Here is a 144,179-nt window from a genome sequence, read left to right as displayed (position 1 = left end):
AAATGTCATTAGATTTTTTTTTTTTAAAGTACTGTGTCTGCTTGCTTTATTGCAATAATGTCAATAGTATTTCTTGCTTTGTAAGAGACGATGCCAACATCACTTGGTCTTTACTGTCCTGGGAGATAACATTGGTATGTTCAGCATGTTTTTGAGAAGACATGAGAACAAAAGGAAAGTGTTCTTTCATGTCTAAATTGTGTTGAAAAGAGAAACTTCCCAAATGCTCTACAAAGTCTTCAAATAATGACCAGCAAGTTTGAATCCAGAATCTTAAAAAAGCAGCGCACAATAAGACATGATCTCTTGATAAACATTGTTTACATGCTTATGCATAAAGTTGTATGCATACCTGGAGAGCACATTGTGTGACTGTTTGTGGCGCAAAACTTTCATAATTAGTAAAATGCTAGTTTTAAACCTTTCATGTTTCAACCAAATTTATACCTGAAGAGATACATTTATGAATTCTGGATTACAGTGGGGCAAAAAAGTATTTAGTCAGCCACCGATTGTGCAAGTTCCCCCACTTAAAATGATGACAGAGATCAGTAATTTGCACCAGAGGTACACTTCAACTGTGAGAGACAGAATGTGAAAAAAAAATCCATGAATTCACATGGTAGGATTTGTAAAGAATTTATTCGTAAATCAGGGTGGAAAATAAGTATTTGGTCACCTCAAACAAGGAAAATTCCTGGCTCTCACAGACCTGTAACGTCTTCTGTAAGAAGCTTTTCTGTCCCCCACTCGTTACCTGTATGAATGGCACCTGTTTGACCTCATCATCTGTATAAAAGACACCTGTCCACAGCCTCAACCAGTCAGACTCCAAACTCCGCCATGGCCAAGACCAAAGAGCTTTCGAAGGACACCAGGAAAGGAATTGTAGACCTGCACCAGACTGGGAAGAGTGAATCTACAATAGGCAAGCAGCTTGGTGTGAAAAAATCAACTGTGGGAGCAATCATCAGAAAATGGAAGACATACAAGACCACTGATAATCTCCCTCGATCTGGGGCTCCACGCAAGATCTCATCCCGTGGGGTCAAAATGATCATGAGAACGGTGAGCAAAGATCCCAGAACCACACGGGGGGACCTGGTGAATGACCTGCAGAGAGCTGGGACCAAAGTAACAAAGGTCACCATCAGTAACACACTACAACGGCAGGGAATCAAATCCCGCAGTGCCAGACGTGTTCCGCTGCTGAAGCCAGTGCATGTCCAGGCCCGTCTGAAGTTTGCCAGAGAGCACATGGATGATACAGCAGAGGATTGGGAGAATGTCATGTGGTCAGATGAAACCAAAGTAGAACTTTTTGGTATAAACTCAACTCGTCGTGTTTGGAGGAAGAAGAATACTGAGTTGCATCCCAAGAACACCATACCTACTGTGAAGCATGGGGGTGGAAACATCATGCTATGGGGCTGTTTTTCTGCCAAGGGGACAGGACGACTGATCTGTGTTAAGGACAGAATGAATGGGGCCAAGTATCGTGAAATTTTGAGCCAAAACCTCCTTCCATCAGTGAGAACTTTGAAGATGAAACGAGGCTGGGTCTTCCAACATGACAATGATCCAAAACACACCGCCCGGGCAACAAAGGAGTGGCTCCGTAAGAAGCATTTGAAAGTCCTGGAGTGGCCTAGCCAGTCTCCAGACCTCAACCCCATAGAAAATGTGTGGCGGGAGTTGAAAGTCCGTGTTGCTCGGCGACAGCCCCAAAACATCACTGCTCTTGAGAAGATCTGCATGGAGGAATGGGCCAAAATACCAGCTACTGTGTGTGCAAACCTGGTAAAGACCTATAGTAAACGTTTGACCTCTGTTATTGCCAACAAAGGTTATGTTACAAAGTATTGAGTTGTATTTTTGTTATTGACCAAATACTTATTTTCCACCCTGATTTACGAATAAATTCTTTACAAATCCTACCATGTGAATTCATGGATTTTTTTTTCACATTCTGTCTCTCACATTTGAAGTGTACCTCTGGTGCAAATTACTGACCTCTGTCATCATTTTAAGTGGGGGAACTTGCACAATCGGTGGCTGACTAAATACTTTTTTGCCCCACTGTAAGTGTAGTGATCTATGTGCAGGGGTTCAGGTACCTGTATGGTTAGAGCTAGGCCCCGGCTTATATTAAAAAGCATTGCTGCAAAAAACCGAACTTATGGAGCCTTCCTTGGAAGACAGAGAGGGGAAAAAACAAAAAGTCCAGCCTCAGGTCAAGCGTCATACTCCGTTTGGTGGAGGAGGGTGTATTGATTTTACATTACAGGAACCGAGACCGTCTCCACACTATCAAAGTAATTCACTGATCTGGACTTCAAAGACAAGCTCGGCTATTGGCTTTCTGCCATTTTCAATCCTGCTCAGTAGGATCTATGAACATCAGCTGAGCGCGCAGCGTATGGCGACCTAAACAGCAACACTGATCCGAAAGCATCTTTTCTGTGCAAATATGTCACAGCGGATCTCGAGGGAGAAGAAATTAGACTAGTTAAGGGTCGAAGTGGGCGGGGTCAGAGGTCAGGTGGAGGGGGGTAACTATTGTGCAAAGAGGGAAATCCCAGCGGAGAGATGAGTTGGATTTAACACAACACGGTGACATTTGTACCGCACTGCTACAGCATGCATGTGCAGACATACTGCGTGTCTACAGTAAATTAGACGTGTACGGTGGGATAAGCATTACACGTCTCAAGACTTTAAATACCTAATTTAATTAACATGTTATTAGCTAATTAGTGCATGTTGATTAATGCTCTATTAATTCTCATCAGACCCAGTTGAACTGTCAATGGCTATATTGGACATTAAAGTGGCAAACGGTGTAATTAGTGGTCTGAGCCTCAGTGGGTTTGCAGCTGTGCAGAGTTTAGATGATTTACTAGTCAAGCCAATGTTTTTATTTGATGTTATTTTAAATTTGTAATCGTCAGTTCTTCTGTTGATTCATTAGAGTCAATCTCATTTTAACATGCAACCCAATGAGATTTAAAGTGGGTAAGACCAGTGAAGCTATTGCATAATAACCTGTCTAATAAGAACTCTTCTAGGTCTTTCTTTTCTTTGTGGGTACATTATGAAATCGATTAACTGCATATTTACAGAACAGATCATTTACAAATAAATGATGAACCACGTGGGATATTTTTAGCATCCTTTTAGGATGACTTCCTGGTTAACCACTTTAAACTGGTGTGGTAGATCATGGGTAATGTCTGAGTATTAGTAAAAGTGATGAAGATTTGGACCTTTGGGTCAAATTAATTTGACAGCTCAGAAAACGTGTAATGCAATACTTCCTGCTGGAAAGCTTCAAAATGTTGCCTTTGTATTTAATTTGTATTGTAGTGGGTCTTCCTGTGCATTCCTTTGGACATTCCTATTCCTATACTTCCACACATGCAGTTCTTCAACAGGTTATATACTGAAATAACACTGCAAGTGTACATGTATGAAAAGATGATTGTTGTTTAAGGTCAACGATTATCATTTTCTTTTCTTCTGTCATATATACACTCTGTAACAGTGGTGGATTCTCATATTAAACATGGCCACAGTAATCCCTGTGATAGCACTGCTCAGAATGCTCCATTTCTGACAGTTTTTTCTATTCTTAGATCTCTATGATGTCACAGACAGAGGATTTCACTAATATAGCCAGTATTTAATCCCCACTCACCAGCAGCCTGGTTGTGAGGGGCAGCCAATCAGAAGAAAGTTTAAGATAAATGAGGATTATTTTGAATAGGGAATCATACAAAGCCCAAGAACAGAGGTATTAAGTGCTAATATAATATAGAGAACCTAATAGAGGCTTGTTAAATAAGTTGCATGATTATTAGCAATAAAAGATACTTTTGGTGGCCTCCAACATTAACCATTTAGCATTTATTTTCTGCAATAAATCTGCAATGAATCTATTGATTCATAATATAAAAGTAAATACTTTTATGTGTAAAATTTAAATTGTATTTTGTACAAACAAAACATAATTAACTCATTACTGCTGTGAACTAAATTGGCCTTGAATTCCTCAGATTGTTCTACACTAAAGTCTACAGTTTGTGTGCACATACAGGCATGGCGCTTGTGCAAGTGCAGGTTTGTGCAGGAGTGCTTGTGCACACATAGATGGGATTTCTCCCCGATGCCCACAAATACACACACACAGCTCAGGCTTTGTACAGCTGCCGACCCTCAGAGAGGCGTGCTGAGGGCAGCGTGAGCCTCCAGTGCATCTATCATCACGCTGACAGGGCTGCCGTCCCCACACACTGTTCAAAGTGAGATTTTCAGTATGGCTGCTTAGCAAATAATTGATGGGGTGCTTCCTGGTTTTTAAGGAGAGGAGCGGTTAGACGGCAGGCCAGCGACAAGCACTTTTAATGTGACGTGTGAATCACTCTTTCATGACCCATAAAGCCATCTGGAATAACAAAGCACCCGACTCCCATTTGGGTCTTTATTCAGAGGTTTTGGAGAGTTAGCGGTGAAGTTTTTATTCTAACCAGTAAAGCCTGTCTGAGTCTAAAAGGTTGTTTCGTTTTTCTTCTCTTTCCACTGATTCCTGATAAGGCACATCTTTTTGTATCTTTACTTCTTTTTTTCAAGTATGAAGGAGTTAAACCTACAAGACTTCAAAGTGAACTACTAGGTGTCCGTGTAAGAAGTAACTGTCTTTAATGCCACCTATTGTCAACCAGAAGATCCCTTATAGAGCAGAGGGTTTTTCCAATTAACATTAAAAAGCACAATAAGCATCATTGTTCAAAAAGAAGAAGACAGACACTGGAAACCTCACATGTCCAATAATTTCACTCAGTAGAAAAAACTGGAGCGCAGAAATTTTGGGGCTAGCTGTAAGTGCATATAGCTGCCAGTAGAGCAGCAACTACAACAACCTGAGTCAGCCTCCACCCGTAACTCAGACTGCTCACTCCTTTAACAAAGCACCTGGAACTTTCAGCCTCACAAGTTACTTGAAAAAAGTAATCAGTAACTAATTACTGATTACTTCCCCCAAAAAGTAATCCCGTTACTTTACTGATTACTTATTTTCAAAAGTAATTAATTACTTAGTTACTTAGTTACTTTTTAAAAACATGATTTACAACCTGAATAGGTGATAAAGCGATAGATCTTTCAGCCCAATTCTACTTTTTCTACATAATCCATCATACAAAATGTAATCAAATGGAAAAGTCTCTTTTTAAAACTTGTTTTATCAGTTTTAATCTTTTAACTTTATGCATCAAGCAAAAATTTAATTATATGCAACATTCTCTGACTGGAAGAAATTAGTTTAACATTTAAACCTATTTTCTGCACATTCCAGCACATAAAATATATATATTTTTTTGTGTTTACACTCACTCTTTCAAATAGATGCAAGTAAAACACAGCAGAAAATAAAGTCAAAGACTAGCGGTCCTGTTGCTCTATTTTCACCTGTAAAGCAGGAGTGGGGTAGGCGGAGGGTTACCCTGGTGCAGGTGTGCCGCGGTCAGTGGAAGAATCCGTGAGTTTCTCTGTGAGTTTCCCATTACGTCGTAGCTACTCGGCGCTTGCTTGGAAGTTTAGGGGTTTTTTTCGCTGTAAAAAGAAGTTTTCTTCCCGCGCACAACGGACACTAATGTTTTTGTCACTTTTTATGGATTAGATTACCATAAGATTACCGTTACTTTCCCGTAGGAACGCTGCGTTACTGCGTTCCTACGGGAAAGTAACGGTAATCTAATTACCTTTTTTGCAATAGTAATCCCTTACTTTACTCGTTACTTGAAAAAAGTAATAGTTACTGCCCATCTCTGCTTATGTAATACTGTGCAGCTGTAGCTACATTAGCAAAACCTTTTTGTATCAGATTCTAAATGTTTATTTTAAATACACCGGTGGGCTCGTTAACACGGGAGTCTATGAGCATCGGCTCGCTTTTAAAGTCGGCCTCATTTAACAGCAAACAACGGGTCAAAGAATAAGAACAAATGGGTTTGCTGTTTTTGCCATCGCCATCTTGGTGTTTTGAAATTAGATGAGGGCGAGGAGCAGTAAATAACTGAGGGCACACTGATAGGCTAGTTTACACAGTAAAGCATACTCTGATTTATCTTTTTCTGTAACTTTAAATAATGAGGTGATTCACACAATGAACAATATTTTGTATTAACTAAAAGCTGAAACCTAGTGATTGAGATCAGAAAAGTGTTTACTGAGAACGTAGATCACATGACCAGTGGGGTTATTTTCCTATAGACTGCTACACACACTTGTCACCTTCAAAGCTAGCAGTACTATTAACCGTTAATAATGCTTCTCTCTTTATTAATCACCTTAAAATGTTGCCACTGTTATTCAGGGTAAATCAGCAGCGAGTGTTTTGCATTTGTAAGAATGGGACTCATCTCCTCTTGTGTGTCTTGATCCTTTGGTGGGTTAAACAAGAACAAAAGAGAGAGTACTGTAAATGTTTGAAGTTACATCATGTACAGTAGAACCAACAAAGTTGCCATGTGTGCTCTCCAGGAAAAAAGAAATCCTTTTGGCCTGACATCTGTATTGACAGAACATAGTGAGCAGTGAAGTGTGATGCCTGTAACGTCTGTGAGCTGTCTTTCCACTTCCTGTTATTGTCCAGCATGTCTGAATGGCGTCTGGAGCCCACTGCACCTTCCCAGCAGATGGACTGCAAATATGGCCTCTGATTTATCTGGCCACTGATTAACTGTGAGAAAACAACACTCCACCAAATGTGTATGTGTATGTGTGTGGTGGGTGGCGGTGGTGGGGAGGACGCTGCTAATATATTCATGAAAATGTATTCATAAAAAATGATAATTGTGATCGAAACCCCTCCGTGGCTCAGAGGATGAGTCAATAAAAAGCAGGCGAAATTGACAGGCGCCTGTTATATGGACAGCACTTGCAATAACAGATGGGGGGGCAGAGGGATGGACTGCACGGGCGCCTGATTGATCACACTAAAGTGGGTGAGTGTTAAAATGTTACGCAACAAGCTTTTATTTCCTTCCTTTGCAGGGCTTTATCATACATGATTCTTCTACGGTGAGAGGAATATTTTGTTAAATCTATTTTCAGGATTGCAGCTTGTGTCTTAACACCTTCCGTTGTTATTCACTTGTTATCTTGTGCTACTAAGTCCTCTTGAGATAATCTGAGGTAATTCAATGCGAGCGCCAATGTGAGCTCACGAGGAAAACTGACACGCCTCAGCTTGAGTTTGCTCTCTTTTTCCTGCATAAAGTTTTTTTTTTTCCTCTCCACCCATCAGTGTGCAGCTCCCTCGTTGTCTGAGTGTTTAGCGGCGACTTGGACAAGACTCAGACATAGATGAATGTCAGCCATTATCGCGGGCGGCCATTTGTGCTGGTATTTGACTCACTAATGATCGTCTTCCAGGCGGGGTTCATCAGCTTCAGCGCAGACGCGCACATGCTCCGATTCAAACTTCGGGCTAATTTGTCCCTCTAGTTCATCGTTTGACAATCAGCTCGTCCCCTTATGTGCACCCCCTCCCGCTTCGCCTTTTACAGCGCTCACTCAGTATATGTGTTTTGCAGACGGAGGTTGGCAACAGGTTTAACCCCGGTGGACTCTGGCCGGGTCAGACCCCCCACTGGTCTGTGCCAGCCTCGTGTGTTGGCAAGCCCACCTGGACCTAGCACCTGCTTATGTCACCGGATGTGGCAGGGGGATGCATGCTGGGAGGAGGGTGTTTGTTTGTGTGAGCAGCAGGAATAAATCAGCAACTGGGCTGCAAAAGTGCAAACTTTAAGTTGACCAGACTGCGAGTCAACAATAACCTCAGTGCTTTTATAGGGCCATAATGCCCCACTATCTCTGTGTCTGTGTGTTAATCTATACACTTCTATGCACTTAACCATTGGCTTCACTTTTCACTTCATTTCACTGGAAGCCATGTCCATCTTTTATATACAGTCTGTTCCTAACCCCTAGTGGGGTACAGCAGGTCAAAGGGGCTTTGTTCTAAGTTACGTTTTACCTTGAAACTGCTTAAGACACCTTCATTTAGAGGAATGTTTGTTTGTTTTCTATGGAACTAACAGTACAAGCAAAGATTCCCATCTGTACAAGCAGGTGATAACAGAAGAGTCACTGGCTGAAACTGTAGCTTTGTATTAAAGAGTAAATTACTATGTTGTCATGTGTGACAGTCCTATGGTTGCAATGAGGGGAGTGTGTGGGCGGCATCAATGCAGACAGAGAGAGAGAGAGAGCTAGCAGCACTGTCTGAGCCCTTCAGTAAGGTCAGCTTGCTCACCCCACTCCAAAATATCCCTGTGAGAGAGAGAGGGCAGTACATTATACCTAATGATGCCTCGCCAAGAGTTGCTGAGTGTTGGACATCGAACGAGGGAACAGGGGGAGATATATGGCCAGGACCCAGGAGGTGAGAAAGAGAGAGATGGTGGGCCTGACTGTGAAGTCTCTCTGCTGTATGAAAGTGTTTCTGAGTGGTCTGTATGTGCACACATACTAAATATTGAAAATCAAATAGATTTTGAAAGCTGTTGTATGAACAGGGTTGCATCTGCTTTGTCTCCAGGGACTCTATATGGTTCGGTAAATGGTCCATCCTTTGTGCAGCATGTCTCTAGTCTTATTGACCGCTCAAAGAGCTTTCTACAAGCCACATTCATGCAGTGCTTTGTATTTGCATACCAGTGAATGCATCAGGGACAATTTGATGTTCAGTGTCCAAGAACACTTCAACTTAAGTGATAACTGGAGGGATTTGTGGACGAGCCACTCTACCTCCGAGTCACACCTATCCATATATAGACAGATAAACAGACAGATTCCTCCCATTACTTATCATGGCTTGCAATATTGTTTTGGGGGCCTTAACTAATAACTTGTGATACACAGTTTGTTAGATAATGAGCTAATGCTCATTAGCTAATGTTCTGACAGTTTCACAGCCAGAACCACACCTCAGTCATCACATCGAGTTTCAAAACACAAAGACGGGGATGGTGAAAATGCTGATTTTGAGACTTCAAACAAGCCACTGGGTGACATCATAGTGCTTTCTTATTTCACACAATATAGATACTTTTTTTTAAAATTATAAATTTTATGTAATGTTTTTTTTCCATTAAAACAAAACTACCATATAAATTAGAAACTGCTCGTTTCTTTGGAACTGTGCAAACTCAAATAATTAATGTATAGGTGTCATTTGGGGACATTTGCTAGAATAATGTTTCCTGTTTTATACATGCTCCTACACACACATATCCAAAGCCGTGTGAGAGCCGCACTTGAGCCCAATGGAGATACATGAACAAATATGAATATTTAACATCTAAGTGTTTATATTAATTATTCATAAAAGCGGTACTTTGCAAATGGATTAAATTAATTATGTTGATAGAATTAGACTAGATTTGGAGGTTAATATAATAATGTTTTTATTATATTTGCTGTAATGGATTCAGAGCCATTCTCTATTAATTGGATTGATGACAGTTCAAAGCCACCAGGGTCATTTGTGCATCATCGGGACTTGGCATTAGTCAAGTTGGATGAAGTGGGCACATGACTTTTAAGAGTCATCATCTACTGTAGTCCAAAACTTTACACTGAGAACAGATAGGCAGGACACAATGGTGAGAAACGTCAGATTCTGGTGTTATTTTTTCAACATCTAGACAATACATTGGGATTGAAATCGAGTCACAGCAGCAAAAGCACTTCAGTTACAGCTTCCCTTTAAATAAATGTTAAATCCTAGCTGAATACATTCAACAGACATGTGGTGTTATCAGCTATTAGCTGGCACGTGTTATCACTTATGTACTTTTTAATAATAATTTGCTATTACTACTCATCTTCGGGGGTGTACAGTGGACTTGTAGTCAAGATTGCCTAATCCGAGACCAAGACAAGACCAAAACCAGAGGGTATCGGGACCAAGACAAGACCAAGACCAAGTCGAGACGAGACAGACCAAGTCAAGACAAGACCAAGACCGAGACCAAGTCGAGACGAGACAAAGACCGAGACCAAGTCAAGACGAGACCAAGACCGAGACTAAGTCGAGACGAGACCAAGACCGACACCAAGTCGAGACAAGACCAAGACCGAGACAAAGTCGAGACGAGACCGAGACCAAGACCGAGACGAGACCGAGACCAAGTCGAGATGAGACCGAGACCGAGACAAAAAAAAGTCTTTAAACTGCAGCCAGATGCTGCTTCGTTTACGGGTGTCAGGCATATTTATGTGTTTTTGCTTTCACACATCCCTCCTCACTGCTGTCTACTGTCTCACTCACTTACTGAGAGGACAGACGCACGCTCCACTTGACTGTCGCGTCTCTCACCCTCTCTGTTTTTCATATAATAATATTATCCTATATCCTCGCATGTGATTGGCCACAATATGGAGGGATTGGAGCATAGCTGAGAGCTGAGCAGCGAAAGGAAATTAAGTGAGGGTAGAAATGACTCAAAGATTATTAGGCTTTGTTTTGAGTTTTGTTCAAAAAAGAATGACTTCATATAGGAAAAAAATAAATATCACATATGCAGGACACCTTAAACTAGTTTTTTAATTAAGCAGCAAGGCAGAACAAAGTCGGGCTGTATCAAGACACGAGGACTAAACCCCAATTCAACCAGACCCAGAACTGATCCAGAATTAAAACAGGACTACAACAGTTCAAAATCAGGACTACTTAGGATTTAACCAAAACAGAACCAGAATCAAATCTAGATGATAGTAGCACTAAAAATCATCATAGACCTGCACTACACTTATTTTTTAATTCTACCAAAGTCCACTATTTAGATTCATAAAAGTTTATATGATTATTTATCCTTGTTGTGCAAACAAGCCTGCAAAACTTAATAAATATAGAATTTGAAAAGTAACAAATGGTATCTAAAAAGTTACACTAGGCACGAGATACATGTTCTGATGAGTTTTGGTAAACAACCATTTGACTAACATGTGTGTCTCACCTGCTCTTGTTCCACCTCTGTTCTGTCCTCGTTCTCCATCTCTCTCTCTCTCTCCCTCTCTCTCTTCCTCTCTGTTCCTCTCTCTCTCTCCCTCTCTGTTCCTCTCTCTCCCTCTCTCTGTTCCTCTCTCTCTCTCTCTCTCTCTCTGTTCCTCTCTCTCTCTCTGTTCCTCTCTCTCTCCCTCTCTCTCTCCCTCTCTGTTCCTCTCTCTCTCCCTCTCTCTCTCTCCCTCTCTGTTCCTCTCTCTCCCTCTCTCTGTTCCTCTCTCTCTCTCTCTCTCTGTTCCTCTCTCTCTCTCTGTTCCTCTCTCTCTCCCTCTCTCTCTCCCTCTCTGTTCCTCTCTCTCTCTCTCTCTGTTCCTCTCTCTCCCTCTCTCTCTCTCTCTCTCTCTCTCTCTCTCTCTCTCTCTCCCTCTCTCTCTCTCTCTGCTCCTCTCTCTCTGTTCCTCTCTCTCTCTCTCCCTCTCTGTGCTGACAGTCAAGCCAAACACCAACATCATCAAATATACAGTGGAAACCAGGTATTTACAAACTCTTCAGATAAAAACACTTTTTTAATTGTAACATCAAATCAGACTAAATGTTTATTTTTTTAGATTGATAAATATAAAAAACATATTTGTTAACTTTAAGAGTAAAGAGAAAAACTGTCTGTATTTCTTAATTGTAAATGGCACCAAATTGTATTCAAAATTGTGTTCCTGGTGTTTTGGTTGACATCTCTTGATTTTCCCATGTCACAGAAACAGGCTCTGTGCTTTGCCTTATATGCATCCACAGCTGTGCCTCCAATTTACTCACATGGACTCTACGAACCAATCAGAAGCTTCTTCAGCTCAGAATGGAATCGTCTGCAGTTTTCTTATTATTTAACAATAAACTTAGTGTATATGTACTCCTACATTTGATGAAAGTGATAAAAATAGACAGCTCTGTCTCTTTATTCTGACATTTAACTAATTCAAAAGATATTCCAACATTTATTTATCTAAAAAAAAAAAACAAGTTTACTCTAAATTGATATTTAACAGTAAAAAAAAAAAAGTTTTTATGTTTTCTCCCTAAAGTGTAAATATCTGGTTTCAACTATGAATATACTGCTGTGTATTGAAATTCCTCTTATTTTGCACAGAAATATACTGAACAACATACAAAGCATAATATATAAAATAACATCTACCTGAGTTTTTTCTATGTCCATTGTTGTGTTCATCAGTACACAATTGAAACCGATTTAGAGAGTTTGTTTAGCCATGGAGGGTAACAACTGAAATATGAAATGTAAGCTAAGACTCTCTAAAAAAACAGCATAGTTGTTGTTCGGCTTTTTATTTATCCATTTGTTGATTCACTTGAAGAGCAAGTAACGCAACCAAGTGATCAGTTTGATATCAATCTTTTGTGATACACCGTCATATTTACATTATTTGTACAGTACGAATGATTTGCTTTGGTACCTGGTCAAACTTAAGCTCTCCTCTGTCTGCAGCAAACTCGCAGGCAGCAGCTTCTCGCTCACATGGGTGCTGTGCTCAGTCGCCCAGTGCCTGAGCTCGGATCATACCAAAATTAGGGGGAATTTCCGACAGTGCGCTCTGTGCTTCGTGTGTTGTTTTTGTTTTATACAGTTGTCAGTCAGGCATCTAACTAACAAATGACACTCCAATAGACCCCATGCTTCTGAAAATATGACCCGGGCTTAAGCCCAGTAAGCCACCAGCCTCCGCTGATGGTGGACTCCAAATCTCCCGAACACTATGTCGATTTGAGAACGCAAGACCAAGACAGCGAGACCAAGACCACGTAACCGGTCTCGAGACATCCAACTCTAGTGTACGGTATATGAAAACAGGCTCAAAACAGAAACCTCATACACGACTCTGTTCAAACAAACCTAATGACTATAATGAAAGTCACATCCAGGAACAGAGCGGTCAAAACCAGCTTTGAAGAGCTAACGAAAGCAAGGCAGTGGTTAGTGGAGCTGAAATTAATGATTACAGATGATGCTAAACCGTGACGAGAGACACTTCAACAGTGTAACTTCCACCAGCATTAGTTAAGTTAGCTAGCAGAGCAGCCCGGTGTGTGCTGTGAGCGATTATTTATAACATGGTGATGGGATAGCTCACTGCCATCGTGCTGCTGAACGGCTGAAACATGGGACAGTTTATTTTGCACAATCACTGTACATGCATATATCACTACCTCTGCACTACAGCTGCTACAGTATTTTTAGTAATCTGCATAATTGATTCTACTCTATTTTTATTATTATTATATTTTATTATTATTATTATTGTTATTTGTATAGTTATTCCATTTTTACCATAACTGTTACCTTATTTGCAATTTTCTTTTCTCTTCTAAGTGCAATATTGAGAGGGCTCTGAGCCTAAGAATTTCGTTGCTGGTAATGATCTGCCATTGTTACCTGTACATGACAATTAAAACTGAAACTTGGTTGAGCAGGTGATCTGTATGGGTCCGAGCCATGTTGTTCCCGCTGCTCTCTCATCCCTTAACTGCCGTCCAAAATAAAAGGTACAAATGTCCACAAACAGACCTTTAGAAAACACACAGAGGTGATGAATGCTCTTCAGAGGGTGCCCCTCCCTCTGAATTTTTGCCTAGAGCCCTGACAGACTCCAGAAAAAAAAAATCTGACTCACCAAAACTTTTTGGATGATTGCCTCACCCCCCTGTGTGCACGAAAGCGTGACTGCAAGTACATCAAAACAAGTTTTCACATTTTCTATTTACTGGTTAAATAATCTGACAATAGTTTTATCAAACCCTAAATCAGTCCCAGGACTGGCTTTCTGGATGTTTTCCCACCCTGACACTCGATCGGTCCAATGTGAGAAACTACTTTTGTATTTCACTATTTCTCATTGAATCAGATAATTCTCCAAATGTAAAATCCCAGCACAAAGGGCTCGTTAGCCACAACTTCAATCCATCCTAAAGATTCCCATCAGTCAAACTCTAGTTTCAAGTGGCCCTGTCCCTCCTTCCAGCACTGTGCCAACACTCTTCCTCGCCTTTAAAATCATATTACATTTGCTGAGGCTTGCGTATAAATTTTCCCTGCGTCTCATCAGGGCACCCCCCCAACTCAGTGTGGCCTCTCCTCTGACTGATATTGGCTCATCATACTTAATCTAGGGTGAAATTTCCTAGTCTGTGCTAAATGACTTGCAGCCTTCACGAGAGAGGAGATATTTATTTTTCTCAGGGCTAATGACCTGTCCCTCGGACCCACCCACTGATGGTTATTTACTAGGGCCCAGATGCTTGGGCTCAAAATGAGTGGTAATGTCAGCGGGCGCCATCCTTCATCGGGCCGCCCCTGATTGAATCCGAGTGATCCCATTGACATTGACTCTGTGACTTTTAAGGCCATTACCTTCCACCGCCCACGATGATCACCTCATCATCGCTTCTGAGCTGACAGCTGATTAGCAACAAATTACTGACAGGAGAAGGCTCTGACACTGGGTGCTGGAGGTTTGGTGTGTTACTATGTGTGTGAGTGAACAGAGGTGCAGGGTGGAGGGGAGTAGGGGGGTTTCCAAAGAGTCAGGGGCCTCCTCCTCCTCGTCCTCCTCGCATACACCCAGAGTCTGACTCCCTGCAAACACTCAAAGTAATAGCCGTGTCTATGATGCAGCAGTGCCCTCACCACTGAGCTCATGGTAATGTAATAAGTGTGGAGGGAAACCGCCAGGGCTCATATGGTTAGCCTTCCTGCAACGAGGACACGAACAGCTGCTCCTCATTGGTGGAGAGGGAGTGCACTTTATTTCTCTGGCTTAGTGAGCAGGACTGATGCAGCTGATTTGTAAAGACACATTCTAGAAACTGGTCATCAGAGCTCATGAGACCTTTACACCCCAACTTGTGAGCAGTTTTTGAGTTCAAAGACCCCAACAATCAGATGACCCCCTACGAGCAAGCACTTGGCAACTGTGGGAAGGAAGAAAACCCCTTTTGACAGGAAGAAACCTTCAGCAGAACCAGGCTCAGGGAGGGGCGATCATCTGGGGTGAAGGGAGGTCTACACCAGAAATGTTCTTTTATCAAACAACGATTAATTTAAACTTTATAGACGTGTCGTTTAGAAACGCGTGGGAGGGCTGAAGTCCAAGAAGAAATAAGCTCACAGGCTTATTTGAGAAAATCTTTTTGCACAAGTTTTCCTTCTCTCACCCCAACCGGTCGCAGCAGATGGCCCCGCCCCTCCCTGAGCCTGGTTCTGCCGGAGGTTTCTTCCTGTTAAAAGGGAGTTTTTCCTTCCCACTGTCGCCAAAGTGCTGCTCATAGGGGGTCATATGATTGTTGGGTTTTTCTCTGTATCTATGAAGCGCCTTGAGGCGACTTTTGTTGTGATTTGGCGCTATATAAATAAAATTGAATTGAATTGAATTGAAGTTTTCACTCTTGTGCAGAAATAATTTCTTTTTGAAGATGCACATAAAAAGTGTTATTATAGAAGTACCTGATATCAAGGAAAAGGCAGTTAAGAACACAAATAACAGCAAGTTTGATCATTGTGCAGTAATCGTCCTCTGGGCTCAGCTGTTGTCTCCATTCATTCACTGATTCTGTGTTCAGCCATAAAGAGATCAAAGATGCTGAAGCCAATACAAGGCTTTTCCCCAGAGTTCAGGCATCACGTCACCGTGAAGTGCTTTGTAATGTCTTTTGGGACTTTTACAACTGAAAACTGAAGAGCTTCCTGGACTCAGTCTCCAAAGTCTCTCATGTTAGCATTAGTAAGCAGTGTTTAGCCTCTATGAATAGTTTTACCCTTCAAAACAACTAATCCGTTTGGATGCTAGTAAGGCTTGAAGTCAAGAGTTTGGCTTCATTAACAGGTGTTCCTGCACAGGCATCTGAAGATGCCTGTGACGCCTCATCTCTGCTAATCTGAGTCACACAACTGGACCTCGTCATGGTTTGATGCCTTTGGGGGGATTTTTATTGAATCATTATATTATAAAAATATTAAATCCTGTTTTGTGACGTAGACGTTTGTGCTGTGGTTTCTGTGAGTAAAATTCTAGTGTATTTTATCAAAGACAATTTGTTCTTGCATCACACACCCATTTGTCTCGTTTCCTCGCCCCACCCTCTTTCAAAGACTTCAATAAAATACCCCTGCGAGCACTTTCTATGGAAGGACAGTTTCCTGAAGAAGAAGATACCCCTGATTATAACCTGATTGTGTCGATAGTCCCGCTGTCTGTGTAGAATAAACATATAAAGTTCATTGTTTTATTAATTTTAAGGTTTTTTAACAGCTTCTGTTTCTAAAGCTGACAATATTTTGTAATATGTTCAAGAGTTCTTCACAAAAAGCTCCAGCTTTTTCGCAGACATTCACTCACTCCTGAGGCACAAACAAACCTCCCTTGCCTCCTGGAGGAGCATCTGCCTGGGCCTCTAGCCCTTAAGGACCAGACAAGATGGCGGCAGATGAGGGGGGAGATGCTCCATTTGCTGCCAACAGGATCCATTTTTAATGCTTGGAGGCAATTTGAGGCCCCTTTTATTTACACATTGGTCCCAGCATACCAGGAGTCATAGATGCAAGGGATGGGAAGCGTGCGAGGTCTCCGGAGTTTATAGGTGTTTCAACGCTGGTCTGCGGATGTCATTGAGATGTTGGAATTGACAGCTGATCCCGGCGCTGTGAGTTCTTTAAAAAGGCCAGAAGTGGCAAAGGGGAGGATGAAATGGTCTCCACTTGTGTCTCACTGGGACTGAAACAGGATTTAAAAAGCTAGAAAAGCACTTTTCCTCAGTCACAGAAGCAGAAGATCACACATCCCCCACTGATGGAGATACTTAGAGACTCTTTACCTGCAGAGGATTGGGGTGAAATGCAGATGCATAAAATCACTGACTATCTGAACATAGAGCTGCAACATGGACCCAGAGTTTTGAGCTTTGTGGGCTTTGAATTTGTTGAAATTCTGTTTGGTTCTTGATCTGTTTTTATCCTTTAGCCTTTAGTTGTTTCTTGCTTTTCCTGTTTATCTACATTAGTGTTTAAGTTATTTTGTATAGTGTCTTATTATTTTCTAGCCTTTCTCCTCTCTGTGTGCGTCTGTGTTAAAGTCTTGACTCTGTGTGTCGTCTTTTTTCCGGTTTTACTTCGTCTCATTATCTTTGATTAGTTTCACCTTTTTCTTGTTCCCCAGCTGTTTCCACTCCCTCGTTAAACCCTCATATTTAATGTTTGTTCATGTCTGTGTATTTAATTATTTGTTTTTGTTTTGTAATTGTTTTGTATTTTTTGTTTTTGAACATCAACACCAAAAACTCCAGCATTCAGATGTTCAGGTACCTGAAGGCAACAGACACAGTTTTTGCCTTGAGGTAATCTGCATATTTCTCATAGTCTTGAATATTGCAATGCATTAAAACTACCCTAAAACCTACAGCTGTGCATTTCTGGCTGTGTAGAAATCTCTTGCATATTTCTCCCAATTTTTTCCCCCCATTTCAGGTCACATTAAATAAAACGGGAAGTTCATGTAATCAATTATGGTCATTTGCGGAGCCAGAAAAGAGGATTATCTCGGGTGCGCTCATTGCCTAACAGAAGTCACTGTGTTTCATAGTCAGATCCACCCTTTCAGGTGGCAAACAGGCCAACCCTTCAGCATAGGCTGAGGTTTGCCTGTGGTTTGGACCCGGTCTCAGTCTGTTGTCAGTCTGTGGTCTCTGTGAGAGTCATTGCATTTAAGACAGTGATAGAGCCTCCCCTCTGGTGAATAGGGTCACACTGGCGTGCCTGTCACTTAGCCCGGCTGACTTTCCCCTCTGTATCTCCCTCTCTGTCTGCCTGTCAAGATGGCAGATGACAGCAGGGGCCACCGTGGGACCGCCGGCTCCCAGTGAAGCTCCATTTGCTGTCCTCCGTGGAGAATCCCCCCCACCAGCTATATTTCAAGACCGTCACGCTGCTGTCACGTCAAAGACTCTGGCAAAAAGGCGAGGCCTCTCCCATAAAACATCAAAAGCGTCCGCTGCAATGAAAACACAAGTGAGGGGGGCCTTGTCAGTCTCTACATCCCTTCTTCTAAGCGACTGTAGCCCACCGCCACTACACACGGCTTCCACACTATTCATTCATTTTTCATGCTGCGCGGTCGGCGATCCGAAATGCACCATCTATTCTGCAGCTGACGTGACCAAATGTCTGCACATACCGGAGCTGTCTGTGCAAAAGTTTTATGATACAGGGTTATTTAAAAGCCTCTTTGATGAATAGACATTATAGGGCCAAAAATAACATTAACAGGAGCACGTGGACGCTTTAAAGCGGACTTTAAAAGCTCTTCTTACACATGACGCTGACTTTTGAGTGACGTGTTCTCATATTTCTATACATTCAGTACATCTTTAGTCAGTGTGCCAAATATTTGAACTTCTCTTTGACACTGAAGTCAAACATCTGTGGCAGGACTTTTCATTTGCTGTTATACAACCCGAGTACACAAGTTTATTGTCAGTTCATTAAGAGCCCAGTTAACATGATTTAACTTTATCCGCATTTAAGGGTTCATACAAACGTTGGGATTTCATTGGCTCTCTTCATAAAATACAAGGGCTTACTGAAAGTATGAAACTGTTGGGAATCATTTGCAGTGATTCAGTCACCAGAGATTATTCTTTACAATGTCAGTTGAAAGAAATGTGTCCATCCCCCCAGGTGATTTCAGATACTCCAAGAATCTGTTGCCAGAATCAGGAGTGAAGCTTATCAAGATATATTTATGTAGGATTGTCCTTTATGTCTAAAATCAGGGTTTTGAAATAAATGGCCTGTATTTGTATAGCGTTTTACTAGTCCCTAAGGACCCCAAAGAGCTTTACATATCCAGTCATCCACCCATTCACACACTGGTGATGGCAGCTACATTGTAGCCACAGTCACCGGGCCCTCTGACCACTACCAGTAGGCAACGGGTGAAGTGTCTTGCCCAAGGACACAACGACCGAGACTGTCGGAGTCGGGGCTCGAACTGGCAACCTTCCGATTACAAGGCAAACTCCCAACCACGATCGCCCCTAAGAAAGATTAGTTTTATTATGTTTTAAGTATTAATGCAGTTTCCTTTTCACACTTAAAGTCCTGAACAAACACAAACGCTGACTACAGTTCATTAAGTCGATTTAACAGATTTTTATACTTTGTATACCTTTGTTTCCATTTTTATCGTTCTGTGTATGTTCTCTTATTTGTATACATCAAATGTGTCTTTTAGTCTTTGTGCCAAATACCCAAAACTCATTTTTACCATTTACAACATAGGAGCTTCTGCCTGTCAGGCTTTTAATTTCTGGTATGAAACATTTCCTTGAGTGATTTGTTAAAACCCAGATTAGTGTTAATAAAGCTGAATTAATGTTTAAGAGTAAATTTTAAGTGTCTGTTCAAATTAAAAGTTAAAAAGTATACAAAACGTCCACATTATATTTGACTTTAGTCACAGAAATAATAAAACGGTGGTTGAACTAGAACATCAGCAAATGTGACAAACTGTAATCTTACACTTTAAAGTGCCAGCAGTGGTGAAGAAGTGATGGTTGGTTTGGTTAGTTTGACTCGCTGGTGTTTGGAATAAATTTAAAACTGCGTTTGAAACTAAATCACACATTTAAGTTTCACATACATCTGCTGTTTATCCGACCGGTATTGCGAAGGATTGCAGTCGATCCTGTCAGGCGAGACCAGCCAACCGGCAAATTCAAACGCTGTTATTCTGTAAAGCGGCGGTCCCCAACCCCGTCGTTTGGTACCGGGCCGCAAGAGTTGAGTTCGGGTGTTAAATTTATGGTTTTCAGGGTTTTTGTCGTTAACTCGGTTCCCCTGGGTCTTTTCCCGTGTTGTAGTTTTGTGTCTTATTTTAAAAGAAATATTCATGCGTTACCATAGCGAGCAGAAAGGAGGACGTTCCTCTCAGTGTCGATGGCGCATTTCAGGAGGACGCTGCTAATAAAGTTACACAATTACTCAGTGAATTTATTATTATATTTGCAAAACACCACAGTTTTTGTCTCGATCGTATCATTTTTTGTTGTATTTATCCGCGACACCTTAAAGGCCGGTCCGTGAAAATATCGTCTGACATTAAACCGGTGGTGCAAAAAAGGGTGTGGACCGCTGCAGCAAAGGAACCGCCAACCGCCCATCTCATCTGGGAAAATGTGTCCTAGTTGGGATTCAAATAAATAAAAACTGCCTCAACTCCACGTCCTGACTCTACTCAGCTGCTGCTATTGAAGTTTAGGCATAATGTCACGTCACATGACCAACCATCTAGCTGTCTGCTGCAACACTACGAAATAAGTCACAACGCACGATATAAGCAGATGACATGGTTTCCTTTTTACAGTGACATGATGATTCTAAACATATTTTATTTAAGAGCAACTTACCAATAAATAAAATTTAAAACGTTTCATAAACTTCTGACAGTGTGATCTGTCCTCAGATTCGTTCACCTGATGAGTTTCAGTTTGGAAGGAACATCTGACTGAATGCAGACGGTGGGGCTCCTCATATTTAAAATATCTACAATGTTTGAGTGAACAGCAGAGATCAATGCGGTATCTGCGTCTGTGATGGATAATCCTACATCCTGGACTTTAAAACTGCCATGTAAAGAAGCGAGGCCCATTTAAAATATGTTTTTTGTGTCTACAAGTGAACCTGGTTCTCACTGAGATGGAAGTAGAGGAACACACATGGACAGACACACACCACCCCCACAGAGATGAGTCCTGTATGCATTATGTCCAGACTGACACGTCAAGAGGCCCTAGATTAACTGCTCCCCCCCCAGACTTCCTTTTATCCCCACCGTTCCAGGGGCCACGCTCATTTACATAAACAGATAATCCTTGATAAAAATTTCCATTAGACAAAGGTGAAATGGATCAATTTCTGCTGCCAAGATAAATCTCACGTTTTACACCGACAGGGTCATTACACAAGCCACATTTCAGGAATAATGTATTTAAAAAGTCCGCCGATAGTGGCCATTTCCCGTTTTCCAATTACCTTTAAGAAAAGCTTATTCTGTGGACAATAAAGCACATTACGGCACAATATGATACAGTCCATAAAGATCAACGTGTTTGATGAGAGGTTAGCGAAAGCTCAGCATATTTCGGGGGGGATGTCACAACCCCGTGGTTATCGCTGACACCTCGCTGTGCTTGCCATGCAAATGTCCTATTACGCCCAGTCCAAATAGATTAAGAGGCCTGTTGAGAAATAAACAGTTTTTTCGCCATGTTTTTTTTTTCTGTCTGCAGTGAAGGTGGGAGGAAAAGAAAGAGGGGAGGGGGAGAAGATAGGCCAGGGAAGGGGTGGGAGGAGGGTGATTGACAGGACAGTGAGGTGGTGCCACCAGTCCAGGGCAGGGAGACAACGGAAAAACTCATTAGTGCGCTTCCACCCCAATTCGCCACTCTGCTTTTGACCTTGAGGCGCCCACTCCCCTCCATGCCCTGCCCACTCCAGTGGACCCCACCATCACCCCCTCCATCGTCTGCTTCAGGTGAATCACGCCATGAGGTTTGGATGAGCAGGGAGCTGCGGGCGACGCTTTGCACACACGGCAAAATAAATCAGCCACAGAATGAACTCAAAACAAGAATTTTCTACACAGTTAATTTTCCAGTGGAGGAAGACGTCTGGCTAATGTTCTTCAGTTTTCATGAGCCTGGAAGACTGGAGCGTTTGTGCCATCAAAATCTTGGGGTTATGAACCTCGAGATGATGAGTGAGGGGCGGACCCGACTGTGAAACTGCATGCTCATTGGCTACGACTCAAAAGTTGTTAGCCAGTAACCTGGATAATCCTCCTGTCTGGCACTTGAAATTACTAAAATTAAAAACTTGACTTAAAGGTTGATTCAGTGCAAAATAAGCAACCGAGCCCATAAAATCATCATGAACGCGTACACAGAGGTCACAGACATCTTTCTGCATTCTTTATAATAACTTCCTGGTGACCTTTAAAGAAAAAATGCACAATAAACTTTAGAAATGAACCATTCATTTACAAAGAGAGAAACATCTTAAGAAAAATAAGTGCAATTTAAAAACTTTATGAGCTCAATGAGTCTGCAGTAAATGTACAGATCACAGCAGGAGGCTTGAAAAAGACTTCTTATTCTTCAGACATTTTCATTCCTCTGTAGTTCCTGTTGTCTTTGCATCAGCAGCAAAAAAAAAGCATGTTTGACGCCCCTGATTTCAGCAGACAGAGTGTAAACCTGACCAAACGACAAATGAAAACAACTAAAGAAGATGTAAAAACGATCATTTCCATGCGGTACACTGTGGTCACCTCTCCACCCTCTTCTTTGCTTTTTAAACCTTTTTACTTCGTGTATGTGGAAGGAAGGGCGTTACATTTGTACAACATGAAAACAACAAATACAGAGCTGTGTGTCACATGACCAGAATTCCAGGTCATGTGATAACGCCTTGATGGAGGCTCAGCTGACTTCCTCAGAGGCTGTGAAAAGTTACACAAGAAGCTACTTTCAAACATTTCGCCCCGTGCTGCTCGTAGACTTTGTTTTCCGCAGGTTTATTCTGATAACGACGATCACTTAGAACAACTTTGTATTGATTTCCACCATTGATCACCATTTCCTGTAAAGTGGCCTAAAGCAGCGGTCTCCAACCTTTTTTGCACCACGGACCGGTTTATGCCCGACAATATTTTCACGGACCGGCCTTTAAGGTGTTGCGGATAAATACAACAAAATAAAACTAGTACCGGTACCGGAAAAAAAGAAGATTTATTCATAACACACGTGAAAAGACCCAGGAAAACCGAGTTAACGATAAAAACGATAACAAAATAACGCTGAAAACCGATAAAAAACTCTGAAAACCATACATTTCACACCTGAACCTCAACTCTCGCGGCCCGGTACCGGTCCGAGGCCCAGGGATTGGGGACCGCTGGACTAAAGGATGACAGCAAAATGCCCCACCTGCTGCTTAAAGAGCTACTGAATCTCCTCTTTGTGAGATTTACTTCACATACTCATCATTCTTTATTATCTGGACTTTTTCACACTCTGTTTATATAAACATATATTTTTTATCCTGGGATGAAGAGCAAATTTAAAAACAACATAGTACCAGCGGCTGGACACAATCGTGCACGTATGTGATGCAGCATCACCTGTCCTGCAGGTGCACCGCCCCCCGATGTGTCTCCCTCTCTCTCCTCTCCATCATAGAGACAGAGCAGCCCTTCTGCTGTGAACAAAGTCTCTCTCTTCTGTCCCGGCTGCCTCGCTGGCTGGAAACCCAGAACCTCTCCTCTCTGTGAGGAGGGAGCATCCGTAACTTCTGAGGTATTAATTTTGCATTTAGATGAGCTGTAATCTTCCCTGCGTGGCAGCATGTGCTGTAGACTCACAGGGTCGAGATGCCTGCAGAGACGAGAGCAGAAACAAAAGAAATGATGTGCAGAGATCTTCTCTGGTCCCACCGGCCATCTCGCCCTCCCCCCCCGTAACGCCAGGAGACATGAAACCCATTATGTTGATGGGATCAGGCAGCATCCATCTTAATAGTGGATTGCATATGATGACAATGATGACCCCCAGAGCAACGCGCCACCAGCGAGAGTCCCACGAGAAAAATCTCGTTTTTAAAGAAGTGCTCGGCTCAAATCTCAATCTGCTGTAATCCAACTGCGAATTATTTATCAAATGAGATTAGTCTGCTTGTGCGTCTGTCCGTCCACTTCTTGTCGTCTACGAGTCCCAATCTTCCATTTCCTTAATCATAACTTCAATTATTGCTCTGCTCTAATGCAACTTTTAATAAATTATTCCAGTTGAAACAGACCCCAGTTGGTGTCTTATTTATTACCGGCTCGATCCAGGAGCCAGTTTTGGGGGTCTCATATACTTAAGGTGATGCAGGGAGTTGATGTCTCTATGGCGAACCCGGACAGAGATACCAGAGCGCCACCTGCAGGCCGTAAGGAGAAACGGAGGCGTCGTTTACAGCGTGCAGTCTCGTGTCTGATTCATTGGTCTGCAGCTGTGAGTCTTTTGTTGTAGCCACACAGTGAAACAGCAAGTAACAACAACTGGGTTCAGTCTGCGATTCGCGACACGTGAGTCACCGAGCGGCCCATTCAGACATTTATTTTGCTGAGATAGACGGTGTTTGTGTGCTTGCGGTGTTATTTTATTAGAATAAGTCAAGAGCACGAAGCAGAGTGGCACACTGTGAGATTAAAGCAAAAATAAGGACAGAAAATATAAAAATGATGATAAAAAGTTTAAAGAAAAGGAGAAAACTGCTTTTATTACTGCTTTAAAACGTAGCTGCTCAGTGCTGATGATGCAAAAAGAAAATAAGATGCATTTTTATTTAATTTTTTCATGCATTTGTTTTTATTTTTCAGTTAACCCTTTCACCGAACCTGAAAACCTCTAAATATTGATTAATAAGTGTATTAATTTGTTTAAAAAGTAGACAAAATTACATCTCTGTGCTCACAACACATTTGTTTTTCATTTTTAATCTGTTTTAAATGATATCGTGTATATCTGTGGAGGTGAAGAAATGAACCCAACGAGCAGAATTCTGTTGATAAATGACTTCTAATGATGATCATGTTTATCAGTACATCCTGCGTGGACACATACTGTACAGCGAGCGTCTCCTCCTCGCTGGCAGACGGATCAGATTCATCAGTTTTAATGTTTTATCTGGAGGCAGCTCGTGTTCGGTGGGTGGCCTTCTGCTGCGCTCGAGTCCACAGCAGGTGCAGAGTGACCTCCGCAGGATGCAAACTGCACTGCAGCCTGATGGCTGTCTGTCAAACCACACAGCTATTTTTATTTATTAATTTTTTACAACAAAATAAAAAAAAAAGAATCCGGAGTTAATATACAGAGAGCACCTGTTTTAGTAAAGCTTCAGTATAGTGAGTGTGAGATGATTTCTAGAGGAATGAACGCACACGATTGGATACATTTAATGAAAATAGCCTCGGTTTATTCATCACAGTGAATTTGTATTCATATGTTTGGAAATATCACATTTAATTTTCTTTTCAACAGAACAGGAATAAATAAGAAGTGTTACAAAGTCACTGCTACACTTTCTCGTGTGTGTTTAGCTGATAAAAATGCGACACTTTACCTGTGCTGTAGGGCTGTTTCTTAAAAGAGAATATCAGCTTTTTTCTTTCAGCAATAATAAATAATTTCAGCAAATAACTGCACAAATTATGACTTTAACTTTTTGATAAGCTGTCCTAAAAATGTGTAAATTGTTTAATGTTCACTCATGACTGCCTACATACACTTTCCACAGAGGCTCGAATAGAAAGATGGTCTGAGGAGTCACTTCATGATGTGCAACATTTTTATTCACACTTTAACCTGTAGTCGGCGCCACCCTTTTGACTCGTACGTGTATATTTGTTAAGGGTAATGAAATAGAAGGTTTTGTGCTTTCGCTCTTGATTTAACAGTTCAGTACCGATGCAAAATACAGATTGTAGGTCACGTGATGGCACCCGAGCGTGCTGCATGTGGTGACGAAGATGCTTTTTTAAATCTGCCCCCCAGAAAAAAATGTCTTTGAACACGTTAACGAAACAACTCCAAATTAATGAAACAACAGATTTATCATTTTTTTCCAGCATTGTCTGAAAGCCAAGAGATTTTTCCTTTTTCCAAAAAAAAATTTAAATTTCGAGCGTAAACATCTTCATTTGAAATCAGACTGGACATGATGAAGTTTTCATTAATATTGTCTTTTAAAAGTATTGCTTGAAATTTTGCTCTGGACTCTTAAAAATTATTCAATGTGATAGAAAAGGTGAATTTCATATTTTGGTTTTAAAAAATGTGCTTGATTGATGATTTTTTTTTTCTAATCCCCTTCTGAGACAGTTTGGACATTTCATTAGAATAGAATAGAATTCAACTTTATTGTCATTGCACATGCACAGGTACAGGGCAACGAAATGCAGTTTGCATCCATCCAGAAGTGCTTTAGCCGTGATATAGATATATTACAATATAATAGCTGATGAGATTCAGTCAGTATATCCACGCCTCCACCTGACATTTCACCTGTCTTCTAATCTGGACTCATTCATAAAAATCAAATTAGACCAAAGTATTGTTTTTTGTTTTTTTAAGAAATACTTTGTAACATTTTTAATTTCTGTGACATAAAACATGCAAAAGCCCGCTGTAATAAACTTTCCCACCTTTATCCCTGCATTACGGACAGACTGCAGATATTCATCTGATGATCTGATGAGGACATGTAACAATCATGAAAAGCTTTTTGGGTTTAAGAAAAATGCACAGCTACGTTGTTTTAAAACTAAATCTCCTTTGGAAAACTCGGGAAAACCAATCTTTGGCTCTTGTAGCGCTGCAGAAAGAGGATAACTGACAGCGCATATGTAGCTGCACTCTTCACTCCGTTTGATAATAAAAGGCTTATTTTAGCATTGTTCTGAAAATAAAATAAGAGAGTATGCTGAACACAGAGTCTTTGTGGGAAAAAGCTTAAACAGGTTGTCAGAGTGATGAGGATGGGCTTACCGATGCTGATCCATTAAGGATTACGGCAACTTTTGTCCAGCTGCAAAAAAAGTGCAACACATTACAGAAGTCGGGCATTAATCTCATTCCCAGCAGCAGCTAAGTGTCCTAACACAGCCACCCTGCCCTCCTCCTTAATCCTTGCACTGATGTAAAAAAATTGTTTTTGCGTTTCTTTGGAATCCCGGCAGGAATTACAAGTCAAAGAACCAGATGTATCTTCTAAGACTGAAAAAAAAAACGTAAAAGCAAGCCGAAGATTAAGACTAATGCCTTTCAATATTGTTATACAGATGAAACTTTCCAAAAAAAAAAAAAAAGTACAAGGAGACTAAGCAACAAAGCCGTTTCATTCCCAGAAAGAGCTCAGTGGCCCAGATGCTATGAGGATATATTCAGACATTAGTGCTGGAACATTTGTTGATGCAACATTTATTTTTCTTCTTTCAGTTTGTGATGTACGGCTCTACATATGGCCTCCAAGCAGAAAGTGCGTAAGCTGTTTGTTTTTGTGTGATATTTCATGCCTAATAGCGGATCGTTTTAAATTTTTCCAGTTTCTTATTTGATTATTTATGTGAACATTAAAAAAACGAATCAACATGAACATTTTGTGGGACGTCACTGCAAATATTTCAAGATAAGCCCTGCAGCTAATTTACACTTGTTGTCACAGCTCAACTGAAAGAGGAAACAACAGATCAGGCATTCAGAAATATCGTTTTATTCTGTAAACATCCATCCATCAATCTATTTCACCGCTTCTCCTGGTGCAAGTCATCGGGACAGCAGTCCAGACTTCCCTCACCTTCCAGCCTCTCCGGTGGGACACCAAGTCATTTCCAAGTCCGCCAAGAGATGTAAATGGTAAATGGTAAATGGACTGATTCTTATATAGCGCTTTTCTGCTCTCTCGGAGCACTCAAAGCGCTCTATACAACATGCCACATTCACCCAATCACACCCATTCTCACAAGCACTTTATCTATACTTAGTGCTATATTTAACTACATTCACACACATTCATACTCCGATGGATGCATCGGAGAGCAACTTGGGGTTAGTATCTTGCCCAAGGATACTTGACATGCAGACTGGAGGAGCCAAGGATCAAACCACCAACCTTCCGATCAGTAGGTGACCTGCTCTACCTCCTGAGCTACAGCCACCCGATGTAATCTCTTTCAACGAGTCCTGCATCTGTCGGGAAGCCTCCTCCCAGGCAGACATGCCCAGAATATATCACCTACATGGTGTCCAGGAGGCAGCCTGGCCAGATGCCCAAACCACCTGAACTGGCTCAGTTATCCACATCAACACAAATGGACGAGCTCCACACCTTTAGTTTGTTTAGTCCCACGTACCCTCGAATAATCCTTGAGGGGGTGAAGAGCTTTTCCAGTGTTCCACAACCAGGACGACATTGGCATTGTTCCTCCTTAAACCATCGCTCCAGTCTGCCGATCCAGGGCCACCATCCCAGACCTCCACACATCGTTCCAGAAACGTGTCAACCACGACATCCAGAATCTCATCCACCCCAGGGGCCACTAAGCAGTTGTTTAACTACATCAGTAAAATCTTTTCTTTCGAGGCAGCACCTTGAAACAGTGATCCATGCTTTTATTTCTTCCCGCCTGGACTACTGTAACTCACTTTATGTGGGGGTCAGTCAGTCAGTTGCTCTCACGTCTGCAGCTGGTTCAAAATGCGGCTGCACGACTCCTAACAGGAACTCGAAAAAGAGAGCATATAACCCCCGTGCTCGCCTCTCTGCACTGGCTGCCTGTGTCTTTTAGAGTTAATTTTAAACTTCTTATGTTTGTTTTTAAATGCCTTCACAGTCTTGCCCCGCCTTACCTCTCTGAGCTTCTTCATCCCCACATACCCTGTCGGTCTCTCAGGTCAGCTGACCAGCTGCTCCTGGAGGTACCGAGATCCAGGAGGAAGCTCAGAGGAGGCGGGGCCTTCTCTATTGTGGCTCCAAAATTATGGAATAATTAGAGAGGCACGTTAGAGAGGTCCCTTCACTGTCCACTTTTAAATCACGTCTTAAAACCCACTTTTATTCCTTGGCTTTTAACCTCAGAGAGACTTAGTTTATCTTTTAATTGAAGTAGTTATTTGATTAATGATTTCACTCTTCTTTTATTTGGTTTTTACTTATATCTCATGTAATTTTATTTTACAGTTCCAATGTACAGCACTTTGTGTCAGTTTTAAAGTGCTTTATAAATAAAGTTGATGATGATGATGATCAGTGATAAGTTATAGTGGCTAAACCTTCGTAGTATCCCCATACTGCAACTGTACAAGTTCCACACTGCTAAAAAAGAGTTAGTGTTTCTTAAACCGAGGACTGAAACGCTAACACGTCTGTCTTTACTAAACACGTGAAGTTTAGCTATGTTTGAGTGTTATTTAAACACAGTGGAGTACAGAGCCACTTCAGGTGCGACACGGGGGTTGTCTCGAGCTTTACGTAAAACCAAACTTCACTAAAGATTACAAAAGTGTTACATTTACTCACAACTTTCACCCAGACTGTTGCTCTGAGCTTGACATCTGTGGACTTGATGATGTCTTTCGAATAACAGCTAAAAAGTTGTGTTTTTAGATTTGCATTTGAACTTTGTGACGCTTACCTTGAAAATAAAATATTAGTTTTAAGTTATTGACTTAAATAATGTGTATTTTATTATAAATGTGATGTATAAATGTTTGGTATTCATATAACTTTTAAGTCAGTGAAAGTCTTTTTGTAAATATCACTTAATATAACTGAGTAACTGCATAAATTGCTCTAAGCTAAAAGCAAACGTCAATCCACACCCTTCACAGCGACAGCTACTGGGACACGCCCACCTGGCGTGTAAAACACTACTGCGGTCCTTTCCCCGCCATCCTTCCTTTTAACGTCTTTAACACCGGAAAAACTGGACTTTACTGTTATGACGTCACATTACTGTGACTAAATAATACTAGTGTATTATCTACACTGTAAATGTCCAAGTCAACAACACTTAAGATTTACGTGTGGTGGTTTAAGCTAACTGTGTAGAGCTTACCTTTGCTTTAAGGATGAGCAATTCCTCGTTTTTCACCTCCCACATGGCGCCGTTATTGATCCGTCCACATCGAAAACACACGTAGCTGTCTGTACTTTGAAAGGTTTCTTCCTGGCAGCAGTGTAGGTTGAGGGATTCCCTACAAGAAATCACGTTATTATTACATTTAAGGTTTGTTTTTGGGTTTTTAACTTAATGTAAATTGGTATTTTTGACATCGTTTCCTCTGCAGGTTCCTCCCTTTGTAAGGTCGATACAGGAGCACACAAACTGATTATTTTCACACTCCTTTGTGGCAGTCTGAGTTCACCCCCCCTCCACTTTGTGGGAAGAGCAAAGAGCTGTCCCCGGTGCTTTGTGTCACAGCCTGAAGCACGGTCAGACTGAGAGATCCCGACGTCCTCGATGTGAAGAATGGGAGAGGAAAAGAAACTCTGTGTGACACTGAGGGGGGGGGGAGGAAGAAGAGGAGGATGGGGGAGGAGGAAAAGGCGAGGCCGCATCACACGACTGCCGAGCTGCATCCAAGTGTCAGTGTCCCAAAATAGTGGCAAGCAACGACCAGACTGAAGACACCAAACAAACAACAGCTCTCAGATCGAGTAAACATCGGCTAACACACGAGACGCGACAAACTGTGAAGCCTCCCTCTGTCTTCCGGTCTCGTTAATCAGAGCCACAGAGAAAGCAATCGGAGGGGACACCCGTCCTATTAGAGGAGGCCGCGGCCGCCTCTCCCCTCCTCTGACCGGGTCCTCGCAAACACTTTGCCTTTGAAAAAAACGTTGACAAGCTCCCTCTGTGCAGTGCTGTGTGGACACAGAGGACAGAGTCTCGTCTCCAGCAGATGTCTTGTGGCGCCGACTATAAATAAAGCCAATGAGACCAGCCGGCCGCTGACGAGCACAAGCCGCCGCAAGGCCGTGTTAGCTTTGCAAAGGGCCTGTCTAGTCTTGGCATGGCAGGCGGGCTAACATTTGGCGGGCCGAAGCCTGTGATGCCTGTGATGCCTGTGATGCCTGTGAGCTTTGTGTCCGGGTTTGAGAGGAAAATTAAGACTGTAGCCTCTAGATTTGAGGGTTTTATTAAAGATGTTTGCAACCCAGCGGGAGAAAAAACAGTAGAAGGTGAGATGCACAACGGAGACTTGATAGAGAGCTACCCGAGGAAGCAAAAACACGAAGGTGGTGGGAAAACAGTGTCAGTGTTAATTTCTACTCTGTGCAGTAACTGATAGTCAATTTAACTGAAGGGTTTACCATCAGCGAGAAGAAGAAGAATGCAACATCTGCCATTAAATGCAGTGCAACAGTCAGACAGCAGTGCTCCACTGTAGCCTTGCGTTTCATTGATGACCATGACAATCCCAAAGGACATTGGTAGCCCGGGGGCCTGTCTGTCTCTATTTAAACCTGTCTAACTGCGCCTTGTTTGGAAAAGGAGAGACTTTCACTTGCCAAGGCAGTGTAGCCAGGCGCAATTAAGATGTAATGCAGTGCCATTTTATAGCACATTTCATTTTAGGGAGCGCACACTGTTAGTGCTTTATGAAAGAAAATAGCCCACGTCGACCATAACACGAAACGCTTGCAGGATCTGCGCGATAATCATTACAAATGTGATATTTTGACACTAATAAAAGAGCCCGTACACAAATCATCTGCTGCTTTTATAAGAAACATTCAGAGTATAAATAGGAGCACTTTAATTTCATGTTCCATTGCACGCCGCCTAAGTGAACAATTACATCGAGGCACATTTCTCCACGTTAAGACTGACAGAAAAATGGAGGGCAGAAATCAAAGACAAAGACGTTGGAGGGGGGGGGACAACAGATTGTCACAGTGAATCAGTGAGGAGTCAGAAAGAAGGTGGTGATGAAGGAGAAGAGGAGGAGTCGTCCGTGAAATAGTGCTGTCCCAAAGGAACAAATCTTTTAGGTGTTTTTCAGACGAGCCGTTCGTTTTTCTGTCGTTCAGATTTTTTTATTCACTTGTGGTCCGAGTTCTCATCCAAACCGCTACTGCATTCCTTAAATACATTTCACATAATGGCAACATTGGATTTGGTCATGATTGAGTGTCTTCCAGTGGGTAACGTTGCCTGGAACATTAGTATTATTTAAATTTGAAACCTTCTCTCTGGGTACTCCGGCTTCCTCCCACAGTCCTAAAGACATGCAGTGAGTGCGGATTGGTTAATTGGAAAACTCTAACACCCTGAGACCAGCTTTAACCAACCGTTAGACCCCAAGCTCAAAAGGAAGAACTTAATATGGAGACCCCACTTATAAGGTATGCAAATTTCAAAGCTCTGTAGGTAAGTCAAGAAATCCAACAAAGTTCAAAGATCCCATATAGTTCTATATATATAATAATTTCTCTGATCTAAGCACAAAAAAAGAGTAAATAGATAATCACAATACCCATGGGTAATATGCCGCCCCCTGCTAGTGAAAGCTAAATTCTGCAAAAGACCGTTACTAAAACTAAGCAAACAAACAAAAAAGACAGAAACTTGATTTCAGTGTGGTGCTTTAGCTCAGGATCAAACTACGCAGCAACATATTAATAAATCGTGTTTTGGGTGATATCATCTAAATCAGCGATAGCAATTTTCTTCACTCTGCTATGTGATTGTTGCTCAGGTGCAGGAATGTGGTACAACCCAAACATGTTATTTTTGTGATGCAAACGCACTAACAGGAAGAATTTATTGTTTGGAAAAAGAGGAGCAGGTCAGCGTTTTCAGTGGTTTCATAGAGGAAGATATTTGTTTGTGGAATAAAAGTGTTTCTACAACTGTTGAATTAACTTTAAGTAAGAAAAAAGTAAGAAAAACTTAAAGACTTCGCGGTCCCGCAACGCTCCCAATTAGCCAGCTCAGACTTTATTCTATTTTACTTTATCTTATGTTTTTTTTAACACTTTCTCTTTATTGATTTTCATCTTATTTTACATACAGAACTAAAGAGGGCAAGGCAAACCAACACATTCACATATGTTCACATATTCCAAAATACACAACGGCTTGTTTTACTTACACATATTACATATTACACTGGTGCATGTTCCATTCAAACAAATTCGTAGCGGTCCCTCTGCATCACAGAGGTATCAGTCTCTAGTCTCTTGACGTATAACGATCCCATCGTTGCCAAAGTCTCTCTCCTTTATCCTTCTGTAGCCGCAGTGAGAGGGTAACCAGTTCCATATGATGAATTGTGTTAATAATGTCTATGACCAGCTTCCGTGTGGGGGGGCTTGTCTGTAACCAACACTTAGTAATTGCCTTTTTGCATGCAACCATAATTATTTTCAGTAAATATGAGTCTGTTATTTATAACCTCAGGGATATTCCCAAGGTACATGGTACTAAAGGAGAAGTCCAGTGTTACTTCCAGCACATCCATCACCATTTGTTTAATCTCCTCCCAAAAGGTCTTCAGTTTAGGGCATGACCAGAAGACATGGAAGCAACCCGCAGCGACCTCCCCGCACTCCCTCCAGCATAAAGCGCCTGAACCACTTATTTTGGATTTCTGCTTTGGTGTGATGAAGAATCTAATTCAATTCTTCCTTCCAAAATCTCGCCATGTTAAAGAATTTGTGGTAGATAACACATTCTTCCACACTTTATCTTATGTTTAAGTATATGGACTCTATTGTGCCTGCGCTTTATGATGGCATTTACTTACCTACTTTATACATATTTCTTTTCTCTTACAGATTTGACTTATCTCTACAACTAAGCTGACCACTCACCAGTGTTGGTCAAGTTACTTGAAAAAAGTAATCAGTAACTAATTACTGATTACTTCCCCCAAAAAGTAATCCCGTTACTTTACTGATTACTTATTTTCGAAAGTAATTAATTACTTAGTTACTTTTTAAAAACACGATTTACAACCTGAATAGGTGATAAAGTGATAGATCTTTCAGCCCAATTCTACTTTTTCTACATAATCCATCATACAAAATGTAATCAAATGGAAAAGTCTCTTTTTAAAACTTGTTTTATTAGTTTTAATCTTTTAACTTTATGCATCAAGCAAAAAGTTAATTATCTGCAACATTCTCTGACTGGAAGAAATAAGTTTAATATTTAAACCTATTTTCTGCACATTCCAGCACATAAAATAAAATATTTTGTGTGTTTACACTCAGTCTTTCAAATAGATGCAAGTAAAACACAGCAGAAAATAAATAAAGTCAAAGACTCAGCGGTCCTTTTGCTCTATTTTCACCTGTAAAGCAGGTGGGCGGAGGTTTACCTTGGTGCAGGTGTGCCGCAGCGGTCAGTGGAAGAATCCGCGAGTTTCTCTGTGACTTTCCCATTATGTCATAGCGCACTCGGCATTTGCACGGAAGTTTAGGGGTTTTTTCGCTGTAAAAAGAAGTTTTCTTCCCACGCACAACGGACACTAATGTTTTTGTCACTTTTTATGGAATCAAACTCAAAGTAAGGTCAGTACTTCCACGCTTTAAACGCTGCACGCTCATACTCTCTCCCGCACTCGATATATGATCCATTGTTGATCTGCACACAGCTGTTTTCACAAACGTCGCACTTGCTTACGTCACTGTCATGAGACATTCTCGCAAAAAATCATGGTTTTAGTAACGCAGTAACGCAGCGTTCCTACGGGAAAGTAACGGTAATCCAATTACCATTTTTGCAATAGTAATCCCTTACTTTACTCGTTACTTGAAAAAAGTAATCGGATTACAGTAACGCGTTACAAGTACCGCGTTACTGCCCATCTCTGCCACTCACTATGTTTGTGTTTGTGTGTTTTTTTTTTCTTGGTTTGTTTGTTTTGTTTTTTCTGTGTCTGTGTGGGGGTGTGGGTTCTGAAACTCTCTACAGCTCTCTTGTACACTCAGGAACTGTTATCTTGTACTCCAGGGTTTACTATTCGTATTATTAGATTGGACCCTTTCTTTTTTTCTTTTTGTACACCCACTGGTACTCCTATAATTATGAGGTGGGAGTGTATGTTTCATATTGTTTTATGTTCTTCAAAAAGAAAACGGCATATTGTTCAATTTGTCTTTTGTAAAAATGGATGCAGAAAATTGAATAGAAATATCTGAGGAAAAAAAGAAAAAACATGTAAAAACAGAGCTGAAAAAGGCATGGATGTGATGCTGGTGAATGAAAGCCTGTGAGAAAAATATGCCAACATAAATAGAAGGAGTTCATAAGGTTGGAGGCAGCGAATTATTCTAATGGATTCGCTGTTTTACAAGTGGAACCAGTTCATGAGTCCCATCCTTACCAAAGAAGACTGAACTGTGTGTGTGTGTGTGTGTATTAATTAAACACAGTTTTAAGTCGTAGGTCAACTGTTTCTTAACACTCTTGGAGCAGATTACAGCTCGAACTACAGGAAGTGGCACCAAATACGGCACGGTTTTTATAACAAGTTCACAAACTTTGTTTATTGCACCGGAGCAGTTAGACTGAGAAGCTGTGTGTTCCCTCAAGTTTCTGGGACACTGTGAAAATCTGCTGCACGCTTTCCTTCTGCGATAGACACAGCAAGCTAAGGTGGAGAAGTTCAACCATCATGAACTCTGAGCTCTGATTCTCCACCTCAACTCTAAGTTAAGGTAACTTATCTGTTGCTGCAGAAAGATAAAGGAGTGGCCTTTACTTTGTTTATTAGTGCAGGAATGTTGAACGATTCTTTTAGATAAAGAGGTAATAAATTCATATCATGTAGAGATTAAGTTTTTTAATGCTATGAGGTATAAATCTTCCTCGGTGATAAACCCCACCCCCAAAACTCTCCAACATAATATCTTCTGTGGAGACAAAAACAAGTTAATATTGAAACCGTTTTAGCTTATGTCTGTTAGATTTATTTTTTTCTGTCCTGATTGCAAAAACTCAGGAGAACAAATTTCCAAAAGCAGAAAAAAATCACACATTATAGTAGCACAGTGTTGGAGGGTCTTAATTAAACATCCATCCATCTTCTTCCAGTTATCCAGTCACGGTAGCAGCAGGCTAAGCAGAGAAGCCCAGACCTCCGTCATCCCAGCCACTTCTCAAAGGTTATCTGGGGAAATAACGAGGTGTCCCCAGGCCAGCCGAGAGACATAATCTCTCCAGCGTGTTGTGGGTCTACCTCGGGCCGTCCTCCCTGTAGGACATGCCTGAAACACCTCACCCAGGAGGCGCTCAGGAGCCTCAAATCACCTCAACTGGCTCCTTTCGATGTGGAGTAGCAGCTCTACTCTCAAGCTCCTCTGGAACAACTGGTCTTCTTTAAGGGAGAGGCTATAGCCACCCTTCAGAGAAGGATCATTTCCACCACTGGTATCCATAATTTAATTTTTTCAGTCACTACCCAAAGCCTGTTATCATAGGTGAGGGTATCATAGGAGGCTTTTCCATAGCTCTCTTTTCACCACGATGGACTGGTGCAGCATCTGCATCACAGCAAACGCAGCCCCAATACATCTGTCAGTCTGCCAGTCCTCTGTCCCCTCACTCGTCTGTGAGGTTAGAAAACCAAATGCCTGCAACTCTTCCCATTTGGTTTTATAACTCAACAAGGCTCTTGTATGCGAGTTTACAAGGAACTTAAACAAGTCCAGTCGCATTTTTCCACTCTGCATTTTTCCACTCTGCATTTTTCCAGGTCAGAACTAAATGTCTCTCTACTCATGCTACTGTGTGACTTTCTTCCTGCCAAATTGCTGGTATCACAGATTTAATCATGTTACACACCATATGCAAAAGATGGAAATAGCCACAGCTGTGTTTGTCCGGTTTTGAAGTTTGAGTGAGTAACTGAGAAACGGAGGACGCTGCACACTCATGGTTGTTACTTGTTAATCAAAAAGTAGCCACACTGTACAACACAGCCTGCTTTACACTGTATTTTATGATTAATGAGACGTCGTTTGCAGAATTAACATTATGGCGCATTTAAAAACACTTCAACTTGGCAACTGAGATCATAAACTCATTGTTTACTGAGATCACAGGTAAAGTGAGCAGATGGATCTTCTCGCCATAGACCTGTATACAGTCCGATGTTTTTTAAACCAAAGGAGTCTTCCCTAAGAAGTTAGTAGAAAGAATGAAGGTTTACTACATTCTTCAAAAGATACATGACTTTTTTTTTCTCTGTAACTCTGGCAACAATATAAAATGAAGGCAGAAAGTAGAAAAATGTATTTAAAAACTAACCTTTCTAATTTATGATCTGTTTACTATGGAAGAAGATTAGGGCCACTTCCGTAGTAAACTGAGACTGACTGAGTCAGAATTTAGACTTCTCGCTTTTACTTCACAATTCTGAATTCCATCTTAAAATTCTTAGGTTCCTAGAAGTTTGGACTTTATCTCAGAATTTTCACTTTCTTGTTGGAATTTTGCCTCTTAGAATTCTTACTGTCTCATCAGAATGCTGATTTTTGCCTCAGAAGTCTGAGGGAAGTTTGAGGGAAAGTCCATAATTCTAAGAAGTGGGAAAGAATTCTAAGATGGAATTCAGAATTCGGGGGTAAAAGTGAGAATTCTATGTGTTAACACTCCAAGAACAATGTGATAATTCCAAGAACAAAGATAGAATTCTGAAAAATCGGTCATTCTTACTGTCTCATCAGAGTACTGAGTTTCATTTCGGAATTTTACCTTTGTTCTCAGGCGTCTTGCATTGTTCTTGGAATTTTGACACATAGAATTCTCACTTTTACCCCAAAATTCCAAACTCCATCTTAGAATTCTTTCCTGATTTTCAGAATCATGGACTTTACCTCAGAAATTTCACTTTCTTGTCAGAATTTTACCTCTTAGAATTTTTACTGTCTCATCAGAATGCTTAGTTTCATTTTGAAATTCTATCTTTTTTCAAAATTCCGACAAGAAGTAAAAATTTTGAGGTAAACTCCACTTTTTTTTTCTTCCCAGTGGCCATTCCCTAATTCTCTCGTATTTTACTATCAGATACTTTGGTAAAATTATTTCATGGCCTTAAAAATGCATTTATCTTTGCCTTTTCATTATTTGCTACAGAGCAAACACAACTGAAGTCAGCGTGTTTAAATGCTCTACAGCAGATAAAAGACAGTAGAAGTAAAAGGCATCTTGTACATCCTCCTCTGTAAGTTCTCCCGTTTAAATTCTTCCTATCTACTTCTTTTTGCAGGAAGTCGCTGCCAACTGTAAGCCAGCAAAATTAATTAATAATTCGGGCAACGTCTGCAGCAGCAGCAGGAGATTCTTATTGTTTGCCCTTGCATGCACAGAGTTACTATCTTAACTTGGCATGGCAGCTGACACTTTGCCAGAGTGGATGTGCTGAGAGGTGTATTAGAAGTGATAATGAAGAACACACTTCCACTTGAGAATGAAGCAATTAAAGAGGGGTGTAAACAGCAGAGGGAGGAATGAGTGTGACTTCATTCCTGAGGGAATCCTCCAACATCTCTCACACCTGAGAGGTCTGCAGAGAGCGCCGGCTCTGATGAGGATTCCCGATGACAGTTAGCGACAGGAGGATGTAACACGGTCTCGCAGTGAAGCGGGAGGACAGCGAGGAGACTGAGATGCACTGAACAACATTTAACACGTGCTCCACCTGCGTGCTCCGGCATCACTGTTAGCAGTCATGTGCCCTTGCAGAAGCCTGTAGATTCAGACAGAAGACACTGTTTGGGTGCACACTCAGGCCAGGTTGTGCTCCATTTAACAATAACAAAAAAAAAATACTGCATGGGTAAAACTAGTAAAAGGTCCCTTTAAAAGTTTTATCTTTATGAGCAAGTCTCTCAAACGAGACATTGGCTCTCAGTGGAACTACCTGCATAAATAAAGGTTAAAATAAGTTTAAGCACAAGTTGTAGTTCTTATTAATTCCTTTTAATCCCAGAGACGGGCTGCTAGGACATAAAGGTCTATGGAGCTAAAATAATTATTTACACCTGCTGTAAAACAAACAAACAAAAAAACAACAACAAAAAGCAAACAAACAGGGAAGTTGATTTTCCCATTAAAAACTATCAATCTGCTTATACACAGTGGTTGATCAGGCATTTACTCAATAATGATTGTTTCCAAATGATAACTGGATGTTTGAAGTGTAGTTTAACACAACAGAAAAATCGCAAAAAAAGAAAAGAAAATCTAAAAATGGAACTCTATTGTTGTAGAAGTCTGTTGTTTAAATCACTTCTATCAATATTGTAACAAGGAAATGTTTGCCTCATGAAATTTACATTTGTGGGCTACAGCTTCATAGGAGCCCAGCGATTCTGGACCTGAAGTCCAGTTCTTGAGGAGACTTTCAGCATTTACAGGTTCTTTGCACGGTTCCAGGTTGGTCGGACAGAAACAGTATAAAGACAAAGACAAGGTACTCAAAGAAACTGAACTCTATGAATTCTGCAGCTGTAAAGATGGCCTGGGTCAAGTTGAACACCTTGCAGTATCTCTCAAAATGTACTTCATTATGCACAGATTGCGGTCTGGTTTATTAAAGGGTTAAAATAAGAGTGATCTCAGTCTGTTTGGTTTGAGTTTTGCTGGGACTTTTGCTGCATCTCCCCTCATTTGATGTCCCATTTTTCTTCTGGTAAAGTAAATATGAAAAAAGACAGAATGTGCATTTGAATATTTAAAAATGTTCTGCTTATTAATTTAACTTGTTGCTCTGAATATATTCTTACGTTTAAAAATATTTCTCTTTGTTTCAGTAAAGTGATTTTTTCACCACTGTTTTCACTACTGTGAATATTTTCTTTATCATAACAATGACATCTGAGGTGATTACATATCTGAATGTCATGTAATACTATCCACCAGCAATCACCATCAACATAAATGAAACTGATTAGTGAGACAAATAATTCTCCAATACGTGTTTATTGCGGTTTAGGATTGAATCATTAGGAGAGACTGGCGTCCCTGAGTAATTATGGGTGGCACGGTGCATCTCCGGGATCAGTTGAACCAGGTAAAAACCCATTAAGGGTGCTAGACACGATTCCTAAAACCCAAACCTAAAACAAAGCCGTTTATATTTACGGTAAGAACTATTATTACTCATGAAATGAAGCTTTCACGTGAATAGAGTCCCATATGGGATTTTGAGAGAGCTCATTAATGCAGAAAAACAAAGGTTATTTAAATTATTTTAATAAAGAATCTTCTAAGGATATTAGCGATAATAGTAAATATTAAACAGAGTTTAAGATTGCGTTATTTATTTATTTATTTTAACTCAGGCAGACGTTGGCCACGTTGGAAGGGTCCATTAGTGATGACGTCTGTGTGACTCGGAAGATGTTGTAGCTAAAACTTCAGAAATATTACGCGTTGTGTTTGTTTGTTTTTAAAGTTAATATTAACACGTGTTTACAAATGCGTAGTACATATTATAAGCCCCAGAATGGCACAAACTGCAAATATGCCAAATTAAAAGGTGAGTTTTTTTGTTAATATATCTTTTCCCCTTTTTTTAAAGCTCATTGTTGTTAGATTAGCCCTTTAAGAGCCAAGCTATAATTAGCCACTAGTTACCAGGCCGCTTTGAAAATGTCGCTATTTTAACGTCGTCTTGGTTAACTACGGCATACTTTACATCAAAAGCATAATTTTACCTTTGCTTTTGTTCAGGTGGTTTTTCAGGTACAATCGGCTCGTAAAGAATGTATCAAGGAAGTACGCTGTGTTTAAAAAAATCTAATTTTGTATTTGCTGATACCGTGCTCGCCACAGACTTCTACAGTGTTACATTAGCTGTAAAATTAACGCTACAACACAGTTTATTGGCAGAATTTGACTGTAAATGGAGTCTTGTATAAATATACAAACTTTATTGATAATTTGCAACATGGTCGCGAGCTTGGATCTAAGCTTGGACCGTGATTCGTATAAATGTTTGTTAGCACTTAAGCACCTAAAATCGCCACATTAGTGAACGGAGTTTGGTAGAACGTAACGGATAATCTGGAAAGTTAGCTTCGGTAACATGAGATTACACGAAAGACAAGCCGGTGGGTGCAAGTAATGATAGCTTTCTGATAATAGCTCCACACAGATGTAGGAGAATCAGCTTTCACTTGATGTTTTGCTGTCTTCTTTACTCGTTCAGCTCCACAGACCACTTTGATTTCTTCTCCACTCGAATTACAAACTCAGATGCTCGGACAACAAAACAAATATCGCTTAATGCTATATTTTATTAAAAGAGTTCTGCCTCTATTGAATCTGATCTTGATCTGACTTGCTGGTTTCAGGTTCGGGTCAGATTAAACTAGACCCTGCTGGCTCAGACATGCCTCAGAAACCACAGAAGAGCTCTCAGACTGCACACTACATCGAGCTGGGAAGTTATCAGTACTGGCCTGTACTGGTGCCCAGAGGTATCAGGCTGTACACATACGAGCAGATCCCCCCATTTCTGAGGGAGAACCCCTACATCACAGATGGATACAGGGCATACTTGCCCTCCAGGCTGTGCATCAAAAGGTGAGAAGCACCTTTTAACCTGAAATCAGAATTTTCATCTTCAACACCACAACACAACACAGTCACTCCACTAAAGTCAAGCAGTGCCTACTTTTTGAACACCTCAGAAAATTACTTACGCACTAGGAATCACAGTTAGAAGAAGAGCCAAGTAAAAGAGGAGACTTAACCTATCCCACATGTTGATATGAGCCTTGAAAGTGTTCCACAATTCAGCTTTTGAAGCTTTCTTCAGTGAAAGCAGGTTAAACATGCAGACTGCCAGTGTTTTTCTCTTTTTTATGTCAGCTGTTGAAACTATGATTCATTCCATTATATTAATATTTAAAGCCGACTATAAGGAAGATAAAAAGATTCTGAACAGGTTTTGAAGATTCTGGTTGCAGTTTTTAAGCAAGCTTAAATGTTTTTGGTTGTTTTACAGCTGGAAATTTCCTGTAGTTGTCTACTGCACTTATGAAGTTATGATGCGCACATTGAAAACCACTCCCCTATTTATTTTGAGGGGCTTTAATTAAGAACATATTAACATTGTGATGGCAACATTTTTGCAAAAAGGAATCTAAAGTGCTTGAGATATTGTAGAAATAAAATCACTTTTTTCCCAAGTTGGTTCACCCAAAAACATTTTAGCTTAGAAAACTTCCATCTTTCCTCCATGATAGTATACACCAGTATGTTGTGTCATTTCTGAATGTCACGTCATGTGGTAAATACACATCCCTGTGGATTTACTACATGTTTATCAATACTTTATGGGTTTTTATGAAGGCACAGATAAAATTAATGATAGTAAAGATGAACTCACGGGATAAACAAATGACAGACAGCTGGAGGAAATTAATCAGAGCGTATTAATAACACTGAGCAGTGGTGATGGTACTCACAGTGATCCAAAATCACAGTGAATTATTACATAAATCCTGATTTGGTTTTGCCTTCTTTGTGGTGACTTTTTTCCTCACGTTACAGGTTTGATTGTTGTGGAGCTGCTGTATGATGATGTCGTTGTGTCTTGGTGTAACGTGCTGTAATGGTACTCTGTGATTCCCACGCCTCGCTGCAGAGGCTGATTGATTTTGCTTCCTGACATTTGTTGTGGGGTCGATGCCAATAAAGATTTTAAGGGAGTTGGGCAACTCGTGTCGCTCTCTAGTTCTAGTTTCAGTGGTTAATGGAAACGGCGAATCCAGACTGTTTATTGATTGGGAGGTAATAGATGCTTGTCAGACATTTACGTTGAGGTGTATAATTGTTCAGAGTTATGGTTCATACCTCTGGTTTTCTTTAGAGGGAACTGACTGTGTGACTATTTTAAAGCTTGTAAATGACCTTTGCAGCCTCTTCATCCTGTCCAATGAGACGGTGAACATCTGGAGCCATCTCCTGGGCTTCCTCCTCTTCTTCTGTGTTGGGGTGTACAACATGGCCTCGGTGCTGCCGGCTGTTGGCGCCTCCAGGGAGGATTATGTCATCTACTCCATTGGACTCTTCTGCTTTCAGGTACAGTGCTGCTATTGTCTTCTGCTTAGACATCACCTCACATTGCTTTTATATAGAATAAACCACCAGAGATATTTCAGTTCTCCTGAGCTGTGGTTAGATTGAAGTTGGCAATTACACGGCTCATGCACTGTTAATAAATCTCAGTATATTTGAGTATTGAAGAAGGCAAATATAGGCCTGTCTAGATTTGGCAATTCCAGGTGTTAATGAACCTGTTGGATCACTTTGTACACTCATCATCACCTATAAATGTAGCCCTTAAAATATCCAGACATGCCTGTACAAGTGGGTGAGCCCAGAGTTGAGATTCAGAAAATAAAGAGCAGGGTTAGTGCAGTTACTGACGGGCGGGATAGCGATTGTAGTTTGACACAATGTGAACTTTTTACCTTTTCAATGTGGTTACATGTCATAACACCAAGTATTATGTTCAACATCATAATCACTAGTGTGATTAAAACACCACGTTTATTGCTTACTCTCAAACCTGGTGTGGAAAAGTTGTTTTATTTCTTTTAAACAGTTAGATTTCAGATTCAAGTATTAATTTATTTTATATAATAAATATGTCTGGGGCTTGACATTATTGGTATTCATTAATTATAATACCAAAACTTATTTAACTGTCTTGTTTTGACCTCAGTGTCCCGCTTTCTGTTAGAATCTCGTGTTCTGCTTTTTCTTCTTGGTCTGTGGACGTAAACGTGTTTTATAAATAAAGTTATTTTCATTATTAAATGCCTGACTGTGTGTTTTGCCGTCCTCAGCTGTGTATGCTGTGCTCGGTGGGTTACCACCTGTTCTGCTGCCATCGCTCAGAGAAGACCAGCCGCCGCTGGATGGCGCTGGATTACGCTGGCGTTTCCATCGGCATCCTGGGCTGCTATGTCCCCGGAGTCTTCTACACCTTCTACTGTAATAACGTAAGCTCACCTGCAGCCTTTCATATAAACTGCTCTCTCTTAGACGGCGTTTAAAAGTGACGTTTTCACTGCGCCGAGTGTTGTCGAGAAGCCTTGTTGCTATGTTTTGTACCAACTGCAGACTCCAAACTATAGACAGGTTCAGTATTTGGAAGTATTTGTAATCTGCACATAACAAGACTGTACTAGCCTTTTGACATACTGGTTGAAGTTTCCGTGTTGATAGAAAGTAACGTCCAGGTTTCTGGCACATTGCTTTACTAGCTACCTACCAGTCTCTGATCATATTTCAGTATACCTAGCTAGCTACCTAGCTAGCTACCTAGCTAGCTACCTAGCTAGCTACCTAGCTAGCTACCTAGCTAGCTACCTAGCTAGCTACCTAGCTAGCTACCTAGCTAGCTACCTAGCTAGCTACCTAGCTAGCTATACTGAAATATGATCAGAGACTGTGGATTATTCTGAGGGCAGTTATTTGGAGTTCCAGTGCTCTGGGCCTGTATGTAGATTTTTGTTTTTTCTGGACTGGACGAGACATAAAACTGGCAGTAAGCAACGTAACAATGCGAGAGTCACGTATTTAAACTTGCAGATGACATAGGATGGTACACAGACTGGTTCTTAGATAGCACTTTTATACTCCAAGTACTCAAAGCACTTTATACAAGTTTGCCTTTTTCACCCACACAAGCACTTTTTACTAGCCCTTTTCTACTAAAGTGCTTTCTATCTAACATTCAGAGGGCAGCAGAGGTAAACTAGAGGAAATGGGTACAACAACAGGTTTTTTTTCCCTTTCTAATGATGAAGATCTTTGCCGTGGCCACATAACATCCAAGGCCAGAAACCTTCCTGTTTGAATACTTTTACTACCATATTAACATTTCTTTGTTATGCAGACAAACTGTTGAACTTGCAGAGATGAAGCTCTATCAGGAAAATGCGAAGTTGAACGTCCTCATGCTGGTAGAAACATCGTGGGCTACACACAGTCTTTTAAAATAGGAAGAGTAAGATGTCCTAGTGTTATTCATTAGCTCATGCACAGCTATTTCTCTGCTGTGGTTTTATCTAAAACCAGGCTGTTGTTGCCTTTCTAACCCTGTTGCATTGGAGCAGTAAAAAGCTCGTGCACGTTGCACATCTCCTCATCCCTCGAGGTTTTGCTGTTGTTGAATTTAAGCTCACTCTTTCCAGAAACAGGTCTCCGTGTGACCCAGACTTACTCGGCTCAGCACTATCTTTTACTCTGACTTTTCTGATGTGACTTTACAAAAGATGCTGCGTCACAGTTTACTGCAGCCAGCACATTTTTCCAAACAAAAAAGATCAAAGACATAAAAACTAATCGGCTTTAAATCCATAAGCAAGGTCAGAGTTAAACATCCTCGCCACATTATTCACTCTGAATCCTTATCTCTTAACGCCGAGCACCACGTCGCCCTCTGGAGCTGAATCCATTTAAATCCTTTAAAAAATGCTAAATGTGAGAAGCTGCCCTGCAGTCCTCTGTGACTCAGCAATGCTGTGCTTCGCTTGTATTGTAAACGGCTTATTTACCCTCGTGAGTCGAGTTCAAAGTGGCGGAGGACAGGCAGAGCAGGCAGACCGCTTCTCTGTCTTAAATCCTGTGTCATCACTTCAGCCTTTTATGTGCTGCTCTCATGAGCCTTCTTCAGTCTCAAGATAGAGTCAGGCTGCTGGAAGCCTAACCTTCATTTTGTCCAGTCTTTTTATAGTTTTGCCTTCAGAAATGATAATTACACGTATTTTTTTTAGTATTTTATTTTACCAGGCAGAAGTGATGTTGGTTCAGCATAAAATAGATGTGTAAGCGTTTTTGTAGGGTTAAAAAAAAAAAATGTGTCCGCTCACATACCTGGATGATCGGACTGAATTCAGAAGTTTACAAACCACATCTGTATTCATGTCTGCAGAAAACAGGCTTTATATTATCTGGAACAATGTCGGCGACAGCTCAGAGTCCATCTCCTTATCAGAAACGTTCTCACAGTCAAACATTCTTCCTCCTTCTGGGTCACATCCTGTGCTCTTTTACCGTTTCTCTCAGAAGAGATACCCCGTCCCTAAATGCCTCTTTAATGCGTTTAGCACCATGTTGGAGTTAATTAAATGCACCTAACCGCACGATCCACTTGAGATGAAGTCTGTCTGATCCAGTTGAAGCTGTAGCTCCGGTAGCTTTTGCAGTAGTTTCTCCTGACATTTCGTGCAGTAATGTTTGGGTAACACAAAACCCTGATGCAAACTTGGCTGTCGATCGGGTCATACCATTGGGGAGCTGCTGGTCTAATTAGTCCCTCTGCCTATTTTCTTATCATATTCAGAGTTCTGATGAGGAACTGAGAGGTCACCAGGCCATCACGGGTCATGACATGTAAGGTGTTGGGTAAAGCTGGAAAGACCGTAAGAAGGAAGAAGGATCATGAAAGTTAGAGTGATGCCGTGTTTATGGTCGTATTGGTTGTGTTGCACGTCAGTGGTGACATCACCAGAGACTCGTTGCAATCGCCACTCTCACCAAACCTCTGCATGAGTGCTGGTTTAGGAGGAGAACCAGTCACACCACATTACAAAAATAAAGAAGCGTGGCTCAGTTTAGAGGCACTCCTGCAGCTCTGATGTCACTCTTGCTGCCATTCACAGGGGTGGAAATGGCTATAAAAGCTGTGAAAGCCTTGTTAGGTTGCACTTTAGTTGTTCTTCAAAAGGTTACTTTGTTACTCACTGGAGAAAATAATTGGTTACATTCCTCTGCCACGTGTTTCAGATGTGCATATTCACACAATAACCAATTATGAACGACTACCTATCCTCACAAGGACACACAAGATCTTTCATTTGTGCCTAAATATGAACGCAAAGATGGGCAACCAGGTCAAAGAAGACTTAAATGATTTTACAGTGGAAACTCCACTGATTGCTCGTACCTGCTCCTGTTACCTGAGGCAGATCAGGCTCTGGATGCTTTGCTGGGGTCAGCATTTAGCATTAATCTGGGTACTTCACTAGCTTTATGCCTGTGCAGATGCTTGGCCTGTGTTGCGTTACCTGCAGTAGTTTGGACTCATTTTCCTGCCCTTTACATCAATAAAAATCAAAGTAATTCTAAGTGAAATGAGTGCAGACCACCTCCTCCTTAAGTCAGCTGATTGTAGTGCGAGTGCACACAAGAGGAAAAACATTTTTGGCATTGTTTTCTACTGTCTTACGCCCCCTCACTGGTAATATAAAATTAATTAATGATAATCCTAATAGCTGGCAGTACAACACCGCTGAAAGGGAGGACACAGTTGACGCGAACTGAATTATGGTGAAGCTTAAATTCAAGATGTTTTAAAGTTGACCTGAAATAACCACAGTGGTGTTTTCACGTATGTGATCGAGTAGCTCGACATCAGACTGCTCACTGCAGTCGGGCGCATGTTGAACATGTGTGTGTGCGCTGAGCATCGGTTTAACATCGACGCACAGTCCTCCCCGGAGACTTCTCAGCTCAACATCCTCAGCCTGAGAAGCACTAATTGAATAAAGCTGAAGTGGGCCCTGCAGTCTGGCTGTGCTGATTGACTCATTGTTCCCGGTGAATAAGCAACACGACACCTTCGCCGCGCTCGCCGTTTGGAAAACAGCCTCTGATGACACAAGCCAGTTCCTTATTCCAGCCGCCCACCACCACCATGTCCCTTTTTTTTCCTGTCCTATTTTATTTTATTTATTTTTTTGAACTCCTGAAGTGTTGGCCGTGCTCCTCACTGTTCGCTTTCCCCCGCATATTGGAAGCGCCGGGTTATTTTGCCCCCAGAACGTAGCTGAAATCTGCTCCAGCCCAAACCAGATGGCCGCGTTCACGGAGCGGTCCGTCACTCCTGTTCCCCACCATATGACGTTCGCAAGTCCGGGAGCCGTCTAAGCGAAGGTCCCCCTCCTCCTCCTCCACCTCCCTCCCCCTCGTCCTTGCCAAGACTGGGGCTCTGCTTCTGGGTGGCTCCTCTCCCGTGGCACGCCAAGTCCCCAAAGAAAAACAGATTTTTTATATTTAGCCAGTCAAACTCTTGTCTCGTCGAGAGTGTTTTAGAGATGCAGATTTGGAGGAGAGAACACGGAGTCTGCGAGGAGAGGAGCTTAAAAAATTTGGCTGAAGCAGAGCGGGGCCTTGTTCCTGGTGCAAATTTATTCACTGTGAAATTCAGCAGGACTCGTCACATGAGGACGTGTGACTGGACGAAGGCCTACATCCACACAAACGGACAGAAGGGACCGAGACGAGGCTGCCCAGACTTTAAACACTTACTTATAGAAGTTTAAATACCAACTGCAGACAGATTAGCGTTATAGTTGTGATAACAGCAGATGAAACAGTGGGAGACTTTTAACTGATTTTATTTTTATTGTACTGCAGTGCAGTAATATATAAACCCTGAATTATTGTCCTATAGTTGTTCAGACATCAGAAAAAAGAAGCTGTGTGCAGCACGTTTGAGGAAACTTTATTTCTGACTTTGCAGAACCACGATGAGGTGGTTTCATTTTGATCATGCTGTGTTGTCAGTTTGACCAAATTGACAGTTTTGCATGTTCACTAAATCATTTCAGGGTTTCCCCCCCATTGGGAACTGAATCTCTGAGGAGATTGTTTGAGTGCCTCCTCCAGCTTTGGTTCAGGAGTGAGGGAACGAGTGAATAGGAGATTACCGGATGTGTTTTTGCAGCAGTGTGGATGCTGTAGCGGACTGTTGTGGTGAGTTTCCCACTCAGTCGAGGTGGGAATCACCATACATCCCACGATACGATATTATCACAATACTTAACGCACGATACGAAATTATTGCAATTTTTAAAAATATTTTATGATATTCAGATTCTGTACATAAAGGTAAACTTTATCAATATTCATTTTCTCTAATATCAAAGTCTCACACTCAGTCTTTCTCTCATTTCAGTTTTATTGTTGACAAACTGAACGGTTTGTATTACAGTCTAGTCCAACTTAACTGAATCAACCATCTGGTACAATTATAGCTATTCTGAACTATGCAGTTTATGAAAACTATGCAGCCCCTTCAGCAACTGAAGAATTTGAAAGTAAATTAAAACAAAATATAATTTTACATTAAATAAAAAAGTTTTAAACTTAATTAAAATAAAACATGTCTTAAATTAAAATAAGTAAACTGTCATGTTTATTGCTGCCAAAAAAAACGTTAAACACATTTGGACAGTGAAGGAATGTCAGGATTCTTGCTCAGAAAAAGGATCAACATGCTCTGAAGTCAGAGCACAAAAACCTTTTTTGTAACAAAATATCGATTTCTGCTGTCCCTGTATCGATACATTATTAGCAAACAAAATATCACCATACTACACAGTATCGATTTTTTCCCCCACCCCTACCACTCAGTCTACGTTCCTACTCTCACCTATAGCCATGAGCTGTGGGGAGTACCTGTAAACAGCAGCGGAAATGAGCTTCCTACAACCCAGACCCAACCCATAAACAGCAGGGGAAGGATGAATGAACGGACTGCCTTTTTTTCTCATAAAGTTTGAGTCTCAACCTTATTTGTACTAAATTAAAATAACAACTATTACCACTACTATTACTACTTTTCCCCATTTGAGGACCAGCTGTTCTTAAGATAAAATTAACTGCAGGAGAAAAGTGACACAGCTTTGAACCTCAGAATCTCCAAAAGCGATGTGATAACTGCCAATTCAGCTGTATCGGCTACCAGTGATCTGCATCAAGGATTTCACCCTTTCGCAGCCTGTAACCTGTTCTTCTTTGTGGCCTTCAAATCTAGAAGAAGAAAAGCAGATCGGAGTTAAATAAAGCTGATTGAATGATGTGAAAGCTGCGCGTGTAAGAGGGTCTGCTGAGGGAAGCGTCAGCTCGTTTGTGGTTCGGTCTAAAATAACACACAGTGTTCGTCCTGCTCATCACCAAACAGCAGGAAGCTTTCAGCAGCTGAAGAACTTTCCTCAGGACTCCATGAGACAGATAATCTTCAAACGAATGAAACTGTTTGCAAACAGGTCCCTCACATCAGCCCAGGCGCTGTTTCGCTTGCTTCAGCTCCCTGCGAGTTTAAAAATCGCCTGCCTGGTTTTCTTTTCTGCTTCTGAAACCGACTCAGGTGTTTTTAAAGACTCAAGTTTGTTTCTTTGTCTAGTTGATGTCGCTGAACTTGAACTTGTTCCGGTTTAACCTTAGTTACAGTTTCTTTTAAGTCTTGGGACCATCGGATACCTCCAGCACGCGAAGGACATCTTGAAAGAAAAGCTCAATCCGCCATGAAGGCAGTTTACTGTGTAGCTGGTGTGACTGAACTCTCGTCTTCCTGTCTGTGCAGTACTGGCGGCAGGTGTACCTGGTGACGGTCCTCGCCATGATCCTGGCTGTGTTCTTCGCTCAGATCCACCCTCATTATCTCAGCAAGCAGTGGAAGCAGCTGCGCTCGATCATCTTCTGCTCGGTGACCGGGTACGGCCTCATCCCCACCGTCCACTGGATCTGCCTCACGGGAGGTTTCTCCTCTGAACTCGTCCAGGTGAGCGTGCTCAGTGTTCACTGCTGTGATTCCTTTCTTTAAACAGACTTGAAACTAGCGATTGTGGCAATTTAATGAGGTCCGAAAGCAATGAGAAATAATTTTGCTGTAGACTTTACGACTGTCTGATTTCTTTTGGCAACCACAGTCGCCCCCTGCTGGTCATAAGAAAGAAAATCCATGTTTAATGCACAGTGATCGGCTTTACTTTGCACAAAAAATGTACTTCAGTCTGAAAAATCTCTTTAGATCGACTGATGATTATTAGAAAATGAACATTTTAACTCAGGAGTCTGTGGGACCGACTTTCAGGGCAACCCTCAAGTGGCCATTAGAGGAACTGCAGTTTTAACAGCTGTTGAGGGTCCTCCTTGATTGATCCATTTTAAATGTGTTTTCCTGCTGCTGCAGTAACACAATCTGTTGGCTGGCTTTAAATGCTTTTCAGTACTGTTAGGTCGGTCAGTAGTTCTTCCTGCACGTGCCGTTTTGTAACCGTGGGCCATTTCTGTCCACACGCTGGTCGAATCAATGTTTCTTCTTCCTTTCAGGCGTTTGTTCCTCGGGTCCTGGTGATGTACTTCATTGCAGCACTGGCTCTCATTTTCTATGTTTCCAAAGTTCCTGAGCGGTACTTCCCAGGTGAGATGACTGTTTTTATTTCATTTCCTGTTTGATTCGTTGTTTTTTCGTCCACTCATAGTTAAATAACAGTAATCTAATACTGCAGAGAGAAACATTGAAAATGGGCCCGAATCTCATTTAAAATCTGAAGCAAGCTGTGCGTTCCTGTCTCTGCAGGTCAGCTGAACTACCTGGGCTCCAGCCATCAGGTTTGGCACTTGCTGCTAGTGCTCATGTTTTACTGGTGGCACCAATCAACAGGCTTCATCATGGCGTACAGGCACAGTCAGCCGTGCCCCAACACCCCCCAACACGCCTAGATCGCTGCTCAGCACGCCAGGACTGCAGCTCCGATGAACCGTAAGCGGCCGTGTGACTTTTTTAAAAGGAGACCTGTTCTGCTCAGTTTCAGCTCCATCGTTTTTATTTCTGGACTCCACTAGAGGAGCTTTGCATGACTCACAGTTCAGAGTAGTTCTGGGCTTTGGTGTAGCCCCTCAGCTGTTTTTCCTCCTCTGCCTTTAAACTGACTTGATTCTGATTGGCTGCCCCTCATAACCACAAGGGTTCGACTGCAAGTGGTAGTCTAGTGGAGCGTCTGTGGTCACAGCCAGAGCTTTATGACTAAAACGACCTTAACGGTGACGTCCGTGTAAGCTTCAGTTTCTGATCCGCTCAACGATGCTTTGATTACAGAGGAGCTGTTTAACAGACTGCTGAGAAAACTTTGCCGACTGCAGAGAGTTGGGAGTTCACTCAGATGCAGACTGTGGCTCAATTTAAATAAATCAGAAAAAAGAAAATCTTTAATATTTAAGCAGATGTTTGGGAGTTAAAAGGCCTAAAGGAATCAAAGAGTCAGCAGGTGGAAGACGAGGAGCAGCTGATCTGTCAGGACATGAGGTCATTACAAAAAAAAGAGCTTTTAAGTGATTACATCTAATAAGAATCTAAGCATGAACACTACTGTATGTTTCGTTTTGTCAAAACCTCACATCGAAGCCGCCGCCTGTTAGAATACGTCTAAAAACAATAAAATGAAACTGAACCTTTTCAGGTAACACAGGTGATTTTTGATGCTTTTAACTGGCTCTGTTCACAGCTGACGTGTTGTTTCCTCCTCAGGTCGTCTGCAGAGACTCTGTTCTGGTCTCGGTCCATCAGTTTCCTCACAGATGGACTCTCTAACCTGTGAGTCTCTGTGATGAGGGAGGAGGAATAAATCCAGCGTGTGACGTTTGAGTACTTCAAGCTAATAAGAAACAATACGGACCTCTGCGTCGGACTGACAGCTCACCTGAAATCACTCAGACTGTCACCTTTATAAACTCCTTGAGGACTTAATGTTTGTGTGTGAACAGCAGACAGCACTGAAGGAACGGGTTGGTAATGTTAGTTTTGTCCAGCTGTTTTTAAAGGGTGAAAGCTGCTTCATCTGAGAGCAGATTCAGGCTCGTCCCTGAAAAAGGAAATGAACTAATGTCAGTATTATTATACTACGAGTAAACAGACTCAAGATTTCTGATATCTTCTTTACTCTGCAGTCTTTGTTAGTGGAAATGATCAAAGCGAGGGGATGATGTTCAGACAGAACAAACCAAAGAGTTTTGTGAAACAAAGTGCGGACTCAGACGGTTTCATATAAATGTACCCACTCTATTTCATACCTGAAGCTCTGTTGTTTTAAGCTGCTCACTTCCTGTTCAAACTGATGTTCATTTATATGTAAAGAATTTCACAGGATGCTTGAAGGGAAACTTTAAATATTTCAGTTATTTTATGTTGTTCTGTCGCAAAGTTGTGAGTCTTCTCTTCCTCGTCTTTATCAGTGGTAACTCTGGGGGGTGAGGGTGGCTGTGTGGATGCTCGTGAGTCTCGTAAAGTTTTATAACTGCGTCCCAGCCGAGAGCTGCAGGAATGACTCCTAAAACCCAGGAAGTGTTTCAGTCTTCCAGCTTCGTCCAGTTCAGTTCTGCGTTTACTTCCACATAATAAAAGATGGGCGTAGCTTCCTGGCCCGCTGTCCTGACCTCAGTCTGGTCATGATGAATAAAATGTGACGTCAGGTTTGGGTTGTCGTAAAAAGACGTCCAAACAGGAAACGATAACAGGAAGTCAGCGATGGCCACTTGAACTATAAGGAAACCTTCACCATCCCTGCAGCGCTATGAACGTTGATTTGTTACTACAGACTTTTTTTATTTGAGCATTTGAACAATCAAACTTAAGTTCTAAAACCCTAAAACAGGTGGGACAGTTTTTAGATTCACGTGATTTAAACATTTCACATGAACTGCATTAATATTTCTGTGTAGCGTGCGGCTCTGACATCGACTGTAAACTCTGATCACATTACAACAGAACTTTTATGACAAGCAAACTTCATTTTTGAAAATGTATTTTTTCTCTTCAGCTTTTTAAGGACATGTTTTTCCAGCTCGTTTACGGTGATGTGCAATGTTTTCATGGCTCCCCAGTGCAGCGCCTCTCTGCTCTCACTCTGGAACGGAAAGCCGGATGTTTTCTGTGTGACCGTTTAATGTTTCTAATGTTGAAAAGGGGGAAATGTTCTCCGGTTTGTGGTTCTGTATTTAAATTATTAATAATGAGTTTCTTTTTGTCTTAATAGACTCATTTTGTAGGAGTGGAAAGTTTTATATGTTGACTTTTCATACCTGAGGTCAGACTCTAAATAAAAGTAACCATGTGCTGTTTCCAGATGTTTGAGATGAAACTTTATTTATTGCGTCCAACAGCAGTATAGCATGATAAATACAATACAAGACTTACCCTGGTGAAAAAAACAAAAACAAAGATGGGAGCGGTTGTATGAAATGGTTCAACTGGTGTAAAAAAAGAAAACAGAGCAGGCTGCTGGTTTCATTCAAACAAATGTGCCAACGGTGGTGGAGCTAAATGCAGTGCTTAAGGCGGTCGATGAAGAAGCACAAAGTTGTTTAAGGAAGATTTCATCAAGAAACAAAAACCAAACCCGAATAACATGAATGCACCTCATTCTGCAAAGACAAAAAACCAAACTGTGAACAAATCCCATCAAGACATGAAACCGTGACGCAAGTAATCAGAGCTCGATTAACCATTAAACCTGTCCCACATACAGAGTCCTGCTGCCACGAGTACTACGCTCACTGCAGAACCAAACATCGAATCATCCAACGCATCGTTTCCCCTCAGTCTGAATCTGCTCCCCGGCCTGTATTACTGTAGGGTCTTTAAAACGCCACGAGGAATTTTCTGTTTTTAAAAGAGCAGTCTGATATTTTAAGGAGGCGGAAAAAGTTCAATGCTACTCTTGTTTCTTTATTTATAGTTAAATCTACTCCATGAGCTCATTTCCAGGAATTATCCACATATGATGGTGAAGCAGGCAAAATAACTTGTTGGTCAGCACCATAAATCAGTTAGCACAAAAACACGGACTGTATAAAAACTAGTTTAACCAGTTAAGATTTTTAAGTGGGATTTTATTTCTTTAAACATAAAGTACAGTTTTAATTATCAAACGGCTACAAAATAACCAAAAGTTCCACTCCTAGCCTGAAAAACAAACTAATCGTGTGCCGTTTTCTAATTTTTTTAATGCCTCCTGGCTACAAAGATGAACTTTAAAGCAGCGCCTCTAAATATGAATTATTTAAAGCTTAGAAAGTAAAACCGTACTGTTCAAACACCAAACTATTGCTCTCAAACTGGTAAAAACTGGTTTGAGTGGGGCTGCGTTCACAGACGGGGTTAAATGAAAACTCAAGAGAAACAAGTCGCACTGTTATTTCACCCTTTCTTCTTAATTCATACCCCCAATTTCCTCAAGAGGTTTTTACAACACTCATTTTAAATCTGGTACATTGACTCACGACACCATCTTGTGGTGCTGATTGGTATTGCATGAAAGTACAGCCCGGCTCTAATTCAACTTCAGTCGATATCGCTTCGGCACAACAAAGTCCTTTTTATCGTGGCAGTTATTTCTTCACATTCTGGTGACATTTTTAGTCAATTTTAAAGCTTTTACGCTACTTTTAAATATACAAATGTACAACAAGCACCTTTACAGAGCAGCTAATGTGAGCCAGTCTCACATGCACCTCAGTCACGTAACTACGGAGCCCCGCAGGGGACATGGGAGAAAAATATTAAGACGGACTTTTGCGAGATCTCGCAAAAGTTTTGCGAGATCTCGCAAAACTAACTCGAGATCTCGCAAACGTTTTAGCCCCATTCTTCGGACGCTGGCTCGAAGCTGACCGGGAGGTCGAGGCACGATGTGCCGGGAAAGCGGTGTTCCTCCCGGCTGTAGTAGGTCTCGACCTCCCGATAGCTCGAAGCTAACGGGAGGTCTCGACCTCCCGTTAGCTTCAAGCTAATGGTAAGAATGCGGCTAAAACTTTTGCGACATCTCGCAAAAGTTTGCGAGATCCCGAGTTTGTTTTGCGAGATCTCGCAAAAGTCCGTCTTAATTTTTTTTTCTCCCATGTCCCCTGCGGGGCTCCGTACGTAACAGCTACAAACTTTGGGGTTGGAGCGAAAATTACTTGAAACACTTGATTGGCTTTAGTTCTTTCATGGGACTTGTTCACACTAAACCTGCAAACCTATCAGTTTACCAGCGGTGAAATTCCCGATGATGTAAAATGCCGAGGTCAGTGACAATGCCGTGAAAACAGCGGCACAGCTTGAGTTCTGCAGGGATCATAAATCCTAAAGTAGTCCTCTAACGTGGCTTTGTGTGTTTTATTTCTAACAGAGAAATGTTGAGTTGTAACTTATTAAAAAAAATAAAAAACAATTAAGAGTTCTTACTGCTAGAAAAAAAAAGAGTTAAGATCCTAAATTTAAACCTGAACCAATTAAGAGCTCAAAGAACAAGATTCAGTCCCTTCTAATGCATCACAAACCACACCCACATTTAGCTGCATAAAGACTACTGTGACATTATGCATAGAGAAGAATCTAATAAAGACAGAAGAGGTTCAGGAAAAGACGCGCGAGGCTGACGGCGTCGTGGTTTCCGAGGTACTATGAAGCAAGGCAGAGCCGAGCTCAGGTAAGGCGTCGTGGTGCTAAAAACAAAAACATGTCGGCAGATCAGAAGGCAGGCCGGAGAGAGCTTTTCACAGCAAGACGAGCGGTCGAAGCTCAGAATCACATTTTTTTTGAGTGGGTTTCTTTTGGTTCCAAACAGCGTTCAGATGCAGCATTAAAGGCTTTTCAAAAACATGTGCAGCTGAAGGATATGTGGAAACGCCACTCGCACTCCACAGGGTTTGTTATCCAGACTGTATTAAAAGGCTCTTAGAAAAAAGTTTTAGCTTGTTGGTTAAAAATGATCCCAAACCGAGAAAAAGAAAGCAGCCGACAGAGCGGGAAGACGCAGGTGGAGTCACTGCTTTGAGGGGAAAGGTGCGGCTCCGAAGGGGTCGAGGTCCAGCGGCTGTGAGGGCGCCGCCTGCTGCTGAGGTCCACTGTGGATGACCAGTTCTGTGAAGGGCACCGCCCCGAAGTCATCCATATTTCGGCTCTCTCCGTGCAGAGAGCCCGTCCAGGACTTACCGTTGGCCGTGCCGATGTCGCCTTTTCCGTCGCCGAGGCCTTGGTACTGGCTGTGTCGGCCGCCGTCCTGAGGGTGGAAGGGTTTGGCTCCAAACGGGTCTAAAAGGGCGTCGTCCACCGGCAGAGACGCTCCCTCGGCCATCGTTATATCCACACTGATGTTCTCCTTAGAGTCAGAGGTGCTGAGGAACTCGTTGCTGCTCTGCGAGTCTCTGCGGCCGACCTTCTTGTGTCTGCGGACTCGTTCGGGCGTGCGATAGGTCGGCTTGTTAGTCTTGCGCCCTCCCGTCGGTGTGCCGTGGTGCCGCTTGCCGTTACTGCCCCCAGCCGTGGCTTCCTGTTTGGTCTTCCGCTGGCGGGACGACAGCTTCTGAAGGCTGCGCTGCTTCAGCCTCTGCTGCTGAGGACTCGCCGACTCCTCGAAGGGCGTCCGGAAGATGTCTTCGGCACTTCTGGAGGTGGTGGGAGGTTGGGCGGTGGGGCTTGGCTGGAAGGGAGAGAAGCCAAAAACATCGATGCCCTCGGGAGAAACTGGCGGCGTTTGGCCCATGGGGACGTCACCGCCACTCCTGCTCGACCTCGAGAGGTTCCGGCTGAACGGCGCTTTGGTAAAAACGTCAAACTCGTCTGCCGCCTGCTGCTCATGGCCGACCTTGAAAGGCGCTTTAGTGAAGATATCTGTGGCCTCTGGAGGTTCCACAGGTGAAGCTCCTCCGACAAAGGGCACGGCACCAAAAACATCCACAGGCTCCACAGCTCTCACTCCACCAGGTGACTCTGGAGGTGTGATCAGAGCCATCCCAGAAGGAGGACTCCTGGTGGCAGCGGTTGCTCCTTTAGCTCCTGCAGGTTTCTTTGAGCGGTTCTTCACCCTGCTGGCATCATAGTCTGAATCTGAGCTGTGTTTGTCTTCATCCTCCTCTCCCTCCTCCTCAGAGTCCATCAGCAAAGGCCTCTGTCCAAAATTCTCTGGCTCGGTGTCTTCACCATGCTCGCTGTTCAACGCCTCCTCTTCCTCCGGCTCTTCGTCCTCGCTGCTCTTAGGTGAAGGAGGGTCGGACTCGAAGTCGCTGTCGGACTCGTCGCCGGGCCTGCAGTTGGTCTTCCTGCTCGGTTTGTGCTCCTTGTGGGTCGGCTGCAGACTCTCAGCAGGTTCAGGAACCACGACCTCCTCGCTGGTCGGCTCGGCCTTCTGCGCACTGCTACCTGCAGAAACAAAACACAGATAATACAGATGTTAACCCCTGATCCTTCCAGATGTTTGATAGTTTTAACAACTGCCAAGTCAGATTTCTTGAAGGCATCCAACCCTTTTCTGATCTCTCCAAAAACAAAACTCAGTTTTTCATTTAGAAAACCTCACAAACCTGCAATAACTTCAGATCACACAAAATCAGTCAGAATAACAACACTGCAGGACGTGTAACTCAAGTCTTTGCTACTCGTGTGTCTCGACTGTAGTGTTACAAAAACAAAGAAAGAAATCAGATGGACCAATCCCCCCAAAACTCCTGTGCAACGTTAACATAAAAGAGCTATTTTATGGAAAATCGGTGACATCTCCCAGCTGGCAGCAGGTTTAACATGCCTACATGAAAATGATTTTGACACAAGAGGACTCGCAGGCAGAAGACGAGGCTGGTATCAAAACGCAGGTCGTAAAAGATTTTTTCATATAACTGAGCAGCATCCATCCCGCATGCTGTCGAGACCCCTAAACGTTTCACCCAGTGAATTCCACAGATGTCCAGAGAGCAGGCATCCAGGGTCTCAATGCCAGGGAAATATTTTGGCTGTGACTCGTAAGAATAATTTTATTGATCCCAAAGGGAGATTCATAGTTTTTACCCGTCTTGGAGTGGTTAAAGAACTTAAATGAGCTTAAATGAGCCAGCTTTATCTCCTGAAGTTGTTGTAAATGCCGAGGCGCTCTGGTTTCACATTTTTCTTATCCAACATCATTTTAAGGTTACGCCGAACACGTGAAAACACTGAGTGAGTCACTTTTATGAGTGACACTCAGGCAGTCTGAGTCTAATGCTTTACAGTTCCTCCTTTTCTTTTCATTTCCATGTAGAAAAACTATTTCAGTCTGAAATCGATCTTTCCTTCTCGTCTTCGTCCGCCGCCTCTCAGACTGCTTCCATCCATTGTTGTTACCAACCTTCAGCTCACTCTGGCCGGCGGTGCCCTCTGAAGAGCTGATATCAGACCCGTCTTGTTTAAGAGTCAAGTCTGTGCTGCGCTGGTGTTTGAGCTCTGCCTCCTGTTGTCCACATTACACCTGAATCACCGTGTGAACGCATTTTGAATTTTGCAGGAAAACTGTTCAAATGTGTCCAAATGGGTGAAAACTGATTGTTGTTTTTGTGAAACAACAACTGATTCAATCAATTTTGCTAATATCAAGAGTCAATGATAAGTGACAGACCGAGTCCTGATGCCTTCCGCTGCTTCTTCGACCGCTGTATTATGGAGGCATTACCCAGGATTACTCGGCTTATACGCCAACTTCCCCACACAAACAAACGCCCAAAAGTTTGCCTTATACTGAAGCAGAAGTGCAATCGCAAAAGTCAATATGGTCTAAAAGCTGCTCCGACTTCTCATCTCTGATCCTGCCATAAGAAGAGCGAGCTTAGAGGCCGGGGAAATAAGACGAGCAGCTTTTCAAGATTCACAGAATTACTTTTAAAGTTTAGAGATTTAAGCTGCGAGCGTCCCTTTAGACTTGAAAAAGGAAGCTTTGTTCTCTTATTTAAACTCTGCATTTTTGGAAATTCTTACATGTATTTTGGCATTTGGAGGAAAAATTTCTGCCTTCAGTGTGTAAATTTATGTCCAAGAGATTTGCATAATGGCAACTTAGAAATTATCCTAATTAGCGAGTGGATAGTCTCCAATTGTATTGAAGATAAACGGTGCCATATACGATGAGCCAATTCATTGTTCCCTATTAGAGGAACGCTGGGAAAAAGAGAAGAAGAGAACGACCCCCTGCTGCGAACATGAAAATGGAAACCAAGCGTCCAAACTGGCAGGACGTGACAGCGGATCAGCCAAAAGCTTTGCTGCCGATAAATCAAACAAGGCAGCACTCAAAGATAAGAAGTCCGAGCTGCTCTGCATCTGCTCGGCCCACCCGGATTAGAACTTGTAATCATGCTCACCTCCTGGAACGAGGCGATCCCGCCAAACAATAGAAACATCTTTAATCATGAGAGAAGATGTCAGAGCCACGCGGATTTGTTTTGTCAGCGTTCCTCCGGTGGGGTGGGGGGAGATTCTGAAGGATTACAGGCTGCGTCTGATCTCTTAAAGATACAAATAAGTGGCGAAAACATGCGTGTGATTGTTCTCTTGTGTGACGGGAGAGAAAATCTGTTAGAAATGAGCGAGAGCAGCAGGGGCTTACAGAAGTCTGTTCCCTCGCCGAACAACCGCCGCGAGCACAGATTGATTTGACGAGGCCGCTGAGAGGTGAACCCAGCGACGGCGAGCCAAACGGGAACGCCCACATTACATTTTATCCTGCAGGGTTCAGGTTAACGAGTTTGGAGAGGGACGTGTCTGTAAAGCTGTAGCTGCTGGATGGTCTGGAACACTTCCTCTATCCAGTGTCGATTCCTACATGCATTTAGATGAGGGAGGAGAGGAGGAACAGGTGCAGTGTTTGTACAGGTGTGCATCAGAGGTGCAATATACAAATCTTGTCCTTTTGATGTCGTTTCAGTCATTCAGGATGAAAGCTTGTTTGTGCAACTCATCACTTTGCATCACGCCGAATTAAAATTGACCCTAAACAGAAAACACGATGAGCACCTGTTACACCTGAAGTAATGAAATTAAGGAAAAAATATTTTATGAATCAGTCGTGCGACATATTTAACCGACATCGCTTCAGGCCTGTGAGATCTAAATCATCATTGCTGTCAGAATTAGCTTCCCCCACTAACGGGGGGAAAAGATACTTCTAAAAAGTATTTACTTTTCTTCAAAAAGACCTTTCTGGGTTCTTCCAAACCACAGAATCAGGGTTGGGGCGAAGGAACTTCAGTGAGTCGTAATAATAGTTGATACACCTGTGGTCTCAACTCCTTCCTCGCATCTCTGGTAGGAGGGGCTATGACACAATGAGAAAGGGGGCTTGATTGACAAATGAAAGCGTGCGTGTGCACTGCTGGATCGTCCATCGTGAACTGCAGGATATTCAAAGCCTCTTTGGTAAATTTGTAAGAGTTTTACTCACATACAGCATCCTGATACTGATATCCAAATATGGTCAAAACTCCACCACAGACAGAAGGAAATCACGAGAACATGGAACAAAGTTTGTGCAGAACTAAACCTGCAAACAAGGATTAACCACACTGAACTCACCATGGTCAGAGCTTTAACCTCCATCGGGTTTCCAGCAAACTAGGCGTAGGGGCAAAATCAGATTCACATCTACCCCTTTATATGGAAGATTCATCGATTTAACAGGACTGCAGCCAAAATGCATGTAGGAGACTTGAAAATGTCTTTGTTGCCAAAGGTTGCAGAAATGCACCCTTAACCAAGCGAGTGAAAGACGCATGCGTCGCTGCTTCTGTTTCACGCTCTGTTTTGCCAACCAGCTGTTGCACAGCATCTCAAACATGCTTTCAGTTCGAGCTAGACGGGGCGACACTTAAGACAGCCATCCTAACATCAGGAACATCTTGCTCGTGGTGTAGTGGTGGAGAGACTCTAAGCTTCTCTTTAAGGATAAAAAAGGAACCAAAGTGAGTATTGATTTTGGATGTTTTTTATTCATCAGTAACATTCTATAAAGAAGTACATTCACACTCACAGTATGATACAGGACCTTTTACATAGTCTGCTGCAAAAACAAGAAAACTACTGATCTATAGGTTGTTGTCTTTCTGCAGGAGAGGTACCAGGAGCTGCTGGAGTCAACTAAAGCTGAAGAGCTGTGACATTTCTCCAACACTTCTAATGAGAATTAAAGTCAAAAGAGGCTTCCTAACACATCTGCATGATTTAAGGCTAACAAAAAATAAAACAAAAATATAGTAACAGGGGGGGAAACATCGCCCCGAGACAGAGAGGAAAGAGCACAGAAAAGTTGCAAATGTAAACAATATAAAACAACATCATCCTACAGATCCTGGGACAGTACTTCCTGTTTTGCTGCACTTTCAAAATAAAATAAAGTGCATTAATAACACTGACTGTCCCTTTCACTTGTTTTTGGCTCTGATGGTTCGCTTGTCCGAGCTATAGACCCATCCACCAATACACATGAACAAGATGTTTCTGAGAATGGCTGTCTCACTAAATGATGAATGAAAAGAAAGTAAACAAATAAAAAAAATAATTAAAAAAATAAAAACAACTTAAATGAAGCACTTTTTCCAAAAAAGGCCCGAGTAAAGGCAGGCAGTGACATGAGCGGGAAAATGAGGTGGAACAGAAGCATCAAGCAGCTTTAACTCCAAACTTACCTTCAGCTAAACACAAATTACCAGCGACTATATTCATTACAATGTGATATGGTTCATGTGTGCACGGATGAGTGCCAAGGGAAACGCTCACTTGCTGACCTAAGGCGGATAAACAGCAGCACAGTGAGGATCAACAAACATACAGCCCTTTAGGATTGTATGGATTCAAATATATATAAAAAAGAATAAAACAAACAAACAAACAAAAAGAATAAATCAAAATTTCCTCAATTTATGACCAAAAATAAGAATTCAACATTTAAACAAGAGAATGTGCCATCAGCCAGTTGTATTCAACATAAAACTATTAAAACAATAACGAAAGTTAGAGTCAAGTCGAGCTGTGGCAGCTATAAAAATCATCATCGTTTATATGAGTGGATCTACTTTAATCACTTGTTTGGTCCATTGTTGTGGCAAAGAAAAAAAACCCACATCCTTTCATTAACCATCCAAGTTTTTGTATCCACTATAGCAGGTAAATTAACTGCATGAAAACAGAGTAAATCCGTCATGGATAAAGGAAAGTGTTTCAAAGAAATCCTTTTACGTAACCACACTCGCTCATTTTAGCAGATAAACTAGTCACTTAAAGGTTAAGATATATATAACATGTCGTAATCCGCCGTGACATCGGGTACGGGGAAGGCCAATGACACATTTTCTGATTCGACCTCATAAAGTTACTCAGAGATCTTTAAGGGTTACGACGGGCACCCTGTTATCTGTGCTTGATAGAGTTAAAGTTAGATTTTATGGAATTTCCTGTAAAGTAAATCAGCACACTGGTCTTTTTATAAAATGTAGTTCCTTTGTTAAAAAAATTAAATAAAAATACTGTCAGCTGTTGGTCATCAAAGAGGATTAAAATCAACTTCCCCGCCGTCTGGCAGCAGGCACAAGTACAAGTCGCCAACGCCAGAAACACTTAAATCACAAACTGGATATTTATTAGGGTTTAACGCTCGGAAGCAGCGCTGCAGGGGACCAGCAGGTGGCGCTGGAGCCAGATATCGAATCACGGAAAATAAAACCTGACCCGATCCGGTTTTTAAAGTCAGCAGCGGGCTTTAAAAAAAAACAAAAAAACACTAAACTAACCAACTGATGGCACAAACACGAGCGAAGAGGCTGCTCCAAAATTTGCTGCAAATTTTTTCATGCCAGCCTGAAGGAATGAGTCCCAACAAAGTGGGTTCTGCATCAGCTGCAGCTCGGTACAAGAGTCCCTTTTCTTGTTTTTTGGCTTCTTTTTTGGTTTTTCCTTTTATCCAATTTGAACTTGTTTAGATTTTTATATTCCTTAAGTAATAAGTGAAGACGATAAAATATTTCCACACTTACATTCAAGTGCTTATAGGGTTATATTGCATTGTCATCTTGTCTTAATCTACTCTAAGCTGGATTTGCATTAAGCCTGCGTGTTTGAGATGAGTTTACTGTAGAGAGAGAGAAAAAAAACACTCACTCTCCTTTAGAAAATAAAGTGTTTTAGGATTAATCATTAAATATATTCCATTAATTATAAACAGCGTGTCTAAATCACCTATCAAAACATTAATCAATTCACATTTAAGGAGCAGGAAGAGTACAGAGGCACAGAAGCTTATTGCTGCCACCGATGTGATAAATGTAGAAATACTGCGCTCAGATATTCACATTGCTTTAACAAGGCTGTGATCTGTGTTAGGGGAGGAGGGGAGGGGGGTGAACCACAAGCAGTCTGACCGGTTAACAAAGCCAAATCAGAAAACTAATCATCAGGTTATGACGTCGGCCTCCACAGTAAAGTGCTCACTCCACATGTGAAGAACATTTGAGGCTTCGGGAAAACTATTGTGCAACGTGTGAGTTTGCAGTTTCAATGGCCGTGCAGGGGCGACAGTATCGCCATGTAAACAAACGGCAACGAGCCATAACTTTGGAAGTTCAAGTTTGCTTTTTCCCCTCCTCAAAGTGGAGTTTGTTAGTACCAGGGCTGAGCGATGGTTCGACAGACGTCGTAATAATACAGGAGCTGAAAGATGGGTGTGAGATCATCTCAGCGAACACCAAATATATAGCACCAACTCTCCGATATGGTAAATCATGCAAAATAAAACATGTTTACAAAGCTGCGAGTAAAACAGACGCTTTCGGACCAAAGAGTTCCAACGATCAGAGCTTTTTTCTTCCTTTCTGATGAAAACTGAGTTGAATAGAAAAACTTAGAAAAGACAGACCAAGGAAGGAGCTGTGGGGGTTGTAATTTACTACGCAGTAATACTGTCCTCGTTGATGTACAGGACTGGTTTAAATCTATGCTGGACTTCACAGTGATGACAACTACAACTACGTCCAAGAACTCCAACTGGTAAACGTGAAGATACGATGACACTGGCTTTTATGCACAAAAAAGTTAATTTTTCTCTTTTACGTTAAATTTAATAACACCATTAGGATCGGGGCACTACAACTGTTTCTTGAAAGCCGTTAATTTCTTTGATTTGCTCCACTTTAAAGAGCAACTCAAACAAGAAGTCTGAATGCAGTAAGGGCTCCTATTCAAAAATGCTTCTCAGGTGTGGTTGTACTAAGAGGTATTAGGTACAGAGGTAATACCTGAAAACTGTTATTTAGCTCTCTCATTATGCCAATGCAATAGTTAGCGTGTGCCCGTTTTATTAGCAAACTACGGAAATGCTCCAATTCGGCTCTGAAGTCAGAAAAATGACAATATTTGACCTGATGAGTCCAAATCAGGTTCTTAAAGCCTGGACTTCAACACTGACCAATGTCTCTGTGTTTTATTTATCTATTTATTTGTAAATATACAAGTTGTCAGCGCTGCCACAGCAAACACCAACGTCACCAAAGGCTCCTCTTGTGCTGGAGTTGTCTGTGAACTTTATGGCCTCATTCCTGAAGTGCAGACATGCAGAAAGGTGCGACTTCCTGTCAGAGTCAAAGGAACTGCAAAAGTCCGAAAGCAGCACCGAATAACCCGCTTTATTAAGACGACTGTAATACTGTTAAATTCAAATGGTGCTATAATGAATTTGCTCCAAAATTTAACACCATGAAGAAGAAAAAAATTCTTATGACTCCTGAAATTCTTTTAATTAGATGGCCTTTGTATTCATTTATTCACCAGTCAGAAACTAAATAACTGACGTTTAAACATCACTCAGCCCTTTGTAGTACCAACCACGTGACGTTTCATGTTGCTTTTAAACAGCAATTTTATCCAGCTCTTGTCCAAGCTGGACACAGAAGTTTTTGCTTCTCACCAAACTTTTTTAAATTTAATCCAAAGTGCCTCACGATGAGCACATACCTCTGACTGTTCTGTGTTAGTACCTTGCTCCAGCCACGTGGAGAGAGAGACATGTTTATGAGTGGACTTCCATCTGACTTGCATAAAGGTTTGTTCCAACGGGAGATTATATTTTCATTAATAAGCCCTCTGTTAAACTTCACTGCACTGAATGCATCGACAAACCTGCTGCTCCTTCGCTTCCTATTTTAACCACAGAGGAGCAAAAGCTGCAATTTGTTTTTTAAAAATCATTATTATTATTAATAATATGATTCATAATGACAGCATAAGTGCATCTAAATCTTCCAACTAACATTAGGAAACAACACAAATCTGACTGATCATTGGTTTTAAATGGCCCACTGCTGGGTCCTTGTGGCATAGGAGCTTCTGACCAGAGGTCAGGTGAGGGGAGAAGACTGGGATGGGGGAGGGGGCAGGAAGAGGACAGACTGGGGGAGGCAGGTGGCTCCACAGTGTTGGGTCCTCACGGTAGAGACTCCTCTAAGACTTGCCTGCGTTGGCCACAAATGGGACTGAGCCGAAGAGATCCTCTGGAGGAAGGGGCTTGGCTGCGGCGGCAGCAGGCGGCGGTCGGTCAGTTTCCACGCTCGTTGTCCTCTCCACTGGCTTTTCTGTACATAAAAGACCACAATTAGATATCTACAGCTACGAGGTGATAGAAGTAGTTTTGAAATTAAATATTGTTGCATATGATTGTGGGTGTTACTGATAAATGTTCCCTCAAATATGTACAGACTCCCACAGCTCTGAGAATACACTCAGTAAGAGCACAATGCCCAAAATGTGCTATTTTAACAACAGAAAAAGGTTTATTCTCCATCTGGTTGAAAAGCTAAATAAACACGGTGATACACAATCATATGGTTCGCATGCCAGATTTTTCCCTTCATCTGAAAAAGACATTAACGAGGAGCTGAAATGTTTACAGAAAATTTCTCCGTCTACGGCAACACTTTTCAAACAATCGCCTCTTTTCTTTCTTTTCTTGAAATGACAAAAGAGTTAAAACGTTAGAGTTCACTTGCTTGCTCTGAGCATGTCAAATTCCCGGTCAAGCAGCTCCTCCTCGGTCAGTTTAGAAAAGTTGTCCTCTCCGAAAGGGTTCCAGCCTGACATATCGGGAGGGTTGCTGACTGCACTGCTGCAGCTCTGCAAAGGAGGGGTGACCCCATCTGTGGACAGCAGCGGGTTCCTACGGCAGAGAGAGGACAGCAAACTTTCTATATGCTTAAAAATGGAAAGAAGGGAAATACTTTCACATGTAGAAGGAAACCAATCTAATTTCACTTCCACAAACAGATTCAAAGGACATTACCTGGGGTTAGTGTATGAGGGATCTACAGGAGATGGCCCCCCCATCTGGCAAGTACCAGCTCCAGTTCCTGTGGTGGGTGTGGTCGCATTGTAGGAACCCAGAGGGATCTGGAACTCAAGAGGGGAAGACATATAGGGGAGAGGCTGCTGAGCAGGATGATGCTGCTGCTGCTGCGGATGTTGTTGATGATGTTGCTGATGCTGCTGCTGTTGCTGGACAAAAGCCTGTTGGTACTGTTGCAGCTGTTAGGGAAGGAAGAGAGGGAGAAGAAGGGGGGAAGGGAATGAGGGACGGACCATTGATTTCATGGCGCATTATGATGATGAAATGTTGTTAGAAACCAGTTCTGGATTTGGAAAGCTGGGGACACGGTGGAGGGGAGGGATGAGGGAATGAAAGTCAAACAGCACATCGAACACCAAACTGAACACATCGACTAATAACGACTAACTCAAACTATGGCTGACAGATCAATTTTCTGGCCAATCAGAGAGTGTGAAACCCTTCGAAACAAGATGCTCGAGTCAGTTAAAGTTCTGGGATATTGATCTGCTCAACCGCACGTGGGAGATTTCAGGAGACAGTCATTTCAGGAGCGCTGGACAGGGCCACAGAAGGCCCTTAACCCATCAGCAGGGCCGGTATCGACTTCTTTGTACAAGGTGGAACAGGATGAACACTGCCAGAACCCTACAGAAGGCCACTGGTGTGAATGTTTTGGACCAAACAACCAAAAAGAGACTTCAAGAGGTTGGCAGTTCCAACACTGGCACCCTGTGCTTTTCACAGAAGAGAGCCGGTTCACCCTGAGCACATGTGACACACGTGAAGGGGTCTGGAGAAGGCGTGGAGAAGGCCATGCTGCACGTAACATCGTTCAGCATGAACAGTTTGGTGCTATGGTCCATGATGGTCTGGGAAGGGATATCCATAGGCAACATCACCCTAACTGCCAGAAGGTGTGAGGATGAAAGCCTTGGACCCACAGTCAAACCCTACACTGGAGCAGTGGGTCCAGGGTTCCTCCTGGTGCACGACAAAGCTTGGAGGATGAAGGAATTGATAACATTGACTGTCCCTTAACGCTCGCCTGACCTAAATCCAATAGAAAACCTCTGGGTCTTCATGTTTAGGCTCATCCAATCACTCATGATCTGGGAAGAGATCCCAGAGGACACCATCCATCGCCTCATTAAGAGCATGCATACAAGCGCACAGGGGACAACTACCTTTTTAAGTTGCTGCAATGAAATTTTTGCAAAATGGGCCAGTCTGCTGCATCAGTTTTTCACTGATTTTCAGTGCGTCTTTGAATTCAGGGCTCTGCAGGTTAATAATTTTAAGTTCTATAAAATGATGTAGCAGTCTTTTACCCAGTCCATATCAGTGCAGATATAGCAGCATAATTTGTTCCCACAATGCAATCTGTGTTTCCAAAGAGTTCCTTTAATTTGTTTGAGTAGTATATGAAATAAATTCTGCAAATGACGACAAAATGAGTGAAATTTGGAACATTTTTAAATACAGTTTATGGTTCACCTTTTTCTCTAAATCCTCTAGTCATCCAACACTTTCTCCACTCTCCAAGTTTGTAAAGCAGTTTTTTCACACTGCTGTTGTGCATTTAAAGTACCGCACAAATGAAACTGATCCAATGTCATTAAACCATATTACGAATGTGCAATGCGTCTTCCTCACAATAAGGAGCAGGTCTAAGATCGGTGTGGAAATGCTGCTTTTTAAACACTAAGCAGGTATCTTGGGAATAAGAACAGTAATTCTGAGCACTCGCCTCTTCCCCCGAATATGAACCGCTTCATATGTCAGAACGCAACATAGATAAAACTGCTCCATTTCACCCTCTGTTCGATCCCCTCGTGGCTTCGCTCAGACCAGATTGCCTCTGAAATAAAACAGATGGTACGCGCTCGGTGGGAAACAGACTAAAAATTACGCCGCCCTTACAGTGCACATTTGGAGGACCTGTGTTTGTGTGTTTGATTCAGTAAATACTAGTTTTCAGAATATTTGGACAGATTCAGTAGGAAGTTTGAGCGTCTGCTTCCAATGCTGCTTGGCACAGACGCGAGGAGATTCGAGGGAGGAGGACTGGCTGCCAGTGTTTGGAACAGAGAGCAAATTTAGGCCATTATGACATTAAATGAAATATTCAGCTCCGTGTTATTTCACGCTGTGTCTCCATGTGTTTCGCTGTCATTTGCTCAAACTATTTACTGCAGTTTTGGATAAAGTCTTCTGCTCTGAAATGCTGTCACGTTTTTTTTCCAGTCGCTTGAACAAAAAGCAAATTCAATTTGATGGCTGTCGATTCGAGAGCAGACTCCGCATAAGCCAAGCCGCACAAGGCCAAAAAGGGGCCACATGTTTGTTGATATGGCCAGAACAAACTGAGAATTTGAAATTGAGATCTGTCCAAGTCAAGTATTACCTTCTTGATTTTTAAATATTGAGCATTGGAACTACATGACTACAGGTAGATAGACTGGGAGCCATTTCTGCTGTTTGGTGTCTGGGTCTTGGCTGCAGACCCAGCTCTCTTCAGCAGGAGAAACTGCATGAGCACTGGAAGTGGTCCACAGGTGCGCAAAACAAAGATGATGATTTAAACCAAACGTCCTTTTTAAACATTACGAACGCAGTCACCAAAGTTTAGGTATCTTATTGCATCACTGGGGGTTTTGGCTTCACATCTAGACCTCTGAAAGGACTCACCATGGCGGCGTACTGAGCCTGAGCAACCTGCTGCTGATACATCATCTGCTGCTGCTGCTGCTGTTGGAGCATGGCCTGTTGTTGCTGCTGCTGAAGCATGGCCTGTTGCTGCTGCTGTTGTTGGAGCATGGCCTGTTGCTGCTGCTGTTGCTGCTGCTGAAGCTGAAGCGACTGCTGCACAGCCTGTTGGTACTGAAGTCAAAATTTTTAAACAAAAGTTTAGAAAACATTGCCTCCAAGTGATGGCTTAAAAATGACTGATGCGTAATAACTGGGATCATGGCGTGACGTACCTGGAGGTATTGGAGTTGCTGTGCATTTGCATGTTGTTGCTGCACTGCCTGGTGGTGGTGATGCTGTTGTAGCTGCTGCAGACGCAAATCACCAGGTTGTAGCTGCTGCAGGACTCTGTGTTGTTGACTGCTGGCCTGTGGCTGAGGCTGTTGCTGAGGCTGTTGCTGAGGCTGAGACTGTATGGATGGTTGCCCAGAGCCAGGAGTGGGAGCTGAGAGGTACAGATGAACAGTGTTTGTTCTTTAGACTCCAGAAAAGGAAATAACAAGTAAATCTAAATCCAGGATATCGAGGGGTTTATATATTCAGATATCACATGGTGACGAGAGCCGAGCTGGTTGCTGATTTACCAGTTAATCAACATTTGCATCCTCATCTGTGGATGTAGGCAATGAGCAAAACATTGCAGCATTATCCTCATTTGGAAGATATTTAGTTCTGGAATTTATGCATAAATAAATAATCATAAATAATTTTCAGTAATTTTAAGAAATGTGTTTTGGTTTGTTTGAAAATAATGTGTGTATATAGTCTATACTGTATTTAGTCAAAATAAAGACTCCTTTAAGACATTTTCTTAGATATAAAAATCCATCCTACTGATGTTTAACAAACCTTTCTGGCCGTTGCTGACGGGTGCTGAAGGCACGGTCATCTTGACAGGGGTGACAGTGTTAGTGAGAGGCAGGACATTACTGTTTGCAGCCTTTGGCCGCTGTCTGGGAGCTATTGATGTTTCCGTTGGTCCCACAGAGTCTGTGATCCTGTAAAGGAGGAAGCAAAAGGGTCCCTCAGCATGTGCAGGAAGAACTTTACTTTGTGCGTTTGTAACAGCTGACAGGCTGTGATCTCAAGAGGTAAAAAAACAACCAAAACAATAAAATAAAAAAGGAATACATAAGATTAAAGTAATCCATCATTTCCATTTTCAGTTTATACATAATAAAACTGTCGGTGAGCAGCACCTGGCTTTCGTCAAGCTCTTCTTAGCAGCGACCTCGCTGGCTGTCAGAGGCTCAGGGAGTGACGTCGGGATGGGAGAGTTCTAGATAAACAGCAGGGAGGTTTCATTTTAATAAGCCAGTGAGGAAAGGCTAAAGACATGCTGACTGTTTATGCCTGTGACTTACGAAGAGATTTGGCACTGGACAGTCTTTTCCAGCTAATTTGAAGGCAAAATAGGACACTTGGTAAATGTCAGGTCTCTTCTCCTGGTCTGGTTCGAGCATATATCCTGAAGAAGATTAAATAATAAAAAAAAGAGGTCACTTTATACACTACAAGAGCAAGATTTCTATAGTTAATTAAAAGGAAGTTTCAGTTACTTGAAATAAAAGTGAAAACTCGACAGTTGAAAAAAGAAACTATTTGAAACGACTTTCATGCATTTGTTCACTGACCTTTTGCTTGTTGGGCACTTGTGTAAACCACTACACTATTGAGCTGTTGTAATATCTTGTCCTCTTGATTGTTTTGCTTTGTAGTTACTTATCTAAGGTGGAAAGTTTTTTTTTGTTTGTTTTGTTTTTGCTTTGCTTTCTTTTATTCTTTGCTTCGAGCCCTGTGTACAGGAGCTGCATGCAAAAAGATCTTTTGTTAAAAGGGTTGGCGTAATAAGCAAATGCTTCAGCCAATACCTTTTGATTAGCCTTGTCTCATGCTTTCTTGCTTTGTGGTAGATCTTTGTCCTGTATTCATTGAGATATTTGAATGCTAATCAATAAAATCAAAATCAAATCAAATATCTTGTCTAAATTCCTAATTCTTGACCCTGACATTATGATAATTAAGAGGAAACTTTTCTTTTAAAACTAAACATTTTTAATCCAGAACAATGAAACAGTAACCAGCAAACCCACAAAAGTAAGTAAAGCTAAACTAAAAATATATTTATATTAAAAAAAATACATTTAAAAAAGTTTAACTATATCAACTCTGGTGCAGAACAACATGTATTTGGCATGTATTGTCTTCCCTTGACCACTTGGTGGAGCTGTTTGTCAAGTGTTTTAAAAAGGAAGCTCCGCCACAGGATACATTTGGGGAAGTGAAATAACTTGAGCACAAACAAAGCTGTCGTGACTGACGGTCCTCGACTGGTTCAAACAGGCTTGAGTTGGGTAAATGCATAAAAAAAAAGACTGAAAGAGATCACTCTGTGGGTGACAACAGTGGAAAAGAAACCACACTAAAAAGGTGGAAACTGTAACATGGCTTTGTAGTTTTTATATTTATCTGTGAAATTACATCAAAGTAACATTTGGTATGGTCAAGCCTAAAGTCACGCTCCATAATGCGGGAGACGATTTCCAATTTAAACAACATTTTTTCACATCTTTGATAATCTGCAAATGTGGGAGACAAATTACAGACAGAATATTTTGCTAGTTCACAAAATGATGTTAAATAACTACTGAATCAAAAAAGACACCACAGAAAAAAACAAAACAAAACAAACGAAAGTTATTCTGATAGTTATTAATAACTACAAAGCTGTATTCAGCTGCTCCGTGTGACACGCTAAACTCCAACTTACTGATTAAACAGTGCAACTTGAAGGAGAATTTGGAGTTATCTGGAACGATAAAGGTTCCATCACATATGGCGACTTGACTCTCCCCAAATGGAAGTGCGAAGAAACACAGCTTGTACAACAAGCATCCAAGTGCCTGTGGAGAAAACAAACAATCTGGTCAAACACCTGCATCCAGTTACTTTGAGGGTGGGCACTGCTAGAGACTCAGTCCCAGTGCCAACATCATACCCAAGTTTAGTTAGTGTGTATTCTATCGCAAAACCCAAAACACCCAGCGTGAGGAGTGTACCCATGTCTTCAATTCAAACACCACCTAATTTTCTCCCAAAATAAAGCCGCTAATACTACTAATAATAATAACACTATCTCATTAAACATCGGATGCCATGGAAGTTTTCGATGCAGACACATTTTGTTTATAACTGAAGAAATACTAGGTTTGTTCAACTAAGCCTGAACAGCCCAAAGGATTTAAAGCAAAACTCCGTAAGTACCCAAAATACCCATCAGAACCTGGGTGCTTTCCTCCTTGCCCTGAGACAATGACGATACAAACAACAGTGATAAACTTTAAATGCATGTTTCCTGAATTACTGAACCACTGAAATTATCTTTAAGATGTTGTCAGTAATTTGGTGGCATGTGATAAAATTGACCGATAGGCTTAAATAGAAAACAAATCAAGATTACCATTAAAGGATACAAGAAGTCTTTGTAAGAGGTCTAAGATGATGTGTGCAGGAGAATTATCAATGGTGCTCATTGGTATTCATCACATTAAAATAAAAGAAAAATGGGATTCTACAATCACTGAATAGATCAGGAAACCATGCCCTGGCCCTTGAAATGATGCTTCCTTTCTCTTCCTACAGAGGTGCGCAGGTCCTTATTAGAAAATAATATTTTTATTCATGTCACAGGCTAAAAAACTGTGTTTACAAAATCCGGCCCAGAGTCTGCTCTGCAGGCAGTATGGCTGTCCAAACAAACCGGCATGCAAAAGTGCTCTGAACTAAAACATATATTCAGCTTAAGCTATATTTGGCTCCAGTATCCAGCATATCTGCTGACCATGCAGTTTGGGATGAAAGAGACTTTGGAATTAGCCGCACCATTAGGGAACGGTTTCCCTTTAAGCGCTCCATCTGATGATAGTCTGCACCACTCTCCTTAACAAGCTAATCCAGGCTGATGCTCTTAATCTAAGTGAGACAGCGTGACCACCAAACAACCCCACAAAGTAGGAATAAACGCTTAAGAAATGTGTGTGAGGCACAGCTCACCGTCAGGCACATGGCTCAAAAACAGGAAGTGACAGCACATGGGGTAGTTGACAGGAAGCTGGGGGTTTTTTGGACTCCTACAGTAGGCATTTTCCTTCAACCTCCTTCAATCTTTTAACATGCAGTCTCATTGTTACCTTTTAGTTTTTTTAGATACAGATTTAAATAATTTGATCAGTTGAACAGCTCTAAGAGACTGAAGCCACTTTCATCAGGCTGTGCTGAGCCGTGCTGTCATACTACTGACTGACTATGTATTCAGAGAGGAAGCATTAAAGAAGTATTTTATAGACATGCAAAGTAAAAGGATCAACCTTAATCTCATCATCTGGAGCAGCTTGATAATGGCAAAAATCATCATCACTTTATTACTGATGTACAATATTGATGCATGAATCTGACATTTGGATCAGATATCAGTCCGAGCCCGACTCTGATCAGGTATCTGGGCTCATCGACAGGCCCATCTGTTCGATTCAGTTTAATGACACTTTGTGTTTATGCGTTGGCAACAACTAGCCAGAGATCTAACGTAGCATGGAGCAGGCAAATGGCATGGGGTCAAGAGTGTGGGGCCGTTAATTCTTTGTGAAAGTTTCTGATTTGACTACATTTGACACCACAGCTTCTTCCAATCTACTAATAATTTTAGGTCTTTTTTAAATGTTTCAAACAAAATAAGATGCTTACTACACATTCTAAGAAATAAAACACTAGTTGTCCCATTATCAGCCACATCCTTGGCTGTTTTACGCCATTAACGTACACAATTCCTCAATAATGGCTCCTGTCCAAACACTTGTTTCTGCTTCTCTGCCTCTTTCTTTCAAAACAGCGGAGGCCCATTTCACACAAGCCTATCAAAGCCCTTAACTGAGTCTAATAATCACATATGGACCCAAAATGAAAGAGGATGGGGAGCAGAGAGGGAAGAACAACTAGCTTTGTTGTGACTGATGTTGCTCAATGTTTTATGAATACGCTGCTGGAGAGCTGGTGGAGGCAAATAGCTGGGAGAGAAAGAGAGAGGAGGAACCTGTCGGGGCAGAGTACTGCCAGGCCAAACCAGCCCTGCAGCCTGCGTAACACACACAGACAGCATACATGCAAACAGGGAAGGACCTTACCCATATATCAGCCTTAGTGGTGATGGCTTTTCCTGCATACAAGTTAATCATCTCCGGCGCGCGGTAAGAAAGGGTTGTGTACCTGTACAACACAACAACAGGAAGTATTCGATGAAAGTATGTCCTGTTCAAAAATCCAGCACTGCTAGGGACTTTCTCCCCGTCATTCACTGCTGATTTACATTTCTACTCCAACACATTTTCAGTATTTATAGTTTTGTTTTTAAATTAAGTGTATTCCAGTCACTCAACTGATGTTTAAAATTAGTGATTACAACAGAATACAGTTAAGAGCTTGGCAGAAAATTGGGGAGTTATTACTAAACATCCCCTGGAGCCTACAGGTGGATGCTGGGGTGGAGGAGGGGCTGGAACATATCCAGGGACGACTCCTGTGTGAAATCTGCAGCTTGAATAGGTGTTTGGTACAGTTTGAGCTGGCTTTGCCTGATGTTTTTGTTGCCTGTTTAAGTCACAAAATTAAAATACCTAATATATTTCAGGTCATCATTAATCTGAAATAACTGAAAAGACTCTTATGTTTTTTGATTTTGCTAAAAGGCAACAGGCAAGTATACATCTATTCGCTTTTGACGTCCTCAAACGCGCCACTATGTGTAGTAGCTAGAATCAAACTATTTTAACACTGATCAGGTAGGACAGGAGAGGATTTTTAGGTTTCATAACAACATGTTTGACTCTAACAGTGAACCAAAACAAAAGATGTAGCTAAGCAGCTAAACAACAGGCTCAATAAGGGGCCTGATAAAGTCAAGGGGAACTTCACATTCAAATGACCTTTTCTCTTCTGATTCATCGCTACAAACAACTTCTAGTGCAAAGCAAAAGCACATCATTGCAAAAGAAGGGTGTGCTTGATTTCACACGCACACACACACACACACACACACACCTCAGTGAGGACATCTAATTGACAATGCTTTCCCTAGCCACTTACTGCAACCATCAAAAATGAATGTCTAACCTTAACCATAGCCTAACTGTAACCCTGACGCTAAAACCACATTTTGAGCCTCAAAAATGCCTACAAACTCGTGGGGACCAGGATTTGTCCCCATAAGTGACTGTTGGTCCCCACAAGTATAGTAGCACTCCAATTTTCTGTACTCAAAGATATCCAAACATCGTACACACAAAACAGTTTTTTGTTTTTCTAGTCACTGGCCAAAGTTATAATTAAAATTCAAACTTTTATGTGTATTGTTTTGCACTTTCACATAAATACAAGCTTTTAATGCTTTCATGACTTTGTCTGCTTCTGTTTATTGATGCACAGGGAAAAAAAAGCAACTGCAGGTATGATCAGAGAGTTCCTCGTTTACTGCAATAGAAGAACAAACATTTCATTTAGTTTCCTCTTCAGAATCTGTCTGATAACATTCAAAACAGCTGGTTGCATTTTGAGCAAGTCCAGCTTTGAAATGTTAGCTGGAAAACCAGCTGAGTCAGCGTAGATCGAAAGCCCATTTCTGTATGACTGGGCAGATTTACACATCGTCCTATTACTGATAACAACTACACATGCTGCACTTTATTGGAGCTATAAACGGGTGAAATTTAACAGGAACGCTGAACAGGCTTCTGTGATTTGACACTATACAAACAGAATCACATCTAAGACTGCAGATCCCTGCCATACAGATGTGCATGGGGCAAGAAGTGCCTACATAATCACATCCCATTACTGGGCATAATCTCTGATATCTGTTGGTTCTGGGCCATTACGCAGCCACCTACCACAGACGGCAGCACCTGTCAGAAATTTAAAAGCAAAAAGGAAACTAAGAAAGACAGCAAGGCAAAAACTGCCAAGAAACCGCCACACAGTGCACACTGACCTTGTTTATGTGCCTCACATTTCCTCTGAATTCAAGATTTGATTATCAGCAACGATCTTTAAAGGCTCGTAAACACGCATGCACACACGCACACAGTCTACATCCAACAATGTTTTCACTTTGTGACTTATATTAGTTTGTTTTTTTTAAACCAAAACAACAAATATAAGCCCATAATTCTCTTTTATGGTTATCCGTTTTGTTTTTATTATTATCATCATTGTTAGATAATGACATTTAAGCATTTTAAATATAATAAGTCAAAATATTTGACTTTTTAAAATGGCAAAAGAAAAAAAAAAAAGTCCTAATTTAGAGACTTTATAGGGTTGGTGGTGGCGTTTAACAGCTCTTCCCTTACAGGACACATTTTTAAAATCATTGACAACCATCAAACAACTGGCTATGTTCAGGCCCTAAAAACCCTTACTTCTTAATCTCGTCCTCCACAGCAGCCACGCCGTCCTTCTGTGGCAGTAAAACTCTGTGAGTGGCGCTGCCAAAGTCGCACAGCACATAATTTCCCTGGTCATTCAGCAGGATATTCTCAACCTGGCAAAAAAGAAACAGAGCAGGGTTTGGAATGTTTTCATGAGAAAAATGACATAATGGAAATAAAAACTATTGGAAAAATTAATGAAAACCCTACACTACACAGCACAGATGCACCTAGCGAGGGGGGGAAACAACAGCAGAAGAAGACAATAATTCTAATGTGTTAGTGTGCACAGGTAAGTAGAAGTCTCTAATGTTTTCAGAGCCTCTCAGCTGCAGTCTTAGTACAACGTTTAATGTTTTAATTTCATAATTTGTCACTCCTCACTTTGACGGTTTATACCTCACTTATGGATGCTTTAGATTTCAACTGCTGGCTTTTGCTGAACATAGCTTTCAGGTCTGGTCTAAATGTTGGTAAATCATAACTAATGAGGGGCTGTTTTTTGAAGTCATCAAATCTTATCTGCAATTACACAGTCCAACCATTCATTAATACACTATACCCAAGTCGTACTTTTCCACATTGGGGAGAGCACACCGTTCCCCAGGTGTAAACACAAAGCCGCTGCCTTAGTGACACACTAAACACAACGACACCTCACTGGCCACTGTTTGCATGTGGTCTGGAACAATGCATCCTAACATGCAGAGGTCAAAAGACATCAGAAATGTGGAGATGGTCAAGGTCAAGAGGAAAATGAAGAAGACAAAGAAGGCCAAGAGGACAACCAAGACAATTCGCTTCTGACGCAGTTTGTGCAGCTGTTGTCCAGAATGTTTTAACCATGAATGAGGTTAACACCAATAATTTCACATTTTTAATGTGTTTAGAGAGTCATCATGTGACCTAAAAAAAACCCCATAAGCCTCAGGTCTTAAAGGTATGAGTTTTAGAGTCAAAAACAAAGACTGACAGTTCATATCTGTTTTTCTTATACTGACTTTCATTCCTCTTCCCTTCAGTGCATATCTCCACCTCTCCAGGATCACTTGGACGCGCAGATCGCAATGCTGTGTGTAAACAGTCTATAGAGAAACCAATCTGCCACTGCAAACAGCGAGAGGCTCAGAGCTGATCCCTGATGCAATCAGACCCCCAACCTTGAACCCAACAGTCACTCCTAATGCACACCTCGCCACTGTCTCATACTTGTCTCCTGCACCACTCGCACACATCACCACTCCCGACTTCCTACATGCACCACAGCTCCTGTTTTGGGACCCTCATGTCCTTTCTCTAGATCCAAGTGCAACTCCCTCTGGGATTCTCAATCAGCACCATCGAAGCAAATATCACATTATGACAGTATGAAGTCATAAAAGTGCTTCCCTGACCCTCACCTCTCTCCTTAACCTAGCTTCAACAACTCTCTCCTGCAACTTCATCAGCCTTTGTTTTAGTTTAATACTACAGTTAGTTTTTAATAAACAGTTGGATGTAATTTTGAAAGGATCTCATTAGTGTGTGTTTAATGAAAAACCTTAAAAACACAGACTCTGCTTCCTGGCACTCTGAATTTATTTGGAAAGTCAGACTGATATGAAGTATTCCACTAAAATCACATCAGCTGTGATAGACAGATGAGCAAACAACCAAACGGTGGCTCATCGACTCCTGTTACATTATACAGAGATTCCATCCTCACAAAACCTGATCTAACACTGTGATGTTTCAGTTGAACTGAGCAAGCCAGCTTGCTGCGGGTTTAATGCCTCATTTTTCAGTTAATATTTCTACCTTCTTTCCACCTTAAAACATAAAACACATTTAGAAAGGATGACTGGATAAAAAGACTGGAAAAGAGAGAAAATGAGGCAGAAAGAAATGAAAAGCAACCAGGAATAAGATTTAAAAATTAAACATCTGAAAGGAGGAAACCAGTGATGTGTTTGTGGGAGATGTGGCAGAAAAGATGAGACCAAAAAGACTTTTAACTGTCCAAGGCAAACCTGAGCTAATGAAAGAAACAGTGAGTGCCTCAATCTGTTGACAGCTCAGGGTTAAGGGCCTTTTTTGCACTCTCACTTCCCCTGGCACTGCGTGACTGGGCCTCCGCAGTCTTTTGTGTCCCTGCAACGTTATGTAAGCCGTGTAGGCTGAACAGATAGACAGCGAACAGAGGACCAGCCTGTGGAGCTGAAGGGACTGCACTGTTTAGAGGCTTGTCCAACTGGACTGAGTACAGCAGTGCACTGATGGGGCCACTGAGGAGGATTCAACTAGGGTGGGAAATTACCACCAGTCTCCAGGCATCAGCAAATGAGGGCAAATCTGGCTTTTAGCCACCCTTTGAATTAGAAATCTAAAAATTAAAGTGGGTTAAAGTTGGCCAGGAAGATTTAACTTTGGAGCTCTGGAACAATCCGGAAAAGGTCATAGATGAGCAACGAACGGGGTTATCGGACGAGAGGAAGGAGCGGAAGTAAGTGAACGAGCTGGCAAAGGAAGCAGCGACACGTAAGAGGAAGCAGAGGAGTGAGAATGAGGGGTGAAGTAAAACTAAAGCATTCCTCCTGCTGACCACGCAAATTGAGTTCACTTCTAAATAACATCTGACATTTAATTAAATAGAAACCTGCTTAAACTGCAAACCAGAGTCACTCATTCTGTATGCGTCTGCTACACACACGTCTCCAGGAAAGAGTTTACAGTTTGCAGGTGACACACTTTTCTTTAACCGTAAAGTTAATCATTTAACAAATCCGACACTGTTTAACAGTTTCAGATTTCAAACTGGAATAATGTGTAGACATCGCATTTAAACAAAAGTTATATTTTAATGTTTCACCAACTAAACTGTTGGTTTATCTTACCTATTAACTTCACTGAAGCTCAAGTGGTGGCAAACATGAATGTATATACATGCATGGCTAAGACCTTTATACTGAATCTGTTTCAAAGTAGTTGTAAATTAATTACCAGCCTACTGCAAGAGTAATCACGGTAAATGATTTATATTAGTTACACCCGTTGGTAATTGTAAGAGGCTTTGTCACCTTGTGTTAATTAGAGCATAAAGTTTAGTCATGTTAAAAGAAAAACATACTATTTGGGGGGGCGGGGCATAGATGATTAGTAAATTACTTGACTTCCAGTTTATTTCCCTTTACTTTTAAATATCAGCTTAAGAATTCCTTTAAATAAAGAATCCGAAGACTTTCTTTTCTTCATTTCTGTGGATGAACATCTGTGTAAGTGTGATTTTTGCAGTCAGGCCGCGGCTTATCAATACAAAATAACACATTTGTTTTTTTGTTTTTCTTCTGTGGGGTGATTGAGCCCTTTGAAATTCGTTAATGTACATTTACCTTTCTATGTTTTACGCTGCACAAGTGTAACTGTCATCAACCCATCTGTCCATCATTTAAGCTTCTTTCATGAAACAGAGGAGGGGGTGGAAAAATACAAAAATACCAGCCTCACCTTAAGGTCTCTGTGGATGATGGGCGTTTTGCATTGGTGCAAGCGGGCCACGGCCTCACACGTGTCGCAGAAGATGTGGAGGACCTCGGCCTCGCTGAAGCCCACGTTTAACCGCTGGTTCATTTGCTTCACTACCTGCCCCGCTGCAGAAAGAGAATAAAGGGGTTGGAGAGACCGCTTCAGGAGTGAAAACAGATCAAAACAATACATACAGCATGTTTGACCATAGAAACTATTACTGTTACTAGTACTGTTTGCATGTAAACTTATTCTGATGAGGGCAAAACTGCTTTAAAGGGCAGTGCATGATCAATATAGAGGCCAGGGGTGCTAAAATAATAATCACACTTTAATCTCAATTACTCAACACAATTCTTTAACTTATGATGCTTCCATTAAAGGAAAAAGAAAGAGGCAACTGCTGCTGGGCACAAAGGGTTGCCTGGTAGACATAGGTAATGGCCATCATGACTCCCGGGTGGGTTTCTTTTGTCTATGAAGCCAATTTTACACAATGGTAACAAAATGATCAAGCAAGCCCGCCTTACCGTGAGAACAGATGGGGGCAAAAAGACGACTCAGAGCTTTATAAGGACTAAAAGCACAAGCACTTCATTTATAACCAAATATTTAAAAAGTTAGAAAACAGAAATGAGAGCCTCAAAGCAAAAATAAATGGAAGAGACTTATTTCAGTTATTTTGTTTTTATAATCAATCAGAAGCCGAAACTCAATTAATCGTCTAGCCTTAAAAAATTAAATAGTACCAATGCAAGACGATGCAGAATGCAAACACAATGCTGCACATTTTTACTTTTTCCTTACACGTTTATTCCTCTGCCTCTTGGACTTTATCCTAAATTTGCTTAACTGGTGAAGTTTGTGCTGATTAATGGAGCCATTGTGCTTGTTGTTCTTGCTCTGCCAAACCGTGCCATATGACAAAAGTGGCGTCCTATCTGTGGCCCATTGTGTTGTATCAGCTGGTCGAGTAAGTCTCAATTTTTTACAGTTTTAATGATATATCAGTACAGAAGAGATTAACAGATATAGAGGGAGATGTTGCAACAGTTTGAAAAGACAAGGCTTTCTGGGGGAAAAGAAAATTGCAGCACGTTGGTTGCTTTGGCAACCAATACTGGAGTCCTACCACACTAACCCAACAGTAAGCCAGCCAGCTTATTATCACCTAGTTAGCCGATTATTCATTGCTTGTCCTTTTGTGTTTATTTTTTCCCCCGACCTAAACAAAAACAGAACTCAAACCAAAACAAAAACCAGAAGTGCTTTTTAAAAAATAGAAATGACTACATGCATAAAGCAGAACTGTGAGGCCTGTCAGAACATGTTTATATTTACAGGGACAGGTTGTACCTTTACAGTACTCCATGAGGATCAGGACCTCCCACACGCTGTCTGACACAGGACTGATCGTAGAGTCCAGGTAACCAACGATGTTCTTATGGCCCGACAGCTCTTTCTGCAAAGAGGAAGAAAACGGGGGAAGAGTGGGACAGAAAGAAATATCAAACACGTGCTAAACAGCAACACAAAGAATCAACTGATGTGATAAAAGGATCGTGAGTGCTGGTTCATGTTTAGACATGTGTAGTGTTGCTCCTATATTGCTTCAGCTATGGTTCACCCAGGTACTGAATGTGGAAGCATGAAAACCACAGTCTGAGATAATGTGCTGCAAACTGCTTTAAAGACTCCCGTCATGTTAATCAGAGATGAGTCACCGATGAGCCAAACACTGCATAAAATCTTACACACTGCAATTGTTTTGTTTTTTAAATTCATCCATAAAATAAAATAAATTCTCCTAGAATTAAAACATCTTCTGAATTATTAAAATGTTTTTCTTAAATATTTGTAACTGCCGGCTTTGCCAAATATGATTGTAAGAAAAACAGAGGTGTGAGTGCAATTCAGCTGCTTCAGAGGCGAGCTCTGTTTGTTTTGTTTTTTCACTTGATAACTCGTGCTCTTACACCATGCTCATCTCTTAACTCTTTAAGCCATGTCCACAGGTACCCGGGTATTTTTGAAAACGCAGATTTTTCTATGCGTTTGCACCTTTCGTCCACACGTAAACGGCGTTTTTGGTCACTGAAAACGGAGACTTCTAAAAACGCCTGCCAGGGTGGATATTTTCGAAAACTCCGTTTTTGCATTTACGTGTGGACGAGAAAAACGGAGAAAACGCAGCATCAAAGGTGTGCGCCTTTTTTGACGTCACACTGTGCGCCACGTTATTGTTTCGGTGAAATGAATTTCTACAATACTGTTAATTGTCTCTGCAGTGTTTAAATGCTTACATATACACACACAGTTACTGTCCCTCCACACATACGACTCGGTTCTGCTTCTATGCCCCAGCTTTGTTTACTATTTCCCACCGAGGCTTCTAGACTTCTGATTGGCCAACATTTCTACACGGTTGGGAATATATCGCCACCTGTTGCTTTGGCATGTTCCTAGCAGCGTTTTTCTTCATTTTTGCGTTTACGTGTGGACGGAATTATTTTTTAAAACGGAATCGGAAAATCTCAGTTTTCAAAAATATCCGTGTACGTGTGGACGTAGCCTTAATCTTAACTTTATTTATTCTTGCATTATTAATGCATCAGAGCACATCTGCTGGTTCCCAAAGGGCAGCACGAGGAGAGAAACTGCAGCATTTCTTGGAAACCGACACACCTACAGTCGTGTCCCGACAGACCTGAACTGTGTCAGAGTTTAAGGTCAGCTGTGTGTGTGTGACACATTGTTCCAGTTGATGAAAAAGAATTGACACACAAAGCTGACTAAACAGCTGATAGTGAGCTGTTCTTCATTAGGACAGAGGAGAATAACATGAAAGCAGGAAAAGAGTGAAGAGAGTTGGACATGTGAAATGGTTATGGGTGGACTCAAACCCAGGACCCTGCAGCCTTTTGGCATATGGGTTGCCCACTCAACGAGGTGAGCAACCCAGCTTGCCTGTGGCTGAAGTATTTCTTTAAAAAAAATAAAATAAAATAATTCATTCATTCATTAAAACTCATTTTTTAAACTCAAACTGAGACCAGAAAAAAGGTTAAAAATGCAGCAATGCAAACTTTTGGCACTATAATGACATTTTCAAAATAAAAGCCTCTAATGAGTTACAGGAAGTTAACAGGGTTCTCAGAATTGTGTCAAAGGTTCTAAATAAATACTCCATGTGAGCTGTAGAAAATATACCTGGACGCATAAAGGTTCAGACTTTCAAAACAAAAGCCTCAAATGTATTTATCGTTTTCCTTTTTTTACCGTTTATGAAATGCTGATGCTGCTCATTTATACAAACCTGAATAAGCCACCCTCCATTCAGCTTTTTAGCCATAACATTTAAGCACAAAGTAATAGACCAGGTGCGGCAGGAGCAACAATACCAGTAATAGAAGACCAAGAGCAAGATGCATAACCTCATGATAAATCTAATAAATGACCCACAGAGCTGCATATCATCCTCATCACACCAAAGTTGTAAGAGAGGATGACGGACATTGGTAGCAAATTTTATAAAACTATTGAAAAAGCACTTACAATGGGCACACAACTTACTCCACTGTCATATGACGATGAAGTAATTATCTAAACTTCCACAATGTTACTGAAACACTTTAGCAATAAAGATAAGCACAAAGACTTTAAGTGTAGTTGAAATGAAGGAACACTGATGCTGCTCTCACCATGATAGTGATCTCTCTCTTGTAGACATTCAGGTCCGGGACATTGTTGACGTACATCCTTTTGAGAGCACAGCGTACACCGCTGTGCGTGCGAGCCAGAAACACCACAGAGAAGCCTCCTGTAAGAAGACGGAATGATAAGTTATCGTTACATCAGCTGCTTCGAAACTTTCTCTTGTATGGAAGTTATTGTACAGGATAACCTGAGGCTTCAGACGGAGGCGCTCTATGTATAAAAACTTCTCAACTTAAGATTCTGTATTGAGTCTCCTAATGGAAAATGGCTCACGTTCCAACATGATGATAAATGCATTTAAACTTTTTAAACCATCCATGTCACTCGTGGATGGTAATCAATGGTTCATCCAGACTGGTGGCCAGGCAACAAAGACACATGCACATGCCAAACAAGAACTTCAAGGGTTGAAAAGTGAAGGTAACACAAACCAAAATCTCCCCAAACGGATGACATTTCTTGATTCCCTTGTGTAAAACAGCAATTACAGACTGTGTATAATGAAGCATTCTGAAAAGGACTCCAAAATGCTGATTAACCAGGAGCTAACAGGTTAAGGATAAGTTTATTTGGCCTGCATGGTCTGATCTAATTCGGACTAAATCACGCCATTTTCCTTTTAAACCAGAGTAGATTCCAACAGAAAGCGGAAAATTGAAGTTTAGGGGTACAGTGTACCAGTAAAGACAGATGTGCCAGTGTGTGCTGTGATGGAGCTGCCTTTGGTCTGATTACCAGGGGTTTGCTGAGTCACTGAGTGGCGGGCATCAAAGTCCACTGACCACAGAGAGGAATGAAAGCTCTACAATGGTGCACTTGTTATGAAAGTCACCTCAGGACAAAAGACCACATACTCACTACAATCGGAAGTTGTGTTTTAATGAGGGGAGTGCTACATAAGTGTATCTGATTAATGACGCTTACATCTGTGTGTCCTTGTGAGGACAGTAAACAGAAGACAGCAAGCCCCGGTCTGGCAAAGGGAACATAAACAGACTGAAGCAAAGTGTTTGCTTATATGTGGTCGCAACAGTGTGTTAATGTAGCACACATTATCAGATTGGAAGGAGTGGATGATGTCATCCCACAAGCTCAGAACAGAACAAAACAGGGAGGTAAAGACAAGAGGACAAGCTGCTATGTTAGAGCTGTGTTCAGTGTAAATGTGACAAATAAAATAACAGAGCATTCAAAATGAGACTAGTTGGGTCTGTTCTTTTTAGTCTTTCCTTCAATTGGGATTGGCAGTGTCACAAATGCCCAGAATCTGGTAATTACTGCTAATTCTACAAAATCGTACAACAGGTTTCTTATTCATGGTCTTGTTCACAAGTCATAAGTTGGTGTTTGAGACTGGCCTGCAGATGTGCAAGCCTTTAGCTCTTAAACCTGTGATTATACCCATCACATGCATAAAATATTAGTCTGCAGCGTTTTCCTTCCAGCTTTGATTGCTTCCAGGACTAGGATGAGTGGACTGGTTACAAAATGTTTCTGAAATGCGGTGGAATCAAACATTTTTTTGAGTAAACTACTTAAAAATAAGTCTTAAACAATAAATCGACCTTTGAAGGGGTAGGGGAGCCTACCCTGAGCCTGGTCCTGCTGGTGGTTTCTTCCTGTTAAAAGGGAGTTTTTCCTTCCCACTGTTGCCAAAGTGCTTGCTCATATGGGGTCATATTATTGTTGGGTTATTCTCTGTATGTATTGCAGGGTTTACCTTACAATATAAAGCACCTTGAGGTGACTGTTGTTGCGATTTTGTGCTGTATAAATAAAATCAAATTGAATTAAGTAAATTAAATTCCTGACAGTCTAAACTGCAACCATATCTGGTGATTTCTGAGAAAAACAGTTTGTTTTAATTTTTTTTTCCCTCCGTTGACTTCTTGCGACAATTTAAGTTATACTGGATAACTATCACTAATATAAAAAAATAAAATGGATGCATGACTGTCGCAGCTGTATCTGCAGCCAGGTTGTCATTTCAAGATTGAAGCAAAACAGAAGTTCTGCCAAGTACAAGAGCCAAAGCCGTTTACGGCTGCTGGATGCTGTTCATTGATTTGCTTTGGTCTGCCCAGCGCGCTAAGTTCAGCTTGATGGTCACTCCAAACTGCCGTGCCTCGATTAAATTGATTTCCTGTAACAAGGCAGATGAGTACAAAGCCATGAGACAGAAAACTGAATCAAATGGTGGGTTAGGCTCCTGTTTAAGAGATCCTTTTTAAAACACTGGGAATCAGTCATTCTTGCAGACCCTCTGCAAGCTGAAAAACCAAATCATTTGTGATGTGCAGCATGCTTTATGGCCCTGCTGTTTGAGGCAAAAGCTACCTGTGAGTCATCTTGAGGTAAGCTCAAGCTTTGTGAGCTACTTTGCCACAAAGATTCAGGAAGCAGACGTAAAAATCTAACTTCAGGCAAGAAGATGTTGTGGAGGCTGAAATGGCAATGACAGATTTTATAAGAAGAAATCCATTTGCTTAGGCAAAGGGCCAAGAGACTGAAAAGAGCAGTCTGTTTAAGGGCACATGGGAGAAATACAGCAAAGCAGGTAACTGAATAGACAGAGATTTTAGGGCATTAAACCCTTGATGAGTCGATGTGCAGTCTAGTAAACTGAGGCAGTTGTCATGATGACTTTGAGGTGTGCAGATAAGTAATATCAGATGAGCAGCACTGATTGCAAGATTATTCCAGACTGAGATAATCGCAACAGGAGCAAATTATCGGCTCATCTCCGACCACAAGCATTTTGTTATTGGTTATGATACACAGCAAAACCCTGAGTCATGAGTATCTGGGACATCTCACAGTACACAACCTGCAATGTCAGGAAAAAGACCAGAAACTGTTTTGTCTCAGATGTTTATTACTACTTCTTCCACACTAGCGTTTTCAGTCGTTTACCCAGAGTTGTGCGTCCACATTGAAACGGCCCAAAACGCTTACGTTCCAGTCCTGCGCAAAAGCGAGTGAGAATTAAAGAAGGTGAAGAAAAGCTATCTGGAGCATGTACAAACTGATATTAATGTTTATTATTTAGGGCTCTCAAAATTGAGAGCAATCAAAACAACTGCTGTATAATGCCCTCCGCTATCTTTGTTTAATTGGTCACATGACTGCATCACATGACTAAAATGCGTCATCGTTTTAGAAAGTCTGCGTTTTTGAGTGGCCACACTGCGACGGGGCAGCTCCGCTTTGAAATGTATGCGTTTTTCCTTGGGGAGAACGCCGTCTCAGTGCGGGAGGCCAAAACGGAGAGAAAACGATGCGTTTTCGTTTGAAAACACAGTGTGAATGTAGCCTGAGAGTGAGATTTATGTCAGTGAGACCTGCGTATAAAAGATCAGGAAGCACAGCTGTGTTCACAATTTAAGGAAAGCATGAGCAACAGCAGCTGCAGATATTCAAATATAAACTTATAAAATTCTCCAATAAAAATCAGAGAATGTAGTTTTTAAATCTAGTTTTTCAGTGTGTTAACAACAGAAAGTCCTGAGACTGAATTTAATCAGCGACAACCATGCAATGGTTTGACGTTTGCCTAAAGCATTGTAAATACACACCATACATTGCTGCTTTCTTCTGTCCTCTTAGAGGACCATCCCACTTTATTGTACGAAATTAAAAAGATTTACCTGTGATAACTTCCAATGAATGTCTTTAAGACCAATAAAGACGCATGCATGTCAACAAAATCACTATTTTAAAAAAATAAAAAATAAAAAACCCAAACAAACATTGCAGACTGGTGATTATTTATGACCGAATCCGTCTTGTAATGAAGTTGTTGACAGTAGTACTTGTTATTGCACTTGTACTTGTTCTGTTCCATAGCAGAAGGAGCACAGTCTCCTGCCGCACTCTAAGAAGGTGCCTTTGGAGTACATCAACCCTGGGGAACATAAAGATCCTCTCTGGAGAAGCAGCTGAATGCCATAACAACGAAAACATGAGACAACAGTAAGGCTGTAGATAGTTAACAGAAAAAAACAATCATTTTAGCTTCTTCTTTTAACGTCACATTTCACTTTTAAACTAGATTTGATATAAATTTGCGTTTTTAGTCTTCATCTTTATTAATTCTTATAAATAACATCATAAAGCATCTGATAATGAGGACAAGACAACAATTTCTTGTCAGAGAAGCCCGTCTCCTGTACACTGAAAGACCCTTTTGTCATGTCGGAGTCCCTCATTTGTCCAGGAAGTCTGTATGCTGGGCACAAAGCCTCTCTAAAACAAACCAGTCCACCCAGAGCCACTTAAGAGAATAATACATTCAATGGCGTACTACTTCCGTGGCAGGCATAGTCATGGGGGCAACAAAAGGCCCAGGGGCTGATTTAGTAGGAATCTGGTCCTGGAACACATGGCCTCAGTCAATCACACACCAGGCCAGCGGGAAGACATGAAGATGTTTGTAGGATAGTGTGGGCTGAGGCTGTGACAGCCACTCTAGCTGCCGGGATCAGTGAGTTTGTCAGTTTGCAATGAACGAGGGAGGGGTCACAGCTTGTATCAATAACATCTATGAGCAGATTTCTGCACTGGATTAGGGATACTTACTAGCTTCAACAAATTTTAAAAAGGATCAAAAATTTAAAAGTAAAAACACATACAGAAAAAAAGTGTTAAAGCTGCTATCTAACACCTGCACGCACACAAGCATCTACAAAACAAATAAAAATAAAAGCAGCTTTATGAGTCTTATTTTTAGTAGTGTGAATTAAAATCAGGGCTTAACACGTGTAATGCACAAAATTCCCCACGTGTTGAATGATCGGCAAGAAGTGCTGCAAGTAAACTGATCTTCACACCTGGAGAGTAAAGCTTATTTTAACAAGTTCCTCCAGCATACACAGACAGACTTCCAAGATGTGAAGTTGCCAGCATGCAAAATGTTCCTTTAGCTAAAATCTGACGAGGAACCTGCTCAGGAAGCTAAAACGACAACTGCATACATCAGCCCTGGGGAAGTTGATGCTTCCTCAGTGTATAAATCCCTCCTGTGGGAAGCGATTAAGCGATGAGATTCCCCTTAATTTTGAAATACAAAGTCTCACAGTGATTCTGGTTTGGCGTTTCTAAATCCATTCAGTGTACTAAAGTCCTGGGGATAGGGATGACTTAATCCAGGAGTCATCAGCCATTAGTCACACCTCACTATTATTTTACTTCCCCTACTGCTCATCTGTACTGCAGAGAAATGATTCAAGTAGTTCCCCATGAATACACTGTCAGCTGTCAATGACAGTTGGGAGGAAAACCCCAAGTCCATGAGGCCAAGACGGGGGTGGGGGTGGGGGAGGGGGTGAAGACTCACATTAAAGCCTGGTGCCGAGCGAGGGCTGTAATTACCAGAAAATTTTCCCTGGCCCTGAATCTAGCGCTGTGGACCCTGACATCACTGAAAAGCCTGACAAACTGGGACAGCCCGCATGACAGCCTGTGGAAAAGGCTTGAAAGAGGATCTGAACAGCCTTTAGAAAACAGACACTCAGCACGCCTTTTATACAGGAAAGAAAGAAAAACCTCTGAAGTGATAGGAGTGTCTCAGTGAGGGAGGATTAGGGGATTTAGCAGCATGCAAAGACAATACATTTATAGTTTGTGCTCAGGCACGAGGCGCAGATGTTCTCCTTCTGAAGCGTGACGTCATCGGTGATAACAAACCACTGTACAACCATCTTTCTGTTTCTTTCTGCCTCTTGCTTTTCAACCCACAGCACTACGAACTCAAACACCTCGTTGAAAGTCACAAACAGACAAACAAAAGCAAAACATCTAGTTGAGAGTATAGAAAGCACAAAGCCGTTTCTTTGGGAGGACATTTTTAGCAGGCTGAGGTATTTCCTCTTTGAGGCCCCTGTACCCCAACATGAACCCACATCCCCTCCCCTAAAAGTCTTTCCCTAAAAGAGTTGTAGGGCTTGAAGATAAGAGACACTAGCCTGGAATAGCCAGTAAAACTTTCATTTAAGCTTGTAACAATGTTGTGTGAACATAAGAGGCCTTTATTCTTTGTTACTGATGGACTTCAAATTATAAAAATGAGGAACTGGATAAAAGGAAAAAAGTTGTTCTTTGCAGAATTTTTTCTGTGCCACATTCACCTAAAAATCTCATCTTTGCCCTTTTCTCTGAATTTGCCTCAAGTCTAATTTCTCAAGAATCCAACTTGATTTGGCTAACAAGCAAAAGCTTAAAATGTCTTACATCAACAGTGTAAGATTCCTGGAATCTGTACTGAGGCTGTGTGAATGATAAAGCAGCCTTACCTTCAACAAAATTACAAATATTTAATGTGAAGTCCATGAAGAACAATGTCTTGACTCATTTTCATTACAGATAAATACTATGAGAAGTGAACAGTGTTTCCCACAGATTGTATTGCCCGTGGATGTATATACATGCATACCAACATGGATGTAACTCTTTATCACTACGTCATATAAACCATCAGATAAACCTGCAACCCACGCTTTAATGTGTGCCTTTAAATGCTTTTTACCCGTCATGCACAGACTTAGCATAAGAAGCTATTTGGACCACAGAGACTAAAAACCAGATATCAAGGGCCAAAGGGTTTCAAGTTTGGCATTGTGAAGTTCTCAACTCTGCTTTCTGCAGATTGTCGCTCAACAGAACCACAAACTCCAGTTCACACTATGCCAGTTCACAGCCAAGTGTGAAGAGGCTGGGATGAGAGTTGGCCCCTCCAAGACCGAGGCCAGGCCTCTCAGCCGAAAAAGGGAAGCGAGTCCGTGTCCGACGTGTTTTTGCTGGGGAGATTATGGCTCTCAGCTGGCTTGGGAACACCTTAGTGTGTTCCCCAAAGAAGAGGTGGAGGGCATGACTGGAAGAGAGGAAGGTCTGGGCATCTCTGCTTAGATGGCTGCCCCTGTGACCCGTGAGGAGTGGGGGCAGTTTACAGCAAATGAGCAGTGAGCAGGCTGGGATAACCCAAGACGGGAGAAACAATCCAATTTAAATTTCCAACATAACTTGAAATTAAATTTTTCCAGATGTTCAATAATGTAATTCAGCAGAAAATGGTCATTAAAGTGCTCTTGAATGGGCCAAAACCTTGGTTAATTCTTTCTGAAGTTACATCAGCTCTAATACTGAAGAACAAGTCAAAAATAAAACACTTTGCTCACATCTTCATGCAGACTAACTGGCGACATTTTTTCCACAATAAATGCAGAAAATGGATTTTCATTAACCGACTTCAGGGCCTTTGTCCATTTTCCAACCTGTGCCAGCTGCTCCTGCTAATTACCGATAATGACTTTTTGATCCTCAGTATTTTAGCAAATCCTCTGAGAGCTGGTATTACACGGACTAATGCGAGAAAGACCTGCTCCTTGGCAGGCCAACATATTTGCAAACATGCAATTTGCAAATGTTGAGTTATAGCAAAGCCGTATTTCTGAAATCAAATATAAAAGGAACATGTGTTTTATGTTGTATGGGCAAAGTAAATGTCTATTTTAAACTAGGAGCCAACGTTAAGGTTAGACTGCCTTATTTCCATCCGTAGCTAAAACACAGACCATATAACCTGGGATCTTTCATGCTCTTTCAACACTGACATCTATCTGCAAACACGACGGCCCTGTAACCCAGTTTAGGTTAAGGACACAGCTTAATCAGTTTCTCGTATGTCCTCAAAACTTAGACTACAGTAACACTCACAGCTAAAAATAGACAGGGGCTTGTTTTTAGCAGGCAGCCGAGAGATTCTGCACTTTTTCCTGAAACACTGCACCACCGTGTCATTTTGTCTAAACCTTTCAAGATAGAAAACTGTAATAAATCCATTTTCAAATAAATGTAAGAATTCAGGTTTTGGATTTTATTTTTGATTAAATATGGTTCAAGATAACATTCAAATCTGCTTAATTAAGAGCTGTTCCTCATCTGCTCACAGTTTTCAGCCTACTTGGAGTTGAAATGCTTCAAAGAAACAAGCTCGAGTTAAGTATGCAGGACGACAGCAAGAAGATAACCAAGGTCAGCTATTTTTAAACTGACAAAGGTGAGGGTGGTGCTGTGCCAAAGCACAGATGTGATAGTGGGCTGCTGTGAGCGTGCTGAAGTAAAATGAATCAAAGGTATACTCAGATACAAGAGCAACAGCTGAAACCAACAAATCTGGCATGTTTCAACATCTGGAACTGGGACTTGGTCATAACTTAAGAGGAAGATCGCATTTTGATGTTAAAGGTTTTGAAAAGCACACATTTCAGTGAAAGCTGAATCTGTTGTGGATTTTAAAGAGCAACCTGCAGGCTAAATTGATTTCCCAGAAATTAATGTCTGAAAAGCTAATGCATTATTTTATGTTTTGTAAGACAAAGGCTGAAAATTAGAGTTAGAAGGGTGAATTTTAAGCAGCGTTCCTAAAATAAAGGCTTTCTCCATCACCTGTGTGCACATGTTGCACAGGTGAGTTTAAGTATGTGTTGCATGCAGCAGTGAGTGGTGTTCTTACTGAATTACATCATGCTGTCTTCACAGCTCTGTTAATGGAGAGTTCACTTTCACTTGACACGTCCTGGTACATGTTTGTTCACATGATGTTTTCATGCTTTGCAAAAACCCATGCTGTGATTATTATTTCCTGTGAGGGAGGACAGCACTCTAAAGCTATTTCTCCAAAGCACTGTGCTTAGAGGAAGGTCACAGCAGCAGCACAGCAAATGGTTTATTGATTTGCAAATTTCATGCTTTATGAAGTTTTTATGGCAATCCGTCTTCTGTATAACGCAATATTTTATAACCATTTCTTTATCAAACAGAACAGGTAAAATCCTATAGGGAGCAGATAATTGGCATCCTGAAGAGTTTGGAAAGAACACCTAGATAATACTTTAATTTTAAGTAGTCAGCTACCACTGCTTATCCACATCACAAAAGCAGCATCTCAGCAAAGTAGGCCAAGTTCCCCAACTTCCAATTACTTCCTCTAGTTCCTCCTAAGCTGGCTATTTTCAAAATTTCTTTTTAGAGATTTTCACAAAAATCATCGCTTCTTTACACAAATTAAGCTAAACCTCTCTTAACCTTGGTGAAATCTACCAGTTAATAAAAGCACTTTGCACTACAGGCTTGGAAGCAAGTTATAAATATAAGTTAGTGGTAGGGCTGGGTATCGTCACTGATTTCTAGAATCGATTCGATCCACGATTCGATTTTAATCGCAGAAATTTTGCCTCAGTCAGAAATATTATAACTCTGATCATGCATCAGTACATTTCCATATTTTTATATCTATAAAAAGAAAGCTGACACTTGCGAGACGTTATCAAAAGTGTAAGGATCACAGCAGATGCCTTTGTGTCAAAGTAGCTGAGGATGAAACAGAAAAACATGAAGATTTTCCTGGCCTGGGATTTTATAGCAGACGACATTAAAAATATTCTGCCGTAGATCAAAAACGAAAGAAAGTCATTAATCGTATGACTTTCATATGAACATTACCTGATGCTGCTGAAGTGAAGCAGAGCAAAGTTACAAAGGTTTTATTAGAGACACAGCTAAGCGTTTCACAATTTTGCATAATTTTAAAAAGTTTAAATTTGTTCAGAAGCCTATTGAACAGCAGAAATGAGGCTTTCTTTTCGGAAGTAAGTAAAAGGGGAAAAAACAGCGGCCGATAGCGCTGTAAGAACGGTAGACTTGTGCGTAATAAGCAAGCGAATAATGCAGAAAAAAGATTTTTAGACGGGAAACTGTTCTTGAAGTATAGAGAGAGAGCTCTACATGAAGTGTGATTTTATCGTGGTGGAAGCAAAACAGAAAAACAAAGAGGAAATTCATGACGATGTTTATGTGAAGCGTAGTTTGGATCTTCTTTTGCTGCTCGTTCAGTCAATATTGTTTGGAGAGAGATAAAACCTGTAGCTTCTGAATCAGCGCAAAAAGGACGTAAACACAAAGCGCGGACGGATCAGAATCAGCGAGCTGTCGGCTTTCAGCTCCAACCGTGTCCGTGCCGTCGGGTGAGAAAGGCGACGTCTCACTGATTCTGATGCGTCAGCAGCTCCACGCTTTGTGTTTACATCTTAGTGCAGAATCCGTGTTCCTGCTCTCATTTACTGTTTTAGCTGTTTGGTGGTTGTTGAAATTTTGTGAGGTTTAACCTGAGAATCTTGCGTTTCGGGCAAAAAAATTTATATTTAAACATCAATTCAGGATTTTAATGAATCGTTATCACGTTATCCAAGCTAGAATCGATTTTAATCGATAATCAAAACCCACCCCTAGTTAGAATACTAGTCTGGTCAGATACAAAAGTTATTTATAAGCATCTATCTACAGTCTAAACCAAGCAATTCCAACTCCCTTTCAGTCCCCTTAAAGCAAACCTTTCTCTTATTGGTTGGTCATTTCAAACAGAAGATTTGGACAACAGTCGGGTGGGGGCCAGAGTGTCCATAAAATGGCCATTTTTGGGATAGTGCACCTTCTATGACCTCATACAGAGCATTAAGTAGAAAAACATTCAGAAACCAAGTATCAACAGCAGTATGAAACATTTGCCTCATAAGGATTACTTATATATAGATACACGGTCATTTCAGTATCTGAAACTTTTACTTTCATTATAAAAGCCAATTATTGTATTTAACATGAAAACTTTGACAAGAAAAATAACTGGAGGCAGAACGTTCAATTATCAGGCACTTCTCCTGTCGAACTAGCTTCCAGGCGCCGAGCTGAGCCCCTTTTAGTGCTGCTCATAGGGATTCAGGAGGCAGACACTCTCTACTTTTAAGATGAGGCTTTAAAGTTTCCTTTTTGATAAAGCTCGTCGTTAGAAGTGCATCATGTGACCCTGAACCATCGATTAGTTATGCTGCTGTAAGCTCAGACTGCTAAATTATTTCCCATGATGCACAGAGCATTTCTTCTCCACTCCCCTCTTTTCACTCCAGATGTGTTTATTTGCCACGATGCATACGTTTTGTTGGTTTCTCTACATTCCCATATCCTCTCTACTCCTTCCTCTCACACCAGAGTCTTCCTCTCCACCATTGTCATGCTGCTCACAGGGGACAGTTTGATTGCTGGGGGTTCTCCTTGTTATATTGAAGGGTTTTTACTTTGCTGTATTCAGGTTCTTAGGGCAACTAATGTTGGGAGTTAGTCATGTAAATAAAACAGGTCTAAAAGAAAGATTTCTGGAAAAATGAAATACTTCCCCTTACTAAGCCATCTACCCAACAATATCCCTACTTTGATCATTAAAACTGCAGTTATTTCATACAGCTTCCAACCTGGACTCTTCCTATTACATATTCAGTTATTTTTTCACTTGGCAGCAGTCAAAGCCTTGCAGTCAATCACACTTCTACCCTGACTCGAGTGGATGCTGAGAAGCACTTTAAAAAACAGATGTAAGTATGTAAAAAAGCTTTTCTAAGAGGCAGCGCCATAAAAGGCAACATGAAGAGGTGAGGCGATGACTGTACACTTTCTTCATCCTGGGATTACTGAGCTGGAAGGTTCTGGCAGTCGGCTCTCATACGTCTTACCGTAACAGCAGTGTTTACAACTGAACAGGCAGACAAAAGTGGTTTGAAGGGTTTATGATGGAAATGGGAGGGACGAAGGGGTGACGCTGTATGGGCCAGTTGTGCTGGTGCTCTAAAATCTAAAGGCTGAACGAAATAAAAGGATAATCAGTTAAGTCTTTGTGCTTTTCAAGAAACTATTCGGTTTATTTTTACTTGCCAGACTTTAGGCAAAGATTGTTCTTTTCGTCAGTGGGAAAAATGAAAATCCCATCACCGTCACTGCAATACCATGACAACCTCTGAGCCACAATTTAGGATAAACCCAGACTTTGATGAAAGTGTTGTAATTAAGACAAATAAAAGCCAGGACGAGTGGTGGTTAGACTCCACTGCCACGTTGTGAGGAAACGCTGATGGCTGAGAAACAAAGTTTGAAGCCCTTTTGCCTTTCTGCTCAAACTACTTACACATCAGCACAAACAATTCAGTTCAAGAAATTTAATTTGCGGACCCAAAAATGCACACAAAATAGTCACCATGTGTTCTTCAGTGTTGATGTAAACTTTAACAAGCCCATCAACACAAACACAATCACTGATGACATATTTTGGCCAATTACACATTTACACACACCTTGTGTTTCTCTCATTTATCATTAAATCCTAGTAACTGGCACCTATAACCAGCAAAATTACAGTAATAAGAGCTTTGCCTTTAAGCTGTTATGGTATTGTGTTCCAGTATGTGCCACTCAACTGGTTTACAAGCAAATACTCAAAACCCAGAGCAAAATAGATGCAAAAAGCAAATTCCATTTATTCTTTAATTTAGTTATCCAGTTATTCTGTAGTGTTTTTCCCTTTACAATAAACAAAATGAATAAATAAGCAGTGCATAGATGGTTTAAAGCAGCGGTCCCCAACCCCCGGGCCTCGGACCAGTACCGGTCCGTGAGTTGTTTGGTACCGGGCCGCGAGAGTTGAGGCTCAGGTGTGAAATGTATAGTTTTCAGGGTTTTTATCGGTTTTGAGCTTTATTTTGTTATCGTTTTGATTGTTAACTCAGTTTTCCTTGGTCTTTTCACGTGTGTTATGAATAAATCTTCTTTTTTTCAGTACCGGTACTAGTTTTATTTTGTTGTATTTATCCGCGACACATTAAAGGCCGGTCTGTGAAAATATTGTCGGGCATAAACCGGTCCGTGATGCAAAAAAGGTTGGAGACCTCTGGTTTAAAGAATGAAATGGTTCTGAATTAGATAAATGTTTGTCAGGTTTCGAACAGCCCATGCCAGACCAGGGTCGTGTGGTCAACACCTCTGACTCACTATCATGTGGTCCAATGAGTTCAGAGTTTAGTTTCTATATTACAGAAGGGCAGGAAACATGTTTTTATGCACAAGACATGATGGCATATTAACATTAGGTCACTTCCAATGAATACTTAACAAAAAGCAGTCGTCATTCATGGTCACCACCAATGATTTAATTCATAACAATAAAAAACAAAACATACAAGAAGCAAAACGGCATCCTGTGAATCTGACTTTTAATTTATACATTTACCATGTAAATCCAGTAAACTGTTTGCTGCGCCTCAAAGAGACAGCCATAAAACCCACCATTCGTCAATTACTGATCAAAACCAAATCCCTCACTGAAAGTGGGCTCATGTTAAAGCGCTGTAGTGAATGTCCACATCAATCAATGTCTTTTTGTTTCCACATGACCCGAGTTCACTCCCACCTTTGGCTCGCTGCCCGCTGCAAACCAGCTCATGGTGAATTGGTAGAAAATTATTCATTTGCAGCTTCACAAAGAGGATGGCGGGCAGCGCAGCGAGGCAGAGACAGAAGGCCTCAATGAGCAAGCACAAAGGCAGCGATGCCCATCACGGGACCGAGAGCTGTGTCGTACCAGCATTCTTTCTACGGTGCTAGAATAAGACAACAAAGAGGCACAATGTGCCCATTCATCACCATTACAGTATGCTAATATTGTAGATGGGATGCTTTTTCATCACGATGTGCTGGCAGAGGGAGGATCAAATGAGTTATAATTTCCTCTTATGTCACATCATATAATATTTATATATTCTGAGCATCCCGACATGATTATGGTGTATATGTCAATCCATTTTAATCCAAGCTCAGCGCAGGAAAGAAATAAATCTGATTTTATTGATTAGCGTAGACAGCATGGATGTCCTGGCAGATGTACTGATCGACCGGAAAACAATGTTTACCACATAAGCACTATTTAATTATTTTCAACACATTCGTTGTTGATGGATGAGAAAGGAAGGGGTGGGGAAAAAGCATAGCTTAAGATGCTTCCTGCACAAGTGATGAGCGCTTTATCTTCATTTGTTTGAGACTCACTACAAGACCCACAGGGTTGGGTCATTAGAATACTGGGTGTCATTTTGTTTTATTTTGCCAATTTCGTGGTCTGCTTCCTTCAGTTCAACTTATTAAATATTCAATTTTTAAAGCTCAACAGCAGAATAGCACCCCCAAGCAGATCCCTGCTTCCTTTATACGCAGCTGGGCTACATCACAAAGTAGCACACAGACACTGATCCGGTGTTTGACGGAGACCAGCATTGTACGGTCAACATTATAGAGAATTATAGAACAAAGCACCAGAAACTGCCCTAGAACCCATGCTAGGTAAGCACTGTTTATTAAGTATCTGTGTCAGTGTGGGGCACTGCACAGTTTAAAAGTCCAGCGTGAGCCGATTACTTACCACTCCAAAGTTCCAAAGCTGAGGCTTTGAAACCAGTGGATACCATCATCTATTGCTCCTGTTTGTTTTTAATCCTATTAACACCAACAAAACATCTCAGAGCTTACAGGTTCCTGTACCCTGGTCATTAAGACCACATTACCAGTTTCTTCTACCAGAAGTAGTAAAAGAAGTAGAAGAAGAAGGAGAAAACATCTCTTCAAATATATCAGGCTGCAGGGTTGTCAAAAATAAATAAAACTGATAATCAGATATTAATCAATATTAAAAATGACTATCGGATTAGACACTCATTTGCACATGTACTGCCAACAGTGCCATCTTTGCTTACTCCAATGGACACACAGCTTTGCGCACACCTACAGGCAGGCATTCAGGTGAACAGCCCCTCCCTTCTCTAGTACTAGAACACATGAACCGTTCACAACGCTGAACATTTTATGAGTAATTTCAACAGATCAGATGCTGTTGAAACGTTGAAACATGAGCTTTATTAAGTGTTAAACAGTTATCGATAAATGTTAATCTGGACCTAGCAAACATCGGTCCTGTTGGTCCTGCCTGTCCATAACATTAAGAGTGTTAATTTAACAGGACAGCACAATTATTTGTCTAAAATAAATAAATAAATATTTCTCTTAAAAGTCAGACTGAAGCTGAGAAAAGTCTACCAGCAACTAAGAAGAAATAGTGGTGGTCTACCTTACCAGAAGTTTGAAAACTTAAGTGTTGTGACTGGATGTTATTGATAAATGAAAGGCTAAAAATGTGTGTTTTCTTTTGGTTTCTAGAGGCTCAATTACAAAACTAATGTTCAAGTTAGCTGACCAATAGTACACGTGTGATGTGCCTAATAGTTAGCGTTTCCTAATTGGTTGATTGCATTCTGCCTTGGTGGATGGGGGTGAATACATATTACTGTGTGCAAGTGACTGTGTGAACATTGTTTCATTGCAACTGACCAAGGTCACCTGAACCTTAATTTATTTTCCTCCTAAACACCCGTCATTGATTTAGGTGTGCGGAGCCTTTAAATCATTATGGTGAAACCCCTAACCTGCCAAGCTGTGGAAGTATTGAGTATTCAGTTTGAAAGTCCGTACCAGTATTACTGTAAACACACCAAATTTAGGAGTATAGTTTTTCCATTGCTCTACCTCAGAGAAGAAACTGTTACTTAATTCCATTATCAACCACAGCGCTCAGCCCCAAGCCAAACGCTTTTCCTTTTATCTTAACTGTGTCAGACCCAAAAAGGAAGCAGATCTATCTGCAGTATATTTAATTTAGCATGAGCTTTCATTTGTTATTTTCCCCTGTCTAACACAAAGCTGCTGAAGAATATCCCACTGAAGAACTTATCAGATCTACTCTGCAAACTGCTCTCATGTGACCTCATTTGCATTGATAAATTTGTTCTGCAAATTTCTAGTAGTGAAGCTTGCGTGGTGAACACGTGACAACGGTCCAGATCAAAAGTGGCAAAGAACAAGGTTCAATTTGCATGACAACTGTGTTTGCATTTCTCCTGTTTATGTAGTCCCTGTCACGACTGAAAATCCTACGTTGCTGTCATCTCTTGAGCCTGTAACTTACAGAGCCCCAACTGCATATGTTTCAAGATTGTGGTGAAACCAAACAGAACATGTGTGTGAAGTCAGCATGTTCAGGGGGAAAAAATAAGTTGTTTTTCCGTCACCTTTGTGTTACGTGAAATGTGGAGACTAGTCAGCTGAGATATGAGCTTGCTTTGAAGCTTTCAAGATGAAAAAGACTGGAGAAAAATGAATGAAAAACAAGAGCAAATGCGCTTAGAAGGTGGAGGTGACCCTCATTAAACAAGACATTGATGAATTATAACCTTGTAGTTAATGTGCTTGTAAAACTGCAAACATAGGAAGTGAAACCACTAACCCAAGGTCTTCCTGTTAATTATAAAGCAGCAGTGACGTTTCTACCAAGAATTTACAAACACATGCCAACATGAACAGTTTGAATTGTACCTACAGGAGGTGGTAAGTACAGCAGTCCTGTTATGGCCGGTGGTCTGGTGGAGCCATTATGCAACAAGATATGTTCCAGAGGCAGTTTACCTGCTAAATGCTCAGTGTCTGCTCAGCAAACAGCTTAATGAAGTATTCTGACTGCAGTTACAGGGCTATTAGCCAGAGACAGTTTGTCCAGCTACAAAATCCTGTTACAGTCAACACATTTTTTATTGAATTTATGCCTACACAGCACATCCAACTGGAAAAACCTACGACAGACGAATCACATTTGCAAAATGTACGCATGAGACTTCAATTGATAAGTAACATCATCTGCTCTCTGAAAATGTGCTTGTTTAGCATGGTAACTAAAACAAAACATGTCATGTCACTTCATCTATCACTTAAAACATTTTTTGTGCCTCGTCTGTAATCAGCCACACACAAGTCATGATAACAAGAATGTGCTTTCCACCAGAACTGCAAAAATCTACAAACACCGTCATCAGCTAAATAAAATTTCAGACTTCTCCTCTGAGACAACTTGTAGGAGATTGTGACTTAACTGTGTGGCTCCAAAAGGATCACAGTATTCCTTTTACTCACTTCTGTACAGTGAAACCCAAGCTGATGTAATTTAACGCTTGTAAAAACTTTGACCATCATCAACACCACCACTTATGAGCAGCTTCTTCTGTTGTCAATTATGCAGCAGGTGTCTGCTGTGTAAAACAGTAATTTGTCATAATGCACACTCCTAAACCGACCTACCTGTGCTTACTGCAGGTGAAAAGAGAAAATTATTGACTACAAAACTTATTGAGTAATGAAAGCCACTGACCCAGCTTTTATAGCTGTGAAATACACAAGACAGGCTAATTGACCTTGTTGTCAGGGGCTGTAAACTTAAGATACATTCCCTTTCATTGACAATACAGTAGAATCAACAGAGTCTACCCAAGCATTTACTCTGCTTATCTGAAGCTGGGGCGCACTGGCAGCAGGCTAAACAGGGCATTCCAGTTTTACACAGCAACATTTTCCAGTTCCTCCTGAAAGATCCCAAAGCAGCCCGGGGTCACATGGGATGTCTAAGCTCTGGATTCACAATGACATCCTGCTCAAGATGACAGAACCAGTTCAACTACCTACTTTCATGAAACAACAACATGAAACAACATGAAAGAGCAGCAACTGGTCTGAGCTCCCTCCCTGAGCCGCGCTGATGGTCACAGCATTGGTTGTCATGTGCCAACTGTGACATTAGTGCAGCATCATAACCATTTATACTGGTGCTTAAGACACAATAAGGTGTCACAATTCACAACAACTGCATCAGCAGGAAGAAGACATAACCCAACGTGATCACAGAGATTTTCAGTGGGTTTCCCCAGAATGTCTAAATATTTTAAAGCTGCTGCAGTTTTTCTCCTCTCTCTAAATCCCTGTAATGACTTATCACTGAAATGGTGAAGTTTTAAACATTAACAACTTCACAGAGCACTAAATAACTGTGCAACTTCTATATTAGATCTCAAAATTGTAGCTAAAACTGGCCACTGGGTGTAGTGCAACAGACTTATCCCAAACCCACATTTAATCAACTTAATTTCTATCCTTTTCCGACAGGCCCCTGACAGGGGAGTGTGCACGATAAGAAAGAGTTGCTCACAGATGCATCCTGTTCTCACAAGTTGCTTCTGTGTTCCTCTTGAAGACAGCATCGCACAGAGCTCAAGAGAAACCGCAGAGGCTAAAGAGGGAGTGGAGGGAAATGACTGAGGGTACAAACTGTCCAGCTGGGCAGACGTCTCAATGGAAAACCAAAAGATAAACACATGGTGTTAAGAAAACTTTTGAACTTCACAAAATTTTATTTTGAGGGGACTGAAATTTGCACTTTTTAAAAAACTAAAAACAAAGGTGTACGATCATTCAAAATTCAACCAAATCCTACATAATAACTTTCTTAAATTTAAGTTTAGCAAAATTTTACCTTCGTGATGTGAATATTTTCAGTATTACAGACCTCAAGCACTTTTCAACTTGCATTGTTTTTACAGCAGTTTTTTTTTTTAGCCCTCGTTACAGGAGACATCCATGTAAATTTCAGGATTGATAAATACATGCAAGTCTTGCAATGCAAAGGGAAACACCGTTAAAAGATAAGCCGGGTATGAAAATACAGTGAAAAGGAGTCCTTTATTACATCATAACTTGTTCTGACCAGCCACCAACCTACATGGTGATATATGACATCAAGGTTTCCCCAAAAATTCACAATTTTAAGTTTTCCCCAGTTAATCATCAGAAACCAAATCAACATTCAGAGCACCAGTGCTTGTTTCTGTTACTTTTCACCATAAACATTAAATTAGTGCAGCTTCACTATGAACAAAATACTATTTTAGCTTTAGATTGTGACACTTGAAGTGGCTGTTTTAGTGATTTCACTGCAATATGCATGGCTCCAATAAATAATTTAAAGCTGTTGAACAGATTTTGAAAAATTAAGTGATTTTGAACCATTAAAATGGTTAAGCCTGGAACCATTTCAGAGTTGACTGATTTTATGCGGAGTGCCCCAGCTTCTCTTTTCTTACAAACTATAACTGTGTGCTTGGTTTTACAGGAATCTCGTGCTTTTCATTAAACACGCACAGCTGCAGGATAATAGCTGAATGAGGTACCAAGAGATGAGCCACTCTAAAAAACCTCACATGATCCATTCAGTACTTTGACATCAGTCGCATGAGTGACCCAGAACTACACACTGAGCATACTGATGAACTTCCAGTATTTAAAGACTTTTCCAGTGATTTTAGTGTTGCAGACAAATACCCAATGACACAATAAATTCATCACAACGTGAGATAAAAAAAAGTTCACTTTTCAATTTTAGAAAAATTTTAAATGCTCATAAATCTCATATTTTCAGTTTTTTAGTTGCGACAGATTTTTTTTTAATAAACCTTCCTTTTTAGTTCTTTCCTCCTTTGTCATTTTTTTATGATACAAGTATAATATATTCCCTTCAGATTTTTAACAAAAATCTTTACCTTCAACTTTTTAACAGCAGGCCACAGTAGCAACAATCCAACTGCAACTTTTCCATAAACGGTATAGTCTAGTTATTATTATAGTGTCTGTTAAAAACGTAAACCTCATTAACTGTAGGATAAGGATCATAAAACTTAGCCTGTGCTGTCTTAAGTCAGTCTTTTTCTCATGTTGACATTCCAATAAAATCAAACATCGTAAGTTTTTCCTCTTTTGTGTTTGACTTTGTTCATTTCCTTTTAGAGCAAACATTACACACTAATGCAACAGCTTTCTTCTTGTGAATTTCCACCAGGACGATGTTAGGAAATAATCTCAAAAGGAATCTAGTTGTAGTCAAGTCAAGAACCGTGGTCTCTGCTGACTTGAGGCTCATTATCTTTAGATGTGTGGAGGCATCATGAAAAGACAGGAAACAAACTGATGCAATGTGGGTTATCTGAACAGATTACGACAGCAGGAAGAGACCGTTCGATATGAGCCAGTGTTAAAGCTGCAGCTTTGCCTCACATGTAATTTTAACCCAACTGTGTTGCTGTCATTACAGGACTAATTTCACTTTACACATATACAAACCCGTGTTATGCAGACTCAGCAATTGATTCAGAATTTGTTTTCACTTTTAACAAAAATGCACATTCTGAAGTGTGCTTGCTCATGTTTATCCTGACTGTGCATCGGTGTTGCTGTTCGGCTGAAAGACAACTTAATGCGTACAACTGTAACTGTAATACTCGTTTTTAAATGTGCACTGGTGCAAAGTTGCCCACAAACCCTGAAACCTCAGCAAACATTTAAGCAAGCATTGGTTAGTGGTTGGAGGTCCAATATTGCTGAATGGTTAGAGCATGGGACGAGCACTGTAACAAATACAGGCCTTTTATATATGACAACATTGTAATAATATATACGAGTCTGATCGGTGTCATAGTTTATGACAAAGCCTCTCTGAAACAAACAGAAGGGGTAGTGAGGTAGCTTCAAAGAGGCAGCGAAGCAGCCCACTTGCAGGTATGAAGTCACTGAGAATCCTTTACCAAATCATCTGTTTCACAAAGATTATTTGCAAAGAAAAGTATCTTTTCAGCTGCTCCTGTCCTCCACTGTTTTGCTTTAAACAGCAACAACTTTAGAGAATGAAGAACACGTTGAAACAAAAACCGCCTTTTTTGCATCAATCTTTAAATTAGTGTCTTATTAACTTTGCTCAAGGCTGACAGCAACTGTCTCACTGACACCTGAAACATGGGTCTCAAAGGGAACAAGCTTTGTAAGTCGTAATTTTGCAAATTTAGATTATGTATATAAATTAATTCTGATCTACTGACCCAGTATGGGAAAGTATTACACTGGACACTGCATATCAGAAAGCTACTTAACTGGACAGAGAACAGACACATTAATAAAATTCAATGATAGTAAACAAACATACATTACCATTTCATGTTTGTCTTTTTAAATTTTATAAAGCTGCCCTCTCCCAGGTGCTTTAAAAAAATGTTAATTTATACATTTGTGCTAAATTTTTTAAACTATAGTTATTAAGAAGCATAATCATGATTATGGAGGTTGCACTAATCCAGGAGCCTTAGATTAAAGTGCAACACAGCTTGTCCTGATAAGACAACAAGCAGACAACAGTAATCCCTGCATTATGCTTCTGTAATGAATCTACATCGAGTCTACGACTTGGCTTATGCCAGCGGCCGACACCATTGCCAGTATTTATACCTGTATGAACAGCATCAATGGCAACATGTTAAATTTCCAGGGAGGTGCATGTTAGGTTATGGGACAGTGTTTGTGTTTACAACATACCTACAGCATAAATTTAACATAGAAATATCCTGTGAGAGAGCGATCAGTCAAAGCTCACAGCCAACCAAAACATAGTTCAACAGGGACAGCAGAAATCCAGAGACAAAGATAAAAAAATAAATAAAACAACCTGTAACGTATGAAAACCTCCCATTTCCTCTAGATCATCACAAAACCAGTTGAGCTGCAGCAAATTCAAGTTTGGTCTAGGCTAAAAAGTCATCTTTACTCGAGCTGAAGTAAAAGTTTCAGGGAGACAAAAACTGCTGCAATGAAGGGCTTATTCACAGCCATAAACAGATTTTAGACCTTCATACAGACCTTTCACACGGGCACCAGCACTTTTTCCACTTTAACATTTCATCTACTTTCAAATGTACCAGGCACAGTTGGTGAAATGAAATATTCTGTTATATGATTAACCATGCAGTCCAGACACCCAGCTCTTTAGCTTGGGACAGACTGATGAGCCAAGGTTACAGTGCAGAAAAACCAGCCACAGACTCTGCACATGATTATATGATGACACAGACTCATGACTGCTTGCAGGAAGAGTTGTGTTGTTTTGTTTTTAATTTGGGCGAGTGAGATCAAGTTTACAGCGTGTTTACAGCTGCATGAAGAGACATGCTCGTCACCACTGAGGCACTTAGCACAGGATTACACAGAACGATTATGGGCTCAGAAATGTGTTTGATTATAATGTCTCTTCTGGTTAATTTTAGGTGGGACCTGAGAGGTTAAACTTCCTTTAAAATTGTCCCAGATTAAGCTTAGTTTTAGGGCTCGCCCTCTGACTAAATTAGTCCTCAAACAGCAGGGAGAAAATCTGAGCAATCGAGTAAAATAGTGTCAAACATGCTGTTGAGTGTGATCAAATAAGATAAGAAGTCAGCAGTGAGGGGGAACTAGAAAAAGAAAAAAAAAAGCTACTCATAAATATATTTATATGTATTATTTTGAGAATGATTTCTTAGAACACTTTCCCAGAAATGTCTCATTAGAGTCACATTATCCTCTAACAAAAAGGCAAAAACAACTGCTTCCTACACAAGAGGAATTCTCTTCCCCTCCCAGATTGATTTTACATTTCCCATCAAAAGTATTCACAAAAACGTCTCGAGTGGTGTGCGTCGTAATGGGCAAAGATATCCACCTTTCCGAAGTAAAATCTAAAACCAAATGTTAGCATATTTCTGATTGACATCAACTACTTTTTGGCTTTCAACAAGTTGAAAATTAGCAAACACCAAAACAATATCTGATGTGTGTAAAATCTTTACTCTTAAATCAAAGCTGGTAAATATCTGGTCAATATTTAGGAATACTTTAAACTTTGTAGGTATTTGTAGTGAAGCTGGCATTACCACACCATGAATTTGAAAGAAAAGAAACTGCAGAAATAAGTGACTTCTTTGCAAACTCATCCAGTGGGACAGTTTCGACATCTTTGTTTTGAAGGTTGTGGCCCCTGGGCTGCATGTTTGACAAAACCACTCTAAGGACTAATTAGCTGTCTAATTGGCTAAATTACCTTTAAAGTTTCTAACTATGTTTTCAATCAACATGCTTTGATAAGCACTGGACAATTTGTGAACCAGTAACTCTTGCTCAAAAGCTGTTTATTTCCACACTTCCTCTTTTTTCTGCCCGGCTGGCTGAATGTGCTTGGAGGTGGTTTCAACATTTTTGAACACAAGGCGTTGTTAAATCAGGAAGGAATTTTTAAAATCTTTCCAAGAAGTCTTGCAAAGCACATCTTCAAAAGTGGTAGAGCAGGCAAAACCAGGGGCCAAATAAAGCCAGTACCAAGTTTCCAACAAGTTCACAGCTCAATTTAAATGACAAAAAAAGGAAAAACAAAAAAAGTTCACATTTGTAGGGTTTTACATCTTGAGACTGAAAGACTTTTACTTTGATTTAAATTTCCCCACACAGCCAGAGAGTTCGGGGATTCCTCAGCTTAACAGGTGCTTTTGGACAAGTGACCACACACTAATCATAGATAAATGAAACTAGTAAAAATGTTTTTATTCTCAAGATTTTAATTTCAAAGTTATGTGTCACACATTTAGATGTAATATCTCAAAACAAGCTACAACAGGAAATCAGTCTTTCAAAACTAGTCCATTCCTAATTATTACTGTAGTGTGTATTAATAATGTGTACCTCCTGTCCTAACCTGGAGTAGGTCATTCTTAGCTGACTATACATATGTGCTTATCATCATTTCTTGATTTCTATGTTTAATACTTTTGTACATTTATTTTAATATTTTATAGCTTGCTTTTTTCCCTTAGTCTCCCACACCAAAAATAAATAACTAAATAAATCAGGCTAAGCCTGATGGGAGCCCCACCCTAAGCCCATTTCTGTTGGAGAAGTCTTCCTGTTAAAAAAAAAAAAGAAGTAGTAGTAGTTTGTCCTTCCCACCATAACCAAGTGCTTGCTCACAGGGGGTCATCTGATTGGTGTGGCTTTCTCTCTAATACGGGAGGGTACAATGACAGGACTGCTGCTGTAAACAAGCACTACACATATGCTGTAAAGAGGGCAAAACTGTTTTAACCCATGCTAAAGACTCTCGATAAGGCAAAAGTGACTTTTACACTGCTTTATGTTGACACAGAAGGGTTGGACCCCGAGGGCAACCCACACCTTCTCCTCTCCACTCCCCTAGTCTTGGATCAGCTGAAGCAAGATGTAAACCACAGCTGTATGGGGAAAGCTTTAATTCTAGCCATGCACCAAATCCCCGGTGTCCCAGTTTAAGTGGCAACTGCCTGGAAGAGGAGAGCGACCTACTTCTATCACAAGGACATGTTCAGTAGAACAAACACGAGCCATAAAATAAACCCGTTACCATCATTAAGCTGCATGTGCGATACATACCCTCTGCAACAAGCTCCTCCACGGTGACTTGGTACCGGCCGACTGAAAACACTTTCCCGAAGTAGCTGCTGACTCCGGAGCTGGAGCTGGACCCGGATGCCCCTCCGAGCCCACCGCTCTCAGACTTTGGCATTCTCGAAAACTTCTTCATCCTTTCCTATCTCTGTCAGGGCCAACCAAAATGCAATCCCTAATCAGAGGCGAATCGACTCCGCAGTCCAGTTTAACTCGGTCGCGTCCCCTATCTACTTATCTGGACTCTCTTCTTCTCCTGCATGCTCCGCGTCTGGTTCTCCTAGAGGGACTGCACGACATTTAAAAAGTCCACTTAATAACCACGCGTCATGGTGACACAACCGCGTTCCGAAATCTCGTACCGGCGACAGCGTGAAAAACAAAAACAAAAACTGCCACTTTAGCTTACGCTAGCTAGTTGTGGCAGTTGCTAGCATGCGTGCATGCAGTCAGGACGCTCCGACACAATGAAACGGGGAAGAAGAGCAGCACTGTAGAAGAAGGGCGGAAATAAACTCCTCAACGGAATAAATTCAGCCAACCAGCCCTCCAAAACCAGCCCTGACGTGGTTAGCTTCACGCCCGCCACTTGGTCGCTCTAGTCGGGCGATTCGTCTAGTTAGCTCGCTAGCTTCGCTGGTTAGCGGCTAACGAGCTTCGCTAGCAGCTACAGCGGTTCCTCGAGCCGCCCCGAGTGCAGGTGGGCTAACAAAGTACGAGACGGCACCTGCGATACAAGCGGGCGTCGTCTGCTTGTCAGAACCACTCCAGTGAAGCCGTTTTCATCCGGTTCATTTGTGTCATTTTCCTTGAGCTTCTCTAACCGTTAAACTTCTCGTGACTCCTTAACGGCAGGCTTCAAAATAAGTGGGTGGTTTGTTATTTACCCAATGAGAGTGACAACCTAACCCAATGTGGCCCCGCCCCCTTTCATTGTTATGATTGGTGTAAGTGGAGAATGTATGGAAGCCCATTGATGCCAGCAAGAAAGAAAGATTAATGAATGAGGGCATAGAACTAATAAAAAAACAATCCATCTATCAGTTGACCAAAATTCAAGTATTTTTAATCATTAAAATTATCATATATAAAATGTAATTTTATTTTTCATGAAAACATTTTTTTTTACTTAGTAAATAAAAAATAACTTATGAAAGTATCTTATTTCAGATGCTCCCTTTAAGGGTCACCACCTCAGTTTCCATCTCACCCTATCCCTAGCATTGTCCTCTATCACACCAACCCTCTGCGTGTCCTTCTTCACTACATGCACTGACCTCCTCTGTGGTCTTCCTCCTTTCCTCTCACGTATTCAACATTCTTTGTCCAGTTTATCCACTATCCCTCCTCTGCATATGTCCAAACCATCTCAGCCTTCCCACCCACTCAGCCTGAGCATCATGGCACACGTAACTTCAGTCATTCATTTCTCAGTGTAGAGAATTCAGGTACATGAAGCAATGGCATTAGTTAACTAAAAAAACATTTTATAAAATGAGAAAAGATTAGTTAAGTAAAATTTTAAAAAAATTAAAAATAAAACAAATTATATATTTAAACCCTCACCCCCCAAAAAATAATAAAAATGAAAAATTTAATTATGGTAAGCCCGTTGATTATCCTTTGTGCTTTTGTTCCTAGAAACAAGACAATTTACCAGAAGGTAAAAAACTCTCAAATGAAATGGAATTACATAAAAGTCATAATAAAAAATGTGTTTTAAAAAGGAGTTCACTGATGTGTAAAATTGTAGCTTATATAAAAGGGGGAAACAATCTAGAACTATAGTTTATATTTACAACACTAACAAATATAAACAATTAAAAATGATAAAATTAATAGGGCTGTCACAAACTCACATTATCATCATCATAAAAAATCTGAATAACAATGGCTTTGATCTCATATTTTCCTTTTTTTTTTGTTCATTTCCAAATTAATCGTATTTAAAAAAGAAGTATAGAGTGGTGTAGAGTGACCCTGTTACCACCATGGTGTTTATTCTAACCACCGGTGCCAATGTTTTTAACTGCCCTTGTCCCTGCCCTACCTATATGTATCAAGAATTAGTTCATTTTTCACCTAATGAATGAATAAATTAATTAATCAATAAAAACATTTTGGTGATGTGATAATGGTTGTCACAGTTTAGCATCCGGCTAAGCTATTTTTGACCATCACCTCAAAAATGTAATTTACTAAATATGAATTCTGATAATTTTTAAAATATCTTTGTTAAAGGTAAGAAACTGTTACAATGATTATTATTTATATTTTTTGTTTTCTGCCTGCTTGCCTTCATATCTGCTTATTTGCTTTTCTTGGTAGCAACAGGCTTCCATAGCGGCACCCAGACAATACTCATCTGTTACTGGGCGGCCTGAGTGACACACTAAGCAGTTTGGTTGAGGAAGGGGAGCACTAAACAGCCTGGAAAGAATGTAGTGCATGGAGAAATAAACAAACCTCAAGCTGAACTGAATTAATGTGTTATCCTGATCCAGCTTTATTAACTTGTTCATTATTAAAAAGCCTGATTTATCTTCATCTGTGTCTTTCTTCTGCCTACAAAGCATTTATGGCCATTTTAAAGGCATGCTACTTCCTCAGTAAATTGAGCTCTTAACAACACTCCCTTACATTTTAATGACCATCAGCAATGGAAAATAACACAAATTTTTCACCACACACTGCCAACAAGGAAGTGGTGTGACAGCTGCCGTGTGCAGGCTTAACAATCCATCACACAGACCTACAGACTTTCATTACTTTACTCCTCAAGACATCTATGTCCTCCGCACATCAGTTTCTAGAGGAAGAAAACATATACCACTACAGATAAGTGGTCACAATTACCATATTCAGGTCAGCAGTTGTGGGGGGTGGGTGGGGGCAACCCACGGCTGAGATGGGGATTACATAAGAGATAAGGAGGAGCAGAGTGGGATCACATGACTTTATAAACCCCCATGTCTGGACACATCCTGTTTCTGCAGGGGGGAATCTTTCCTCTCTGACACACTTATTGTTGTCTGGTTGTCTGTGCAGTGTATGCTGCCACCTGCTGGTGGTTGAACCATCTTTAGGTGCTGTGTTTGGGTCCTACATAAAAATGACCGGTGCCAGTGTTTTTAACCAAGACTCCTCACTGGTTAAAAGGAAGCATGTTATAGTCAGAGGATAAAAAAACCATACCATCCAACAATATAGCTGTACATTTACAGAAAAAAGCTTGTGATATTCTTGAAATTTAAGTAATAAATGTAAGAAAAATATTTCTTAAAATATAAGAAAAAGTACATTCCCTGAGATTATAATAACACAAATAGTCCGTCCAATCTTTTTAAATCATACAGACCTGACTTCAAACACTTTTAACCCCAGCATTGTTGCTGTCATGAATGAAAATGAAAATTAGCTTGCTTTCTGTGAGCTGAGAGCATTTTTCAGGGGCTTCAATGATGCTCCAATAGTGATGCTCATTTTAAAAAAATAAATAAAAATAAAACAGCTGGAAATGATGGTAATTTTCAGAGGAACACAATCACAATTAGCTAGACTTTGTTTTTAAACTTTGAGATGACTCCAGATGCCTTTCCTTTCCCATTAATGTTGATCAGACCTCTGGGAACTGAAGTTAGAGTTTCAAGGGGTTTCAGTGACGCTTTAATGGTGATAATAACTGAAAAGTATTATGATTGCTGATGGTTCCTAATATTCAGAGAAAAGCAATCTGAATTTCTGATTTTATGACAAAGGACATCTGGATATTCTATGAGATTAAAGTGGTCAATAAATGAGAAAAATCTCTACATTAAAAAAATAAAAATAAAAATAGATATTCCCTGAGATTACAAAGTTAATTGGTAATTTGCCAGAAAAAAAATCACAAATTCTGTCCTGTTGTGGAGTCACAAATGTACAAGTGTAACAACCTGAATATTGTATTAGATTAAAGGTAAATCTGACCTCTGAGCTCATTTAATGTTCTCTGAGTTAGTGAAACCCTAAATTGGACAGAAAAAACAAAGAAATTAAAGAGGAAACTCTTTAAGTGTTAGTGGTTAGTGAGTACTTCATCATGAAATGGTCCATGTCCTGGCAACTTCTCCACACTCTTGAGATTATGCTGAAAGACGCAGCAACCCGTCTGGATCCTGTAGAAGCTGGACTCCCTGTGCAGCCTGAATGGGCTACAGGTACCGTCTCATGCTATCAGTGGCAACAGGGACCCCCAGTGCTACTCCTCAGCCTCCTAGTAGGCATGTATGGCAATTTTAAAATTCTACATCACCTTGTTCTCAAATTCTTGCATTTGCAAGATTTCTAGAAAACTTAGTCTGACCTTGAGGTCAAGGTCACACTGCCCGCTTGGCAAGGAGACAACCATACATCATCAGCTTTTTACATCTGAGGGCTAAAAACAAAAGTTGAGAAGAATCAGTCAGCACAGATAAAGAGAGATTAATGCTGTGTAGCCACCATCTATAAAACCCAGTTGTTGTTGTTGCCTCTCCAGTGCACCTGATGTCACCTTCGTTTGAACCAAAGCAGCAAGTCAATAAGATGTGGTGTGGTATCAAGACTTTGTTGTATCTTTATCCTTAATATTTACTGCAATCCCTGCACTCTAGCTTTCTGATAAGATGCCAAAAAATCATCTAAAAAGAAAAATGTGGTTTGTGTTTTACTGATAGTGGCAGAAGATAAATGTCTTTGTTCTTCAGGTTAAATAATAAACCACTTTGGACTGTGTTTGAAGGAGAAGTTACAGCAAGTTTTATTTTAGCAAAACTCAAAAAGAAATAAAAAAGAAAAAATAAATATATAGACATAGACGTATATATATATGTGAGTATAGGAAAAAGTACAGTAAATGCAAATGATCCTAAAATAACTAAGCAGAACAGTCAAAATATGAGTAGAGCAAGTTACAATAATTAACTTGCCCAGTCTTGAGACTCGGAGTAGTCTTCCTTTATGAGCTTGTCCCAGTACATGTCCATTACAGCATTTGGCAGCAGCTCTTCATCGTTCACCAAATGGATAATCTTGATCTTCATGTGATGGTTCAAGCTGTCTGTTCCTGCGTAATTAAAAGACAATACAATAAAAGAACTACAATATAGCTTAAAAATGCTGTGACAAACTGATACCTAGGCTTTATCAGCTGCCTTTGTGTCCTCTTTGTTTGTTTGAGTAGCCTTAAAAGAAATGTCATAGTAGTGTTTTCAAGGATTTTCCAAAGTGGTGAACAGTTTACAAAGTGCTCCGCTGTAAATCCTTTATTTACTGAATACATTTTGGCAAACAAATAAAGAAATAGAGTCAGCAGTCTCTCCAATAAGTCTGTCATTCTGCAGGTGAACTCCTTTGTCTTCAACCGCAGCGCACCATGTTTTTTTGGTTTGCAGCATTGCCACATGAACTAGTTCTCCACCTGCTGCAGGGACCTGACTGTAAACATGGCAGGAAGTGTTGGATCTGATGTTGGGGCTACACTTGTCAGCAGACATGAACATACCAGTAGTTATCAGCTCTTTAGAAGAACTGCCTGTGCGGTTTTCCTCAAGACACCTTTGTGGCGTGTTTTCATCACCCTCCATGTTCAGTAAGTAAAAAGACAAAGGTCTGCCTCCGAATGTCACCTGGGGAAATTATAGAAAATGTTCAGAGTTCACAAATATCTAACCAGTAAAATCCATGTCTAGAAATGAGTATTTGTAGGATATGTGGAACCTGAGTTTTGAACACCGCTCTACAACAAACACTATATAATTTATAGCCTACAGAGGAAAAATAAGTCTACATCCAGCGAAATTTCATGTGTGATAATAACAGTATTTTTTTTACCATATATGTGAAGAAAATTTTAATTTTTCTTTCAACAAGTTGAATTTATTTAATCCATCCAGTCGCTTCCGCTTATTCAATTCAATTCAAATAATATTTTACTTAGTTACTTTACTCCATGTGCTGAACAAATTAACAAGAGCACAGTTGCTCTACTGCTCATACTCCTCTGCTACCTGAATCTAAATCACATTTTTTATGGTCATTATTTATTTGTAGATGAAAATATTTGTTAAGCAGATGTATCAAATATTATAGAAAAGACAACTTGTGCTCTATAAATACTTTAAGAACATACAACTCACATTTCAGCAACATATTCGGGTAATTCAAACAACACAAGCTACAAATTACAGTATAAAGATGCACAATGAAAAAGGAAGCAGTTTTCTTTCTTATGAACTTATGAATTATTTTCTGTTTCTTTTTCTTCTTCATAAGGACCCGCAGGAGTGGTCTGATAGTAATGAACTGATTCATTTTTCCCTCATGCTGGCTGCTCTATCTGAAAATCACCTCAGGTTTCTTGTGTGACCTACTACAAGAGATTCATTATTTTTTTGATAACGTGAGCGGGTATCGAACCTTGTCCCAGGCATATGCTGAGCTGACTGGGATGTTTTTCCCAAGAATCGACTTGAGCCAGCATTCGGGAGCCAAGTGCACCTTTCCTTTACTCAGAATGGAGCCATCGGCCAGCACATTAGCAAAGTGACTGTGACCCTGAAAAAAGTAAGATTGTTTTAAAATTCACTGTCGATGCAGTTGCAGATTTCAAGGATACAGGGAATACATTCCTTCCTATATCAAGAACACAAGGATTGCCACCTTGGCTGACCATGTTTTTTTCAATCTCAAGTATCAGTTAACAGAGAGAGAAAAGACATGCGGTAAAGGGCCACAGGTCAGACTTGAATCCAGGCCAGCTGCCATATGGCATGTGGTCACCTGCTGAACGCACTGAGCTAAACCAGCACCCTGAGTTTGGAGACTTAGCCTCACTGACAACTACGTTAACTACGCTTCTTGAACACTGCCTGTTCAACAATGGTTTTTACAGTCCTGACCTGCACAAATCCCGACAATGTGTATTTGTCTGTTATCAAACATTTCGTACCCAACTTAGTTATCAATCAAGTCTTTTAATAAAAAAATTGAAAACAAATTTTTTCATTTCAATAATCTTGTCAATATTTTTTTCTTTTATTTGCACCACAACTATACGAGTAACACCACCACCTGGTGTCTGATGTTTTTTCTTTACATAAATGCAGATATTTCAACCCTATATTAAAGTAGTAACGCCACAAAAAATCTCCAGAAATTAAGAAAATGAAGTTGTTCAGATTTTCCCTCTTTGATATGTCTTCTCCAATAGACAAACAAAATCTGCAATCCTGACTATGGATCCTTTATGTTATGTATTTATGTTTTATAATAACAAAAAGACTATGATACCAGTATAACAGTTTGTATGTTCACACATGGTGGGAGTAACCAATGAATTGGTAAAAGAAACTACATATTGATATGTAAATTGCAGAATAGCAGCCAGTCATTACTCTGTTATTAAAAGGTTCACATGGTCACATGATAAAAAACAGTAAGACTTTTTGCTGACCTTCAACAGCAGCTGTAGGGCACTTCCAGGTGAGATGATTCCCCTCTGTATGAGCACAGAGAGACGTCTGCTGTTGTCCACGGCTCTGTTCTGAATCAAAGCATTTTTTCGTCTGGTCATTATACTGAAATGCTCTAAAGCAATTCCTGGTTGTGGAGTGTCTGGACAGCTACTGGCTGACTGGTCGCATCTGGTCGACTTTAACAGGTTAGCAGGTGTAGGTGCTTTATGACTACATTGATTATATCCTCGTGTTTCTCTGGGTTTTGAAGAATCCAGTGAAAGTTTGTCTCTCGTGGTAATGTACATTTCCACCAAATACATTTGCTTCTGGAGTATCTCTATCAAGGTTCTCTGGCATGAAGCAAGGGGTGAGATCTGACTTTTTAGCAAACAGTGACGAAGGCAGTCAGGCACACTCCTACACCAAGAAAATCAAAGAAGAGTGTTACACTTGAAGTAAAGACCAGAATAGATTCATTAAAAACCATCACAGCAATAAACCGAAGCACCTTTATAATAATAATTAATACCTTTATTTAGTTTCTACTGCTGTTGGGCCGGTGACAATGAAATATCATGTAATTCTTTTTATTTAACACAAGAAGGCAACAGAGTTAGCTATTAATCCAGTGGTTCTTAAACTTCATCTATCATGACCCATTTTATCAGTCATGAAAAAAAAAAGAATCTGATTCAAATTTTAATTAAATAAAAGTCAACACAAGATCATCAGCCATTGTTAAGTTTCCCCTAATAAAATATATTGATGTAACTTAGTTTCACTTTAGTTGCGTGGTTTAAACAACCAGAGGTAAAACAGGTCACACTTCTATCAAAATTGAGGAAAGACTTTAAATATCTCACTTTCACCACCATTCCAGCCAACTCTTATTGTGGTGGAGGCACTACTTACTGAAAACAAATGAATGACATTGCCAAACTCTTTGCTCACTTTAGGAAATATCGTTTAAATAATTCTCTGTTGAAAACAGTACACAATTACTGTTCGGTTAATGTAGATATGTCCTGAAAGTCTGAAAAAGCAAGGTGCTTTCTCACAAAGTTTCGTTTAGGCCAAAGATGAGAGCAGTTCCTGTACTGACCGATATTTTCGGGCAAGATTTTCCTTCTCTGACTGCTGCTTGGCGAGCGCCTCAATCAGCACACTCTGGATCTCCGTTAGAGCTGTATGATATCTGTCTGTAAAAAAGCACAAATATGGTCAATAAAACACGCTTAGTATCTTTCTGGTTGTCTTTTAACGCAGCTTTTACCTGCATCATTCAGACTTGTCAGAGGCCAAGTTGACATTTCTATTTGTTTCCTTCTGACCTCCTCCAAAATCACTGTTATTGCCTCTGAATGACTCGGCTATATAATAAAAAAATAAGAGACAGATTATCGCATCAAAATAGTCACACCTGTGAACCTTTCAATAAAGTGATAATACATGTAATTTGTTAAATAGGCCTATTGAATGCTTGAAAGAACTGTTTTTGTCCAATAATCAATAGAAAGAGCTACTGAAAGTGTAACACGCTCTTACATTATGAGTGGTGGCATCTTTCTGTCTCAGCTCAAAATCTCTGGGCCCCCTGGCTCCGCCTTTATCACCTGAATCCCTCCACTGTAGGTTGGATGTTTCACTGCAGTTACGACTGCTCTGGCAGCGAGGCTCTGAGGACGTGGCACCTGAAACAATCCAACATTCAGATTTCATTTCTCTACTGCTCATCCAGCCACTCAGCACCTGTGTCCTATGGTTTAGATTCTATTAGTTAATCTATTAGTTTTCATCTCCAGCTCTAAAAGCAGCTCAGTGATATTCCCTTCACCATAACAACAACCCAGCCTGCAAGACAAGAACATGGGTTTTGTATCTACTATTGCTGCACGGCAGTGACGTAAATACTACATAAGACACTCTGGTGTTGCTCACCTGGTTCTCCGTGCTTTGAAGATGCATTATAGGACTTTGTGTGATTAACAGAAGACACCTGGAAAGTCCTGAGCAGCTCTTTGATGTGTTCTTCCGTTGCCATATCTAATGCACTGAGGCCACTAGTGTTCCTGTCGCTGGCATTTGCTCCAGACTGAAGGAGAAGCTTCACTACCTGCGCAGCACACATGAATTTCACATCAAACTATTTCTCAAGTGTATTCTATCTAATGCAGCATGACAGATGAATCAAAGTTTGTAAAGTTTGTGAAACTTTGCATCTACGGACATGTGGAAAGTGTTACAAAAAACAATTTTCTGCACCTTAAAAGTTTGTCCATCACCTGATAGTGTCCACTGAAAACAGCATCATGTAGAGGTGTCACTCCATCACAGCTTCTAACATTAGCATCAGCTCCAGCCTTCAACAGTTGCTCCACCACCGCTTCATCACCCACAGCAGACGCCTCGTGAAGAGCCGTCCATCCTGATAGTTGAAGTCAATATTTAGTGATCACAATGGAGTTTGTGTTTGATGGTTAATTACTGCGTCATAAGGAACACACAGAGGATGACGCTGTCAGAGTACAGATGTGATTGAGCTGTGACACACCTGCGTAGTCCTCCATGTTGACACTGATTCCTGCTTGAATGAGCATTTTGACTTGACTGAGATCTCCTTTCTTGCATGCAGCGTGTAGCAGAGTCTCTCCCATTGCATTTCTCTTGTGAAGGTATTTTTGGGAGGGAATTTTCATACGTCGTGAGACTTTTGCTTGAATAAGATAATTAAAAGCAGATTTGTAAACATAAATTAAGCTAAAACATGTGACATAACGTAATGACGGTAATTACCTGCTTGTGATGAAGCTTCTCCGCAGCCTGATGTAGACTGGATACAGTTGGATGTCACAGGTTCAGTTGGTTTAAGATGATTTATTTCCATCTCTCTTTTCTGTTTTGTCTCTTTGTTCCCTGCTTCTGGATCTGAATCAGCTATGAGCACAACCCAAGCTACTTCTTTGTTTTGCCTGGGACTAAGATCCTTCAACAAGCTTAACGAGTCATCGTCTGAAGAAGACAGATCTCCAGTTCTGTAGTTCTCTTGACTGAAGTTCTGGGTCATCTCCAGGTTGTCTCTGGAAGCATGAAACAGACGTGACAGCCACAAGTTAGGACTTTGACACCAAGTTTATGCTTCTGTAATCTGCTCATAATCATCACACGGTATATTCTGTTTGCAGCACAATAAAAAGATCTGACAATCAAAAGTTCGGAAACTAAACAACATGCATGTCACCTGTGTTCCTGATTTCAGGAATCATGTTGTTTTCATCAGTGCCTTTTAACATTGTTACGAGAGTCAGTCTGGCACAAAACTTATTGTCAGGATTTTTCCAACAGAGACAAACTTTTGCCACCAAACCAGGCCAAATCTTACCAAAGGAACCAAAAACTGAGTGGATGAGGATTTATTTCTGAAAACAAGATCCTCACAACAACAGAAAACCAGTATGTGTTTAGTGTAAGCAGCTCATGCAACTAACATTGCATCTGTTTCTTTCTTTCTGCAATTAAACTCTAGCTCACATCAACTGTATTTTAATCCAGCTGAATTCACAACAAAGCTATTCTAATTTATTTCCCTACTTCAGACAGCTGTACAAGCCTGAAAGTTACAAAATTGGCACCCATTAACACTAATGTAAACCACTCTTTACTTTCAAGCCAATTTTTATCCTCCTTGTCATCCCAGTCTGACATTCACATAAGTTACAGTCACTTACTATGGCTGTATTCACATGTTAAATGACCCCTGAGAGAGAAAGTTTAAAGCCAAATGTGGCTGAAGCTTCCTGTTGCAGTGACACTGATGCTTTGCAGTCCAAAGCTCTTTATGCCACTTAATAAGTAACATTACCTCAAACTCCCAGCTTTCTGAGAAACACGAGCTAAAACCTAAAAGACTTTCAGACACGACATCTTGTAGCAATGTACAGGGTATGCTTTTAACATCAAAAGTTTCAAATCTGTTCAAGAAATATCTGTCCTCACTTTATTTTCTCGATAATCTATATGGTCGGGACAGTTAGTCACTGCACTTACCTAAGTGCAGAAGTCCTATGTTTGTTCATTTCATATGAATTATCTGCTCTGATGCTTTCAAGATGCTCAACTTTCATCAGGTGATGTTGATGGTTTATAGACCAGGAGCCTTTATCCTTTATTCCTTTCTTTGAATAGTCCACAATTCATGTCTTCCTCATCAGCATCAGGATGAGATGAACCTGCAACAGTAAAATTACTTCACTGCATAAATGGTGGACAGCTTACAATATCAAACTTCATATCCTCAGCTAAAAAACTGTTGTAATAACTGCCACTAGATGGCAGCATAAGGTCAACGTGTGTTTGTTTTCAAGACAGATATAATAAATTCACCTAAAACTAAACACAAATCCATTTTTCCATTCATTACTAAGAAATCGTTAAAAAAAACTTTATTCATTGTGTATTACCAAAGCATTTGTGAATGAACTTCACCCTTTCATGCTTCAAAAAACACAAAGTTAGTGGACAAGAACTAAATAACATTATTTTTTAGTGGTAGACACTTATTATACTGTAGAAACTTACACTGACTGAGTGCATGCTGTCACCACCACATTTGGCCACTGATGAACAAAACTTCCTGCTGTTGATGGACTCTGTGGAGAGACTAAAACAATCATCTCAAAATATCTTTTGCCAAATCTCAACAAAAATACTTTTCCGATATTAGATATTTTAGTGCATGTTCTTTAGTAAGCAAAGTTTTTCCTGGACAGCAAAGTGTATGGCAATCCCAAAGAAATCTTAGTTGGGAAGGAAAACCAGCTGTGTTGCTTAATAAACGACTGACAGTTTTGCTCATTAGGACATATTTACTGAAGTACGTTAATTATTAAGTGGTCACAAATAACAGGAAATTACACATATTTATGTCAAATAATGTCATGGGCTGATTAAAATTAGAAGGACATGATTCAAAGTAAGATTAATACAAAAGCTACTTCTAGATATAATAGACAATAAAGTACCCTGTCTCCTATTTACCTACAATTAGGGTGATATGACTGTACTTTATTGAATTTATCTAATATCTAATATCCTATAAGCAATATTATAACTTGACACCCATGTTGAAATACATCAGAGCAGCTAAATGGGTTATCTAAACCAGTTTTTAACTTCAGCGGTCATAGGACATACTCCATATGATAGAATCATCAACCAAATCTGAGATGTCAATTTAATTCAGTGTTACAGAAAGAAATTATATATATGCTAGCTTCCACAGGTAAATCCAGCCAAAGCCATTTTTCCATATTAAGAAACACACAAAGACAAAATATTTGGAGCCAATATTTCTAATAGTCACAACTGTTTTGGCAGGAGCTATTTTACCACCGCTAACTAGTAAAGAAGTTATTCTAATACAATTAGATAACATGCTACACTCCCTTTTTTACAGTAGACACATGCTAAAGCTCAGTGAAAAATAACTCAGGCTACAGTCGTGATTTTCTATTAATAGATTATATTAATGTTAGTAACAAACGCTTAATTACCTGTAAATAGTGGGAAAAATTATCTTTGTCCTGGTATGGTGTAGAGATATCTGGCAGGACAGTGGCGGGAAACTACGCGCCTGCGCAATGTGTATGAATTAAAAAAAAAAGAAATTCTCGTTATCCACCCAGGAGTCCTATTGGTTTTTTTCAGTGACCTTCATATTAAGTCGTATAATATTTATCATGTATCGTTTCTCCAAAATATGGTCGCATAGAGATAATAAGATAAACCATCTCTTAGATAATTTATACATAGCTAGGATGGTTTGAAACCTAAAAATTCGGCGTCCAGGTTTTAGTTAAAAAACTTTTATAATGCTCAATTTTCTTCCTATAGCAGCGAGTAGAGTACAGCTGTCTCTACATTCGTTTAGTTTTTTATCATAATAAGTAAATATTAATGAAATAAATATATGCCGAATGAAAATGTACAACTCTCAGACTGTTGTCAGGTAGTTTATATTTTTATTTATGTATTTTTTGGTTTCAGAATATGCACCAGAACTAAAACTTTTCCGTTTTTTCAACTAACAATTGATCCTTTCCGAGGCGGAACCATTTATTCCCTACCTCTGTTTTCACACGGCCAAGCGCGATTCCCAGACATGGCAACCTGCACGCGTACTGTGTGGAAAGGTCAGTTGTTTTGTTGAGAAATTGGATTCTTTTTAGATGACATTAAAAAAAAATAAAGGCATGTGTTTATAGGCTGCGTTTGTCCTTTCCTGTTCTCTCGCTTTTGTATCTGGGCTCGATTCAGAGAGTGTGTAGCCTTTTGGCTTCACTGTTAGCTAACCAATGGCCAACCTGCTGTTTGACTGTTTAACATATTATCAGCTTGTTTGTCTTCACTTAATTTTCTCACGAATCAACAATATTTTATTTTATTTTAATTTTTGATAAACTTTCAATCGGCATTGCTCTGATTGACCAGATACTTCTTAAATTAATTAGATTTTCATGTTATGTTTCCTTTCAAGCCGTGATGTGCGGTAACAACCAGGTCAGAAGCTGTCATTGCAGTCGTATTTTAAGAGTTAATTTGGGTCGCCATATGCCGGATTAAAAATCATGTAAATTATTAACGAATTTTTGTGATAATTTACTTGAAACCAACGATTTGCCTGATGTAAATTAAAATGTTGGATTTTAAATATGATATCGCCCAACAGTCGTTTAATTGTGTCAATTATCCTAATTTGATCGTAAGTGGTCTGACTGACCAGTAAAACCAGTGCATGTAATGTAACAGTCATCCAAAATGAATATGTTTGGAAAATACATGAGCCATAGCCAAAACTTACACCACTTCATTAAGAAACTCCCATCGGTTAGTATTGGAAGGTATAATTTCTTTTTATTTTCACATTTACTGTACTGAGAAGAATTTCCAAATAGATAAACACTTAATGACTTTGCAAGTAAAACTTGCAAGGAATCCATTAATATTTCAGGTTTTCAATAAAGTGTTCTTCTCCCGATTAATTGATGCCAGCGTTACAAGACATTTACAGTAGGGCTGGCATTAAAAAAATAGAATGATTAATAACTTCACAACAGCTTTTGCCATTTCGCTAACCCATCCTAAAGAGCTTTAGCATGTCACTGCCAAAATAATTAAAAAACAAAAGAGAGCAGAGCATCAATACAGAAAACTAGCAATAGCATACAAATATATGTTTAGTTGACCTCTTTTTGTTATTATAAAATAATTTCAATAATGTCCTCCCAAAAGTCTTCTACATTTTATTTATGAAGCTGATATTAATGATAAAACATGTCTTCCATCCTGGCAGCACAGCATCAATAAAACATTCAAAGAAACATTTAGATTCACTTAAACAGTTTATGATGGGTACTGCTAAAACTTACACCATCACTGTGGGTTTCATTCTTTGTGGAAGAGTTTTTTTACAAGACTGAGACTGTAAACCATGGTTTTATAAATTGATGAGCTCACTGATGCAGATGCACATCAGGGAGAAGTGCTTGTCATGCAAAAGACAGTGGTATACTTAAATTAGGTAGCATTAAACACCGATGCTCATCATCAGCTTGTGTGCTGGAACTAAAAAGATACTTTGATGCATTTAGTTTATGCAAAGTTCATTAAAAATGTTTTATAAAATCACAGAGCGTTTCTCTTAATTATGGTGTCCAGTTTGATGTTGTGTCCCACAGGAAAAAAACAGCATGTGTTTGTTTGTTTAAACTCCTTATGAAGCTTTTTTCCTCGCCTGTCTTCACAGTTTTAGCAGGATGTCAAAGGCAGCTACTGAGTGCCAGCGGTCCAGCTTACTCAGGTGTCTCACAGACTGCACCAAGGAATATACCTGTCAGAACTTTTGCAGCTGTCAAGTGAGTTTACAGACCTTTAAAGCTTTTCACCCAGAAATGATTTACTGGCTCTAAAGGTGGGGGCTTTTTCTGCTTGACTCACCCCATTTTTCCCATTCAGAGCAGTTTTCTGGTTAGTGCCTTTCCGTATGAACAATAAAATTGAGAGAAATTAGATGCTGACCTGGTGACTCAGATATTTCTCAGGTTAACATCTCCCCTCTTGATTGCCAGGACACTAAAGAAAGACAAAAAAGATGATGCAGAAAAGGAGGTGAAGAAAGAGAAGAGGGTCATCGATGACAAAAACAGACATAAGCCTTTCGGTAAGACGGCATGGACGCCTGTGGATGACGTATATGTTATGAGGTACTACCCACGGACTCTGCATGACCCAGCGGAGGCAATTGACATGCTGAAGAAATTCCAGACGTTAGACTTCACTCCCCACAATCAGCCGGTTTACATAGATCTGAAGCTGGACATGAAGCTGGAGAAGAAGGTAATAATGACAAAAACACTGAAACTCATGTTGAATGAGGGATGGCATGCAGTTAAAGTACTTGGTTATATTCACCTTAACCGAGGCACAAAGACAACGACAGCTAACTGTGGTACTAGGGGAGATTTTTTTAATTGTGTTCTCTGCCAGGTGGAAGTGATTAGAGAAGTGTTTTTCATTAATATGTTGGACAAGAAGGCAGCAGACATTATAACTACTATAAACAAACACAAAAATACACACAGCAGCTGCATCGTGTGCTATAAATTCTCCAGAACAGAATTGGTTCACTTTGACACTTACCATGTATGTTAACATTGCTGGAGCCCAGTCTTCTGAGCACAGCAAGGTTTGGACACACCTGCACGTAAAGGTGATTCACATCATGGCTTCAAACTGCTCCCTGCTTTTCTGACTTTGTTGCTATTCACACGTTGGTTCCATCAAACCCTTTTAGTGTCCCAGAAACCACTGGCTGCTTTTCCTTTTATCATCAAGCTGGAACCTCAGAATAGAAAAGAACATCCTGATGAGAGTTGATCATCTGCCAGTGTGTGCGTTTGTGCGTGTTTGTGTGTGCCGAAGACAAATTTTAGCAGTCACACTTGGCAGACTTATTTGGATTTATTTGGTGCTTTCCCATTCTGGCTGTCACTGTCACGCCTCGCTTCCACCAATCTGAGGGTTATTCATGACATCAATCTTTGCAGCACAAGCAGTTTTAGTTAATCTGCTGAAAACAGCGCGACACAGAGGAATAAAAGCCTCACGAGTGCTTCTTTTCGTTCTTTCTTACACATCGCAGAGCTGCTGCTGTGCTGTCCAGAGGGTCCACGGGAGACAAACTCTGTCTTACTCTTAGCTGTCTGTCTCTGCAGAACGAATGTTCCCATGCATTATGAATTATGAACTCTCTAGAGAAATGAAAAATTAAAGTGGTGGCTGAATAACTTTAATGCTTGATTATGAAGGCCTGCTCTGTGATTGACATCCTTATTTGTTTCCAGATTTTTTTGCTCTTTTCCTGCAGCATACCCGGTGTTGTTACTCATAATAAATTACTCTGTTTTTCCTCCTTGCAGAAAAAAGTCGACCCCTTCGTCAGCACTGTGCACTTACCGCACGCCTTCAAGGCAGAGATGAACAGAGTTTTAGTTTTTACAGAGGTAAAAACTTTTATTTTAGCCTCACTGAATCTTCATTTCGTAGCCATTTGTGTGTCTGTTGTTGATGAATTGTTTTAATTTTGTCGGTGCATGATTCAGATGTGCAGCAGCAGCAGCAGCACCTTTTATTTGTCTCCCTGTTTGTCTGTAATGAATGTGCTTCGGTCGTGGCTGCTTTTTATCGTAGAACCCGACGAGCAGGGTTTGATTAATATTCCTGTCAAGCTGCGCAGGCCGTGGGTTGTAACTTAGATGAGCGTGTTAACGGCCATAATGAATGACATCGTCGGGGTCTGCCAGACGATGACACACCCAAATCAGATTTAAATGGGCGCGGGTGTCTTTGGTTGTGTCTCTGCAGGATGCTAATCAAGCCACAGTTGCTCGGGAGAACGGAGCGGTGTTTGCTGGAGGAGTGGAGCTCATACAGCCGGTGAGTTGGTTAAACTAAACGGCACATCCCGTGAGGTCAGATCGAGTTTACCGGGAGAACCTCTTGGGAAAACTGAAAAGTATTACTTTTCTGTTTCTCTCCAAATTTCTGTGCTGTTTACTTGTTTGTGAGGCAGACTGTTAAATTATTTAAAAACTCCCACTGTACAGATTTGTACAGTGGTTAACTGACTTTTTAAAGAATCGACAGCACACATCTTTTGCAGGCAGGCAGTCCACAGCCTGAAAATCTCAGTCTCCACGGGTCCAGTTTATGCACAGAGCTTATGATAACAGTAATGAGACAACAGGAGACCACCAGTATAGCAGCAGATTTGGGTAGATGAGGACCAAAACCTGCAGGAGTCTTAATGTTTAAATTGTCTGTGAAGGTTCTCAGTCCTTGACCTTAGAACTGAAGAAGCTTCTCGGATGAGAGGTGAAACGTCTTCAAGCAACTTAAAGAAGTCCAGACGCTTTTCGTTGCAAGCTCCTTTGACTTAATGTTTAAATTAATTTGTTGTCGTGTGGTTTTATTCTTTTTTTAAGATCTTGGATGATGAGATTTCAGCAGACTTCTATGTGGCGGTTCCCGACATCCTGCCGAAACTCGTACCACTGAAAAACAAATTGAGGAAGAAGTTTCCAAAGAGCAAGAGAGGTGAGCTGCAGGTTAAGAGTTGTTTTTACCTTCAGCCGTGTTGAAGGTTAAGGTGAACCTTTTTTATTTATTTTTTTTAATTGGTCGTCTGCTATAGTTCAAAATAATCCTTATTTATCATATACTGGTGCTTAATGCTGCATCTCAGTCCAACCTCTGATTGAAACAAGCTGTTTGAGCTCCTCGCCGTTTAACTGTCCTGCTGATTGGCTGTTTCTTGGCTCGAGGTGACCAAATTAGGAATTTGTGCTTTAACTGTCTTCATAAAGAACCAAGAGTAGAAAGAATACTGTGTATTTCAAGCAGTCTGAAACTAGCCCAGCCTATTTATACACATTCACTAATATGAGCATCCACCATTCTAACATTATATGAATATCTGAAAAAACATCAGGAAAAATTAAATGTCTGTAGAGTTACTGGAGTTTTAATGCCTACTTTTATTCAACAAAGTAAACAGACAGGAAATTCTATTATTTCTAATTTGTACTTCAAAATTCTGTTGTGGCTTCAGTGACATTTTATTTTTAGTTCAAATGTTTCACATTCAGCAGTCGATCGTTTTAATCCAGTGAAGACGACAGCCATAACTGGATGTCTAAAGTGTGAATGCGTTACGAGATAATGAGCGCTGATCACTTATTCTCTCTCCCGTTTTCTCCCTTTACTCTCAGGCTCAGTCGGCATCAACGTTCCCAAGATGTTGGAGCTATTTAAAACGGGTCACGAGTACATGGTGGAGAGCGACTGCTATGTTAGGACCCAGATAGCTACGGTACGTCATAACAAACCGGTACATGCAGTGTGCATTGATGGGAGGAGCTGTGTGAATGTGGGCAAAACCAACAGAGGAAGTTTTCAGCGATGAGGCAGTTTTAAGTTTTGCAAGTTTTAGAGCTCAAAGCGAAGGAAAAAAAGGTCCTGATTAAAAAAGCATAAATTCCCACAAGGATGGAGACATAAAATCGATGCGCCCTGAGGAAGGTTGAGGGAAATGTTGGAGTGTGTTTAGGGAGGAAATGCTTTATGTGTGTGTTTGTGCTTCTACTGCGTACATTTTTAAATAAAACAGTAGTATCAGCTGGTTACAGGCTTGGTGTTTTCCTGTTCTATATATTTTTATCACATCTGCATGAATTTAAAATGCAGAGAACACACATTCGTTCGTTTATAAGCACTCAGCATATCAGGACATTTTCACACATAAACGCAGGACAGTCGGGTCGGTACAGTTTAACTTTGTTGCGACACAGCAGGAAATGATCTGCTTTGCATTCACACTAGCTGTGTCCCAAAACGTCGGCTGCATCCTTCGGAGGACCCGGCCTTCGCGGTCTACGTGGGCCGGGTCCTTCGAAGACCGAGAAGGCCGAGGTTGTGAAATGGGACGGTCTAGCCTTCAGATTTGTGTCACCGCTGTCTCGGTGGAGTTTAATAAACTCGGCAGTCTGCTCCTTGCTATCTAAAATATAACAGGACACTGGCGTAAATTCTCGACCGTCTCACACTTCTGTTTAATCAGTTTTCTGTTTGACGTTTATTCAGCTGTGTGAAAATCCCGGAGGAACCCACCTGATGGATTAATAAAGTTTTATTTAATCTAATAACTTTGATCTCAGCCAAACCGATTTACTCCGGAACAAATAAAACACAGAAAAAGGCAAACAATTACATTTTTAAGTTATCCGAGTGATTTATATCATGTTTAACCTGAGTAGCGAAAGAGCCGGGGTCTGAAAACGATGAAGCCGGGAGTCCGCTGCTCTCGCCGGCTGGAGTGACCATTGAACCCCCCGGCTTGCTATCGAGCGGGTGGATAACAGACGTCTCCGAAAACGTCGGCACACTTTTGCAAATATACGATGTCTTGATAAACCAAGCAGATATTTGTAATTTACACAGCTACTTTCTCGCCTGAAAATATGTTAAAAGTTTATTTTGCAACTCAGAAAGATTAATAAGACTAATTTTACTTAACTTAGTAGCGGCCGCCATTGTTGGCAGCTGAAATTTGGCTGGGCCACGCTATGAATTCTGGGATATGGTGGGCCACGAAGGACACACCCGACCCATCCTTCAAATTCGGGGAAATGAAGGACGCATTTGTCGGCCGCATTTGAAGAAGTCGACGAATTGGGACAGCCTTCGTCGCCTGGCTGTGACGTAATCGGCCTTCAAATGCGGCCTCCAGAGGATGCAGCCGACGTTTTGGGACACAGCTACTGTCAGCCTCTGAGGCTGAAAAGTGAAGCTGGTACAGAACTACAAGAAAAGAAGTTTCTTCAATGGTCACAATCGCTAATTTCAAAAGTGAGTCAGAAAGTCTAAATGAAATGATCTGACACGTGATTGGCTGCTTGCTAACCAAGCTTGTCCACCTACTCTTCTAAATTAGGGGAAAAAATCCAACATGGCGGTGGCCAAAAAGTAACATTGAGGCTTCAAAATGCAAACTCAGGTGATGTCACAGTTGCCACGTCCATCTTTTATATGCAGGCTATGTGCTTTGCAGTTCTCTGTGGGGTCAAGGTTGGAGATCGGCCTGGATAGCATTAGCAGGAGGCTGCAGTGTGACATCACTGGTTAGGGCTCTGGCAGGTTACAGTTTGGCTTATCTGATCCAACTTGTGTCAGACATTTAAACTCTTGCATGCACTTCTGTCAGGTGAGTCCAGGAAGTGCTCAGGGGTGCACTACATGTGTGAAATTAACTTGAAATGCTGGAGTTCTTTGTTTAAATGCAGCACCAGTATGAACATACAGAGGATTTCAGAAATGGTAAATATAATCAGACGTTTCAGATATTTTCTTTTCTCTCCTCTGCTTAGCTCGACATGCCCAGTGAGCACATCTTCGCCAACCTGCAGACAATCCTGGTTGATGTTTGTTCACACCGACCAGCCAGCTTGGGTAAGTATGTTCACCCAAACCAACAGCAAAAACCCTCCGACAGTTCCCCAAGCCCTACCTCTGCTTTTATAGCTCGCAGGGAAAAAATAGCAAACTTTTGATTTATTTTTGTCTGCTTGAATACGCGATAGAAAACTTCTAAATCATACCAGCTTTCATCTGCTGCATGATGTTACTTTCCCTCCCGAGTTCAGTTTCAGGCTCTGCAGCACCACTCATGCAGAGAGAAGGGAAAAGTTTAGCAGCACACCAGCCACGTGTTCTCTGTGATGCGTTTTCAGGCTTACTGCTGCACTTTTCAGGGCAAGTGTTTTAAACTTGTTTACCTGGAAAAATGAAATCATTCCTGTGCTCTATTAAAAAGAAGAAAAGCACATTAAGGGAGTACAGCTGGGAGGAAACTACTTTTAAACAGCATTCACGGGGATGCAGAAAAGAATCATTTTAATCATTTGTTTAACTGAAAATGAACCGATGTTCTCAAGAGGTGACTCGCCATGCACAGTGGGAAACCCCCCAACAAAAAACAGGCTGACCCTCAAACCTGTGGCCTCTCTGCTCTGCGTTTCAACCCATTTACATTAACTTTATTTATGCTTCACAACGTTTTCTGCTCCTCTGCACAGACTTTAAACTTGTGCAGTTTGCTATGAAACTATGATATATCCCTTTTTTTTTCCAGCCCTGAAAATTGATTTGGGTATGTCCTGTACGTGCAAAGATATGAAGGCTGAAAAACTGTATGTATGTATCCGTCCATCTGTCCGTCCATGCATTTTCTTAAGGGCTTATCTCTCTTGGGGTCAGTGGGTGGGTCTAAGCTGTCACAGGTGACACCCTGCACAGCTCATCAGCCATCACAGTGCAAACCCAGTTTTGAACCCAGAGCCTTCTTCCCGTGAGTGTCAATCACTCCCTCAAGAGAGCTCCACTTATTTTCATACCGTAACACTGCAGCGTAAAAAGTGTATGACGTGACGTTGAGGTGTAATGTTAAACCAAAACAAAAACTATGACCCCTGAGTTAAAAATTATGGCCGTTTGTCCAAGTTCTCTTCTTATTAATCAAGAAGAGAAGCAGAGGAGTCAGCAGCTTTTCCATCAAGCTGTAGTTCGTTCAGTAATTTCTCTGCATTTTCCTCCACTTTCTGTTCGATTTACAGGATGCAGTGTAATCATCAGCTAATGGATTCTCATTAGAGAGAAAGGCCTAAACGATCTAAAAACTAATTTTGAGCTTGCTAAATACCACGTTATTAACATTTTCCCCGCTGAAGTAAACTGCAGAGCTTTCACAAAAGACTCTTTAAACCACTGACTCCATCTAAACTGGAGCCGTGCATATAGAAAACTCCGATCTCTCTCGTGTAGACCGTAGTACCACTAAACCTTTGTCTCTTCAGCAGAATAAAGAATAATGGTTTTCTTATCGTTTATTGTTTTTCCTCATACTTCTCATAAAATTATAGAATGGAGTTATTGTCTTGAAAGTTTGCTTTGGTCCTTGTCATGATCCAAGCAGCCAGGAACACACAGGCACAAATGTAATCTTCAAAAAAATGGGTTTTATTATACCCCCAAAAAGGACAAGATGATTACAAAAATTCAAAATATCAAAAATAAAGTTTTTAAGAACCAAGTGGGCCCATAAAAGAGGTTAACTTAACAGAACGCTACTCAAAAGTCACTTAACAAAAACATAACTCAACAAACTGACCTGCCCAAATGAGAAACAGCTCCAGTTATATAGCAAATGAATAAACCATTATATACACCAAAGGTGAAAACTAAATAGATAACAGCTAACCATCATTCAAGAAGAACCCCATCCCCCCTGCATGATCACAATAGATGGTCCAGTCCACTTTATTGGCTTCTGCATTTAAACCAGCTCCACCATCAACCTCCTCTTTCAGCCAAACCAGGAAGGACTGGAGCGGAGGTCAGGTAGCTCAGAAAGAGCAGAAATATAATCAATATAACATATATCTATATAAAATAACAAACAATGCAAAGCAAAGTCTATGCCACCATTTGGGCTATAGCTTAGTGCTGTCATGCATTACAGGTAAACTCAAAATATCAAATTAGTTAACTTATGATCACAGAAGCTTTAGAGCCTAACGTAAACATAAGACAAAAGACCAAATGAATATTACCAAAGTATCTCAATTGTGTGGTTGCATGCAGCCATCACAGTCCTGCATATCAGTTTTCAATCATACCTGCAATCGTTTCATTTTACAAAAAAATTAAATCGCTTCATGTTTTAACGTATGCGGGAAAAACAAGCAGAATGAGAGCTCCGTGAATGCAACATATTAAAAAGGAACGGCCTCCAGAGGGTTGTGTTGCTCGTTATGATGGAAATCAAACTGACGTTCATCCCTCAGGCTGATGGGGTAATGTCGTCACCCCACATGGACGCCTGAGTTTGTGAATGTGATAACATAAGAACGACGTTGGAGCTTCGTTGATCCCGTACGTGCATCTGCTAAAAACCTTGGACGAGTCCGAATCTCAGCGACTTTGACCCAAAGGTCAGAGGTCAAATTCTGTGAAAATCTTGTGAAGTCACCTAGAATTTTCAAATTGAAACTGTACGTGCTTCTACTGAAAATCTGGGATGAGTTTGAATCTCAGTGACCTCAACCTCAAGGTTAAAGGTCAGGGGTCAAGTTCTCTGAGAAGCTTGCCATAAATTGATAATAACATGGCATAGAATTTTGAAATTGACACCATATGTGCATGTAGTAGGAGGCTGACACCAGCGGTTGCTTGTTTGTTTGTTTTTGACCCTTCAAAACCTCAAAAAGAAGAGAAACGGGACTTTTTCTGGCAGAGGTCATCGCACCGTTTCCTGGCAGCAGCCGTGTGATTGCACGCGCAGCAGATGCTTCTGTTTATAGTGCTCGCAGTAAACCTGAGCGTGTGCAGTTTCAGCCTGACGACGATCCCTGTGGGAGTCTTCACCGCTCACCCTCGAAGCGTTAATGCTCTGCCGAACCCGCTCGGCTACGCGCGGCATCCTCAACGCAACGTCGGTTGAGTGAAATGTCTCACTCGGTGCTTCATTTGGCGATGAAGGCGCTGCGTCGAGCCGGGCCACCTGGGCTCTGCTGAACTCTCGTCAGCAGAGACGCGTCTTTGAGTTTGTGCCAGCAAACGTTACAAATCCCTGACAAGAATCACACAAGGACCCCGCGGCAGAATTTAATTACCTTAGCAACCAGTAGTGAAGCATCAGAAAACGCGAATATCAGGAATACTTACTGTTAAATTGGCTTCTCTATTTCCATTACTGTTTTTAAGAGTCATTTAGACAGAGGCTAATGGCAGCAGCGTGGGCAAAAACAAGAGTAAACTTCACAGATAAGTGCTTAAAAACAGAGAGAGAAGTGCGGAAATACAGCGTGTGGGGATGAAGAAGAGACCACCTCCCCCCAAGGGGCTGATGGGAGTTATTCACGACCAAAGACGTAATATGCTAATAAAAAATAATATAAATGCAGAGGACGGGAGACGACGGGAGACGCAGTGCTGAAATAACTATTCATAAGTAAGTTAAAAGTAAATACGTGTGAGAAATAAGACTGCAGGGAGTTTGTAAGCCAAAGACAGAGAAAAGAGGACGAGATGGAAAGAAGCTGTTTAACATAACTTAATGCAAAATGATGCTCAGCCTGATCTGTATCAAACTCCTTTTTTTATTATTTTAACACTGTGAGGCTTGGGCTGTTTTCATCTTCTAATTATCGTCTCGCAAAGTATTTCATTAATCCTGCTTCCATTAACAGGTTTAGGATTGTAGTGTCTCAGTAATACGAGTCAGTCCAGGTTATCCAGAGATTCTGCCTGGAGAAACAGAACTTTTCATTTGTAAATTTAAATGTTTTAAATGTGAATTATTTATTAAAAAAGCGTGAATTTATTCTGTAAATCTGACAAACAGGAGTCTGTAAACAGTATTATCGGTAGCTGCGTTGTGACAGTGGGGATATTTGTGGATTTATTTTTGGATTTGTATTACATTAATACAAATACATTGCTGAAGCTCAGATATCATCAGTGCTTTGAGGCCAAAGATAACTATGTAAATGGTAAATGGCCTGTATTTATATAGCGCTTTACATATCATGGCAACAAGACAGGACGTGGAAACTTGAAAGATGAAGATAAGATAGCAGATGGCAACATAAGAAATATCCGAAAGAGTAACCAAACATTTAAAATAAACACCAGATAAATGGTCTGTATTTATATAGCGCTTTACTAGTCCCTAAGGACCCCAAAGCGCTTTACACAACCAGTCATCCACCCACTCACACACTGGTGATGGCAGCTACATTGTAGCCACAGCCACCCTGGGGCGCACTGACAGAGGCGAGGCTGCCGGACACTGGCGCCACCGGGCCCTCTGACCACCACCAGTAGGCAACGGGTGAAGTGTCTCGCCCAAGGACACAACGACCGACACCGACCAAGCCGGGGCTCGAACCGCCAATCTTCCGATTACAAGGCGAACTCCCAACTCTTGAGCCACGATCGCCCCATACCAATGTGGTATTATGTCAAACTGGAAACATTTGGGATTCACAGCAGCTCAGCCACAAAATGTAAACTGCATAAAGTTACAAAGCAGAGTCACGGAGTGCGTAAGAAGTCGTGAACACTCTGCTGACTCAATAACCACAACCACCTCTGTCATTAATGTCAACACAGCAACTCTTTGCTGGGAGCTTCATTGCCATCTAAGCTCCTTTAGACTTCCTACGTCTGCTATATACCTGCAAGCCACTTTGCAACCCACCTCCACCCCATATCTTCCTTTTATGATGTGTTTGACTTCATTAATTTCAAATCTGTTGTCATTAACACTTGCAGCAGAAGGGGAGGGGGATCATTTGTCAGTCGATGGTGATCATCAGCCCTGCAATTAAGCAGATATCAGTTTTCAGTCTGTGTTTGGCTTCTCCTCCACTTAAAAAGAGCCGTTCTTTATGACAACAGCGTTTTTCTTCCTTTCTTTTCCTCTTTCCGTATCAGGACCTTTCATTGAGCGAGCGATCATCGCCAGTCACACCAGTGAAGCTGTTTGGTTCAAGAGCGAAGATGTTCTCCCGAAATCACCAGAAAAGGAGGAGTGAGGTGCAGATTGTGTATATGTGCATTGTAGTCAATAAAGTTTTTGTTCTGTGGCTCGTGTGTTTTGGTATCCGTTCTTTCGAAGAAGGAAATCCCAGGAGAGCAAAATGGGACAAAAGGTAAAAGGTGACCAAGACAGGAAAGTGACGTTTATTAATGATAACACAACATGGCAAACTAAAACCCATAAATCAGCGGTAGTCTTATTGTTTTACAGAATGACAGGAAGTCCAGAAACAGTCTGAGGGGGTTTTGTCTGAATTATTTATTTAATTTATCTTTTTATTCTTTCTATTTATAGTTGTATGACCACATGGTCAGTGAAAGCTAATTATCATTTTTTCAGCTAACAAAAGCTTTGAAATCCGTTTAAACGTATAAACATCTCTATATGCTTGAATCTCCACATGTCCTCAAATACAATAAACTATAAAGCATTTACTGATTTTAACTAATTGATTTCGGTTTTGTTGTAAAGTCATTAGGCTTCAATCATGAGTCAATTTATGCTGTCGACATGTTTAAAAGTTTGAGCTAATCCCCACTCAAACAAATACATATATAATACATACAAATGGCTTCATTTTTCTTATGTTACCTGAGAATGACAAATAAACACATTTAAGAAGTTGGTATCCAAAAAAAATCAGGTTCTGGGTCACTGGGGGAAATAATTAAGTTGTTATGCAAAGTGAGGGGCCCCATGTCCACAACCACAAATTTTCATCCCGGGTCATCCTGGCCTGTATCCCAATTCAGGGTCTGCAGCCTTAAAGGCCGCATTTTAAGGCCGATTACATCTCAATAACGCGACGAAGGCTGTCCCAATTCGAAGGCTGCTCGAAATGCGGCCCTCAAATGCGTCCTTCATTTCCCTGAATTTTAAGGACGTGGCAGTGTAGACTTCGTGGCCCAACATATCCCAGAATGCATAGCGCGGCGGTGGGTGTGGATAATTTTGCCGAAAAAAACGGCGGTTGAGGGGCACCTGAAGAGTAAACTTTAAGTAAGTACTGAATATTATGTCACTTATTTATGTGCAAATGTTTAATAACGAAGAACATTAAAACATTCCTGTTGGCCACATGTCGGCAAAGTCATGTGACATTAGTGACGTTTGTACTAACTTGGTTTTAAAGCCTTTACTTTAAAATATACGCCGTTCAATAGCTGAGCTTAATCAGAGAATGATCAAAGCTCATGTAGAAACAAACAAACAAATGAACAAAAGATTTTCTCCTTCATTTCTGTCAAACAAAGCTGTATGACACGTTTCCAGCTGTTTGTATCATGGTTGCTAGGCAACCTGGACAGCGCGACGGAGGCTAGACCGTCCCATTTCACAAGCCTCGCACTTCCGGCCTTAGTGGTCTTTGAGAGGCTGCAGACCCTGAATTGGGATACAGCCCTGGTATATACTGGTATAAAATCACGTGTAATACTACCAGCTGAACAGCAGGGGGCAGTGTTTACATAGCTTGCACTCCAGACTCCTGCAGGATTAAACGGAAGTCTTCCTCCAACCTGTTGAAGCTCATTGCAGGAGATAAAGCCAACCTGACACTGAGGGAGAAATTAGATTTTCTTACATGAGCCCACTAATATATAAAAAGTAGTGAAGTAAAAAATGTTCACAGATTTTAATAGTACACATGTACTTGCACATCATGTATAATCTTGCATTAGATTATGTGTGTATTGTGGATGCTTGGGATGTATTCATTTATTTTTTTTCTCCCAAAACATTGCAAATTGGGGTCAATTTTCCATAAATTTTCATCCATCAGTTTAAGCTCCTCCAGCTGCAGTTTCTCTGTATTGAATATTATCTTTATTAATTCAAGTTTGTGAATGAATAAATAACCCTGAAGTTAAACCTGTGAGTTGAAGGTTAAAGTGAAAACAGGGTTTTAGTAACTCAATTCAGAAGCTAAGATTTGCACTCTCAACCCTCCCAGCACATTATTTCTATGGTTCAAAACATCTTTAGATGTTAGCATGTCTTTGGGAAAGTACCCCATGTCTTTTATGTCCCAAACCACAGCAAGAGTAGAGTCATCCTTTCAAGCTGCGCGTTGAATTAGAGCAGCCTATTAGACATTAATCCTGTGATGCTGTGCAGGTTGACGTTCAGAGTGAGATTGAGATTAGTTTGAATTTTTATTGGTCCCTGTGGGGGAATCAGGCTGCTGCTGCTGCTGCAACTAATTTAATAGGATTTGGTGGTGGAGAGCAAAAGAAACAGACTATAGAAAGAAGCAATGAAAAACTGTGGAAACAGTAAAAGTCATGAAACCGCCTTTAACGAGCTTCTTGTTGACATGCAGTAATGCTGCTGTGGTGCCAGCTTGACTCTCACAGGTGTGTCTGTCTGTCTGTAAACTGTGGTTTTTCATAGTGATCTGGCTGTTGTTGTAAAGATGTTTACTTCCTTTGTTTCTCTCGCCGAGATGAAAGAGTTCTTCTTGGGGACAGAGAGGCTGGGAAGTGATTTCACATCAACAAACTAAACTAAAATGTCTCAAAGACTGAAGAAAACTGCAACTGCTCTTGCTCTTTCTATTCTGCAGAAATACCAGCAGCATTAGCTTGTTAACTCCTCCAGTGAGCCGTTGGAGGATTTGCGGCTTATTTCCGGTTAACTATTTTTTGGTGAGAGATCATACTGAGCTTCAGAACAGCTTCAGTCCATCTTGTCTCTGGAAATTTAATGGAGAGAAGATGTTCTTTTATCTAGTGGTGGAGAGTTTAGTCTAACAGTGCAGTCCAAAATCTCCCGTAAGTTCAATTTGCTTTATTTAAAATATGCTGCCAGTTTGCAACAACATTTGTCTCAAGGCACTTTATTTCGCATTTTAAAGACTTCACTTTATTAGAGAGAAAATTCTAGTTAAAGTGACCTCCAGACACGGGGAAGTGCAGCCGCTGGGGAGGGTGTAAACACTTGTACATGAGTGGAAAGAGAAGAACAAAGAAGATAAAACAAACTGCAGTAGGGAAGACAGATGTTAATTAGAAGCACGGTGTAATTTAAATGAATGGATGCATGGAAAGAAATGAATTTCTCCAGGAGCTTGAGCCTAAATCTGCATAACTACAGAGTGGTTTAGATTTAGTCTCTGTGTCCAGCTTCAGCTATAAATATAAGATTTATCAAAAAGGGGAGTTTGAAGACTGAATGTAAACTCGGGGACCTGGGGGACTGTCAGCTGAAGTGTGAAGAAAGGTGTTTAGGTTACTCATAAAGCAGGGGGCATCTGGATTTGAACCAGAGACTGATCTTGATCTGCAGCTAAATGCTCTACCCCTGAGCTACACCCCCCTGCACTAATCTGCCAAGCGAGTGCATCCATTCACTGTAAGGCACTAGTTTGGCATCATGACCCTTAAGGTCGTGTCCTGTCCTGCCTTTCACCTTATCTACCAATCCCCACACCAATGGGATTTCAGAAACATATTTAAGATACAATTTCTGTCAACATACCCTTTAGTCACACACATCACGAAGAGTCTGCTGTGTGGTTATGGCCAGCGATGATGTCTCTATAGTTATAACCAGAGATTTATAAGACCTCCATTCCAAGTCTGACTTTAATAGGAGGTCAGGTATAATCTCACCTGAGCCCTCATGACATGTCAAAATGATATATATATTTTTGGTTGTGTTGGAGGCCAGAATTTAACCTGCTATATATATTTATATTTTTTTTTAATCTTATCCTTTGTCACTGCAGACGGGGAGCTGGTTATAAATAGTTGAAGAGTGCAGACAGCAGCAGAAAAGAAAGCTTGTTCAAAGGCAAAACCGATTCTGATCCCTGTTTTTGGCAGAGGACTAAAGGACTGAGTGGAGATCAGGTTACTGCCATGTGACCCTGAGGAATCTCAATGCTGCACTCCTGCTGATTAAACATTACACTGAAAAACAAGCTGTAGACATACAATAGTTAGTTATTGTACAGAAAAAGAGGGGGGAAAGCTGCTCCCTGGTAGATCAGCAAGCTACTGTGGAATAAAAGCAAACTGGGGGGGAAAATGAAGCAAAATGAAGTAAATGGTCACTAAAAAAAAAAAACCTTTGCCAACTTCCTGTAAGATAGTGACAGGACTTTAGATACAAAGGTAGAGGAGATTATCCTGTTCCCTGGAAAAAAAAAACCCAAAGTAAGTACATATTGCAATATGGAAGACCAAGACTGCCCAAATAAATGAATAAAACTAGAAAATAAAGAATATGAACAAAATCACTGAAGAAAATAAAACTGACCTTCATCACTATTTCAAGTGACTTCTTCAGTCTGTTGGATTGAAGAAGTCACCCACTGTCACGGCTGGGGCGGCAGTCGTGTGGAGGTGAGGAAGGAGGATCCAAAAGCAGACAGTGGGTGCAAGTGGGTTTTATTTACAGTGCACAATAACCAAGGTGGGAATAACATTAACTACACGGCAGATACACATAGAAACACAGACGACGCCACAAGAAGCACAGGCAGACACAAACTATAAATACACACACCAGGTAATCAGGAAATGGCACACAGGAGGGGACACAGCTGGAACTGATGGGCATAACGAGACACAGACCTACAAAGTAAAACAGGAAACACACAGACTGTTTTACAACACAAAACTCGGGGACCCGAACAGCGCACAGAGGGAGACACAGGTAGGGAAAATAAACACGACAACCAAACCCAAAGAACTAATACAAAATCAGAATAAACTAGAAAATAATAATCACAAACTCAAAGCGCTGGGTCACCGACCCAGGACCATGACACCCACCGAAAATGAAATGTCCAGATGAAGAGAAACAACTTTCTGGGATTTTCTTCCCTGGATTATTAAGCATGCATCAAGACATTTTTAATCTTTTTTAAAATTATTTTGTTTTGTTTAAATCTAAAAATTTATTTCCCTGTTTTTTATTTTGGCTTGTTTTGTCCTCCATACCACCAGGGTCAAGGTAAACAACATGCATCAAGACATTTTTGATCTTTTTTACAATTATTTTGTTTGTTTTTTTTTTTATCTAAAATTTATTTCCCTGTTTTTTATTTTGGCTTGTTTTGTCCTCCATACCACCAGGGTCAAGCTAAACAGGATTTGTAGTTTGAAATTATGTTAAATTTAAATGTTTAAATTTTAAATTAGAGGGAAAAAAGACAATAAAAGGTTCACATGAGACAATATTTAAATAATTAAAGGAGATTATTAGTAGTAATAATATGTTCCTGACTAATAAAGTCACTAAAAAAAAGTTAATTAGCAAGTCGATAGTTGATCAGTTTTCCCAAAATATTCAGTTTCAATATAAAACGGATAGTGTTAAAGGAAATCTCTTAAACTTCTGCCAGGATTTCAGCAAAATCATAAATATATAAAAGCCCCATGGAACCTCAAAAATTGAATAATGGATTTTGAGGTTTTGAAAACAAGATGAGAAATACCTCCGTGTCTGTGGTCTCCTCCCTTGTTAACATCAGTTGAATTATTCTTTTCTGATTAAGGACACGTTTTTATGTTGCTGTTAACAATATGTGTTTACAAGTCTCAGAAAAAATCATGTCCATAAGGTAAAAATACAGTTGCTTAACTTTAATTATCAGTTATTTACTTTTATTAAAGCATGAAACTGAAAGCAATATTTACTAATTGGTTTGATTTGTAAAACATTATTTGGATGGTTCTTGGAAAGTTGTAAATACTGTGTAATGTTTTAAACAGTGTCCATTATAAAGTTGTTACTGACATAGGTGGTGTGATGTGGTGGCCAAATCACACTGTGAACCTGGACGCAAAGTTGTGACCAAAACTACTCGGTCAGGTTTGGGTTAATTTATGACAAAGTAGGAGAGACACTGGTCTCAGTATTGTGGTCACACATGAGCAACACTAAAGGAAACCTTCTGCTTGAATGTGAGACACCAGAGGCTTTGACTAAATGTCAGTAACTGACACCCTGGAATTATGCTCAGTAATAAAACCTTTATTATTAAAGTCTTATAACCCATCATTTACGGGTGGAGCTGTGCTAAGGTACCTGTACACCCTAGACAGGAGACAAGACCATACAAAACAATATACAATTATAATTGAGTTTTTTTATTTTTTATTTTAATTACACAAATTAATGACACTTACATGAATTTCTCAATTAGTAATGATTTGCAAACACTTGCCCTGCAGGGCAAGCTCGGATCCTGGGAGGCCTGGGAGCTTGAGGATCCTGCACAGTATCTTAGCTGCTCCTAGGACTGCGCTCTTTTGGACAGAGATCTTAGATGTTGTTCCCGGGATCTGCTGGAGACACTTGCCTAGCTTGGGAGTTACCGGACCTAGTGCTCCGATTACCACCGGGACCACTGTTATCTTCACCCCCCACATCTTCTCGAGCTCTTCTCTAAGCCCTTCAGCTTCTCGTGTTCCTTCTTCCTGATGTTTCTGTCATTTGGTATCGCTACATCTATCACTATGGCTGTCTTCCTCTTTGTCTAACACCACTATGTCCTGTTGTTTAGCCATGAACAGTTTGTCCGTCAGTCAAACTGTCCCACGGGATCTTAGCTCGGTCATTCTCCACCACCCTTGGGGGCGTCTCCCATTTTGACCTTGGGACTTTCAGGCCACACTCAGCACAGATGTTCCTGTACACTACGCCGGCCACTTGGTTATGGCGTTCCATGTATGCCCTCCCTGCTAGTATCTTGCACCCTGCTGTAATGTGCTGGATTGTCTCAGGGGCATCTTGCCTGATGTGGTAGACCCCAGCCTCCATGGATTTTTGTGCTCAGAGCTTGTTTCTGTGCTGCCATGATTAGTGCCTCTGTGCTGTCTTTCAGTCCAGCTTTGTCCAGCCACTGGTTGGATTTCTCGATATCAACCACTCCTTCTATCTGCCACTGGTACATACTGTGCACAGGCCTGTTCTTCCATGATGGTTCCTCTCCTTGGTTCTTCTGACTCAGGTTTCTGCTGCCTGAGGTAGTCCTAAGCACGTGGCTATCTTCATGATGTATTCATGGATCTTTATTGCTTCATCCTGCATACTGGTTATAACACTCACCAGCCCTCAGCCTTCTCCCTTCCACTTAGTGTACAGTCTCAGTGCTGGATTTCAAGCTGACAGTGTCTCTCAGCTCTCATATTTTTTTTACAATTAAATCATTTAATGATATCTGAATTCAAACTGTTTAGAATTACAGCGCATACACAGACACATCAGACCCTAATCTGGGCCTCGTTTGGGCTACTTATGGCACTTTTGGCATTGCCAGATGTGGGATATAGGAAGTTTTTTTCATGTGGACCAAATGCTATAACACACCTGACATTTGGCCAATGACTACAAATATTGCTGTCAGGAATTAGATTAAAGGAATAACGCTGAGAATTCAGTATTTCCTTACTGGTAATTATCTTGAGAGTCCAAGAAATTCCCTTAGGGGTTCCTGACCCCTGGTTTGAAAATCACTGCCTTTTAATTTCAATAATCTCAAGTCATTTAAAGGTAACACAGAGTTCAGCATCTACAAACCCGCAAGTTTTTTTCAGATTTAACGCACATAATAGGATAAGAGCATAATGAGGCTATTCATGGAAGATTATTCGAGACTGAGAAAACTTAGGGCATCAAAACAGAAACTATTTTAAGATCACTCCAAACACGAGTTCCCTTAAAAGAGTATTGGAGAATTATAATGACCCCAGAGGTGTAAAAGTGAGTTCAGACGGCCTACAGCTCCACTTTTCTTTAATGTATTTATTTTTATTCTTTGTAAACGTCAGATTTCCAGCTGAAAATGGGATTAAAAGGATGAATCCCTCAGCTGATCCTAGATCACCAAATTCCCCTCCAGAAAACTAATTCTCTCCCTCATGTTTTAATCCCCAGGGAGCAGAGTCCCCATCATGTGAGATTATATCTGCGATGTGGGTGGTGGAAGCGGGGGTGGAGAGGTGGGACGTCCTCTTTGAGAGAGGGGGAGAGGACGAACAAGAAGGAAAAGAAGGAGGAGAGGGAGTGGGGTGGGCTCCGGGAGGACAAGTAGACCGGTCCACCGCAAGAAGTGACTTCAAACACGCGCGAGGCTCGCTGCAGGAGCGCTCAAACTCCGGCCGCCAGTCGTCGTCATGCGCCTCGGCTTTTAAAAGCGTCCCGGCTTCTGCTGCTGCAGCTGAAGAGGGGACAACTTGCTGTCGGTGACTCTTTTTTCTTAACAGAGTTTTGTGTCCAGCCGGTAGAGCTCTGAGCACGCGAACAGGAAGGAGGTGGATAACCCACTTCTCCAGGTTTCGGCATTGCGCCGCATTCCAGTCCGGCGCGCAGCGCTCAGGAGTCGGACCCGGTGCGCTCCGTCTCCCCGCTCCTTCTGAAGACTCCCGGATCTTTTCTGTTTGTGTTCAAAGCACCAATAATGCACAGAGAGACCCGCTTTCATTTAAGATAGATACACTCGAACACAAACACACACATCCCGTTTTTTTTCCTTCTGACTGGATTTGGATTAAATCCTCTTTTTTTGTACGATCATGTGTGGATGGTGGATATTTGTTGGCGCTCTGGCTGGGATCCTCACCGTCCCCCGTGGGATTCACGGTTGGTATTTCTAGTCTCTTTTCACCAAGCCACTTGTCCTCCTGTCCTGCTTGTTACGTAGCCAGGTCAGGGGTTATTAGGGACCACCATGCACGCTCATATGAGATCCACCGACTCTAAATCGGATCGGATTTAGTTCAACATCAGCTACTTTGTCCAGCACAGAGTGAAGAATTGTTCCAGTACGCGCAGAGAAATCTTGTGGAGGTGTGAAAGTTGCGGGCGGAGCGATCGATCACCTTTTCCATTAGGAATACTTTCAGCTTAAAATGAATGCAATTTAAGCTATAATTGCTCAGGACCCACAATCGCAGGTGGAGGACCGTGAGCCAGAGTGTTGTTACCCAAGGATAAGAGTTCCCATCCCAACTTCAGGGTTGACAGATTTTCCCAGAAGAGAAAAGTCAGCTGGTGAATTTCAAATGAGCTCTTTCATATGACACAAACACTCGTTTGATAGGATTTCTGAATGAGCACACTCCACCTGGGTTGAGCTGTGCAGTCAATAATGCTCTCCGAGTGGACCTGGAAATGTCCGATTCAGGGAGAGCAGCTCGAATATTCACTAAAACGTGATCTTTGATTATGTTTCAGTAACTAAAAGCATTTGTTAGGCGAGTTAAAACTGAAAAGACAAAAAATAAATCAGTTTTAACTGAGCTGCAGAAATTTTTTAACAGAATTTCAGACTTTAATTGTAGAGAAACAAATACTCTTAACTGAAACACAGACATACAGTAACCTCATATAACCTTAACAGTAATTAAACAATCTCTGTCTTTAACTCAAAGTCAATTTGAGAAAGTGAAACTCAAAGAAAGGACCAGACTTAAATACACCCTTAAACTCCAGATTTTAGGCGAGCATAGTTAAGCAAAACAATCTTCTGCAGGTACTCAGAGTCACATTCAACAGACTGCAAAGGAATCTGAATTAAAAAGCAACACATGAACGTGTTGTAGTTTTTCCATATTCATATCTAAACACCTTTTCTTTTTAAATCCAGTCTTTCTCACGGCCTCTGTGTTGTATAAATATTCATAACTCTGCATCAGATCTAAAATAGCTGCCCATGCACGGCTACAATATTCCCATTAGAGGAGTTATAATGCACAGGACTGTCAAGAGCTGAATCTAAAGCAGGTCTGTGCAAGTGCTGCTGCTTAACTGACCCATTCATAGTTTCTCTGTACTCCTCCTGTCAGACCGAGGCATAGTTAATGTTGTAGCCTGATATCTGGCAGGTGAAAACCTCCTCTGCCTGCATGTAACAGCAGCAGCAGCAGCACCATATGCCTACCAAAGT

At 40.9% G+C, this 144,179-nt stretch overlaps 5 protein-coding genes across 7 annotated transcripts in view; 3 read left to right on the top strand and 2 right to left on the bottom strand.

Annotated features, from left to right (window-relative positions):
• Window positions 1–40,019: 40,019 nt before the first annotated feature.
• paqr3a (progestin and adipoQ receptor family member IIIa) lies at window positions 40,020–53,559 on the top strand. 2 transcript variants are annotated; one of them, XM_006797710.3, is made up of 8 exons: window positions 40,020–40,171; window positions 40,989–41,220; window positions 42,561–42,723; window positions 43,494–43,649; window positions 50,024–50,221; window positions 50,773–50,863; window positions 51,023–51,205; window positions 51,984–53,559. In XM_006797710.3, the coding sequence occupies exons 1-7, from the start codon at window positions 40,111–40,113 to the stop codon at window positions 51,163–51,165; spliced, it is 1,044 nt and encodes a 347-aa protein (XP_006797773.1). In that variant the 5' UTR covers window positions 40,020–40,110; the 3' UTR covers window positions 51,166–51,205; window positions 51,984–53,559. The 2 variants fall into 2 exon arrangements, with proteins under 2 accessions (XP_006797773.1, XP_087705596.1); XM_087849470.1 differs by having other exon boundaries at window positions 51,971–53,559.
• Window positions 53,560–55,319: 1,760 nt separating this feature from the next.
• bmp2k (BMP2 inducible kinase) lies at window positions 55,320–108,967 on the bottom strand. Its single transcript, XM_087849469.1, has 16 exons — window positions 108,077–108,967; window positions 84,016–84,134; window positions 81,671–81,776; window positions 80,297–80,439; window positions 76,805–76,926; window positions 74,516–74,597; window positions 72,106–72,238; window positions 70,700–70,803; window positions 70,535–70,614; window positions 70,185–70,333; window positions 69,569–69,780; window positions 69,276–69,467; window positions 66,543–66,784; window positions 66,253–66,419; window positions 65,715–65,838; window positions 55,320–57,618 (listed from the first exon to the last, which is right to left on the bottom strand). Exons 1-16 carry the CDS (start codon window positions 108,225–108,227, stop codon window positions 56,247–56,249), a joined length of 3,498 nt encoding a protein of 1,165 aa, XP_087705595.1. The 5' UTR covers window positions 108,228–108,967; the 3' UTR covers window positions 55,320–56,246.
• Window positions 108,968–112,938: 3,971 nt separating this feature from the next.
• Window positions 112,939–119,750, bottom strand: LOC102794350 (uncharacterized). Its single transcript, XM_006797757.3, has 12 exons — window positions 119,614–119,750; window positions 118,363–118,646; window positions 118,121–118,282; window positions 117,852–117,994; window positions 117,508–117,682; window positions 117,115–117,260; window positions 116,843–116,939; window positions 116,672–116,768; window positions 115,566–115,986; window positions 114,530–114,667; window positions 113,616–113,739; window positions 112,939–113,177 (listed from the first exon to the last, which is right to left on the bottom strand). Exons 1-12 carry the CDS (start codon window positions 119,688–119,690, stop codon window positions 113,032–113,034), a joined length of 2,010 nt encoding a protein of 669 aa, XP_006797820.3. The 5' UTR covers window positions 119,691–119,750; the 3' UTR covers window positions 112,939–113,031.
• A 1,700-nt stretch (window positions 119,751–121,450) lies between these two features.
• Window positions 121,451–134,327, top strand: mrpl1 (mitochondrial ribosomal protein L1). Its single transcript, XM_006797708.3, has 9 exons — window positions 121,451–121,757; window positions 123,371–123,479; window positions 123,693–123,960; window positions 125,043–125,126; window positions 125,488–125,559; window positions 126,108–126,219; window positions 126,894–126,994; window positions 129,048–129,129; window positions 134,176–134,327. The coding sequence occupies exons 1-9, from the start codon at window positions 121,535–121,537 to the stop codon at window positions 134,274–134,276; spliced, it is 1,152 nt and encodes a 383-aa protein (XP_006797771.2). The 5' UTR covers window positions 121,451–121,534; the 3' UTR covers window positions 134,277–134,327.
• An 8,054-nt stretch (window positions 134,328–142,381) lies between these two features.
• fras1 (Fraser extracellular matrix complex subunit 1) overlaps window positions 142,382–144,179 on the top strand; it is a 337,242-nt gene continuing 335,444 nt past the window's right edge. For both annotated transcript variants that reach the window (XM_087849466.1, XM_087849465.1), the window contains exon 1: window positions 142,382–142,873. In XM_087849466.1, coding sequence (XP_087705592.1) covers window positions 142,807–142,873 — 67 coding nt within the window. In that variant the 5' untranslated portion in view covers window positions 142,382–142,806. The remainder of the gene's footprint in view (window positions 142,874–144,179) is intronic.

Source organism: Neolamprologus brichardi, chromosome 12, assembly GCF_056152115.1.
Source record: "Neolamprologus brichardi isolate AB-2024 chromosome 12, ASM5615211v1, whole genome shotgun sequence".
NCBI lineage: Eukaryota > Metazoa > Chordata > Actinopteri > Cichliformes > Cichlidae > Neolamprologus > Neolamprologus brichardi.
This window is presented reverse-complemented; position numbering and strand designations above follow the sequence as displayed.

Bases quoted from the DNA above. Each gene is read 5' to 3' on its own strand.
- paqr3a (XM_006797710.3), top strand. From the start codon at position 40,111: ATGCGTAGTACATATTATAAGCCCCAGAATGGCACAAACTGCAAATAT. The intron at 40,172-40,988 runs GTGAGTTTTTTT...TGCTGGTTTCAG, and splicing joins CAAATATGCCAAATTAAAAG to GTTCGGGTCAGATTAAACTA. The intron at 41,221-42,560 runs GTGAGAAGCACC...TGACCTTTGCAG, and splicing joins TCCAGGCTGTGCATCAAAAG to CCTCTTCATCCTGTCCAATG.
- bmp2k (XM_087849469.1), bottom strand. From the start codon at position 108,227: ATGAAGAAGTTTTCGAGAATGCCAAAGTCTGAGAGCGGTGGGCTCGGA. The intron at 70,334-70,534 runs GTGCTGCTCACC...CCTCCTTTACAG, and splicing joins AAGAGCTTGACGAAAGCCAG to GATCACAGACTCTGTGGGAC. The intron at 65,839-66,252 runs GCAAGTGAACTC...TTTTATGTACAG, and splicing joins ATTTGACATGCTCAGAGCAA to AAAAGCCAGTGGAGAGGACA.
- LOC102794350 (XM_006797757.3), bottom strand. From the start codon at position 119,690: ATGAAAGTTGAGCATCTTGAAAGCATCAGAGCAGATAATTCATATGAA. The intron at 118,283-118,362 runs GTAATTACCGTC...ATCTTATTCAAG, and splicing joins AGAAGCTTCATCACAAGCAG to CAAAAGTCTCACGACGTATG. The intron at 113,178-113,615 runs GTATGTTCATGT...TTAATTACGCAG, and splicing joins TAAAGAGCTGATAACTACTG to GAACAGACAGCTTGAACCAT.
- mrpl1 (XM_006797708.3), top strand. From the start codon at position 121,535: ATGCCGAATGAAAATGTACAACTCTCAGACTGTTGTCAGGTAGTTTAT. The intron at 125,127-125,487 runs GTAAAAACTTTT...GTGTCTCTGCAG, and splicing joins GAGTTTTAGTTTTTACAGAG to GATGCTAATCAAGCCACAGT. The intron at 126,220-126,893 runs GTGAGCTGCAGG...CTTTACTCTCAG, and splicing joins GTTTCCAAAGAGCAAGAGAG to GCTCAGTCGGCATCAACGTT.